At 34.2% G+C, this 105,308-nt stretch overlaps 2 protein-coding genes across 4 annotated transcripts; one reads left to right on the top strand and one right to left on the bottom strand.

The window, feature by feature from the left end:
• Positions 1-12,690: 12,690 nt before the first annotated feature.
• Positions 12,691-23,953, top strand: MS3_00002210 (uncharacterized protein). The gene is made up of 3 exons (XM_051209785.1): positions 12,691-13,159; positions 15,182-15,986; positions 22,110-23,953. Exons 1-3 carry the CDS (start codon positions 13,157-13,159, stop codon positions 23,249-23,251), a joined length of 1,950 nt encoding a protein of 649 aa, XP_051075249.1. The 5' UTR covers positions 12,691-13,156; the 3' UTR covers positions 23,252-23,953.
• An 11,186-nt stretch (positions 23,954-35,139) lies between these two features.
• Positions 35,140-99,699, bottom strand: MS3_00002209 (uncharacterized protein; the record flags this gene model as incomplete). Of its 3 annotated transcripts, XM_051209783.1 has the most annotated exons (11): positions 35,140-35,210; positions 37,168-37,383; positions 49,826-49,912; positions 55,808-55,837; positions 61,353-61,487; positions 66,374-66,562; positions 68,180-68,308; positions 73,030-73,200; positions 74,221-74,437; positions 76,854-77,095; positions 99,474-99,699. In XM_051209783.1, the coding sequence occupies 11 exons, from the start codon at positions 99,592-99,594 to the stop codon at positions 35,140-35,142; spliced, it is 1,608 nt and encodes a 535-aa protein (XP_051075248.1). The 3 variants fall into 3 exon arrangements, with proteins under 3 accessions (XP_051075248.1, XP_035588300.1, XP_051075247.1); XM_035731207.1 differs by lacking the exon at positions 99,474-99,699 and having other exon boundaries at positions 76,854-77,216; XM_051209784.1 differs by lacking the exons at positions 35,140-35,210; positions 37,168-37,383; positions 49,826-49,912; positions 55,808-55,837; positions 61,353-61,487 and adding an exon at positions 64,388-64,940.
• Between the last annotated feature and the right edge of the window lie 5,609 nt (positions 99,700-105,308).

Here is a 105,308-nt window from a genome sequence, read left to right as displayed (position 1 = left end):
GAGTACTTCGTGCTGCGTACCTTCTATGATAACTTGTAGAATTATCGTCTACTTCGTTGGTAGTAGTGCTCTAATAATAGACTTAATTCTAAGATTGTAGATTTGTCGTGATGTAACTACCTAATCTATAAGATCTTACGTGGAAGTCACATCATTGTCTACACCAAATAACTGCATCGTAACAATCACCAACAAATGATGGAGAACACATTTATGTTGGAGATAGAAAAACATATTCAATATGAATAAAAGCGGTGTCACATTAGAATAACCACACCTGTAAGGCTGAGCCATTCCATTCGATGAATTTAATTCCGAATGAATGTTACCTCGTCCATCACTATTGACCTTCTCTTGGTGTTACATGTTGAAAGTCTATTTTCCCGGTTATCTCATGTTCAGCTTTGGGGATTGTGGTTAACATCCAATGCCACCACAAACTAATCAGCTTGTACTTTACAGTATACAGTATGCTAATTTTTAGTTCACATATATGTCAGCATCCATCATCTTTGACTTGGGATTCGATCGCCTTTAGGTAATAAGAGGTTTCGAATGAAAGCGTTGGTAAACGCTGCGTACTCGGGAGCGTATCCATACATCTGACTATTTTTCTTCCCGCTTTACAGCAAACTGGTGTACCCCAGCCACTGTATAACAATAAATTCTTTGTAAAAATGCTATGGCTGCTAAGTTGGCAGGATTGAACCTGACGAAACGTTCAAGGTTTTTAATTCTGTCAGTAAAAATAATACTGCACACCTTCCCTCAAAAAAGAGAAGATAGTCCTAAAACTGTAACATTACCGACAGTATTTTGTATCTGACTTCCGATAATGCATAATGCGTTACATGTGCTAGAAAATTCAGTTTGCGATTTGCAATAAGTGTTGCCAGGTAGTTCGAGCCAACAAATAATATGATCAAGAAAGTTGAAGTCACTATTAACTGTTTTCCCCCGCTCGGCTGAGCAAAAATATACCCCAATCACTATTTAATAATGAACTCCCTGTACATAGATAATAGTCGCTTTACGAGCGAGATAAGTATAATCAGACATCGGAAGCTTGTTTATATTAACGAGAGATACATTTTGACAAGTGCTTTCCGAAAAATCAAATTTTATCGGTTGTATGAAAATCCAGAAATGAGTTCTCCACCAAGAAGATACGCTCATACTTCAGGAACGTATGGCTTGAAATCAGTATTTCGGTAGTAAAATCGGACCACCCTTAAACTGTGAAGAATAAAAAGTAGTCCATGTAAGATTTGACCCAAACCACAGTTATAAACCAAAGAACTTTCCATTAGGCCCGTCATTAATAGAAAAATAATAAAAAAATCCGGGCTGCTTTGGGGTCACAATCCTGTGCTGTAATAAAAGTGCTTTGAGAGCCAATATTTTACTGATAATTATGAAAAGTAACATCAATCAATTTAACGTCAGACTTTCCACGTGGTCTTTAATAGCTTTGTTCGACATCATTTACAGTATGAGACGTGCAGCTTCCTTATTCACTCTGGAAAGATAACAACACTGGTATACTCAGTAGCCGTCAAGGTAAACAGTTCATGGTCTTAAATGTAGATGCTACGAACAACCTACATAACAGCAACATTATATTATCAGATAAAAGTATGTTGCATGCATGCCAGTTTACGGGCAAGACTAATTTGTTACAAATGCTACATGCTTTGCTTTACTATATCACCCAATTACGTTGGTATGTTGTAGTGTACATTGGCAAGATAAACCGGTGATAAATTTTCATAAAGAGGTTCAAACTCTCCGACTGAGGCAAGTAACTTAAGCGTGTGTTAGTTTGCGATAAAATCCTTTGTGAAAATTTTCGCGCCGAATATAACACTGACCAACTAATTTAAGAGAAAATTACATGAAAGTTAGTGATATAATATACATATTGGGGATTGGAAGCAGATGACCCAAACATTCACGAACAATTAGAACATCTTCTCCAGTATAGGGACACCCCACTGTTCTAAAGGTTTAAGGGACTGTGATATTTAAAGTATTTGAATCATTATACGACCTAGGAATCCCCGGAATAACGTAGTTGAAGTCAAACCAAACTAAGTGAGCACAAACGAACGTATTGTATTTAGAATTCAAAACCAGACACACACAAAGTACAAAAGAATCATCAGTTCATACAAGCAACACAGAGACTTCTGCGTAGTCCTTTGAGAAACAAAGCTATCTTCTCAGAGACTCAGAATAGGGAATCACATTGATTTACTAAAGCTTTCTTACATACACGTAGATCTGAATTAAAATACAATAGAAGAAATTATCCAGGATGTAACAGTGGGCAACATTATTAATAATATGCTAAAATGAATTTAAACACTATAAATCGAAGTGACTACCTATGAATAAGGCAAAATAACAACTGGCTTTTAAAACAAAATGGTATATCAAACGATGAAAATGGTAACATTTGTTATGAACTGAGTGTTACTAGTAAGCTGCTTCTGGGATAATGACCACAAATAAGTTCACTTTTTATTGAAAGAGAGCACAAATGAGAACAATCGAACACAAGTTTACAAAACATGTTGGTGAAATGTGAGAACCGTACAGTAAATGATTCATTTGCAAAATGTTGATCAATCGTCTCAGAATTCATGGTTTCTTCGTTTCGACACCGATCATTCCCTGTTCTTGTCCTCTTTTCTCTGGGTTTATTAACCTTCTGCCACCAGGCATTTCACTTTCGATCGATGATACATACTACCTATATATGCTGACATCATAAGCACACACCACAACTTGATTAGTAAAGGTTCCCCTTCACCTAATGACATCGTCGGCGTGACATACTCGAGTTAGATGGAAGTGTCGTGACCAACAGCTAACGTTAAGGCCACTCCTCCCAGTCAGAACCTGACATGGATAATCCTTTCGGCGCATCCAGGTACATTGGAGACCGTATAACACAAAGAACTTTATTACAAAAATATGTTAGTTAGACTAGGTACAAGCGAAAGTGCGGCCGCTGGTCCATGGACCAGTCCATGGAGTGAGGTTACTTAATGGGCGTCGGTTGTCCTAGACCTTGATGGTGGTCGATGATGTGGCTAGGGTTTAGTGACATTCACTGGCTCTACAAGTTGTTTCTATATTTGGCCTTCATATTGTGACATAAACAATTGCTTACTTTAAGGTTGTAAAGTAATCATAGATTGGTCACAACTAGAAATGTAGCACGTTCATAAGCCACATATATTTTCACACGATTAACAAATCTACAAGTGCATTAGAACGGTTTCAAGATCAAATTAGTTCAAATGTCCCAGAAACGAAAGAACGATATGATTCTATTTTTCACGGATACACTGCGTATGAAAACGCAACCCGGAAAACCTCTTCTTATATGGAAATTCAAAAATCCACCAATTTGTAAGTTTGAAATCAACGGGTGAAGAGATGTGTTCAATTAGTGATCGACGTGCTCACGATTATGCAATCTAAGCTGCATAGTTCCTCTAAGAGATGCCAAGCAGTTCATAAACAAACGAGATTGGGTGCGGAATATGGACCAACAACATTCAATTCGGAGTGTGGAAAGTAAGAATAGCAAGGTCGGCATCGGTATTAAAGACTTAAAAATCATTTATTTTATTGAATTATCTGCCCTTACAAATGGGTTTAGATCATCATATACAGAGAGAACCACTGAAAGTTGTGAAAACAAATACACTGAGCTCAATAATGATAACAGATACTACGTTACCTACAAACCCGTCGTGGAGGAGCGTATGCCGCCCAACAGGATTCTCTATCGAACCCTGTTCCTGATAAGTCGTGTAGGTTGAACGCTATATACGATTCCTAAGCTATTTCGGTAACCCGCAGTCTAGAACTACACAGCGACTTGAACACCAGAGAGAAGACACAAGAATGAGAGAAAACACTTTATTCCAAGGTTCATTTTTGTACAGAAAATCAAGGGTATTTATAGATGTTGGCGTCTGTTAAATCAACATCATATTTCAGCCAATCCGTTAACGTTACATTATGCTACCGACCAATGATAGCACGCCACGCTGGAATTCTTGAACGTTCCATCACACTCTGATTGGCTAGAACTCTTCGGCTCCTTTTGGGCCTCTGGAGGCTCCGTTGAAGTTCTCCGGAAGCCGACCCAACACCTCCCCCGAATAAGATTTCTTCCTGGGATCTACTTGTAGTTTGATAACTGGGTTGCGACGGCGTTCCATTATTCGTGTCGTCTTCCTCGTCCAATGCTTCTTTTCAGTGTTCCTAGGCGTTTGTGGCATTGGTGCGTCTAAGATTAAGTCTAACGGGAAAATCGGCCGGTTGCTTCGAGTCTGCACCGTTCTTTTGTCCTTAAGGATTTGGTTTGTGTGACGTATACATGTCCCGAAAGCTCCTCGAACTCTGTACAGTACTCTCCCCAGTTTTTGCACAACTTCACCCGGCTCCCATCGGTTCTTCCCTATGTAGGATTTAATGTAAACTTTGTCACCAACACTGAAGTTTCGGATACTTGGACCGTGACTGCGCTCATCCACTAATTTGGATGGCAACATGACATCGAAGACGGTTCGAATACGCCTTCCAAACATGGCTTCCGCGGGAGATTTGCTGTCTTGAACATTTGGGTTTGGGGTGGATCTGTATGATGTTAAAAATTTTGTGATCACCTGCTCAGTCGTCCCTTCTCCTCCCTCTTTCAGTAATGCTCGTGTCCACGAAGCGCTCTGCTTGTCCGTTTGATTGTGGATGATAGGGTGGAGAACGAAGATGATTTATTCCGTTTGTTCTACAGAAATGTTTGAACGATTCTGCGGCAAACTGAGAGCCGTTATCCGTCACTAAGGTCTCTGGTACTCCGAAACTGCTAAATAGGGTAGACAACTTGCGGATCGTTTCTGACATTGTACAATTTGGCATGATGTATACTTCCGGCCATTTAGTGAATGCATCTACGATAATTAGAAACATTTTCCCTTGGATTGGACCGGCAAAATCTGCGTGAAGTCTTACCCAGGGTCCCGCGGGCATAGGCCAACACTGAGGTTCGCATTTCGAAGGATTTTTAGCGGCTTGAATACATGATGAACAGTTACGGCATTTATTCTCGATATCTTTGTCCATTGACGGCCAATAAGCATAGCTACGAGCCAAAGATTTCATTTTACTGATTCCAGGATGGCCACTGTGAAACTGCTTGAGAACCTTGTGACGTAATAACTTCGGAATAACAATTCGATCACCGAACATAATACAGGAGTCAACAACCATTAGAGAGTCCCGTCGACGAAAATATTGCAAAAGTTCTCCGTCGAGGCGATTGTTTGGCCATTTGGTCGAGAGATAGCATTTAACTGAGCTCAGTATCTTATCACTTTCAGTTATCTTCTTGATAGTTTCAAAGGTTACTGGGAGTCCATTAACTGCGTCATCCAACACGCGATGAACTTCTTCCTCGGCTTTTATATTTGCTACAAGAGTCTCCTCCGGGGTTTTCGATTGGGAGCCTATTAATCTCGACAATGCGTCAGCTTGCCCGAAAGCGGTAGTAGACTGATACTTAATCTTGAAGTCGTAACCCAGAAGTGTGGTTGCCCATCGTTGGAGTCGGTTAGCTGTATGAACAGGAATTCCTTTCTTCGACCCAAAAACTGCAAGTAGTGGCTTATGGTCTGTTATTAGGGTAAAATGTCGACCATATATCATCTTGTGGAACTTTTTCACTGCAAAGATAATCGATAGGGCTTCTTTCTCGATTTGACTATAGTTCCTTTCAGTCGTTGTCAAAGATCTGGCAGCGTGTGAGATAGCTTTTTCAGACCCATCAGAAAAAATGTGAGAGATGACTGCGCCCACACCATAGTTAGAAGCATCTGAAGCGACGACTATCGGTAGAGAAGGATCATAATGTGTCAATAAGAGATCGGAAGTTAGGAGTTGCTTGATTTTCTCAAAAGATGCTTGGCAGTCTGCAGACCAATTCCATCTTGTGTTCTTTTGCAGTAGGTTGTTTAGTGGAGCACGTAGACGATGGAGATCGGGGAGAAAGGTACCGTAATGGCTGACCAATCCCAAGAATGATCGTAGGGTAGTAACGTCCCTGGGTCTAGGCATTGTTTTCACTGCTTCAATGTTCTCTGGATCTGGTCGTCTTCCGTCTTTATCTATTATGAACCCAAGGTACCGTACTTGCTGCATATAGAAGTCACACTTTTCCGCTCGGAGGCGAAAACCATAATCAGCTATGCGTTCTAGTACCTGGTCCAGTTTCTTCTGCAGGTCCATTTTATCTACTGCCGTAATTATGATGTCGTCTAGGTAGGCTGCAGCTCCTGAAATACCTTGTAACATGGTATCCATAATTTGCTGGAAAATAGAGGGCGCTGTCTTTACCCCAAAAGGTAGTGGGTTATACCGGAACAGACCTTTGTGTGTGTTGATCGTTAAGAGATCTTTGCTTTCATCAGATACAGGGATTTGTAGGTATGCGTCTGATAAGTCCAATTTTGCAAAATATCTGCCACCGTTCAGCTTAGCGAAAAGATCTTCTGGTAAGGGTAACGGATACTGGTGAGACTGTAGCGCTTCATTTAATCCCGTGGAGTAGTCTGCACATAAACGAACACTTCCATTCGACTTCTTGACCACCACTATTGGTGCAGCCCAATTCGAGTTCACAGGCTCGATAACACCCATTTGCTGAAGTCGTTGTAATTCTTGTTCAACTATTGGAAGAGCAGCATAGGGTACAGGTCTTTTAGGTCGAAAAACGGGAGCAGCTTCAGGTTTTAGAGTTAACAGTGCTTTAGCTTTCGTACATTCTCCCAATCCTTCTCTAAACACGTTTTGATGTCTTTGTAGCATGGCGTTTTTCTGATTCCATTCTGGGGTGTTGTCTGTACTTACTCGTCTGCAGATACTATTGATAGAATGATCTGCTAGTTTAAGTGTTTCTATAAGGTCCAACCCCATTAGGTCTAGTGCTGGCTTCTTAGTAAGATACAATGTTGCATTTGTTGTTACCGTACCTTTAGAAACAGTGCATGGCACTTCTCCAACAATATTCAACTTCCCCCCAGATGCACTGTGTGCCAGCTGTGTTGTTGGGAAAACTGTGGGTCTCCCAATGTTCTTCCACGTTTCTGGGCTGATTAACGTAATATCAGAAGCTGTGTCCAGCTGAAGGCGGGCACGGTGTTTAATAATATTCAAGGTCACATACTTTCTTTGGTGGCAACTTCGTGCTCTGTTATGTGATACCAATATCTTGTTGGTTGGAGCACTATATCTGTATTTCTTTGAGTAAGATTTCACGGAACGTTTTCTATAGTCTCTTCTCCTGCAGAAGTTTTCTTTATGCCCCTTCCGATGACATTTGCTGCAACAATGTTCTTTATATGGGCAAAACCTCTTATAGTGCCAACCTCCACATGCCCAGCATGGTGATGATGGTTTGTCGCTGTTATTTTGGAAATTATGGGTACTGGAACCTTGAAAGACTTTTCTCTTGACTGCATTGACGTTATGGAAACAGTTACCGTTTTCTACCATTGAGGTATTATGCTTTAAGTTTACTAACCTTTGGCACTCAGTAGTCACTTCTTGCAGGGTCATGTTAGGGCAGTGATCGAGTTTGCTTAGGATTCTGGTTCGGATATCGGCATCTTCGGGTGAACGCAGGCTGCAGATAAATACTAAGCATTTAAACTGATCTTCAGACATGGACGACAATCTAAACCTCTCACATTCTCGGTTCACAGTTCCTGCATGCTTCACCCAATCATCTCCTGGTTCTTTTGTTAACTTTAAGCACTGGTAACGGATATTAAATAGAGATGATTGTTCTCCGAATATTTGGGATAGGGTTTTGACTGTATCATCAAAACTAAAATCTCGTGGGTTCTTCGGAAGAATGAAGTTGCTATAGCGTTCATGTTCCATAGTCCCAAGTTTTCTAAGAAGTATTCTGACTTTTGAAGCATCATCCAGTTTGCAAAGATCAATATAAAACAAATCTTCATACTTCTTAAACCACGACTCGAAAGTTACACCTGCTACACCATCAAAATTAAATTCATGGATGGCGTTAATGACTGAATCAGTATGTGATACTTGAGATTCACTAGAAGCAGGGTTTTTCTCGGACAGGCAGAATTTCTGCATTAGGGATTCCATGATTCTAATATGGGACTCTTCAAACCTCTTTTCTTGACGCACCATATAAGCTTCTAATTGCTCCAAGGAAATATTCATTGAAGTTTTCATCCCCGTCGCCACTGATAAGTCGTGTAGGTTGAACGCTATATACGATTCCTAAGCTATTTCGGTAACCCGCAGTCTAGAACTACACAGCGACTTGAACACCAGAGAGAAGACACAAGAATGAGAGAAAACACTTTATTCCAAGGTTCATTTTTGTACAGAAAATCAAGGGTATTTATAGATGTTGGCGTCTGTTAAATCAACATCATATTTCAGCCAATCCGTTAACGTTACATTATGCTACCGACCAATGATAGCACGCCACGCTGGAATTCTTGAACGTTCCATCACACTCTGATTGGCTAGAACTCTTCGGCTCCTTTTGGGCCTCTGGAGGCTCCGTTGAAGTTCTCCGGAAGCCGACCCAACAGTTCTAGCCAATCCTTTCCAGTTACTATTTACCATTTTCATATCTGCTTCCCATTGCCGATGCAGTGCGTTCTTTGCCCTCCCTCTTTTCCACTTCCCTTCAGGATACCAAGTTAACACCTCGTTAATACCTCGTGACTCAGTCTGGTGTTTTCCACAATGTATGTCCTATCCACTTCCAGCGGCTTTTCCTATCTTCCTCTTCAGCTCGAAGCCGGTTTGTTCTCTCTCACAGTAGACTGTTGCTGATGGCATCCGGTCCACGGACATTCGGTATCTTGTGTGGACAATTGTTTATAAATACCTGTACTTATTTGATGGTGGTTGTAGTAGTTCTCTAAGTTTCAGCTCCGTACAATAGAACTGTCTTGACGTTCATGTTGAAGGTTCGGACTTTGATGTTGACTGACAGACAGTTGTTTTGGGTTCCATACGTTTTTCAACTGTAGGAATGCTGTTGTTGCTTTGCCAATCATCACGTTTATGTCTGAATCGAATCCACCTTGTTCATTGATGATACTGACCAGACAGGTAAGTGAAAATTTCCATCTGTTCCATAGTTTCTCCACCAAGTGTGTTCGAGTTGGTGCTTTCCGTGCTGTATTTGAGGATCTTACTTTTTCCCCTGTGTATGTTGAGGTCTACTGATGTAAAAACTTCAGCTACACTGACTGTCTTCATTTGCATTTGTTCGTGTGTAAAGGATTGACAGGCCAGGTAGTCTGAGAAGTTCAAAACTTCTAGTTGATTCCGAGTTGTCTATTGTAATATGTGCTTCCCCTCAGGTGTCGAGGTCTTCAAAATCCAGTCAACCACCAGAAGAAAAAGGAAAAGGGAGAGTAAGAAAACTTTCCTGACTCCCATCCTCACTTGAAATGCATCTGTTAGCTGTCCTCTATGGATGACTTTGCAGTGTATTCCGTCGTATGAATTCCGTATGATGTTGACGATTTTATCAGCTACTAACACCACAGTGTCGAAGGTTCCATAAGGTTCCCCCATCCCCTCTGTCTAATGTTTTCACATAGTCAGGGAAGCTGATCTATAGTGACAATTTCTGTAACGACCGAAATATCAATGTTTGTTTTAACGCAGAACTAACGAATCAAAATTTATTCGTTTAGACCAGACTACATCCATTTGTATGGCGTACAAATCGTTTTTGATTTGCTCGTGTTAAATTATATCAAAACACAAACTCTGTGTTCAATTTAAACGGTTCTAATAAAAGAAAGAGAACAAATTATATCAGAAATACAGAATACTTCAAACGGTATAGCCTGTGCTATAAAGTCAGGGGTTTCTTTTACACAAGTTAACGTGCTAAACAACGAAAGAAATAGTTAATGTAAAGGAGTTTAATACGTGTGAATCAATAAAAATATTCTCAACAGGATGGGATCAGATATCCATCTTCGAGTATTCCAGCAAATTTTCCAAGCAGACAGTCAAAGGTTAGCTTAGTTAAACACGACCTCATTGTCAATAATCCGGAAACATGCAACAAAAAAATTAGGTGACAAAAGGTAAGTCTTCAATCAAAGTCACGTAATGAAACCTCAGACGAGGAAGACAGAATAACAAAAAGTGCGGTTAAAAGAGATCTGAATAAAGGCTAAAATACGCTGCAAGAAGAAGAAACAAATGTGTGACAGTACTGTCCAATGGAATGCTGTAAAGAGATCTTTAGCGTTTTCTTTCCGTCACAAGTTCGATTTAACTGATTATTCAACGATGACCCGTAGTGTCGCGATTCGGTCTGTTTACTACCGATCCTTACGGGATGCGATCTGTTGATCTCAAGGCTGCTTGTCTGCTGAGTCTTTATTCCGGTTTAGCAACACTCTGTCGACAACGTTTCCTGGTATCGATAGTAGTGTGATGCCTCTACAGTACTCACTCTTGTTCAGATCTCCTTCCTTTGGTATCTTGATGAGGTGTCCTTCTTTCTAGTCTGTCTGTGGCATTTATTCATTCTCCCAAATCTTCATCGGTAGAAAGTGAAGTATGCTTGCAGTTACTTCTATGGCTGAATTCATAGCCTCGTCTGACATACTGTCAGGTCTTGCTGCTCTCGTGCTCTAGATTTGTCTGACGTCCATACTGATTTCTTACGTCGTTGGTGGAGTGGCGTCTACAGAATGGTCTGTGTGCTACATCGATGTTCAATGGGACTGGTCAATTGAAGAGTTCATCAAAGTGTTCCACCCATCTGCTCATCTGTCCTCGAATCTCATTGATCAACCAGCCTTCTTTGTTCATGACTGGTTTCTCTGGCTCACCACATTTCATTGTCAGTTTCTTCGTTGTGTCATATATCTGTCTCATATTTCCTTCTCTTGCAGCTTTTCCCTCCATCGTTGCCAGCCGTTCCACGTACTTCCGGTTGTCGGCTCTAAGGCTCTTTTTCGTTTGTTTGTTTGCTCCAGTGTAAAAAGCTTGTGCCTTCACTTTCTGTTCTTGTTCAACTGTTGTTAATTGCTGTCTTCTTGTTCTCCCTTTCTTGAATCCAAGACAAATTTTCCATAAAGATCCATTCCTCGGGATGATGCTTCTTGCGACCCACAACCGTCTGACACGCTGGAGTTAATACTTGTTTGATCCCTTCCCAGTTGTCCTCCATTTTAGTTTGTTCTTCTTTCAGTATATCTTGTAAGGCTTGGAACCTGTTGTTGCGAGTTAACATGAGTTCGGTGAGTTTGTCAGTATCTGGAAGGAAGGCTGTATTGAAACTTTGTACTGCTGTTTCCCCATCTGTCCAGTGTTTCTTTAGCTTTAGTTTCATCTTGACCACAACTAGGTGGTGATCTGAATCCATGTCAGCCCCCTTCCTAGTTCTCACATCTTCGATTGTCCTTGTGAATTGTTTATTGATACAAATATGATCTATATGATTATTCGTGGTGTGATCCAGTGAGACCCATGTAGATTTGTGTATGCGTTTGTGTGGGAATGTTGTGCCACCTATAACCAATTTGTTGAATGTGTAGAATTATGGTCTATAATGATATTAGTACTGCTCTAATAATAGACCTAATCCTAAAATGGTAGATTTTTCATTATATAACTGCCTAATCTATAAAATCTTACATGGAGGTCACATCATCGTCTACACCAACTCACTGTATCGTAACAGGTACCAGTACATGGTAGAGAGCAAGCTTAGGCTAGAGAAAGGACAAATGAATAAAAGATATAAGGCAACATTCCGCAGGGACCACGCCTGCATGGCCGAGCCATACCATCCGATCAACTCCTATTTATTCAACCCATTGCTCCCTCCTTTTTCATCGTTAGGTGTTTTTGAATATATATTTTCCGCGTAGTCTCGTGTTCAGCTTTGAGGACTGTGTGGTTATGGTCCGATACCACTACAAATGCACACAGGTTTGCAAGTCTCTTCCGATTTTCATTTCTCTCTACCAATCCATGTCGTCACATGATACCTTCATACCCGGTGTTGTCCATTCCGACTTTGGCATTTAGGTCTTCGATCAGGATGTTGAGATCCTTTCTTGGACACTTCTCTGTAATTGATTGGAGCCCCTTATAGATCTGATCTTTAATGTCGTCGTTGCTATTATTGGTGGGTTCATAATACTGGACAACATTCAACGTGATTCCCTCCTTGCTTGTTTTGAAGGATGCTTTGGTGATACTGGATCAGTAGGATTCCCATCCTATAAGTGCAGTACGTGCTTGTTTGGACAGCATCAGAGCAAGTCATTGAGCGTGTGGAGCATTTTCCTCTTCGTGATCAGAGTATAGCAGCATCTCTCCCGTATCTAGCCCTTGCTTTCCAACTTGGGTCCAATGGGTTTCTCTGTTTCTCAGTACTACTAATTTGTATCTCCTCATTTCAGTTGCTATTTGACTGGTCTCACGGTATCCCACATTGTCCGGACGTTCCAAGCACATATAAAAATTGTTGCTCTGGTTGTTAGAAGGGGCATCAGCCTCGTGGCTTCCGAAGGAATTCGGCTTTCACCAAGAAGCGTTATAATTCTTTATTCCGCTCCTAGGGAAGAGTTTGAATGGCTGAATTTGTTTAATCTGGTTCACGTTTTTTCGGAAAGATTTTTTTCAAGCGATGGTGTTGTCGATCCCATACTCGACCCACCTTCTCTACCTAGGCTTGGGATCAGAGTAGCTATCGAAGAGATGGTGCTGATGAAACGTAGTCAGGAGCCTCGTAGATGTTGATGACATGAGCGTTGTTGTATTTGTCAAGGTGTTTTAGATAGCATCTTAAACCCAGGTAGTCGATAATTTTGTTTGAAAACTAAAAACATGCTTCGTTAGACCAACATAAGACTATCGTGGTGTAATTTGTTCATCAGATAGTTCTAAAATAGACCTTAAGAGCAAGCTTTTCATATTTTTGTCCAAAAAGTCCAAAAGTACTTGGGTTATTGAAAGCTTTGTTAGAATGCTTCCATTTTAGTTATTAACCTTGTAGAGTTGATTTCCCCAGTTTGATCGAACTATGTGAATTGCCCTGGCTAGTATGGTGAGTTTTTCTCTCACTAGTTTAACACACATGCATTTTGTAGCGTATTCATCCACATAATGATACGAGTGTACAACCTACTCTATGGGGAGATGTACATATTCAGACCTGATCCAAACTTATAAGATCGGAAGTGTATAACTTATTTTATAGATCATACAGAGATCCAAACACCTCACTTTCCGATAGGAGATTCCGAGAGTTAGTCACATGGTAGGAAATACTGTATTCCTCAGAATATGGGCTTTTAAGATTGCTTGCTTTGTCATCTAAGTCCTCTTGTCCTTCGGTCTTTGGTAGTAAGGATAGGTCAATCGACCCATGTTAGTCCTTACAGTTTGTAGTACTGTAAAGATCAAGTCTTGCTTCGGACGTATCAAAAAGGTGGTGATATTACGTGTTCTGACAGAGAATTTCAGTTATTTAGCGTTCGGAAGGAACAGTAGATACTCCCAGCTCAAATTCATTTAGTATCATGGACGCCACAGTCGAGTCGCCCCATAATTTGCAGAAAGATGATTCAGATATTTCCACTCCTGGAGCCAAGCATCTCCGAACTTGATCGGGTACTTGCCTTACTTGATGTTTACATGAGATTTGAATATTTTAAACATTTACAGTGCTCGATGTCTTAGTTTCAACCCTACTGAGGTTTTGTTAGGTGTAATGGGCACCCTTTTCGTCCATCTGTAAATGTTAATCTTAAGACATCCTGCTTCAAAGCTTCTAGCTGGATATTAGTCAGGATAAACAATTGTAATTTAGAACTAACAGCAATAACCCACAAACTTTGTGTGTGGTTTCACTTTTGTGTTCAGGCCACACGAAAACAGCTGGATTGGTAACTTTTGCTCATGTCTAGCAAAGCGCCGTTATTTACCGCGACATTTGCATGTTTCGATGGCATTGGCGTAATTTTGCACTGAGGATTTGATGACACTTGAAAGTTCGTTGATATGAAAATGAATAACGATGTATCTAGCACATATATACATATATTTGTAAAGAAAACCTGCTATCTATTCCCACATCGCGGTTTTTCTTTGGTCGAGATGCTTGTTTACTGGTTTTACTTGGTAAATCGTTAATAAGTGTTAGGAATATCACTAGTAATTGTTTCTAAACATCTGGACTAACGCAGAAAATCGGTTAATTTATGCTAGCACATCACAAAGACACTAAGTTTCGAGTGATTTTCATGCACAGAACTGGTGGGGCGTCTGTTCCGTTAAAAAACGTAATCCAAAGATTAGAAGAAACTTTCAGATAATAATAGCACAACCCTCTATTATTTTGATGCCTGGTCTACGCTTGAACCGCTCTACGTAGGTTACATTAATCTCAAAATGTAAATGCTCTACGAATGGTCGCTTCTTTAGAATGCAAAGAACTTTCTACGTTATCTAGGCCTTCTTATCTTACCACTCTAAGTAAGTATCAACACATGCTAAGTGTACAGACCAACTTATTTCAGTTCTATACAATTTTTAATAGTTTTAAGGGAAAGCTCAAAGATTATAGGTACCGGAAATCCTTGCCTGTAAGTTTTAAGGATAAAGCATTTAGGGAATAAACTAAATTAACCTCGATTTTTTAAAATCAAATTATAGAGGCAAGTAATTTGGACTCACACTGTACCCCCCTCCGATTATAATTATTTGGCTTCGTACTGAACGATTGATAGGTGAGATTTTAGTCGAGTTTTATAAACATAGGGATAAAATCTATCGCATCTCTGAATAGCCCAGGATTAGGTATCAATGTGAGTGTTCTTTACATCAACATTCCTATTGATAAGATTCAAAATCTTCATACACTGAGATGATTAATAGTAATAGTCGTAGTACCGCACTGGTCATTGTTTTGTAATTTTCTACATATCTATATAAATATGTCAACACTTTCCTCAACGAATCCGGTATTGAGAAGTTTGACAAAGTTTATTGCTTTCCCATGATTTCCTGGTGACATATCTCGTCACTATTCAATCGCAAACTTTTATAGTTCCACGAATTGTTTCAGGTTTTTTGGATAAACAAGTTGCTATTCATCTTGTTGATGACCTTCCACGGCGCTTCATTAATATATGGAGCTCATTCTTGGACGCCTACTCACCTATCATCTATCTCTAACTCATCCTTAATCGATGATCATGATGCAGATCCTTTTCGGTTAAGTTATATCAAAGTGGGGTTGGCAGCAGCTTTTTTTTTCACTGTGCTTGTTTCGTGTGGTCTGCCAGTTTTATTGATAAACTACCTGAAAGAACGAAATAGTCTACCATTATTCAATAACAATCGAAGATTTCATTTGGGTAAAGTGCAACATAGTGGGTCAGACCAAGTTAAAGTAGAAAATAGGGATGATGACATTAGATTTCAATACTGTGATCTAAATTTATCTCCACCTTCAGGAAGGAGTCCTGTAAATGTTTCTAGTGGTGAAGTGTATGCAGATAACAATGTTTCATGGAACCGAGCTCCGTTTCAACAACAAACTTCGGTGGAATCTGAAAGTTTATCCACTTGTCAAAGCCCTAATCCTGCATTAATTAACGGAGACCAGTCTGAAAACAGAGATTTACTTACTGGTCAGGTGGTCCATAATGAGCGGAACTGGGCCAGTTCATTTAGGATTCAAGATCGAATACGTGGTCGTAATTTAAGTGATCACTCTATTATACAGAATCGAAGAGATCATCAGAAACAAGAGAAACAAATGTCATCTCGAAAAGTTTGTCTTTCATCAGGAACAACGCGTAAAGAAGCATTACAAGCTTGGTTTAGTCGGTGTAATTGTTTTGCCGCTGGAGTATTCTTATCTTCAGGTAAGCCTACACAAAATATTTGCTTATTTCTATGAGTTGCTCTGTCGTGTTACCATGAATACGAATTCGGTTACTTTTTAGGTATACGGAAAATGCAGTTAAAATTCCAAATGTCATATGGTAGACCAAAGTGTGGAACCTAACTGGCGATTTATTAAGTTAATTTGTGTAAACCTTGATACTTGTGAAGCACTAAATAAATCCCAACTAATTACTAAGGTCTTTTTATAAATACAGAATAAAGGTTACATAGTAATACTTCATATTTTTGTACATACTAATAAAATCCTATCATACCAATAGTATTAAGTAAGATATTTTTTCATAACTAGTACTGCGGCAATATTCTGGTCATGTTACATGTTATCTACATATCACGAGTAAACTTTTATGTTATAGTTCACACAATATTTTCACTAAAACTCAGTTTGGTGTACTCGGGAGACCATAGAGTAATTATGCGTCTTAATTCTTCTAGAGTTTAGTAAGAAAAAGGGTTTACAAAAACACAGAAAGCAATAATTAATAGAATAGATTTCATAGGTTTACACTTACACTCCCAACCATTTAGAAAATAGCATACACGATTGTATTGTTATAGGTGGTTGCAAAACGTATCGTTCTGTCTCAAAACAATCATTAGTATTGTACTTCCAAAGTTTATTTTGCCATTTTGTACATTTTCAAATGAGTTAGACCAAATCTAAGGATTTCTTCCCATGTTATTATGCATACCGACAGTTTTTTTGCCTTGAAATTTCATTTTATTCCAGCTTGTTATGTAATTGATGTGGTGGACTATTGAACAAATAAGTGGTATGTGTTCAACCACCATTAGTTGGTACACGTCATTGCATCACTTAGTTGAAGTTCTCAACGACCTCCGAAATCGCTTAACTGCATTCATACTTAATACCCCGGCCAAAAAATTAAAAGCACGAAACACTGGTTGTTGTCCTTAGCAGTGACTAAATGGTTCAAAATGAGTTGTTACATGTAAAACAATAATCTGTTCATGTTATTGGCGAAATCACATGTAACTCTCACTAGTTTATATGATACCAGAGAAGTTCACACTGTTAATGCTTACACGTCGGAATACATCAAACATATGCAATTTCTCACATTTTCAAATTTATTAAGGTTTATTTTACATGGTTAGCTTTTCTGGACGATTTTCACTTCAGTTCAAAAGTTCTGGTTTGTGTAGATTGTTAATGATGTTTAGTTTAACAATGCTCTTTTATCTCAAGGTATTCAAAGTTTTGTTTAGAAAATCACGAGTCTAAATAAGTAACCTACCATTTTCATTTCTAATTACCCACCTTTATTCATGTTTGTTTTACAATTACTGAAGTGTTACGGTTTAAATCTATTTACTTTTTTATGTAATGTGGAGATTCAGTGTCACTAATAACTAACCCGGTTGTTTCGCTTAGAAGCAGTCTCAGTGTTGCCGGTCCACTCACTCTTTGTCTTCCATCCAATCCTAAGTCTCGAAATCTTATTCTTTTCTCCTTTATATACACAATGTTTTCCTACTATTATTGATGCTGTTACTACTTCTACCATTCTAGGATTTGTCTTCATAATTTCATTTCGCTGTGTTAATGTGGTGCGGCGACTTAAACTGATGTACATATTGATCAGCTTCTAGGTTGTATATTATTGACACAAATTCTAATTCTAAAGTCGCTTAATAGATATAAAGACGATCATTTTCATTTACCAATTACTTAACAATAAACTGCAGAATGTTTTTTTGTTTGTATACTCATTGCATTAAATATTTAATTTGTAGAACTCGTGAACTGCAAACACGAGAGAATCAAGCTGGCTTCAGATCTGGTCGTGACTGCATCGACCACATATTCACCATTCGTCAGGTCCTAGAACATAGGCATACTTACCGGCGTTCGACAATGGTGGTCTTTCTTGACTTGAAAGCAGCATTTGACTCGGTAGACCGCGAGGTTCTGTGGCAGTGTCTGTCATTGAAAGGCGTACCTCAGAAGTACATAAACCTTGTGAAGACTCTTTACTCGAACACTACCAATCGAGTCAGAGCTTATGGCGAACTGTCATCTGCTTTTGCAACCTCAAGTGGTGTCCGTCAAGGCTGTCCACTTTCTCCATTTTTGTTTAACTTCATCATAGACCTATTGATGGAAATAACATTCTCGTCGACGGAATTCTCGGGTATTGATTTCCTACCAGGAGGTCCACTTATCGACTTAGAATTCGCGGATGACATAGTCCTGTTTGGTGAAGACGCTGACAAAATGCAGAGTCTTTTGGTAGCACTAAGCAACAATGCCAGAATGTTTGGAATGCGCTTCTCTCCCTCTAAATGCAAGTTGTTGCTTCAGGACTGGCCTGCGTCTACACCTGAACTAAGGATAGGGAGTGAAGTAGTCGAACGCGTTGACAACTTCACTTATCTTGGAAGTCTGATCAGCCCTAATGGGTTGGTGTCTGACGAAATCTCAGCACGGATTCGAGAAGCTCGCTTGGCTTTTGCCAACTTGCGTCACCTATGGCGAAGGCGAGATATCCGTATATCAATAAAAGGACGAGTATATTGCGCGGCAGTCCGTTCTGTTTTACTTTACGGCAGCGAAACATGGCCATTAAGAGTAGAAGACACTTGTAAGCTGGCATCTGCTGGGATCACCAGGTAAGTAATAGTAGGGTTAGGCGCAGGGTATTGGGGAAGGATGGTAAATCAGTTGATGAGGTTGTGAATCTTCATCGACTGAGATGGTTGGGTCACGTGTTACGTATGCCCGAACACCGATTACCATGACGTGCAATACTAACCGGTGTTGGAGATGGTTGGAAGGAAGTTAGGGACGGCCAAACCAAAACGTGGCATCAGTGCTTGAAGTCACTAACTTCTGGTCTGAGCCATGTTAGTAGATGAAGACTACTTGGTTGGGGTCCGCGTGACTCGTAACCAATGGTTGGAGACTCTTAGTGACATGGTTCAGAATCGATGACAGTGGCGTAGGTGTATACGCTCCCTGTCTTTCCTTAAACTAAGAGATTAAAATTGCTTCATATCTTTCTACGAACTAATTCTTTCTTCCTGTACTATATCCTTACTGCAATCTTTCTTTTATATATTACCACCTCTGAATTAACTACTTTTATGAATCCGGTGTCCATCTTGTTGTGTTAATGAGGTATGGCAACTTGGACCTATGCATATATGTGCCTGGTCCTACGTTGTAGCTGACTGACTGAGAACGAAATAAATGACTTAAATATTTTGAAGAGACTTATATGATGGGCTGCACTTACACCTGTTACCCGTCGTGGAGGAGCGTATGCCGCCCAACATGATTCTCTATCGAACCCTGTTCTAGCCAATCCCTTCCAGTTACTATTTACCATTTTCATATCTGCTTCCCATTGCCGATGCAGTGCGTTCTTTGCCCTCCCTCTTTTCCACTTCCCTTCAGGATACCAAGTTAACACCTCGTTAATACCTCGTGACTCAGTCTGGTGTTTTCCACAATGTATGTCCTATCCACTTCCAGCGGCTTTTCCTATCTTCCTCTTCAGCTCGAAGCCGGTTTGTTCTCTCTCACAGTAGACTGTTGCTGATGGCATCCGGTCCACGGACATTCGGTATCTTGTGTGGACAATTGTTTATAAATACCTGTACTTATTTGATGGTGGTTGTAGTAGTTCTCTAAGTTTCAGCTCCGTACAATAGAACTGTCTTGACGTTCATGTTGAAGGTTCGGACTTTGATGTTGACTGACAGACAGTTGTTTTGGGTTCCATACGTTTTTCAACTGTAGGAATGCTGTTGTTGCTTTGCCAATCCTTTGACGCTTGACAGTGTGTATAGGAGAACCTTATGGAACCTTCGACACTGTGGTGTTAGTAGCTGATAAAATCGTCAACATCATACGGAATTCATACGACGGAATACACTGCAAAGTCATCCATAGAGGACAGCTAACAGATGCATTTCAAGTGAGGATGGGAGTCAGGAAAGTTTTCTTACTCTCCCTTTTCCTTTTTCTTCTGGTGGTTGACTGGATTTTGAAGACCTCGACACCTGAGGGGAAGCACATAATACAATTGACAACTTGGATGCAACTAGACGATTCGGACTTTGCAGATGACCTACCTCTTCTATCCCAGGGCTGTACTTACACTGATTTGAACAAAATTCCGATCAGATTACCCATAGGCTTTCCACCAGTGTAGTACAACAGAAAATTTCCGCTAATGATTTTTTTTTGTGAATACCATGTTTGTATTAGTTTCGATTTTGGAATAATTCATTGGATCTCTTAGTATCTATTAATATCTGGGTGAGGCTAGCTGTATGCTTTTGACTGCGTAATTCAGAAAAAATTATATCAAAACTTTGTAAATAATATTCACAACATATAATTCAATATTTTTAGAATTCTAAGGATTATAAATTGAAATACCTTATTAAAAAAATACTATACATGAAAGTTTACTAGAAAACATACTAAATAATTATTTCATTTGGTTTGCATATACAGCCTTATGTCATTACCTCTATAAATACATTTCTCTAGTCTTGCTCGTCTTTCTCCTTTGAGTCTATAGCCTGGTGGTCTAGTTCAGAAGGTAGTATAAGAATGTTAGGAGGTGCAATTTTACGACAAATGGTGACCAAAATTAGGTTGGTGCTCCACTGGTTCCATCGGGGTTTCAAAGCCAATTTATACCATTCGTCTGAAATCAGTATTCAGAGACTTCTAGGTAGACCCTCCGCATCGACTAAACCAGTTTTAGTGCCAGAATTTTATTTGAAACTTTACCAGGTATAGCTCTGAATAAAAACCAGTGGCATTCAGTGAAGTTTTTATTGTTCTTCATAAAGTACAGCTTAACACTATCTGATGTATCCTCCCATTCAGTAGTTGTAAAACGTTTTCCTCTACTATTTCTCCTCAGTATTATAATTCTGTCATGTGTGGCTCGTTTTTCAAGTGTTCTGTTGTATCGGAGTTTTTGTGTTTTAAATAAAATTTTATAGAAAGGATATTTCCCAGTTGCTAAGTCAATCACACGTTACAACAGCGGCGATGGGCAATCAGAAAACAATGTTAGTTGGTCCATACTGGGAGTTTCAACAACAGATGAAACCGATGAAAACTGTGACGGAATGTCTGTATGTCATGACACTAAGTTAGCCTGTTGTATCCTGCACTACATCACCAACTGAACAAGGCGTTAATACGATACCTAAATTTTTCTTTGATCCAGTTGTTAATATTACTTAATAATATAATCGTATATATATATTCTGAAAATAATAGTTACAGAATTCATGCAAGTTTACAGGAATGGTCAGCTTGATTCATGTTTTAAATGTTTTGAAGATTTATTCCGTGTTGAATTTGTTGACCGAAATTACACACGAAAAGTACGACTACTACTTTGCAGACTTCGTGTCAGAGAAAGTAACAAGTACTCAAACTTTATATTGCCATACTAGTCACAGGATCGATACAGTAATGACATTGTCCCAGAATTTTGAAAGGAAGTCTTCAATTTTTAATACGTAATATCATTGTGTAAAGCTGATCAAACAAAAAACTGGTGACTTTGCCTCTGATTCAGGTATTAATAACAGGATGTATGCGCTTTGAGCCACGGTTGCTTGCAAATGACCTATTCAAGCGTCTTATTTTTGCCTGTGAACTGTAATTGCTAAGAGATGCTGATATCCGTCCACATCTGTGTAAAGGTGAGCAAACCTTCTTGATAACGATACAGATAGCTACTGAGAGATTGTAGCTACTGCTACGCTCGAAACATGACACAAAAGTGTTGCATCAACCGAAACGACTCATTGCAGTACACGCGGTCTTAACTTCAAGATAATCACTCATCCACCCTCACTCCGCAAATTAACAACGGGAAAACACCTCCATTAACATGTTGGGACTGCGGCGGATGGCGTTTCGCCAATTTTTGTCACCTGTTTGTTTCACTGTAGCATTAATATTTTTCATTCGCTTAACCAAGTACAATTTGGAAAAAAATAAGTGTTAGAAAAATTGGGGACTCTCATTATAAACTTTTGTATTTACTTACATTTATGTGTTTTTATTTTTTAAAAAGGTTTTATGGAACTTTATCCCGACACTGAAGAAGCTATAGCAGAGGCAAAAATTCAGTTACATATTAAATCTGAATTCCCATTCGCTCCATTTTTAACTCTTGTTGGATTCTTTCTGGTTTTAAGCATTGAACAAATTATATGGACAACAAAATCAAATCAATGGACATGTTGTTCGAGAAGAAATCTTAACACTAGTCAAGCATTACATCGTGATTCATTACATTCGAATGAAAATGATTATAATTTTGAAAGTAATGGAAATTTTTACCTTGATGACAATAATAGCAATAACAATGTAAAACATAATGAGATTACTGCAAATCACAAATTATCCTTGGAGGACTCACAACAGAATAACATTGGATATTTATCATCTAAACTTATGAAAAGTAATGCCAAGAGGCCATCGAAATTATCCAATGCAACAAATACTTCAGAATTGACTGCAGTCGATTGTTCACCTACATCATCTACTCATTCTGGGAATGATTTTCTTCTAGAATCCAATATTACAAGAAACCACTTCGAACACACTGGCCACTGTCATGATGATAATAATAATGATGATCATAATGCTCATCATCATTCTCATACTCATGATATTAAATTTGATACTAGCTCCTTTGGATCAGTGTTACGTATTGTTCTTCTTTTATGCGCTATGTCTGTACATTCAATATTTGAAGGTTTAGCAGTTGGTCTTCAACCTACAACACAACGTACTCTTGCCTTATTCACTGCTATTTTATTACATAAAATTATCATAGCTATTGGAATTGGTGTAAATTTAGCTACAAATTTAAATCAACCATCAACATCTTCAGGTTCTTCATTTCCATCTCGATCTTCCTATTGTCGTCTTTTTATGTATCAATCTATTGGAACATTAATTTTAGCTTGTTCATCACCATTCGGTGTTCTTGTTGGTTGTGGTTTAATGCAACAAAAACAATCACCAATATTGACAATGTCAACTGCTGTACTTCAAGGTTTAGCTTGTGGAACATTTTTCTTTGTAGTATTCTGTGAATTATTACCAGTTGAATTTAAAGAAGGTGTCAAAGATAGGATGGGAAAGTTTTTTTTCTTATTACTTGGATTTGCAGTAGTTGCATTATATGCTTTTTTAATGCCTGAATAAACATTGTTTATTCATTGTATGAATTTATTCTTTGTTACTTTTTAAAAGAAAATTACTTCGCGCCCAATTTTATGAACCATTTATAATCAATTAAATTTATAGTCTTTATCAGCTGTGTATACGTTTCTTTTATTATTTTCTATTTTTTTTCATTACTTCTCTTTAGTTTATTTGTTCTTCTCTTAGTTGTATGTTAAAATCAAATTAAATGATAGTAAATTCTACTTTAAGTTGGATAATTATTTTTGAACTGTAACTTTCTTCACTTGGTATTGTTTTGCTTGTATCTTCCTATTGAGGTTTAAGACTGCAATTGGTCAGTCTGTTAGCCACTATCCATCTTTGCTTGTAACTTTCTTCGCTACGAACTTTTTCTCTTTAATTGTCTAAATTTCTTTTTATAAATGAATTCATTATCTCCATCTATTACTTCTAATTTATTTATGTATCTGTCTAACTAGGTACATTATTTCTTTTCCTTCACATAAAATTTTAATTGATCAGTTTCTGTGCATATTTATTTTCGATAGTTTGCTTTATATATACATGATCTCTGGTAATTTTTTTTCTGAAGTACAATTCAAAGTACTGCTTTCGGTGTCTGTTTTTTTTATCGGGATATGTTTCTCCTGTTGGAGTTTGATTATTTATTTGTGTGTTTGTGAATATCTGGAATAAATAGAACATCTGATTTGAAAGAAAGTTGTGCTTATCCTTTGATAATTATTTTTGAAATGACATTAGTCTATGTAGTAGTCACACTAATTAATATTTTTTTGGCCTTTGCCAACTTGCGGGATATTCGTCTACCAACCAGAGGACAAGCTTACTGTGCAACAGTATGCCTCATTCTTCTTTATGGATGTGAAACATTGCCATTAAGAATAGAGGATTTCAGTAGGTTAATAATAATCAATCGTAGGTGTCTTCGATGCATCCTTCATGCACTTTGGGAGCACTGAATGAACAACACCAAGGTTAGGCGTTCGATATTAGGTAAATATTGCAAACTGGTTGATGAAGTAGTAAATCTTTATCGACTGAGGTGACTGGGATACATCAAATATGCCCAACCACCGCCCACCTCGATAAGGGATGTCTGATACTTGAGTAGGTTGGAAGAAAGTTGTTGGAGGCCAATTAGTTAACAAAATCAATGACAATTGGGATGAGGCGTGTTAACAGGTGAAGACTACCCAGTTGGGGTCCACGTGATTATCGCAACAGGTGGTTAGAAACTTTGGGTGATATGACGCAGAATCATCCTAAATGGCGCAAATGCATCAATTCCTTGTCTCCCTCTAGAACTTGAGTCTTGAAATTCCACTTTTTCTCTATACCTAGTCTTTTCTACTACTACTGATACTGTCACTGCTACTTTTCTGGGATTTATCTTGAAATAATTTTATCTCGATTGGCTGATATGTTATGGCAACTTAAACCGATGCACATGTTTCAGGTTCTATGTTACGTATAACACTGATATTCTGTTAGCAGTTCATCAAAGTAATCTAGGTATTGGGTAGTATTTTACCTTAGTTAAGATTTAACTGATTAACTTTCAGCTTATATAGATTGATATATAAGACTTCAATCATTCAAACCAAACGGCTATGATCACTTAATTGAAAAGACTAGAAATAACTGCTAAGTGACTTGACTATCAGGTCATCTAACTTAGTAGTCGCGTTGTAGCATGTTCGATATTATTCTGCCAACACTTAGTACTAAGGAGTGTGATTTTGGATTCTAAGAAGTGATCATCTAGTGTAGGGTCATTCTCTGAAATGAAATAATCTTTATAATCAGTCAAAAATCAAAAGAGTAATATAGTCTGGATAAACTTGTAAGTTACAAACTATAAACACGAAATAACAGGACGATGTGGACAAATAATTGAAATCCAACTGAAAAACATTGCACACGAGTTTCATTCATAAATTAGACCTTAATGGAATCGGGGTAAGAGGAGATAAGGATAATAATAAGAGTAATTTACTTGAACGTAAACTCTTATATAGTTGATTTGGGAATATGTGACTCGACAGACATGATTTATCGAAGTTAGATAAACTTGTCAACCTTAACTGTAAAATTGTATCGGAACGCATGAAACTGAACTTCTATAAATCTTAATGGAATCATTTTTAAAGATAACTTCACAACTAATTTGCACCAATGCAAATTTTGTGTTTATGTTATTAAATTAAAAATGAAGAATTCACGCTTGAAACCATTTTTTCAATGTATACTACATATATCTCTATACACAAAAAATCATGATATTTGATTTGTATTGGTATAAATCCAGAACAAAAGTATAATCGGTAAACTATATTACTTCATTTATTATATGAAATACATACTTATAGTGTTTGGATGGAATTTCGGACAATAGTTCATTGCAGCACACAACTGTTTACAACTTAATTTTCACAAACGTTTCATAGGTGTTTATAATTCCCTTCCAATTATTGTAATATATTTTTTAACTAAGTTAAATAATTAATAAATAATCTATTTTTCATACTTACATCGTTATATTACAACATGTGTTTTCAACTTCCATTGGATATGTGTATGTCGTCTGTGTGCTTAAAGTATTCAACGTTCAATCGTTAGATTGCAGGTAGAAGAATCTTCCACATCTTCATCTGTTTCTGCAACCAGATAGTCTTCATTCAAAGCCGAATACGTAATTTTGAATTTGATGAATAAATTACAATAATTCCTAAATTCATTTGGTTTTTTTTCGTTGGTAATTTAGCACCTCTATGTGTGTTCCAGTAAATGTTAAGAAAAATCTCATCATTAATGTTGAAAATCTGGTTTATACTTGATATATTTCAAAATTATGGGACGTCTAGTAAACTGCCCTGTTTCATGTGCTATTTAGACAAAAAATAGTATTGTTTGTATTGCTTGTTACTTTCTATAAAGCAAATATTCATTTTCACTATTTTATGATTATTACTGCCCATTGTATCCAGTAATTAAATTATCTAGGTTATTTTTCAAAATAAACCAGGAAAATAGGTCTACTACTTTTTTGTATGATAATATTGTGGTGTGTGCTACTTATATTGACATAAGTAGTATATGATGTTAGTCGTGAACAGAAGGTCTGGCAGCAAAGAGACAAGAGGATCGAACAGTAAAGAATGGAAACAAAATGCAATTTGTATGAAAATTCAAGAACAATGAAGTCTGAGTCATTTTGAGACAACTGGTGGACATTTTGCAAATTAAGCATTTACTTTATGATTGTTAGATTTTATTAACAAGTCCTGTAATTTGGTGTTAAGTACATTCGATTGTCTCCGCCCGTATTCTGTTCACTACGGTATTACTGACTGCGAATGATGTGATGAAAGGCGCAAGATTAGCATTATCAACTAGGAAGCAGTGAATAGTTGTTTCGTCCTAGTTTGTATCTCATCAACTGTACACACAAACCTCCCACTTAGTAATAGTTGTTCCACCCCCAGTGACTTGCTTTGGAATACGTTTCTGATTTTCTAGTGAAGAGTTGTAGCTAGTGGTGTTTCAGAATGTCGAGTATCAGCCAGTTATCCACCGACGATATTTGTCGGTTGTTACATTGTAGTGGCTTAGCTTCGTTAATCATTCACCTTGGTAACCGTTGCTATATAAATGCCAACAGTGTTTGAAACCAAAAGGCAATAAGAAGCGGTGACTACAGTTCTTTAGCGGACAGCACGGGTAACAAAGCTACAAGCACATCGAGCAAGTTTGAAGCAGAAAGGCGAATGGGTGTATGCGAACCAATACAGATGCAAATTTATAGTCAAGTCGAATAAGAAGCAGCTAGGCAAGGCAAAGGCTAATAATAGGATTCGAGTACATATATACATTATAAAGTGAATAACTCATCGAGCGATATTTAAGATATTAACATTTAAGCTAGAGAGATATGTGCGTAGGCTATCATGTGATCAATCGTACACGTTTATACATCAAGATAGTGATCATAATAACACAAAGAAATATGCGAATTGTTATGTTCGAATAACATTGTCTGTTAAGTAATTTAATAAAATGGCTTAACAAAAATTAGCCATAATTGAAATTGATTATAGGGGAGTTGCTATAACACTATACTGCAAATAGATAGAGGACTTGGTAGTCCTACTATGATTCCGTTGCTACGCTATCTGAAGGGCCTGGATGAATCATATATAGACAATACAGTGGGGTCCTAGATTAGAACGAAATGATTTTCTACTACTTATATCTTAATCATTCTCTAGCTAATGTTAGTCTATTACGAAAACGATTTTTAAATAGGATTGATCTCCACAAGCCTATCACCTTAAAAATGAGTAGAATGACTTTATGCATAGTTTGACTTACTGATGATTTATAATTTCACTTGATACAAAATATATAAAAAAGCATGACTGTTTTATCCTTACTGTATCAGCTGACGATCAAACATTTTTCTAACAGTTAATATCTCCACAATACCTACTTACGATTGAACACAGGGTTGAGCGTATTCCCTGAAGGTCTCATGAATAACACTGTATCATTAGGTTATTGAGTAAATATATATGATGGTTTATATTTCCAAGTTTAGTCATTTGACGATGTAACATGATTAAAGTAGTCCAAAATGATGGTAAAATTTATTTCCCAGTTGAAGCGAATGCTGTAAAAGAATTATTGTGTAATTCCAAATTTTTACTATTGATTACTTCTTACTGCAATTCTTTTTAAAACTAAATATTTCATTTGGGTCTGTTGTGAGATAGCAACTCACTGAAGACAATGGTGGACGGTGGCTCAATTTTGTGGATTAGTCGGATGCTGTCTCAGTAGTCTAGAGGTCAAGCACCCGCGCGCGAGACCAAAGGTCCTGTGTTTGAGTCCCGCGAGTGAGGTCGTGGATGCTCACTGCTGAGGAGTTCCACACTGGGACGAAACGGTCGTACAGTGCTTCCGGGTTTTCTATGGTCTAGTTTTAATTACACTCATGAACTCAACTATAAGAACTTTTGTTGGTATTTCGCTAAAAGTTTAAGAGTAAAAGTATAAAACGACTACAGATGATCCAGTTTGTTGATATAATATATAATCTTGAGTTTCGAGTAGTCATCTGAATACATTTAAAACTATATTATCGCTTGTATCAAGCTTACTTCTTATCTGGTTCTATGTCAATATTAAACAAGGTATCAGTTAGTTGTTGAAAAATATACAGTCCTATGTAAGAAGAAAAATAAAGTTTTCTGGTCTTAAAAATGTACCAGATTCTGTTTTACTGATAAGTTCAGAATAAGTTGACTTTATGAGTGATTGTGTTTCTAATCGAATATATATACATAGATGGTTTGTCGTAAGGTAATTAGGATCGTTTTGTACTTCAATGCGTACCGATTTCTATAGATCATAAACCAAACTGTAACTCTTAAGTTAGCCGATGTGACAGTTTATTGTGGTTAGTCTTGTGGGCTTCGTTTGTGGAACGTAAACATTTTCAAATTAATTCAAAAGACAAAAAGAATGTAGTGTTATAGTATCTCCTCTGCACTTCAGTCTGTATACTTTTAATTTTGTTAAGCCTTTCAATTTACTTATTTAACAGGCAGTATCATTCAGTCAGTAACAATATGTTTATGTCTTTGTATTATTATGATCACGTCGGTATTAGCACGTATGCTTGGTCACGTTTTACAGCTTATCAATATATTTCCCTTACTAGCTTAAATGTTAATTGCTTAAATCGCTCGATGTTTCATTCACTTTCCTATACATATGTATGAGCTTCCTAAATCCTGTTCAATTATTCGTTCGCATTCATTTGAATTGTCATTTCTGTGTGTATTTGCCTCATATGTTTGTGGCTTTGAGATCTATGCTGTGTAATGATAAGCTATGGTCAATGCTTCATTTTTTCTTGAAAATTATATACCTTCGGGAGTTATTTAGTGACCGTTATCAGGACGAGTGATGTACGGAGCATAGGAATTATCTCGAAGAAATTCCACTACAGTATTATTAAAACTAAGAAAACACTGATGAAACTAAATGTATATCTCATGTTTAGTACGTGACTGATCCGTTTGTAGACGTATTGGATGTGTCCGGTCAACCTAGATTTTTCTGTTTCGCAGTAATGATACAAACACATCAATTTGTAACTATAATTGGAGGCAGTCGATAAGTTTTACAGTTTCTTTTTGTGTTTCTTGGCATTTATTGACATAATTTCCAATATTTAATTTCTATTAAACTTTGTTTCTGGTTACAGTTTCTGAAGCAAATTAACCTAACCCGAAATTGAAACTTGATCTACAAAGTAGTTTGTTCTAAACCGAATTGAACTGTCAAACCTTTTATTATCGTGTGGCTTTAGTTAATTTTCTACTTGTCATACTAGTTATCTATGGATAGTTAATCATTTTCATTATAAGTCAATTCAAATCCATAATAAATTGAAGTGTTTTTAGTGGTAAAGCCATTTTTAGACCTAAGTTTATCACAGTTTCACGATAATCTTCCTAAAGCGTGTTTTTATTCATGTGCAAAACATTAACTGACATTGCTCTCGTGAAGCATTCGTAATTTTTATGTTTATGAGGGTTCTACATTAGTCCCTTTAATGAACCGTTATCCACTTGAATATTATTTTCAATATCAGCCTCCTCAAGACTACAGGTACACCTTGCTGACGAGTGCCCATTAACAAGTAACCTAGGTCCAATGTTTCCTGTTAAATAATTTTGACCACCGTTTAACAATTGTCTGTAATACGCGATAACTTATCATACTCACGGTGACTAGCAGGTATTTAATTATTTATAAATTATTACAAGGTGTTTTGAGAAATTCAACCAGTTTAACTACACTTAAAATATATTTAGTAGTGAGACTGACTCGCATGAGAAATGATCTCACATGACTTCGTATCACTAGACGACCAGAGCAACTTCGTTCCAACCATTGGTGGTGGGGTGAAAGCAAAAGCCGAAGTACGACGTATTATAGAGGAATGCATTTAAAAGAAACCAAGTCAGTAGACCAAACTAAAACCAACTGCGTGGAGTTTTAGAAGTCAAGGAAGCTTGTTAAAAGCTCTCAACTAATTAGGGGATGTATATACAAAACAAAAAATATACACTATGCAATAGCTCAATCAAATGTCCTATGGTGCATGAAATATCTCTGGCAAATTAACCATTCTATAGAACAAAAAATGTAACAATAACGTCCGTGTTCGAGCATAGGACAAACAGAATTGAAAGCAGAGAACCAGAATCAGAAGAATGTGAACAGATTAGATGCAGTATTATGATACACAAGAACAGCTTGTGTAAAAGAATGTAAGGTAGAAATAGTTGTTATATATATAACATACAATATTCAAGATTTAGGTTGAACATCCTGGAGAACATGAAATAGGGATGGCAAATATGTTAAAGAGTGAACAATTACAGTTTGTTCATATTGATTTATCTTCCACATCACTAACAATAAATTCTCTACTTCTGTTATTGTAATTTTTTCTTCATTCAAATAAACCTTTCTTAAATCACCAGTCAGAACATCACAAAATAAGATAAATTGTCCTTATATGAATGACAGTTAATGAACCACTCACAGTTCACTTAACCATAAACTGTAATGATTAAACAATTTACTATATATCTAGTTAATAAACTGTTTGTTTTTAGATGAATGATATTTTTAAATAGCTTGAGCTGTTCTTAATTCTATCCAATTTATTTCTTCAAATTAAACCGTTATTATAATAACTAAAGCAGATTGATTGCAAAGCACGAATGTTTTATCTGGACGAAGAATAGGTGAATAGTAACCGCTAGGATATATATAGTATAACTATTAAGTAACTATATTACATGTACATTTATATTCCTTTTATTATAAGCTTTTATTTGACCTTTTGATCACTACTATGCGATTTACTATCCTTAAGTTATTCCCAATTTATTAGTAACGGTCTCTCACAATTACAGACACTTTTTTGGCTTGATCTTGTATAATTGTTATTTTCTACTTTATGGTATGATACAGTCTGATTTGTTTGTGTATAAATCCAGTGTGTCTGAAATATATGATTTGTATTTCGCAGGCTGATATTGACGTTCTGAACTAAACCGACTGGGTTAAGAAATAAGCTGCTATTTCGGAGGACCAATAAGAACTCTAGGCTGCTCGTACAAGTTTATGCGTCATTAGTCTGGTCTTATAAGTTGGCGTCTCTAATTGTCGGTCGTATCACATGATATGTCAACCTGGGCATATGGACATAACAATACAGGTCAACAGTGAAGTGAAATGTTTATTCGGATGATAGAATCAAAGATATTGAAATATCAAAAGTGGTACATTATAAAAATATAGAAGAATAGGTTAAAAGTTGCCTAAAACCTGTATCAATTTTTCGTTTATATAACTGCAGGTCTATTTGAATTTTTAAAATATCAACTTTCCCAAACAGATTGCTTGGTCTATCATATACTACAATATAGTCAATATCCATTTTGATATTATGGCCATTATAAAAATGTGTAGAAATTGAATTTCTGGTAGATTTCTTTGGAACTTTTCGTCCTCTTGCAAAAAGCGGTAATCTTCAAGATGTTGACTTATTAGTGTCATTATCCTTCCAATGAAATCTGTCTCATAATAGTGTTTGAACTCATTTATGTAAACAGTTATGATGAGGATAGATGAATGAGTCAGTGTAACTGAAAACCTACTTTGCTGATTCTAAGAAAGTTAGTAAGCAATCGTCTACCTTTCTTGTTTATGATGTTAGCTTAGGTGAAACGTTGAATCTCGCGAGTTTCTTCTGCTTATTGGATATTATGAATATTGCAAACAATTCATATTATTCAGAATAACCAAAATTCATATTCAAAGTATATGACACTATGGTAGGATTAGGCACCCACTAATTATCTAGTCAGTGTTCATTGGTTAGAAATTGTCAATAAACCGCAGAGTAATTGGAAACCGTTTTATTTCATTTTAGTTCTTCTTAATACTGTGTACCCATGATATTTTATGGTACTGAATGATTTTTGACAGATCTCCTCCTTGTAATGAAATCTATCTTTAAATTATACAAAAAATCCTTATAAATTAAATGGGACAGTATTTATTAGGTCAGACAAGAAGAAATACGTGGAAGAACTAGCAGAGACGGCGGAAAAAGATGCAAGAGAAGGAAATATGAAACAGCTTTACGATACAAAGAAGAAACTAGCAGGGAAATATAGTAAACCAGAGAGACCGGTCAAAGACAAAGAAGGCAGGCCAATCACTGAAATTCAACAACAGCGGAACAGATGGGTGGAACACTTGGAGGAACTCCTGAATAAGCCGGCTCCAATGAACCCACCGGACATTGAAGCAGCACACACAGATCTTCGCATAGATGTCAATCCACCAACGACGGAAGAAATCAGGATGGCCATCAGACAAATCAAGAACGGGAAATCAGCAGGACCCGACCTGAAGCACTGAAGTCAGACATCGAAGTAACTACAAACATGCTTCACCTTCTATTCAAAAAGATTTGGGAGGAGAAACAAGTGCCGATGGACTGGAAAGAAGGACACCTCGTCAAGATTCCAAAGAAAGGAGATCTGAGCAAATGTGAAAACTACAGAGGCATTAAACTACTGTTAATATCAGGGAAAGTCTTCAACAGAGTGTTGCTGAACCGGATGAAAGACGCAGTATACGCCCAACTTCGAGATCAACAAGCTGCATTCCGTAAGGATCGGTCGTGCACAGACCAAATTGCGACACTACGGATCATCGTCGAACAATCAGTTGAGTGGAACTCGTCGCTATACATCAACTTCATTGATTATGAAAAGGCATTCGACAGTGTAGATAGGAGGACATTATGGAAACTTCTTCGACACTACGGAGTTCCTGAGAAGATTGTCAACGTTATCCGGAACTCAAACGACGGACTACAGTGCAATGTCGTGCATGGAGGACAGCTGACAGATGAATTCCAAGTAAGGACCGTAATCAGACAAGGCTGTCTACTCTCTCCCTTCCTCGTTCTTCTGGTGGTCGAGTGGATTATGAAGACCTCAACATCTGGGGGAAAACACGGAATACAATGGACAGCTCAGAATCAATTAGACGATTTGGACTTCGCAGATGACCTAGCACTCCTATCGCATACACACGAACAGATGCAGATAAAGACAGGCAGTGTAGCAGCAGTCTCTGTATCAGTAGGCCTCAACACACACAAGGGGAAAACCAAGGTCCTCAAATTCAAAGCGGAGAACAGCAATCCAATCACTCTTGATGGCGAAACTCTGGAAGATGTAGAATCCTTCATATACATGGGAAGCATCACCGATGAACAAGGAGGTTCAGATGTAGACGTAAAGGCGAGGATTGGCAAAGCAAGGGTCGCATTTCTACAACTAAAGAACAAATGGAACTAAAAACAACTTTCAATCAATATCGAAGTCAGAATCTTCAATACGAACGTCAAGGCAGTTCTACTGTACCGAGCTGAAACTTGGAAAACTACTACAACCACCATCAAGAAGGTACAAGTATTTATAAATGGTTGTCTGCGCAAGATACTCAACATCCATTGACCGGATGCCATCAGTAACAGCCTTTTGTGGGAGAGAACAAACCAGCTTCCAGCTGAAGAGTAAATTAGGAAAAGACGATGGAAATGGATAGGACATACATTACTCAAATAATCAAACTGCATCACTAAGCAAGGGCTAACTTGGAATCCTGAAGGGAAGCGGAAAAGAGGAAGGCCCAAGAACACATTACGTCGGGAAATAGAAGCAGATATGAAAAGGATGAATAACAACTGGAGAGAGCTGGAAAGGATTGCTCAGGACAGGGTTGGATGGAGAATGCTGGTGAGTGGCCTGTGCTCCTTCACGAGGAGTAACAGGCGTAAGTAAGTAAGTTGTGGAAATTATTAAATTTTTGATTAATGATCTCAGTCAGAAATTTAACGATCTCCACAACCCCACACTCAGAATGTTTTTGTTCTCACTTTCTCTATACACATAGTCTAAAATGATATTATTTATGAGGGTAATACTTTCAAACTAAAAAAAATGATGAAATTACGTCATAAGACAGTGTTCTGAATTGATTCTCTTTAAACTATTCACATTTTAAATGAAAGTTTGGTAAACTTATTAATCAACAAACCGTTCAAATTACACTTTAGTTAGTTATTAAATTGAAAAGTGAAATGTATATTAAATCAGATTTTGATTATATCTAAGATACCCTTTTCAATATATTACTTTTAACATTTCGAAAGGATACTATGGAGGATTTTGCAAAAGGAAATTACAAAAACACCTGATGATTTCAAATTTCATCGTAAATAACGTTGAAATTATGTTTATCTGTGCGAAATCTTAAACTAGTTTAACAAAACTATAAGATATCACTGGTTGTAAGCAGATGACGAGAACCTACGAAATAAAATGAATTCATACTATTCTGCTATAGTCTTTGTTCTTGATCTTTTCAAAATGATAAAGGGGACTATGTGTATGAAAATACAAGATAAAACTTGACTTACAATAGTTTTCTAAACGATGACAGTCTATATTAAACATTCATACTTTCCGAAAAATCTTATGCCTGAATTTGTTAGCACCTTACGTAGACTTACCTATCTTAGATTAATTAGTTATGTTTGTAAATAATTATCCAAATTAATAAGATGTTATGACAGCTAAACATTTTCTCCGTTGTTACTAAATTGCATAATTACCACTTTTGTGTATGATCTTGTTTACTCATAACTAACAGAAAGCTTGCTTTTTCACATAATATTGTAACGTTCTGAAGATATAGCTTGTTTATTGTATAGAACACTAATCTATCTCATCAATTGCTACGTTTGAGGTCATATTATGACCTAAACATTTAGCCTTATTGGCAGCAACTAAAAATATAGTTACAATTTTAAATATTATATTTAGTACTGGAATGGTGCAGTATGACGAAATCCATAAACCACTAACCAGTAAAATATATTTTAACTTAAATTACGGACTAGTATCAACTGGAGAAGCAATTAAAAGCACACAGGAAAGTAACTAGGCCGTTGCTTTTTCTCGGTTTGGAGACTTTTTAAGGTTGCATACCTAAGACTCACGAAAAGTAATCGATTAAATTTCAACTTACTAGTCATTAGGTATACTGACTGCTTCGAGACATAAAGGTCTTGGGTTCGATTACATATAGTATTATGGATACAGGTGCTTTCTTGTTTTTTCGTTAATTTTTCAGCTAGTGTTTGTCCCTGATGAAAGTTAACTTCAATTCAAGTAGTCATGCAGTCGGTTCTCTTGAGAAACATATGTAAAACGAGAACAACCAACGTAGTGAAATCAAAGAAGTTCATTTCATTTCGTCCGTTCTACATCATTCACACAGTGGTTTACATAAATAAAGTTTTTGATAAAAGCAATTTTTTGTATGACATGCATAAAGCTATGTAGTTTATTGGTGGAAAATTAATTGTGATTACTTTCCATATTTACTGCAGTTTCTTATACCACATCCAAACATTATTATTATTATTATTTTCATAATTCCAATCACTAACTTATTCTAACTATACCAGCGTTGGAATGTTAGAAGCCTTGGACGGTCGTTTCATTCAAGTATAGGACTCCTCAGCATTGAGTCTTGGGATTGAACCCAGGATCTTTGGTCTTGCGCGCTAACACTTAGCCGCGAGACCAACAATCTATTGTCGATCGGTCTTATTCTTTAACCCCAAACAATTCACGATATTGCGTGACCGAATTTCATCACTTGTGGAGGATAACTGTCTCACACTTGGCATGGTTGAACTAGCACGAAACGGCTGTGAAGTGCTTCTAATTTATTAATGGTAGCCTAATTAAGATCAGTTCCTAAATTGAACCATGAAAGTTCTACAATTTCCACCTACCTACATATTGTTATTATAGTCACCATTACTTTAATCTAACTTAACTGTAACAGTGCACATATTTCTTGTGTTCGATTACGTTATAATCGTTCACTCTCTCTCCTTCATTCATGATTATTCCGCTCATCAAGAAATTAATCTTATATTGATCTAAAGAGTAATTATTATTGTTTTTTTCACTAATAAACTACGTAGTTTTATGCATGTCATACAAAAAATTACTTTTATCAAAAACTTTATTTATGTAAACCACTGTGTGAATGATGTAGAACGGACGAAATGAACCGAACTTCTATGATTTCACTACATTGGTTGTTCTTGTTTTACATATATTTCTCAAAGTAACTAACTGCATGACATTCATTAATGTGTGCAATCATTCCTTCAGCTGATCAATGATCTTGTTTCTAAAAAGCTTATCCATAAGAAATTCAAAAATATCATCTGGAAGAGATAATCAACAGTCCGTTTAGTCATTCCAGTCTGTCCAGTAATTTATCAATTAACTATTCGGTTATGATAATAATAAAAAGTTTATTACAAGATCAAATTATACTATTCAAGATGTTTGTTTTTTCTTGACTACAATAATATCTCGAATTGAACTACTCATTTTCCGACAAACATGTACAAAATTATGGGTAGATAAAAAGATTTTAAAGTAAAAAGATCAGAATGAAGCAAAACAACAAGAATCCGGCAATGAAATGAATAGAAGTTAACTAACCAAATTGTTGTATATCTGTCCATCAATAGATAAACAATATTGAAAGAATAATTGAATTGTTTTCATTCATGTAATGATACTGTTATGCATAGCTAAGACTTCAAACGAAATAATAATATAAGAATGAAGTAAAAATATTCAACCATATTAAATGGAATGTTGATAATGAAAATTTAAGTGTATTGGATAAATTTCTTAAATGATTATAATCACTGAAAGTATTCAATGTAATTATGTCTGGTGAAAGTGTAGTTAAATCTTTAACATTTTTATATTTTAAACATGTTGGACATATTGGTGGTTGTCGTTGATTTATTGTATAAGTAGATGATATTGAATTGAAATCATTTTGTCCAGTTACTGAAGATAAAGAGGAATAAGATGATGGTTTTAAACGATCTTGAGTAAGATAAGTCGCGCGTTTGTTTACTAAATAAGAGAATATCGAAATAAGATAATTATAATACTTATGTATACATTAGGCGTAATGTTATAACGTTATCTTACATAATGCAGTAATAATTATTATGTGGATTTAAGTATTTTGGTTGGTGGTACTGATGAACAAATTGAATTAATGGTTCGTATTTTTTATCTCTTCAGTTGAACCACAACTGAGCTTCAATAGAATAACGAATGACTGGTTAAATTTTCTCAGTAGTCTAAAGATCCTCATATTCAGAGACAAGGAATATTTAAGCTAACAATTACTTCCAAGATCTACATTATGACGAGCCATAATTATTGTATGACAGTGACCAAAATAAGCGTTAAAATGGTGGAATTTTGCATCTGTTCATTCAAAAATATAAACAGTAAGATAATCCAACTCATTTCAAATTTAATCCAATCTCATACCCGTTGGACAAGTAGGTGGCTAGCTGGACTCAGTATTTAAGCGTATAACGTGAGGGTGTTTGAGGCAAAAGATAATAGGTTCTAGTCCCAAAGTGAACATATTTAGTGGTCCATTATTTTGACGCCAATTAAATTGGAAGATATTGTTGATGGGCTCATCACTTTTGTGGCCGTATATCTGACTCTAATTAGATCGTATGCATGATTGTTATTGAATAATTGCTACCGAAATATATATCCTGGCCATTCTCGTAAGTATTGACTTAACTTGCGTTAGTGAATAGCGGAATTAAATAAGTCAAATACGAAAATGAATTCCGAATACGTATATTTCATACAATCGTTGATCCAGACAAACTAGTGGAAAAACGAAGCGAAGAGAAGAGAGCGAAGCGGAATGACGTGCAATGGAGGTGTGTGAGCTAACTCAATTTAATCAAGCGTTAACCGATATTTAGAGTCGAACAAAAATAAGCTAGAGACATGTGGTGAGTAAGATAAGAAATGAACACATATACGTTCATATAAAAACAGTCAAGGTTGATAAGCGAATAATTAACAGGGTCAAAATATAGCTTGAGGAGAATAGATAAGTTGGTTTATCCAGAAGCTAGAATAAGCTATGTGGGCTTGACATAGGACCAGCCACTACACATCAACTCTGTAACACAGGTACATCCAACTGACAAGTCCGAAATAGACGAAGAAATAACAACTGAATTTATGGCAAACTATCTGTCTAATGAAACACTGAAGTCGTTTCTACTGGAGTAAAATATATGCCAAGTGCAGTTGTTATGTTTATTAATGCTAATTGTATACACTGATGAACTTTTATAAAAAGCCTACTACTGATCTTAATATTAAATGGTGTAGTTTTTAATATTTCTTCTTTCTGTTCTATCGTTTAGTGAAATGGAATTCATATATTCAATAATAAAATGAATGATGAAAATCCGTTGTAGCGGTTAAACTAGTAATGTAACTTTTGAGATTAAATTACAGATACTGAATATTGAAGGCATATATAAAATTTATTTTTGAGTGATTACGATTGAAATATATGTTAAAGACAAGTTTGTTACAATATTAGCTAGTTACCATTAAGAATTTCTAACTGTAAGAAAATTTGTAGCGTTGAATAAAGAAAATATTGTCATTATTACTATAAAGAATATTTGAGTGCTGTGAGAACGGCTCACAGGTGAACTCGAAGAAGCTCTGCGAAGATCAGAAAGAACCGAAAATATTCCATCAAATCATCTTTAGGCAGGATAATCCAGAATCTCTACATGTAGATTCCCTATTGGACAAATGCTGAAACCGCCCATCTTCGAATTGGATGATTATAATGATGATTTCGTTTTTACTAAACGAAAAACCATAAATACCTGATAGTTTTGTACTATATTTGACACTGTTTAGAATAGCATTCCTTTTACTTGTCTTCTGTATTCTCATTTGCATCTTAAAGGGTTCTAGTGTTTGAGTGTCCAAGTTATAGACGGCATATTAAGAATCTAAGTTGTAGATAGAACAGGTGTCGCATGAAATTGTCTACATACTTTTTGGGACGATAATTATTTGTTCACACAATAACTGGAACTGAATATTTTTTACAAAAATGTATATAATCAGTCATTTATTTATCTTTTGGGATAATTGAATTTACTTATGACATGATATTTGTAAGCAATCAAAGCTAACGATGCTTTTTTTTCACCGTAGACTTTTATCGAAAAGAAAGGCAGTTTAAAAAAATACTAGGTATAGTACAGGATTACAGTTTTATTGTTGATAGCCTGAAATTTTCCATTTATGATAGATTCTTAAAATTGAACTCTGAAACTTAGTATTTCATGAAAAAAATGTTACAATAAATGGTTGTATAAGTTTGATGAGTAACTACTATAATGGATAGGTTACACTTTGAATTTATATACGATTATGTCTCTTATTAGGGTTGATTGATTTACAATATATTAGGGTTGCAAATTCTACTGTGTTAATCAATAAGATAGAAAATAAATTAAACCTTTCAACTACACATAGTAACATGAATTATTTAATACACATTTCAATAATCCTTGAATCTATTTCATTTAAATACTTTGCATGATTACGTTTCCTTTACACAGTTAACCTCCATATTTATACATGCTAATTCTTTTAGTTTCTACATCTATTTCTGAGTAATTTTAAATGTTCACAAAATTGATTGTTCAGATTATGTGAATACAAATTTTCACATTATTATAATCAAGTTTGCTTTATAAGCATAGATTGATGGTGGCTATCAGTGGAATCTAAGATGCGCGTTTCGTCCTAATTGGGACTCGTCAGCCGGATGTGCCTGCATCCATCTCTGCTTATAGTATTGACCTATATTACCTTGACTGGTTTAACATTTTCGTATAAATATTCATGTATATTAGAGTAAAGCCTGATGACGATCTAATTGAAAACAATTGTTCGCTTATATGTGTTGTTATAGTATTTGTGACTTAAGACAATATCGAGGCAATCCGCACAGTTTTAAACATCAATCGAACGATTCAAACAACCAATACAAAATGAATTACAAGAGTGCTTTACTTTTCAAAGCTATTGAAAATATAATAGATAAAATAGTTATGCAACTGAGGTTATACAAATGAGAAAATAAATTAAGCGAATATGCATCGTAACTAAATGTTTTGTTTTTCTTTACGCTGGGTTGTGTTCTGTTGATTATACTTAAACTTTGCTTCTATATAAAGAATAAACTGTTTTACTGCTTATAAAATTCTAGCCTTGAACAGGGAAAGCTATAAATAATGGATGAGTAAATATTTGACAGAGAACATTTATCAATGCTATACCCCGACGAGAATTATGAATGGTAACTCTTGAGAACTATTTATGAAGAAATACGATACATATATTTTTATTGTATAATTGTTAAGTAGCTAAACTATGCATATTCATGTTCCTCCTATTATAAGCCTTATTTTGACCCATAGGCTGTTATTATGCGATTTACCGTTCTTGAGTTATGCCCAGTCTATGAACTACAGTCTCCCACATTCGCAGCCACTTCTGGCTAGATCTTGTACAAATGTTGTTTTCTATTTTGTAATGCGATATGGTCTGCTTGGTTTGTATATGAACCCAGTATGCTTGAAATACATGATTCATACCTCAGAGGCTGAGATTGGTGTTCTGGATTCAACAGACAGGGTTAGGTAGGAAGAAGGACCGTTAAGGACGCTAGACTGCTCGTACAGGTTTACGCGTCATTGGTCCAGTCGATAATTCACTGTCCTCTAATTGGTGGTATAATTACGTTATACATTAATAGAGCACAAGATCACAAGTTATAACAATTAGTAGTTCCATTGCTATGATACGAGACTGCAGATATGTAATATGAAAATAACAGATCATTTATCAGTTTTAATTCAATTATTTATAGAAGGAATATATAACTCTATTGGTTTTTATTGGATTGAATTTTATGAAAAATTTTTATTATACCAGGAATTATTTTTATAGAAATATTGTATGATAAGATTATGTGAAATAGTTTGATTAATAAAATTACTAAATTTAATTAATTGTATTGTATTATAAATATGGATCTCAAATGCCCTGTTACGGCCGAGAGAGGGGAGAGTCCGCGCTTCCTCTCAAAATGCTCCCACATGGCCACGCGTAATCAGCCATTGCTAAGGAAGTCCTATTCACTGAATTCTCGCGGAGTTTTGTTTACGAAATTGAATGGACGAAAAGCAAATGTTCGGCGCTTTAAGCGGGTTGGTGGATATGGAGGATCCACCTAGGGGAGTTGAAAAACTCTCATTCCAAACCAATGGTGCACATGGGCTCCAGTATCCTGAAGGAACGAATGGCGTATGAACCAATCGTTGGTCACCGGCTACCATGGGACTACATCTTCTTATGATGCTCCACTGCCTTGTGGATCAGACCTTTAGGTCGAAGGATCTGGGTGTGGCCCCCTAGGAAAACCACATTCTTTGGTTTGGACACCCGGGCAGTATCCAAACCCTCACACAAATCAAATGAGATTTGTGTGGCGCATATGTATCTGGTGCCCCGTTGTAACAGTATTTATGTGTTCAAATAAATAAATAAATCATAAATATGAATATTTTAAGATTAATTAACCAATCAGATTAGACATTAATATCATATAGAAGGTTAAATTGATATTTAGTACTGTAATGTTAATAATGAAATTCTGTATATGAACTTTTATCATAACACTAACAAAATATTTTGAAAATGATCATGTTTATATGAACTAGATATTTTAAGTGAAAATAAATTTGTATTCCAAAAGAACGGATCGTTTTCCAATGTGTATAACTTTATTAGTGAAAAAATAGGTAGTGAGATAAGTTAGTCACTTATTCAATTTTTTTTCTCTATCAACTTTGAAGCGATTACGAGTTCACTTAATCTGCGAACGGAACAAAGACTCTGTGACCAAAGACCAATAAGTTAGCTATTCTGATGTGTCCCAGCTCCGATAACTAGAGAGAGAAGTGCAAGTTAGAAATGGGGAAATATATTCTACAAGCAGCCAGAAGCACGAGCAATCACGACAATTCTAATCGGAAATTTACTTACTTCCTTACGCCTGTTACTCCCAATGGAGCATAGGCCACTGACAAGCATTCTCAAAACCACTCTGTCCTCAGCCTTCATTTCCAGTTCTGCTCAATTTTTGTTCATTCTGCTCATGTCTGTATCCATTTCTCGGCGTAATGTGTTCTTTGGTATTCCTCTCCTCCTTTGGCTTTCAGGATTCCATATGGGAGCTTGTCTTGTGACGCAGTTGGATGCTTTCCTCAATGTGTGTCCTATCCACTTCCAGCACTTCTTCCTGATTTCTTTCTCCACTGAAATGTGGTTTGTTCTCTCCCACAGTAGGTTGTTGCTAATAGTGTCTGATCAACGGATCCGAAGTATTTTGCGTAGACGACTGTTAATAAACACTTGTATCATCTGGATGATGACTTTCGTAGTTCTCCAAGTTTCCTCTCCATATAGTAGAACTATCTTGACATTTGTATTGATTTGTGATTTTGAAATGATTTTGTTCTAATGAAGTACCTTGGTCGCAATATTGAATTTATAACAGAATACATCTCTAGTGACTTTTTTTACAGTTGTCTTTGAATGATCTTTGATGAAAACATGTCGACTATGTAGTGTGTTTTATTTTTTAACCAGTAATCTGAGTTGTATGGTATTGTGATACAGTGTACAATTAGATACTAAGTTGACAAGAAATCACAGATTGTATAGGTTGTGTTTCTTAAACATAAATACTTGGAAAACACATGTAAGAAGTTACAAATAATGAAGATTTCGTCAAATAATTGAACTTGAATGCTAGATGTTTGTTCAATGTGAAAATGTTGTATTCGGAAGGATTTGTATAAGTTCTGGTTATTTTATAATTATCTTGTTCATTCAAACTCCCATCGGAGTATAGTGTTTATAAAATAACTATGCGAATAAATTATAATGGACATGAATAACTGTCAATGAACGTACTTATGTGATATATTTTAAGATGATACAAATCTTTGAATAATAGTATAATTTCTTGTTGAAAGGCTATCAGTATCCTGATTCCATAAACTTTAGATGCTAGACCGTTGAAGTTCACTTCAAGGTGTCCTACCAATTACCTTCAATTACATAACATCTGAATATAGTACAGGTGAGATCAACTTACTTAGACCACTGACTACAGTGAAACTTGATCGACAGAATTCTGTCGGCAATAAGAAATAAACAAACAATATTTTCTACTACTAAATGTTAATTTGAGCTTGGAGCAATTTTTCGACCAAATCTTTTTGTGAGATTAGTTGTCTTTCTGTAATTTAAATTATTTAGTCTGGATAATCCCAGCGCAAATCTGACAGCCTTTGAAGTCACACAGTTTCCCTTTCTAGTATTCCAGAGATTATTTTAAATAAATAATATATATCTAACTCATGAAGCCATGAATTTTGCGTCTGTCAGTCATTTTCAAAGCAGAATCTGATACGTATGTCTGTCGGTCCAAGTTCTCTTACCTCATTAGCAAGGCAATATAAAGTGTTAGGACGAAACCCAGAGTAGTGGAGGTAACAACAGCATCGGTAGTAATAAAAAAGTTTAGACATCAAAGATACGGTTGAAGAAAAGATAAATTAGTGAAATAAAAAATCATGAAAAATTCAGAAGCTTAGAATCTTGGTGAAGGTAAAGAGTGTATGCACCTGCGCCCGTAAAATAGTTTTGAGCCATGTCATTGAAAGTCTTTAACCATTGATTATGACAATTAGGCGGAATCCAGTCAGGTATCTACACTTATTATTAATGATCATGTTTCACATCTAGAAAGTAGAACAGGGCGAGGTACTACCAGGCAATACACTAGATCGTTGTTTGGTAAACAGACATTCCGCCTACTTCACAAGCGACGCAAGTTGGTGTGCGCCAACCGAGCTTACCGAATCTCTTCCGAGATTTCATCAAACACCAATCCACCAGGGTTATTGAGACTTCCAAGATAAATGAAATGGTCGACATATTTTATTCACTAACATTAGTCTAGGCGTTGGTGCAGACCGTTTCTAGAGCAGCGTTTTGCATTTAGAAGAGAAATATCCCAAACATGGTTGCATTGATGCATGAGATGATCAGAAGACTGCATTATGTCAGTGTCTTCACCAAACAGTATTATATGATCTGCGTACTCTAAGTCGACAAGTGAATCTCCCGTTACAAAATTAACCCCTGAAAAAGTCAGACGATGGATGTACTATCGCTAAAATCATGTCTGTGACAAAATTAAATAAAAATTAGGAAAGAGGACAATCCTGACGAACATCATTTGAAGTAACCAATTCCGATGACAGTTTGCTAAGCTCTGACTCGACCAGAAATTTGCAGGTAGTAAGTCTGTACAAGGTTAGTGTACTTCTTTGGTACTCCTTTCAATGACAGACACTGCCACAGAACCTCACGATAAACAAAGTTGAATGTTGCCTTAGGATCAAGGAATACAACTGTAATCGGACGTCGGGGAGTGTGTCTACGTTCCATAATTTGCCGGAGGGTGAATATTCGGTCTACATGTCCAGGTCCATGTCCGAAACCAGTCTGGTTTTCTCGGGTTCGCTCTTCAAGAGCTCTGTTTAGATACCGAAGTATTGAGGCTAATATTTTAGATGCTATATTAGGTAAATTGATTGCTCTGTGATTGTCACAAGAGGATTTTTATCGTTTCTTATGAACTGAGACGATCAGTGATTGAGACCAGTCAGATGGACTACGTCCAGTTTTTAGATGTTAGCTAGTAGTTCACTTATTCTAGCTGCTCGAACTGAGCCACCATCCTTAAAATTCTGAGGGATTAGTTGATCAGGCCCCACTGTTCTCCTTCTCTTTGGATTGATTATAATCTTTTCAACTTCACTAAGAGTTGGAGGACTTACATCAATTTGCCATTCAGGTTGCTTAACGCTAGCCAAGACTTCTCAGGACACCAACCCAGTAAGGCTGATGAGACTCGCAAGATAAGTGAAGCAGTCAACGCTTTCTGTGAAGAATCTAGGTGATGTAATCGGTCCCGAAACAACATTTTTGATTTCTGGGAATTCGTGGGGTAATGTGACTCATGAAACTTGTAGGGTCTATCTTTTTTAACTCCTTCCTTCCGTTGCGAGAATCCGGCATCGATACAGATGGTGGTTTTCGGAGGAAAACACCTTACAGCTCTGTCACCTCTCTACAGTCAGCAATACGAATTTGCCCTTATACCCTAAGTTTTTGCTTTTTGCTTAACTGTTCTCCAATCTATATATCTGGACCTAAAAGAACAGATTTTCCAGCTAAGATAGCTCGGGTGAGCTATCCTCATAAACAGGCCTGGTCACTATACCAAAGTAGAAGCTCCGATCGGGGACTAGTGTTTAAATCTCGGAAGGTTTATGAAAAGCTTTCTCCGTTATGAAGAGACTATAACTGGGGCAAGTTTAAATTTGTTTCATTTCTCAACTGAATATTCTGCCAACAATTATTAATCAACTATCATTTTATATTAATCGCATCAAATGTAACGAAGATTATATTTCACTACTAACTGAGCAGCAAGCTCGGTGAGCTACATAAACTGGCATAACATTCGAATGAATTATGCCAATTCTAGTTATGTATATATTTTGTTAAGATGAGAGTTTATTCTTTAGTGGTTTATAACTTATATGAATGAGTTTCAACCTTTGTTCAGAACAAAGAAAACTGATCGCTTTATAGTTTCCGATTTATTACTGATTTTAAAAAGAACACTATGGATAACCATAAGAGACGAAATAGGATACTTAGTAAAACCGTTCAATTTGTAATACAAAGTAACAGCATTTTGCTGATTATGATATGTTAACCGGACAAATAAAGATTTTATACTAATTCAAATTTTTGTAATTAGAAAACTTCTCATTGTATGTTTTACTAAGGTTGTTTCTAAGCACAAAGTTTTCAACTTATAGTAGTTTATAACTTTTAAGATATCTGGACGTTATTTCATCAAGTGTTCTTGAAAAAGCATAAAAATAGTGTTATATTATCAGTTAAATTGAAATGAATAAATAAATACAATCCATTAAAATTTTTCATGATGTGAATTCATTTAATTTGTATCTTTCTGTGCTTACAATAAACAATAGTCTCAGAAAATATGAACAAAAAAAAGGGTGAACTTCCAAATTTAGGAATATTTCTCACAGATTTCATTGTCTTTGGTAAATCTACGTTTACATTACAGTTTTACTGCTTTATTAGATAGTTTTCTTTAAACATGGTCAGAATATATAATTCTTTATTGTCCAACTATTAATTACAATCATTTGAAGCCATGAGAAACTGAAGAAAGTTTGATTAAGGTTTGATGAAGAAGGTGAACAGCTCAATATTGGCCCATTTAATACAAACCGGTCATAGTGCCAGTATAAACCAATCTTTTTCAATTGTTTATAAGGTCAGTAATTTTTTACCAAAACTGGTCAGCCTGAAAGTCCTTCAAACGGCTGAAGCAGTAGCCATCCGAATGAAGAAACCGGAGCTATGCGTACAGAAGAAATATATTCAGCCACTCCTCCTCCCCTGGCCAACATCAAGGCCAATTAATCAATCGTAATCTTAACTATTGAATGACCCAATTTGACTATGACCTTTCGTAGTCAATTGTAATTGTCCCTGTTATCTTTATTCATAAATCTTTGTATTATTCGTATTATTATTATTATTATTATTATTATTATTATTATTATTATTATTATTATTATTATTATTATTATTATTCGTATTATTGGTTAATCATCATTAATCTCTCCCATACATGATTCATTCACTTTGCATTCATCCCTCCGTATTACGTCTTACTTATTTGATCGAATTGTAATTGCACTATTATTTCTCTCTCACCCTATTTGACCCATATTTATTCTGATCATGGATCTTAAAATTTCATTTAACATATACGCAGATTCAAGTTAACATTTTATATGAGTCATATTAACATTAACAATTTTATTGTATTTTGTTTATCACAATCCTAAATTCACATGCTCTAAACGGTGTGCTTTACCCTTAACTTGGCCATTTTTCGGATTAATAATTTCGATATATAATTGTAGAACCTGAAGAGAATTTATCGAAAAGAATATTCTTCGTTCAAATATTAGTCTTTTAAAGTTTGATTACTTTTATTTTTCATAAGGTTTGAACTTATTACTTTAAGGTGTGGGTTTCTTAGTTGCTTTTCTAAGTAACCAACTTAGTTGACTGCTATGAATTCGATTATTAAATGGTGTTTTCAGCATAATATAAGTTAACTATTTTCTCTCTCCTTCCCTCCAGCTACCCTGAAGTGCAATAAGTTAGATTTTCAGAACGATTTTATGATTAACATGGGTTGAATTTTGAATGTCTATCACAATGTACTTCTGTTAAGTTAATTATCATTAACAGTATTTTGATGTATTTCTGTGTGACCTTTGACATTTTCCAAACTGAAAACTAATAGTAAACAAGCATTATTTTTTTTATTAACTAGCAGACACCCTTAAATACATATATACAATAGCTAAAAACAAATAGATAAAAGTGATGAACTTCATACAAATAGATTAATGTGTAGAGCCGCTGGCTTGCCTAATGTTATGAGCATTATTTATATTACGTAGTTTAGTGACACTTAAACATTAGATTACTTCGTGAAAAATGACATTTTAATTAAGGCAGTTACCCACCGAAGATAATGGGATAATGGATTGGTTGAAGTTAGACATTAAAACCGCTGGATACCGACCAAGTGGTCTAGAGGTTAAGCTTTCGCGTGAGAAATTGAAGATTCTGGGTTCTAGTCTCACGTGAGGGGTCATGGATGCATACTGCTGAGTCGTTCCGTAATACTTTGAAGCGGACATCCAGTGCTTCTATGTTTTTAGTAGCGATCTAACATTGATGGGATCATGGTCTCAATTAAAACTCAACAATTCATACAACTCTTTATTGAACATTCAATAATCACCGGTCGCTTACGCAATAAATAATCTGTTTCTTGCTAAAATAAACTCTGCTTTTGATTAATCGCCCAATGCAGGTTTACTTAATATTTAACTGTAACTCACGGGTAATCTTTAAAAAGATACTAGCATACAGTCAGTAAAAGGTTAGGGCCTATATACTGCTGGCATAAACACCAACAATTTCAGTCATATAGGGGAGCAGTTCATCAAGTCTTAATATCTAGCAAAAACAAGAATAAAAATCAATTGCAGTAGTTCCTACAGTAACACAACATTAAAAGATCCCTTAGTCAGTAAATCAAGACACTTAACTTGGATATGAATACTCGATAATCGGAAGATACTAGTTAGTATACACACAATTTAGAGTCGGTTATTATTACAAGTTTAATTGGTCTAATAAGAAGTTACCCCGAAAATTCTGAAAACGTAAACAGTCACAAACAATCTGCAGATATTTACTGTTAAATGTTCAGCAAAAAATCTTCAGTTTCTAATATTTTAGCTATGATTTACTACTTTTATCGACCCTATCAGTTAATTATTCTTGGAAGTACAATGGAGAAAACACCTGAATGGGAATAGGTTTCATACACTTTGACACTCATTAATAATATGTACTTATGCTATTGACGGAAAAGATGTTGCCCAAGAGATTCTCAGTCAAATTCGGTTGGGTTATTTATGAGATGTGGCTGATAATATTTATACGAACTGATTAATAGGTGATAATTAGTATCATGATGTTTAGGCTTTAATGGTGATAGAATTTAATCTATCAAATTGAGTATAATCACTAGTTTAGGTGACTCAATATCGTGATTTACTATGTTTCGATGTTAGATTGTTGGAGGACATAGAAATGAAGCTTTAAACATAGGTTACCTACTGGTATGTACTCATCAGGAGAATCGATAACTCTCCATGAATTAAAACTCACCTTATCTAATGCCAAAATCGTACCTCTTGCCATTGAAGTAAACAGCTTTATTTATTTGTACAGCGTTAGCTTTAGTTGAAAGAACGTGGCATCAACAATAATATTTGATACAAAACCTTAGGATAACTCATAATAACTTCAGTATAACTGAGCTTTCGGGGTTCGAATAATAATCATTAAGCTTTTTTATGTAATATTGATCGATTATGAAGTATTATATTTTATTTATTGGTTATCTATTTTAAATGAACCCAGAGATTTGATTAGTATCAAATATCAGTGAATTATTATGTTCGAGTTATTAACATGGTTTCCATTGTAAACATTAAAATAATGTAATCCAAGTTTGTAAATTATACAAACAATTAGAACTGAGCTACTATTTTTTTGTTAGTAAAACCTACTATATGATAACCATTAGATAAATGAAGTGACCGTCGAAAAATATAAAAAAATGAAGTAAATGAACAGAACTTACACTTTTCTGACATTTTTTCATATGAACCTTGATAGTTTGTTAATAAACCTGAAAAATGATGTTCGTAGTTCCCACCATATGAGTTATCTGGAGTGAAATACAGATTATACAATTTTATTTGGCGATTATGATAATATGATGTTTATTACTACTATTTACATAAATAGTTTTAAAAACAACACAGTAAGTGTTAGTAATATTTTATTGATATTCCTTGATTATTGACTGAAATAGCGATTGATTGACGAAATTTTAATACAAGTTCGTAATAACTGGAGTTAAATAGTACTGGGAGTAGAGTAGGTATTACTGATCGAACTAGGTTTAAGTCTTGCATTGTCACAAACTCGCAGAAGTTAAAAATGTGAACCATTGTATTTCGACCTAGTGATTTGAAGGTCTCCAGCTTGCAACACTACTAGAAAATTCTGCAATCGGTCTTTTGTAGATCCGTTAATTAATATCAATTGTTTCATAATTAAACGAAGAAATCTATACAGTTTGTAGAGTAGTAGCTATGTGGAGGCTATCCTCATGAGATATGCTATACTAACGAAGACTGATCAATATTTAGTCAGGAATACCAGCAATGGGAAAGCTGAAACACTTAACGGTAATGATATTAACGTCATACCCCTTTGTGTAGATTAGTGAGTAACTGGACTCAGCAACTTAGTGGACAATGCGTTGAGAGTTAGAGGCTAGAATTCGGGATTTGAGTCCCGGTGTGGACATCAATCCTGTGATGTAAATAAATTCAGCCAACTAGTTACGAAAAACACTAACCACGACTTCTAAATCCAGCTTACAAATGCTTTTTTGGAGAATCGAGCCCAATATTGCTCAGTTAGTTTTAATCATAATTCAAATGTATAAAGTAAAATCACATTGCGTAGTCGAAAATTGCCGTTAAAAAAACTAGGCAAAATAACTCAGGGGTATTAGGAATGTAGCACTGAAAACAGCAAAACACAGTGAAACAACATACACTATAGCAGAAGTGAACGTACTGTTAGAATACATTTTAATATTTGGAGTCATAAAATACTCGCCTAGTGAAGGGACGGCTTGATACCTTCCATGAAATATGAGGTTTCAGAATGTGATCTTAAATGGATAATTCTTATGAATTTTGAATTTGAATAGACCAGTTTACGTGAGCCTCTTAATTTAATGGTAGCGAAACTCAAACTCCTTTATTACATCAACTGTTTATTTTCGAAAATTTTAATCCTAATAACCTTATTGAATATTAATGGTCCAGTCTAAAGTCAAAGACATTCTTATTATTTTTATTCATTTAATATGCAAATATTTCTAACATCAGTTAAACAACAAATATTTAAGTAGTATAGACTGTATCAGAAGGGGTTTTGTGGAGATTTTAGAAATTTCAATAGTTGAAATCATAACTCAATTGAAGTTAGACCACCATGGAAAACCTGGGAGCACTGGACGGCCGCTTAGTCCTAGTATGGGACCCCTCAGCAATGCGCATCCCCGATCCCGCCACCGCGGCCTCTCACTAGGAGCCGTTATCAGTGGACTTCAACCAGGTCTGTTGTGAGATAGTAACTCACTGATGACAATGGTGAATGTGTCGCTCAATTTCGTGGATTGGTTGAAGTTAGACATTAACACCGTTGGATGCCGGTCGGCTCACTGGTCTAGTTGGTTAAACACCTGGCGCGAGGCTGATGGGTCATGAGTTCGGAGCTCGCAGGGGCCACATGCCCAACTTTCTTCCTTTATCCGGGCTTGGGACCGGTAGTAACCTCAGAGGGGCTCTAACACCAAGGTCAGAATTTTCAATATAAATATCCAGGCAGTCCTACTGTATGGGGCAGAAACCTGGAGAACTACAAAAGCCATCATCCAGATGATACAAGTGTTTATTAACAGTCGTCTACGCAAAATACTTCGGATCCGTTGATCAGACACTATTAGCAACAACCTACTGTGGGAGAGAACAAACCACATTTCAGTGGAGAAAGAAATCAGGAAGAAGTGCTGGAAGTGGATAGGACACACATTGAGGAAAGCATCCAACTGCGTCACAAGACAAGCTCCCATATGGAATCCTGAAAGCCAAAGGAGGAGAGGAATACCAAAGAACACATTACGCCGAGAAATGGATACAGACATGAGCAGAATGAACAAAAATTGAGCAGAACTGGAAATGAAGGCTGAGGACAGAGTGGTTTTGAGAATGCTTGTCAGTGGCCTATGCTCCATTGGGAGTAACAAGCGTAAGTAAGTAAGTGATTAGTTAATCTTCTTAATAAAATGGTTTGATGAAGGCTTAATTCACTCTAAAGATGATTCACATCATGAACTAACAGGAAATACTAAACAATTAGAACAACACATATAAGCGAACAATTGTTTTCAATTAGATCGTCATCAGGCTTTACTCTAATATACATGAATATTTATACGAAAATGTTAAACCAATCAAGGCAATATGGGTCAATAATCACAATGAAATAGAATAAGTCACAACACACAATAGGTAAAAGTACAAGTTGATAGTAGGAAGACAGGTGAACTGATAATAGTAAGAATAATAAAATACAATAACAAAACTCTTATCAATAGTTAATCGTTGGAAATAGAAGGTCAAACAAACATGGGTAAATAGACTAGGAATAGTAACCACAAAACATTAAAATCATTACTTAATAAGATGTGTGTAAATAATTAGATAGTGAAGAATACAAAGAGGCGGAAAATTACAAACAAATAATGGATGTGGAAATAAGGTTAACGATGACACAAATAGAACAAAATAAATAATGATAATAATAAAATACGTGACTCCCCTATCCCTTCCATGGCCAGTTTTAACTTAACTAACAATTTTTTTACAAAGGCCAAAGATAAGGCATGTATTAATGAATTTGACAATGTTATGTGTTAAAAATGGTGAACGTTTGCATCTGTTACGATATATATATATACTTCAAAAAATTGTAATATTTGCAAATTAGAAAGGTCATTCAATAAAGGTCAGTAAATTGTTCAGTTACAATAAGATAATAGTACTATTGCAAAGTTGAAAATGCAACAAAAAAAATTATTTTTGTCAACTGAGATAATAATATTGTTGTGTGAATATAATATGTAATAAGGGGGGGTGTTATCAAGGTAATTACGGTCAACAAATTGGGAATGATGGATATGAAGATTAAGATAAACAGTATACCCATTTCCAAAGCTTCACACCTCTGCAGTATAAAATAAATTTGGTTAAGTGTCTCAACCACAGAATCAAGTCATTATGTTCTGAAGACAGTGAGCATCATATCAAAATAGATGAAGCTTTCTCTGTTTTATATCAAGTTCAAAAATATCTACCTCAAGGAGCCAGATTACGACTGCTTTACATAGCCGAAGCCATCTGGATCAACTCCAGAAGACCTAATTTATGCATCCAGAAAAAATATATCCAGCCTCTATGTTTACCCTGGCCTACCACTGGATCACCGAATACCTAGACTGAATATTATAAACCTCTTACCCCTTCCTTTATTTTTATTTACTTTCCTTATTATCATTATTTGTCATTATCTATATCTTAATCTTCATATCCATCATTCCCAATTTGTTGACCGTAATTACCTTGATAACACCCCCCCTTATTACATATTATATTCACACAACAATATTATTATCTCAGTTGACAAAAATAATTTTTTTTGTTGCATTTTCAACTTTGCAATAGTACTATTATCTTATTGTAACTGAACAATTTACTGACCTTTATTGAATGACCTTTCTAATTTGCAAATATTACAATTTTTTGAAGTATATATATATATCGTAACAGATGCAAACGTTCACCATTTTTAACACATAACATTGTCAAATTCATTAATACATGCCTTATTTTTGGCCTTTGTAAAATATTATAATTATGGACTTATAACTGTAGAGCCTGATGATGAAGTTATTGAAAACAATTGTTCGCTCAAATATTCTTCGTTTTTGAATATTCTATGGGGATTTTTAAACTGCTAACAATTTTTTTTTAAAATTTGCAGTTGATGGTTAAGGTTAAAAATTAGATTTACGATATTCATCACAAATTGACATAAGCTAAAATACCAAAATGCTATTAGACAAATGGATTATTGAATTTCGCGCCAAAATTCAAGACCTATTATCTTATATCTGATTGGTTCGTCCATAAATCGTAGTCTCGCTGACGTTAGTTTGCAAAAATCAAGTCTCATAACTTAGAGATTACAGATGAAGTAGAATAGTAGTAAGATGTTTATAAAGTAATTGTTATGGAGTATAAATTGAATGATAATTTATTTGTGCACGTGAATCAGAATGATTCTAAAGAACACTTTACTTGAAAAGAATTATGAAGTTTTTTTACCAAATATTTCACTACATTTACCTTCAAAGTAACCAAAACGTGGTATAAATTATGACTGTTTTGAATGATTTTATAGATCTGTAATGGCATTAGATCCTAATCACAATCCTCAGAGCTGTACATGAGATAACTGGGAAAATAGACTTTCAACATTTAACACTAAGGGAAGGTCAATAATGGTGGACGAGTTAACATTCATTCGGAATTAAAATCATCGGGTGGCATAGATCAGCCTCGCAGGCGTGGTCATCCCCTATGACTTGATTTTATTCATATTAACTATATTGTTTTATCTCCAACCTAAATGTGCTCTCCATCATATGTTGGTGATTATTACAATACGACGAGTCGGTATATAAAATGATGTGACTTCCACGTAAGATCTTACAGATTAGGCAGTCCCATCAATAACAAACCTACAATTTTAGGAGTAGATCTAATAACGAAGTAGACTATAAATCTGCAGATCCTCCAAAAATTTATTATTGTTCACTGACCTATGGATAAAGCTTATATGATATATGATAAATACTTTGTAAAAATAATGAATATTTACATTTTTTCAGAGAGATCAGGAAGTTATGAAGTCCTTCAGTTTAAATTTATAGATTCAATTTTTTGTTTTTCATTGTTATACAATGCTACCTGATAGTTTGAAATGAAGCAAATGCAAATAAATTTATGAAGTTATAAGTGATGGTAGTTTGACTGTAAAACTAAAGCAACATTATATTTAATACATAGGATAAGTGATTTAGTCAGTGACTTAATATGTGATGGGTATATCTCAAATTATATTCAGTATTACGTGGATGGAGGTAGTTAGATTAGAAGTTCTGAATACATTTTTCACACTAGTTGGCTTTCATTGGCTAGTAATCTGGGTTAAACAAGTGCTATCCATGGAATTCAAGCTTGTCTCAAATAACGTCATAACAAAAGACATTATCACTGTTTTATTTATATTGCACCTGATTGCCTTTTGGAATTGTCTATAATTATTGCGTATATTATCCATAAAATAATCTATTTTTAGTAACTAACTTCAATATTTGTCAGAAAAAAGACAGAAACTAGTATAATTAAATAACCGATTGCGTTTAGATACGACCTAAAACCTATAGTTTTACAACCGAATAATATATATCTGTAATATATTGTCAATATCTGCTTATAATTATGAAAGTTACTAACAGTAATAGCACGTTTATGATACAAAACGTTTCCTGAAGCTGATTTAATTATGAGATATTTTAAATGTGGGTTTACATCCGGAATGGATTATGTTTTCAATAAAAAAAAGTGAAAATTACTAGTTATACTCTCCAGTTATAAAAATGTTACAAATAACGGAAACCGCAAACAACATCTCTTAAATAAACATGTAATGTGGCTTAGTAATAAAGCATCTGTATCACAACTATTAAGTCAAAGGACTGAATTCTCTTCCATTTTACTTCAAACTAACAATTCTTAACATTCGTCTCAATAACAAGCATGTTATTAACATGAGAATATGTATTCTGAGATTAACTAATGAGGTGTACTTAATTAAAGTAGAAAATGTAAGTCATATAAAGTTCAGATTTACTTACCCCATGTTGTTGATGGAGATGAGTAAGTTCCTGGAATAAAATAGTTCAAATAAATCATCATTTTAATTCATTTAAATTGGTTTGAATATTTTTTGTACTTTATTGGAAACTTTTCATTGTATATTCAGTAAATCACATTAATAAAACACATTCTCATTGTTTAATGATCCTCATCATATTAAAAGACTAATATCTGAACGAATAATATTCTTATCGATAAGTTCGCTTCAGGTTCTACAATTATATATTCAAATTAGTAATCCGACAAATGGCCAGATTAAAGGCTAAGTATATCGTTTAAAGCATGCTTTATTCTTTGTTCAAAATACATTCTCCTATCAATTGGTATTAAGAACCGATGTTATGTTTTTATAGTAATATTTTCTTGAGATTTCTTGAATTTCATACATTATGGTCTCACAAAATCTTTCCTTAACTGCTTTATTTTGTAAACTTGGTTTTGTTTTTTGTTTTAATTATTTCGACGGTAAATCGTCACTAAAGCTTGAAAATTTTTGTTGAGTAATAGTTGTTGTAGAATATCAGTTAAGCATAATTAACTTAGTTGAAATATGCTATGGAGTTACAGTTCAATCAGTAATATCATCTCAATGCTATATTTGACAAGTTAACACCAAATAGCTTCTTTAATTACTCTTTGTTCTTAATTACGAGTCATTCTAACATTTTCTGCAACGTTTTAGGTGCAAAAAATGTTTTCATATATTTTTAACTATAAAGATGAGGTACGTTTCAAGTTAGATAAGTAATTCTCTTGAAAAGGCTGCTTACTCTTCCTCTTTCTCTTTCTTCTGGTGGTTGGCTGGATTATGAAGACCTGAAAATCTGAGATGAAGCACGGAATACAATGAACAGCTTGAATACAACTAGATGATTCGGACTTCGTAGATCACCTAGCTCTTTTATACCATACACACAAACAAACTTACACGAAGACAACCAGTCCAACAGTAGCAGCCTCTACATCAATACGCCTCAACATACACAAGAGAAAAGCCAACATCCTCAAATACAACACGGAGAAAACCAACTCAATCACACTTGATAGAGAAACTATGGAACAGATGGAAACTTTCATGTACCTGTTTGGACAGTATCATCAATGAACAAGGAGGATTCGATTCAGACATAAACGTAATGATTGGCAAAGCAACAACAGCATTCCTACAGTTGAAAAACGTATGGAACCCAAAACAACTGTCTGTCAGTCAACATCAAAGTCCGAATCTTCAACATGAACGTCAAGACAGTTCTATTGTACGGAGCTGAAACTTAGAGAACTACTACAACCATCATCAAATAAGTACAGGTATTTATAAACAATTGTCCACACAAGATACCGAATGTCCGTTGACCGGATGCCATCAGCAACAACCTACTGTGGGAGAGAACAAACCAGGCTCGAGCTGAAGAGGAAGATAGGAAAAGCCGCTGGAAGTGGATAGGACATACATTGTGGAAAACACCAGACTGAGTCACGAGGTATTAACGAGGTGTTAATTTGGTATCCTGAAGGGAAGTGGAAAAGAGGGAGGGCAAAGAACGCACTGCATCGGCAATGGGAAGCAGATATGAAAATGGTAAATAGTAACTGGAAAGGATTGGCTAGAACAGAGTTCGATAGAGAATCCTGTTGGGTGGCCTACGCTCCTCCACGACGGGTAACAGATGTAAGTTAGTAATTCTAGATAAAAGTTCCTACAGTATTAGTTCGTAGGAACAGTAGCAGCACAATTTCAACGGTGGATCCATTTTCGCTTTGAAGATTATGAGGTTGTGGTTTTCTGCTATCCCAAACTCTTTCATAAATTCATGTTTTCTCTGTAGACAAACTAATGAAAATTTAAAATTCACTTATAATGTCTTTTTCTTCAACATTTCTTAGATTATGAATATAAATGGTAAAAATTTCTGCATACCATTGAATTTGTTTATAATCCCTCCCCCCCATCTAGTTCTTCACATTTACACCGGTATTCACATAAATGTCAAACCGGAAGCATTAGTTTACATATAGACTATTCACATTTATACAATAACTATGATAATTCATGAAAATGGTTGTCACAATACAAACTTCATGATTAAATAACAATAATAGACGTTGTTATCAAAATTAATTATCTCATAGCCTTTGTTTTCTATGCATTTTTAATTGAAATTAAATCTCTAGACAAACAAATAACGGCGGTCAATAGACAGTAAACACAAACTGTACTTTAATGTATTCTACTTGATAACTGAGGAAGTAGGTCGACATACAATGTAATACGATGAAACAATCTAACATCAGTATAAGCTAGATATAATTGGGAGTTTTCTAAAGCGTTTATGCAATAGTTGAAATAGGTATTTTTTTACATTAAGATAGATACAACTGATATTCAAATTAATGAAAGATTACACTCTTCACAGTAGACATTTTACTCAAATCCTTAATAGTTGAGACATTTTCTATGTTGGTTTAACACAATCAATCAATTTATTAAGGAAACTGCTAGAATTCGTATATTTTAGTATGGAAAGATAACGATTTTAAATTAAATATAATAATCCAGTCAGAAAAATAGAACGTACTGATTCTAGTATAAGATCTTAGGATTAATTTAATATCGCCGTATTCATCGCTATTATAAAAATAAACTATATATTGTAATAATAAAAAGTAAATGATGTCAAACTTCTATGGACTAGCAAATTATAACAGTTCATCACCCGTGTTTGTTCATTAAATTGAAGTTTGTATTATAAACAGACATAAAGGATTGAAAGTATTAGACTTTACCGTCTACTAATTATGATAAAATGTATATATTTATTTACAATAATGAAATAATACTCATCGGGTGGATATGTTACGTAATAATTACATAATGACATTTCAATTATAAATTAAAATTGAGTAATTGGAAGAAAGAGGATTAATAATAATCCAAGAAATTATTCGAAATTCAAGAAGTTGCTACGTTGCATAACATATGAAAAAGAGAAGGAACAGAATATTTTTTGATGAGTGGTCAGTAGAATTGTAGTTATGTAAGAATCAAGAGATGAATGTTGAGAATAAGTAAAACACAAAGTTAGAAAAAAACAAAAATGGAAGTACGAAAATAGTTTATCAATGTTCTGCTACAAACGACCCTATACCGATGGCCGAGGTAGCGTAAGTGGTTTTACAAACTTATTTTGGATGCAAAGTTTAGGTTTGTGAACATGGATTACAATGGCTTCAACCATCGGTATAGGGGCGTTAGTAGAAGAACATTGGTAAACTATTTTCGTACTTCTTCCATTTTTATTTTTTGTTTTTTGAACTTAGTGTTTTACTTGTTGATTGAAAGTTGTTTTGAGTTCGATATGTTCTTCAACTGTAGGAATGCGGCCCTTGCTTTACCAATCCTTGCCTTTACGTCTGCATCTGAACCTCCTTGTTCATCGATGATGCTTCCTAGGTACGTGAAAGACTCCACATCTTCCAGAGTTTCGCCATCAAGAGTGATTGGATTGGTGTTCTCCGTGTTGTATTTGAGGACCTTGGTTTTCCCCTTGTGTATGTTGAGGCCTACTGATGCAGAGACTGTTGCTACACTGGCTGTCTTTATCTGCATTTGTTCATGTGTATTCGATGGAAGGGCTAGGTCATCTGCGAATTCCAAATCGTCTCGAAAGCCGAGTTCTTGATTCTTGCATAACTACAATTCTACTGACCACTCATCAAAAAATATTCTGTTCCTTCTCCTTTTCATATGTTGTGCAACGTAGCAACTTCTTGAATTTCGAATAATTACTTGTATAATTATTAATCCTCTTTCTTCCAATTACTCAATGTTAACATATTTATTTGCAGATTGAGTAGTATGCTAGATAAACTGGATTGACAACTTTAACTAATAATAGGTCAAACAGTAAACATGACATCTATCTAAAATACAACAAGCATGTGGGGGTTATATTAATTAAGGTAGTTCTATAGAGAATTTTGTTAATTTTGAAGTTCATTTTGATCACGAGGTAACATCATATGAAACTGCTAAGACAACCATATTGCCCTAGATAACATTTCCATTCTGTTAACATTATGAGTTCTTGGACAGTGTTGAGTTTTATAGTCTACATTAGAGTCTGACCTTAGCCAAACAGCATTTGAAAACCATGAAAAGCTGGACAGTTGATTCACCCTAGTATGGGACTTCTCAGAAGTGCAGGGATTAATTAAAGTTATCAGTGCAAACCATTAGATACCAACTCTAAAAGTAAAGCACTCACAGAGAGACCTGAGAGTCTTGAGGTAGACCCTTTGTATGGTCGTGAGTTAGCGCTGCTGAGTCCCATATTAGGAGGAAATAGTCGTTCAGTTTGTTTTGGTTTCTACTGGTTGCTTAGTTCAGGTTAATAGGTTATAGCTTGTTGTAACCTGTGAATTTACCTACACAGAATTATCTGAAAACTATTTACATGGTTGTAAGTGGCTTAATTTGTAGAAGTAGGTAAAATTAAGGAACTCAATAGATGAAAGCCTAATCAATTTGTGCTTACGAATTCTAGACCCGATCCAGACCAAGATACACTAATTTGTTTACTCAAAATGGTATTGGTGTAACTGTTCATTGAAGCTACCTTCCGGTAAATCTCATTGTTTTTATTCCATGTAGGAATTAGATATAGATTTGACTTCATTCTTAACTGGCACTCTATCTATTGTGAAGATATGACTTCAACAAATTTTGAAATTTCACAAATGATCACAGATAAAAGTGATCAATCTATTAATCTCAAAACTTTGAGTGATGTTATTCAATCACCTTGTCAGACACTTAAACTCGTTATTGTCATTCTCGAAGTAAGCCGCTTAAAACTTCTATGTTAAAATCAGATTTATTGTATATACTCACTTAGGGGTATTAATTAACCTTTACATAGTCTCGGTAGAACAACTTACAAACTTAACTATTCGATAATTTTTCTACTAGTTTTGTCACTCGTGATTGATTTATTATCCTAAGTGACACAATCATATCTTATGTTGACCTACCGTCTATAATAAGTTTTTAACCCTCTTCTGGGATATTGGCAGACTCATTTTCATAATCGAGAAATGAAATAATTTAAGAATGGGGATTTGTGGAGATTGTAGTAATTTTAACAGCTGAATCCATAAGCCTATGTTAGACCACCATCATGAATCGAATGAAGTTAAACATTAACACCGTTGGATGTCGGCTCAGTGGCCTAGAGGTTAGGCGTTTGCACGCAAGACCGAAGTCAATGGGTTTAAGTCCCACGTGAGGGGTCTCGGGTGAGCACCAGCGAAAAGTCTGATACTAGGACGAAAGAGCCGTCCAGCACTTCCAGGTTTTCAATGGTAATTTAGCTTAGATCGACCTACGAATTCAACTACTGAAAATATTTAACTTAGGTTATATCCCTCAGAAATGCTTAGAAGCTAAGAAATTTCTAATTTGCACATTTAAAATAATATGACTGACAAAAGGTTAAAAAATAAACTGAATAATTGAAAACTTACTAAATATTTCTGTACTATTGCGAAATGTACCAAACGGTGTTTCAACTACACATGTATAATAACCATAATTAGCCATAGTTAAATTAGCTATAAACAAAGTTGTTCTGATTATTCCATGTTTAGAATTTGCTTTGTCTTAAAACAAACAAGAAAGAAATGAGTGAAAGCAAAATCATAAAATAAATATGGACTTATTATTATTATTCTGACTACAAGTAACATTGTTACATGGTTTGTCTTTGTTGCATCGGGGTGAAGAAAAAATTAGCAGACTATAAATTTAGATATAAGCATAAACACAAGAATCCAGGCAAACGGAACTGACGACTTCTAAATGTGAGAACGGCTCCCGGGTGAATTCAAGGAAGCTCTAAGACGCTCATAAAGAGCCGAAGACATTTCATTCAATCATCTTTTGGAAGAACATTCCAGAATCTTGACGTGTAGCCTCTCGATTGAACAAATGCTAAAAACCACTGCACGCTGATTAGATGACTGTAATGATGATTTTCTTTTTACTAAAATCTATAAATACCTGAGAATTTCGCACCATATTTGACACTTTGGAATAACATTTCTTCTCACTCGCAACTTCGGAGGGTTCTGGCGTTGGAGTGCTCAAGTAGTACGCGGCATAGCAAGAAACTAAGCTCTAGGTAGAACACTTAACACCAGAGAGTCTCCCCGAAAATAAATCTTATAGTTTAAGATGCCTATTGTAATCTGAATGATATCAGAATGCATATAGAAATAATCCATAGTCACTTGCATGAAATGATTGATAAGTCGGTTAAAAATAGTACTAAAGGAGAAAAGCAGTTACAACCAGGTATATCTGTTTTTTATGTTTTATAATTGAGTAAAAAGTATTGGGTTAGAGAGTGCCAACGGGTTATTTAACCTTCAACATTGTTGCTATGATAGGCTTCACTACATCAGTATTTCTATATGATATTTACTGACTAATTTCCATATATTTTTTTAAAAACACACTGTCAACAAAAAGAGTAAGCTTCTAACAGTAGTCTATCAGCAGAAAACTGTGATCTAAGTGATTTTTCTAAATATTGACACTAAATATCTTAAAAGATCCAGATCTGATCTCAAAGGTGTATAAAATACTGAAAATTGAAGCTTGTTTGTTAATTGTTAACATAATTACACTTCAGATTCAAAGTGATCATATATTTTTACTCATATTTTGTTATAAAATGTATTCCATAAGGTGAAATATCTTATTTATTACATTTTGTTATTCCTTATAGAATTTCATTTACTCAAACTTGTTAATACTAATTTAATTACTTTTAAATAAGTGAATGAATAAATGAATAATTTCAGTAGTTGAAATCATGAGTCAGTTGAAGCTAGACCACCATGGAAAACCTGGAAGCACAAGACGGCCGTTTCGTCCTAGTATGGGACTCCTTGGCAGCGCGTATCCACGACACCGCCCCCCCACGAGATTCGAACTCAGAACCTATCAGTCTCGCGAGCGCTTAACCACTAGACCATTGAGCCGGCCGGCCGGCCGGCATCCAACGGTGTCAATGTCTAACTTCAAATAATCCACAGAGTTGCGCCACCGTAAACCATTGTCTTCAGTGAGCTGATATCTCACAACAGACCTGGTTGAAGTCTACTGATAACGGCTTCTAGTAGGAAGCCGCGGAAGCGGGATTGGAGGATGTGCACTGCTGAGGAGTTCCATACTAGGACTAAGCGGCCGTCCAGTGCTTCCAGGTTTCCCATAGTGGTCTAGCTTCAATTGACTCATGATTTCAACTATTGAAATTTCTAAAATCTCCACAAAACTCCTTCTAAAAATGAATAATTATTCATTTTTTCGAGGTTTAATTCATATGGTTTTATTTATTTAAGTCATTTGTAAACATGTATACAATCGATACTTGAATACATTTTTACAAATATAAACAATAGATGTATACAATTTCATCAAAATTAGGTTAATTTAATAAATAGTTTGTGGAGCATTCCATTAGTTTGTTTATCAATTAACTTGTCTTACTACTATTACTACTACTACTACTATTACTATTACTATTACTAACACTACTACTACTACTATCTATCTATCTATCTATCTATTCATCTATCTGTTCATTGAAATCATTTCAATTAATTTCAAATATTGTAATCTTAATTATATTTTTTTGAAAATATGAGAATACATTGAAATAATTAGTTAACAATGAATTTATGAAAAATGTCACTTTATTTTACAATTTTCATTAAGGCTAATGATTATGATCATTATCAATTACTTAATTATAACTTATCGGTTAGTTTTATGTATGTAAAATGTGTAAACTATAGAAATGTATTAGTGAATGTCGATAAGTATATCTACATATCATTGGAATATTTCGATTGTGAGTTGAAACGTATATTGGTATGATAAAGGAATTATATCAAATTAAAATAATGATCCGTTTGGTTTTTTCGAAGATTTTATTTGTAAATACCGAGTTTAAATTGTCCAAATATTACTGATTTCAATTTTAATAGTATAAATCAATCAAATTTCACTGATTTATTTGTTAAATATTATTGAACAGTTATTGATTTATAGCATTTTCTCGCCTTCTCTTGCTCTCGCTCTCTTTCAGTTCGATTTTAAGCTAACGTTAACAAGTCATATTGAATCCATAAGAAATTGAAATATATTATTCATGATATCATTAGGAAAAAATATTGAATATTTCAAACTTGGAATAATTTTTCTATTGATAGTATTCAATGAATAACTTTCCTGGTGTAGTATTGTAGTGTGTGCTACTGATATCGATAGATATAAGTAGTATGTATCATCAATCGGAAGTGAAATACCTGGTGGTAGAAGGTTAAGAAGATCAAAGGAAAGAGAACGAGAATGGAGAATGATTGGTGTGAAAACGAATGGGCAATGAAGTCTGAGACGATTGAATGACGTTTTCAAATGAAGTATTTACTGTATGGTTCTCCGATTTTACTAAGAGAAATTGTAATTTTGTATTCGAATACATTCGATTTTCCCCAGTTGTATTGTCGTTCACTACAGTATTAATACCGGAATATTAACACTTAATAATCTACTAAAAATTCGTTCTGACCTCCATAAATAAAACTTTTAGTTAATCAAGATTCTTACTTACAAAATTTAAACTTGATTCTTGACCGCTTTTGTGTTGTCTTTGAATATAATTCTCTGTGAAAGTGCATTTACGAACTAATTGGACATAAAATAGTAGCTGTTTTATGTCTAGAGTTATAATAAAACACTATCACTACTAATGCTGACGGTTGAAGTGTAGCGATCAAGAACACAACTGGGGAAAATCGAATTTATTCGAATACAAAATTACAGAATATTTTAGTAAAATATGAGAACCATACGGTAAATACTTCATTTGAAAACGTCATTCAATCGTCTCAGACTTCATTGCCCATTCGTTTTCACACCAATCATTCTCCATTCTCGTTCTCTTTCCTTCGATCTTCTTAACCTTCTACCACCAGGTATTTCACTTCCGATTGATGATACATACTACTTATATCTATCGATATCAGTAGCACACGCCACAGAAGCTTATAAAAACAACACACAAATAGTCTTATAAATAGTAAACATATATGCATTCTCTATTTAATTAACAGTTAACTTCAACTATTTATCTAATTGTGCAAAATAAAAGCAAAGTAAGTATGTATTTTCGGCTTCAGATCATGACCACGCTTACTCATGAACAACGTTTATTGAACGACTGAATGACTATTATTCAATCCTCATCAAGTTGAATATTGAATATAACATTGAATTGTCAGTATACATTACAAATGAGAACGTTATTTAAACAAAAACTTATCACCTATTTTCTTATTCACATAAGTAAATTATCTAAAATTTGAGCTGATTCTGGAAATAATCTGATGACACCAATACTAATGGTCCATGGTTATTTAGTTTTTTAAAAACAAACCAGTATATTGCTATATGTATTCACTAGTTAAAAAAACTGAAATAGTATGTTCTTCATCACCTGTATTGGTTGTTCGAATCATCTCTTTGATTTTTAATACAGTAATTAACCAGCCTCTTATTAGCACATGGCCATCCCGTATGAATTGCTTCGATCAAGTCACAGAGATGAATAGTGGATAGCAGTGGAATCCATGACGTGTATTTCGTTGTATTTGGAACTCGTCATCTGGATTTACCTAGATCGCACTGCTGATGTTCATCCCAGGAATTGAAATCATATCCTTTTGCTTTAAACATTGACGTGGTATCCATGAAGCTAATAATTCCAGATATCCTTTGGCTTTGCAATGAGGTGTCAAAAGTGACTGATCAATCGCTGTCCAAACCATCGGTACTAAGATCTGAGCAATCAATACAAATGAATTAAACTTCACCCAACTTTAAAATTTAGCGTCTATGTGAACTCTGTAGCTGAGTGGATAAAACATAGGTGTTTGTAGCGAAAGCCATTGAGCTTGAGTCACGGAGAGAACGACAACTCTGGGACATAAATCTGTCTATCTGGCAAGCCCCTAAACAGTGCGTGAAGCGCCTCATTCATTTCACCGCTAGCCACTATCCATCTCTATTCGGAATGCTTTTCTTTTCTAAGCTCTGTAAACCAAGTTTTAGTACTATTTGAGGTGCAATGTTGAATACAGCTACATCTAGATGACAGTTTTAAAGTAGTCTCAGTACATGCTTAGTACTCTTTACTTGAGAGCTATAAATATTACTTTTTGTATATTTTAACCAAATAAAGTGAATATATTCTGAGTAGTGAAATTTAAATATCGTACTAAATTTAGCATTTTGGGATGGTGTTGTTTTAATGGTAAGGGTGAAATTTCAGTCATATTTATCCTTCAACACACCGTATCCTAAATTGCCATAACACATTTCGGATAATAGAATTTAATTCCAGTTACACACTACAATGATGAATGGATTACTAATACGAATTAATGAAAACACACTTTTGAATTAATTCCCTACTTACCGACAAGGATACAATATTTTTCATTCGGCATCGGTACGAGACAATTACTATTGGGTCCATGTATTGGCCTTCCTTCAAATTCCCAGTAAAATAAATTAATTGGATTGCCAGAAATCACAGCTCGTACCATTGTCGTGCCTTTAAGTAGTTGGCCAAGCTTGAGATTGGCCATTTCAATAGTTGGAGGATCTAGAATGATAAAAATTCTTGCATAATTTCAAATGTATTTTCCAGATTAAACAAAGTCAAAACACTGCGTCATTCTACGCCAACTCTAGATACATGCATAAACATTTATGTTTCATGCCAGTCAATATTTTAACTATGATAACACTATAAGTCAGAAAGATACAAAAACATTTATCTAACAGAACTATTGATATATCAAGATCCCTAACTCAACTAAAATTTATGATATATTAAACTTCCATCTGATATTATTGACGAAAGAGAAGATGGCTATAGTTTTACGATGACACACGGAACAAACAATACTAATTGTATAATAATACTGATTCCCAATTGTTCTGTAAGTAATTTGTAGTTGTTTGTTATTTTTTATCTTCTTTCAGATACATATTGACCTTTTTGAAAATTCCCTGTACTTCCCAAATTACATGTACACTATTTTAATAATGTTCTTTTGGGATAAATCCCTTTCAGTATAATCATTTGACGGAAGGATACTGCCACACTAAGTCATGCATTATTTGTGTTGTTCATCTAACACTTAATATAATGATTATGTCCAACAGAAACCATTGATTTAGTACCTATTGTGATTGATGTTTCGTCTATCAAAGTTCAGAAATATGATCGTTTTAAGTTGTAATACCACTGTTAGTTTTTTATATTTCATTTGAGCATAGAATCAAAAGTGGTAATAGTTAATCTTATAACTCTCTGCTGTAATTATCACTAAATATTTCACCAGCTTTTATACTACTCATTTCGATATTTAGTAAATAGAGTGAATAGAAGGAAGAAATTTCTTTTCAATCAGTTTACTATCATGTCTCATATATATATATATAATGAAAGTAATTATTCCTCCAATTGCTCAACATTACTTTATAAACACTGTGATGCTACATAGTTGTTGCATAACGGAACTACTCAATGAGACTGATCAACTGCAGTCCTAAATAACAATGGGAAGATACAAGTAAAACAACACCAAGTGAATTTAAACTTCACCCCATTGCACAAGTAGGTGGCTATCAGCACTCAGTAACTAAGAGAATAACGTGATGGTGTTTGAAGCAGACGGTCCTGGGTTCGAGTCCCGGAGCGAACATCAACTTTGCGATGCACGTACAACCAGCCGACGAGTCCCAAGTAGGACGAAACGCACGTCCTGGATTCCACCGCTAGCCAATATCCGTCTTTGATTAAAAAGCCTGTGACTTGAGGCTATATGGAGGCAATCCGCACAGGATGCACATATGTGAGAATTATATATATATGATGGAAAACTAATTGAAAAAAATTCCTTTACTCATTCTTTTCATGATACTACAGGAATTATGGAAATAATACTTCATGCTACTTATCGCAAATTAGTAGCATAATCAGGTTTACATAAGTCTTGATCACAAATAACTTTCTTTGCTATTAAAACAGATTCGATAATTACGCCTAAGTATAAAATTTTAGTTCTATAATTCCTGTTATTAATACTATGCTTACCATATTTGATTAGTGAAATATCTCTACAGTTCCAAAAATTTTTTAATAGTAAAGTTGACAGAATACTTGAAATTCGATTTTTTAACAAACATGTATAAACATACATTTATTACTTACATCTTACATCGAGCTCTATTACACGCCATGCGTTTTGTTCTAACCCATTTTGTGCTAAACATTTATAAGTTCCTTGCAAATCACGAGTTATATTTGAAATAATTAACTCATCCGGTTTAATCATGAATCCTTTAGGTAAAATATGACAAATTAAAGTAGAAAACATTTAGTTAATTTTCAAATACTCATCAATAATATAAACAGTCCTACTACAGTACATAGTTTTGTAGATTGCTAAGTTTCACTGAGATCATGAACCGAACAATGTTAGACCATCATTAAAAACCTGGAAGATGGTCGCGCAATATCGTTGATTGATTGAGGTCAGATATTACAGCTAGTACAGTTGTCTGGAGTTTAAGATTCCGTAAGTGAGCCCGTAGGTCCTCGGTTTGAATCCCGCTTGAGGGATCTTGGATGCGCACTGCGAAGGAGCTCCTTACTGGGACAAAAAGACCATCCAGTCCTTCCAGGGTTTTGATGGCAGTCTAAAATGGATCGGTTCATGATCTTAATGAAATTGTACTACAAATGGTAGACCGAAGATCAGCGGCTTCAGTTTTAAGCGAACAAAGAATTCTTTGTAAATGTTCCAAATTATTTGTTGAAATTAATCGAATATGTATTGGAAATTTAATTATTTGTTGATCAAAATTATTGAAAACGATACGGACTACTTATTTATGTCTTAAGAGGTACACCAATTAATCACCCATATATTTTAATCCAAAGCTAACTAAAAAGCAACTCAGCATGGAGTCCCTCTGGGGGCTACTGCCGGTCCCAAGCCCAGATAAAGGAAGAGGGTTGGGCACGGGGTTAGCGACCACATCCCGTAGAAGACTAACTCGCTAAAAAACGCCAACCAGGAAAAATTATTCAAACCTTTTAAACTCTGTCTTGAAAGTCAGAAGGTCTTCATTTGGAAGAGTTATGACACAACATGATGAAAACCGAGTTCTTTCGGAAGTCCTGAGGCTGATGCCACTCCTGAGAACCAGAGCAACCATTTATTTAGGTAAATGGAATGCTCGTACAATGTGGGACACCGGGAGAGCCTTCCAAATTGCTGCAGAAATGAGAAGATACAACCTAGAGGTACTTGGGATCAGTGAAACACATTGGACACAAGTTGGACAACAACGACTAACTACAGGAGAGCTCCTGTTATACTCCGGCCATGAAGATGAAAATGCACCACATACACAAGGAGTTGCATTGATGCTGTCCAAACAAGCGCAAAATGCGCTTATAGGATGGGAATCGCATGGACCAAGGATCATCAAAGCCTCGTTCAAAACAAAGAAAGAGGGTATTTCAATGAACATCATCCAATGCTATGCGCCTACCAACGACTACAATGAAGACGCTAAAGATCAATTCTACAATAGGCTGCAGTCAATCGTCGAGAAGTGCCCAAAAAAGGACCTGACTATTCTAATGGGAGATTTCAACGCCAAGGTTGGAATGGACAACACTGGATATGAAGACATCATGGGACGACACGGACTGGGAGAAAGAAACGAAAATGGTGAGAGATTTGCAAATCTATGTGCCTTCAATAAGCTGGTCATAGGCGGCACCATATTCCCACATAAACGCATTCATAAAACCACGTGGAATTCACCGGATCACACTACGCAAAACCAAATCGACCATATTTGCATCAACAAAAAGTTCAGGAGGACTATGGAGGACGTGAGAACCAAGAGAGGAGCTGATATAGCATCAGATCATCACTCGCTGGTCGCCAAGATTAAATTGAAACTCAAGATGCACTGGAAAACGAGGCGGACAATATTAAAAAAGTTCAATACAGCTTTTCTTCGGGATACTGAAAAACTCAACAAATTCAAGATAGCCCTCAGCAATAAGCTCCAGGCTTTTCATGATCTACTCAATGGAGAAGGAACTAATATGGAGAGCAACTGGAAGGGGATCAAAGAAGCAATCACTTAAACCTCCCAACCGATGTTGGCCCACCAACAACTAAAGAAATCAGCATGACCGTCGGACAAATCAAGAGTGGCAAAGCAGCAGGACCAGACAATCTTCCATCAGAGGCAATAAAAGCAGACGTAGCGGCAACTGCAAGGATACTCCACATTCTCTTCGATAAGACTTGGGATGAGGAACAAGTACCAACAGACTGGAAAGAAGGACTTCTGATCAAAATACCGAAGAAAGGCGACCTCAGCAAGTGTGATAACTACAGGGGCATCACTCTTCTCTCAATACCGGGAAAAGTCTTCAACAGGGTATTGTTAGACAGGATGAAGGACTGCGTAGACGCCCAACTTCGTGACCAACAGGCAGGATTCCGTAAGGATAGATCGTGTACAGACCAAATCGCGACTCTACGGATCATTGTGGAACAATCAATTGAATGGAATTCATCACTCTACATCAACTTCATTGACTACGAAAAGGCATTTGATAGCGTGGACAGAACAACACTATGGAAACTTCTTCGACACTACGGCGTGCCTCAGAAGATAGTCAATATCATACAGAACCCATATGATGGATTACATTGCAAAATCGTGCATGGAGGATAGTTGACAAAGTCGTTCGAAGTGAAGACCGGTGTTAGGCAAGGTTGCTTACTCTCACCCTTTCTGTTTCTCCTGGTGATCGACTGGATCATGAAGACGTCAACGTCTGAAGGGAAGCGCGGGATACAATGGACATCTAAGATGCAGTTGGATGATCTAGACTTCGCAGACGATCTGGCTCTTCTATCCCAAACGCAACAACAGATGCAGGAGAAGACGAACAGTGTGGCAGCAGGCTCAGCAACAATAGGTCTCAATATACACAAAGAGAAAAGCAAGATTCTCCGATACAACACAGAATGCACCAATCCAATCACAATTGACGGAGACGATTTGGAAGATGTAAAAAACTTTACATATTTGGGCAGCATCATTGATGAACAGGGTGGATCTGATGCAGATGTGAAGGCGCGGATCGGTAAAGCAAGAGCAGTATATTTACAACTGAAGAACATCTGGAACTCAAAGCAACTGTCAACCAACACCAAGGTCAGGATTTTCAATACAAGTGTCAAGACAGTTCTACTGTATGGGGCAGAAACCTGGAGAACTACAAAAGCCATCATTCAGAAGATACTGATGTTTATTAACAGTTGTCTACTCAAAGTACTTCGGATCCGTTAGCCAGATACTATTAGCGCCAACCTACTATGGGAGAGAGCAAACCGGATCCCAGCGGAGGAAGAAATCAGGAAGAAGCGCTAGAAGTGGATAGGACACACATTGAGGAAAGCACCCAACTGCGTCACAAGACAAGCACTCACATGGAATCCTCAAGGTCAAAGGAAAAGAGGAAGACCAAAGAACACACCACGCCGAGAAATGGAAACAGACTCAAGAAAAATGAACAAGAATTGGACAGAACTAGAAAAGAAGGTCCAGGACAGAGTGGGTTGGAGAATGTTGGTCGGTGGCCTATGCTCCATTAGGAGTAACAGGCGTAAGTAAGTAAGTAAGTAAGTAAGTAATATCTGACTCTTAAAAAGTGTAGACATACAATGTATAAAAACTAAAGTGAAGTTGTTTCAATTGTAAACGATATTCGGAATTTAATCTACTGAGCATATCTATCGTGAATTCGAACCATTATAAGTGTGGGATTGTATAAGAAAAGTTCCAAAAGTCTATTTTAGTGTTGCTAATTTCTATTTCGAAACTACAAATTACACTGAAATTCAAATGGTTTTTTTAAAGATTCTATGGCTATTCTCCTACGTTGAATTGATTAAATACAAACACATATTATCTCATCAAATACAGTTTATCTAACATAAACCCCGAGATACGAAGTAGATATTTTGAAAAACAGGGATACTTTATACTTCATTAGTTAGTTAGTTAGTTAGTTAGTTAGTTTCAATTTTTTCAAATATAATGATAATCTGGACTGTATTAAACAATCAGGTCTGTCGTGAGATAGTAATTCACTGAAAACAATGGTGAGCGGTGGCTCACTTTCGTGGATTGGTTGAAGTTAAACATTAACACCGGTCGGCTCGGCGGTCTAGAGGTTAAGCGCTTGCGCATGAGACCGATAGGTCTTTTATTCGAATCCCTCGGGACGGAATTGTAGATGCACACTACCGAGGATTCGCACAGTAGAACAAAATGACCGTCCAGTGCTCCCAGGTTTTTCATGGTGGTCTAGCTTCAAATGACTCATGAACTCAACTATTTAATTACTATAATATCCACAAAAAACCTCTTCTCATAATGACATATTCTGATATTTCATATTTAAATAGACAGTGGATGTGTATATGTTAATACACCACTAATTCCTTCTAATATTGATTCAGGAATAAATTGTAAATAATAAGTAGATTATCAAATAAAGTAAACCATAATGTTCATAACTTTTCAAATCTCTTATTACTAAACCATTCACAAGTACATTTAGAATTAATTTATCAAATATTTAATTACTATACTATACTTCATTCATTTTAATAGACTAATGATAATTTAGTCTATATATACTGGATGAATGTCATGTTTACTAGCCTTGATGTCTGTTATTACTATGCTGCATTTCGTATCTGTTTACCAAATTATTGCTGTTAATATCATTATGCAATAGATCAGTAGAAATATTTAATTTACTATGGTAACAGAAACAGAAAAGTATGTTTCTCATATATCCATTACCTTTCAATATAAATTTATTTCAAACTGTTATCAATGGAAACTATAATTATTAATTTAAAGTGATTTGATTTAATCTTGTATAAAATTTATATAGAAAGAAAATAAATAGAAATTATTATATATGGTATATTAAAATGTTAATTTTACTTTTGTCAGTTGCTTCATATATTCTATATTGACGTCCTTCTTTCGGTGTTAAATACCATGTAATAATAGGATCTGGTACTCCCCAAGCTTTACAGTGTAAGATAATTGCTTCACCTTCATGTGCTGTTACTCTTGTGGAGCTGGAACTATTTTCAGAAATAACCGGAGGTACTATGAAAATAAAGAGTAAATGATGTATTTTATTTGGTACTTATAGTTCATATGAAATATTAAAACTATATGGGAATGTGTGTAATGAAAGTACCATGTAAATATGATATTTGAAAACGTTGCTCAAACAAATCAGATTTATAAATTTATATACATTTCTGGATTTTAAGTAGACCTATAATAATTTTTATAAAGTAAGAAACCTACCTCGGAACTGATAATAATTAATAGTAAGATAACCGAGTACTATTATATGTGATTGTATTTTGACCTTCCTGACTCAGGCAAGTTGCATTTTTACATAAATTTTACCAATATGCAACATTGTGAGTCCAGTTAATAAACATACGCTTATTCTAGGTATCTACAAATTCAGAGTATTACGTTTAAGATAGTTGTTATGTAGTATAAATGTTTGTAATGTTTGATATTCAGTGATTTTAGAAATATATGAATAAAATCCAGTCAAGAAAGTATAGTATTAACTACACTATTTAGTAGATAAAAGTAATCACAGATCACTGGATAACCTAGGTTATATGTGAAAGATGAAATATGTACGGGTCTTACTAAGTTTTAAAAGTGGTAGCGTACAGCATAGTAATGAGATATTAGAAAAACTTGAAATTTGTGTTTGTACTATGAGAGCTGGATACTTATTTTCTGAAGAGGTAAAACATGGCTACTGAAATTGGTTAGCCAACACTCACTGCGACAGGAAGTTACGTAGTTTCGAACAGAGGTATCTGAATCTCGCATAGATTTAGTTGCCTTCGAAGAGAATTGTGGTGAAACTATGTTATATGAAGAGAAAGAAATTATACGATGAGTATATTTTAAGTGGTTCATCTCTTCCCTAAGGGAGTTCATCGTGTATCTCCATTTAATATGATCTCACCCATACAGGAAAGCAAATGTCAACGTTGAGAATTATCTAGTTCGTTGTAACAAATTATTGGTTTTTTCTCATATTATCAAATGCGATTTAGTTATTAAATAATTTAGTATACTGAAGCTTACCAAGTACATTGAGGTAAACACGTTGTTTATAAACCGTATGACCATTTGAATATAAGCATACATATTCACCTTCGTCTGTTCTTTGAACACGGTCAATACGAAGATCAAGTATTGTCTGATCAAATGATGACATATCCAGTATGTATCGAGTATCTGAATGAAGTCGTCTGTTATTATAAATAAGATATTCATTGGTTTTAGTTCTTTTCCATAAAAGCTGTACAAAATAGTTATGCAAATATTTGAATTACTTTATGAATTTAATCATAATTTCTAAGTAATACCTCGTTTAAGTCATCAACTGTGTTAATTGAAAGCATATTAAATAATTATTTGAAAAACTGTCTAAAAATAACTAGTATATACCCAATGGGTATTAGACAGAGAAATTGAATAGAAAACTCAAAAACTTTTATATCGTTTTTTTACGGGAACCCAATAATTTAGGTACCATGTATCTCATTGAAAAACCAAGATATTGTCGGACTTTCAAGAAACGATTTCTATCAGCAATATAGAACAAGATGTCAAGTTTCAATGGATAATTTAAAATTTTATGAATTTTACGGTACTATTTTATGGTAAGCTAAAATCAAAACAGCCTGAAAACTTCGAATCTCATTATATGAATATTGCTTGCTGTCTAATTGTCAAAAATCACACTATGAACTGTATGGTTCCCATTTTACAAATAAATTGTAATCCTAATCCATTCAATATTTTTATATATAAATACTATTCATTCACTAGAGTATTCCATCTATTCGTGTTAACAGCTTATTTGCTTAATTCCAGAAGTAAATTCATATTTGCATAACTATTGTTTGTATGTAAGAAACTTTAATTTCGATTTCATTTACCTATTCGTCACATTTACCATTTTATTTGAAGTGTTATTACAAATGTGGAAAAGCATTTATACGATTATTCTTTTTATTTGTTAGGTGTTGGATAAGTGTTCTTGAATTATATATATATATATATATATATATATATATATATATATATATATATATATATATATATATATATATATATATATATGAAGATTATTCTCTGGTTAAGTGAGAAAAAACTACTCAATTATATTAGTAGTATAAATACTGAACACATTATAATGATATTTATTTTGTAATTCATTTTTGATTAACTAAATTGAATTCCCTTGTTTATATATACGTATATTCATTTAATATTGTTGAGTTGAAAGCGATCTATCAATAGTGTTTAGATTAGGAATATGTTGTGTTTTTTTATTACCATATGTTGAACATTCATTTGAATACATGGTATTATTAAGGAAGTAAATTCGTATCTTCAAAAAAGCGATCAACATATTACAGAATTATCTTAATATTTTTGTTTAGCTGACCTAACGATTTCCATAAAATTCCAGTTAAACTAAGGGAGGCCGTTCAATGCTTCCAGGTTATCAATGGTGGTCTAAAACTCATCGATTCATGATATCATTCTAAACTCAATTATCTCCCAAATTCCTTACTGATAATTATCATGTGCTCACTAGTGACTGTATTTTAAAGGTATTTCCTGGAGTTCTAGTGAGAAGCCGTGACTAGTGGAGCTAATCTGTGTCAGGTAGAGACAGGTATCTACCTCAGATAATGGAAGATGGTCGTGCAATTTTATGAATTAATTGAACTTAGACATTAGCACCTTGGATGCCGGCCGGCTCAGCCGTCTAGACGTTAAGCGTCCGTGAGCGATACTGAAGGTCTTGGATTAGTACCTCGTTTACGGGATCCTGGATGCCCATTGCGGAGGAGTCCCATACTAGAAGAGAACGGCCGTTCAGTACTTTTAAGTTACCAATGGTGATCTAACATCGACCCATTCATGATATCAATCTAAGCTAAACTACTTTTCTAAAAAATTTTAAGAGCATATTCTTCTTTCATATGAATTACTGGTTGACAATCCATCAAATGTTTCATAAATGAATATGTTATTGGGACCAATCGTTTTACCTTGACAACTTAAAGCTACCTAGAATGAATCGAATTTCATAAATGACCCATAAATTTCATTTTGTCTACAGTGTAAAGTGTTCATCCACGAAAGATATTTCGTTGAAGTTTAGAATAGTATACGAACATCTTATTTGGTTGATAGCGACAAGGTGGCTAGAGAGATTAATGGTCAATATATTAAATGAATAATCCTTTCGTCTGTAATTGATATATTCTATCTTTATTGAAAATTAGATTACAATCAAAGCAATGATTCTATGAAGCAAATTAGTAAGGAAATTAAAACGGTTTTCAAGACATCCTGAATAAAAGCCTATCTTTCTATTTCAGACAGTGTACATAATCACCCAATCTAAACCATATTGGATTCATTCTCACACAAATACATTTACGTTGTATTAGGATGTAAACGCAGGTAAATTTTTAGATTAGAGAAGCATATACCTACTACAATGTCGGGGTATATTTCAAGATACCTAACTTCTATGATCCCTAAGATACTTCGCATTTGCAAATATTCACTGTAGGGATTTCAATGATAACATCAAAGTTATGTCATATTACTGATTAACAATCATTTCGACCGATACTTATATATTACAGGTAGAAATAAAAACATATTCATGTTAAACTGAGCGGACTTACAGTGCCTTTAGTATTCTCGTCTACACCATTTTCTGTTAATAATCTTTTATCTGGACGACATGGTAGCAAAGCTGTATTATTTAATACAGCTTTCATTTTTATGATATCATTTTGATCGGATTCAATTAAATCGCCACGTCTATGTAATGATTGTGATTTGAAGGAATTGTAAAGTTTTGATTTATTCAGCCGTTTAACTTTTGTTGATTCAGTTATATCATCAGACGGATTCACTTGCAGTACTATTATGAAGATGAAACAATAACAAGAAAAGAAACATTGAAAATAACTAATCAAAGGTAATTGTTGAGTGATACAAGTTCTTTCATAATTAATTAACCACTGAGTGGTGACCAACGTCATATTTGTAAATTCCTTAGTGGTAACCGAGTCGTACCACAAAAGTTGTGATATGGACATTAATCTAAATGACTTAATGTTACAGGTGTCGTGTCAAGATGTAAGGCGGATAGATAATATCAGCAAGAAACACTGAACCTAAGTTTTGTAGTGAATGGTTCATGTTAATAGGAAGTCCTGTCTGGTCCTCGAATAGCTTGATAGCAACGTCTCAGACCATATGTTTGGGTTACGCGTGTTTGGATCTTATTGAGAGCATCGGCTTCCTAAATAGCTTAGACCTGTCTTACGGACAACCGTTCACAATCACGAAAGTTATGTCCAGAGTTTCTTGCCGACCAATCACTTGACACATTTTTTCAATTTAAATAACAAACTGATCTTAGATATACAACTACTGATAGCCAGAAAGTACTAAACAGCTATCCTGTCCTAGTATGAGGCTTCAGATTTGGGAATCTCATCACGGACTGGAGAGAAGACTTTCGGTAAAGCGAACGAGCCAGTGTCTAATGGTTTCTAGTTGTGATCTAGCTAATGTCACTTCGTGATTTAACTTACGAAGACTCAAATATTTCCACAAACTCCGCAGTACTAATATTATTTTCAATTAAGTTTAAGCCAATATCATGAAATTTAAAATAAAAGTAACTAAGTGGCTTAGAATAAATCGATTTTAAAACAAAAAAGAAAATGATCCTGGGAAAGGAGTGATCATATCTGAATATTATGAATTCATTTATTTTCTAGATCCTCGTTAGATACCTACAACCTAAACACGATAGCATTAGTTATTAAAACAAACGGACCTACTCAACGTTTATTACATATTCAAAATAGTCTCATGAATAAAGCCAGTGATGACAAAGAAGTAGATTGACAAGAAGTAATGTAATTTTGTTCCCGAATTATAAAACATTTATAAAGCAAGATCCACAGATACAACACAGAGAACACCAACCCAATCACATTTGATGGGGTAGCTCTCGAAGATGTGGTAATTAACTTGTTAAATAAATTGTCCATATCAAATTATTTGATAAAACCGTATCTTATTGAAGAGTAATGGTCATATAATACTGAGAATTTTTATTAGTAATATCTTTGAAAACATCCATCAAAATGAATTATAATTATTTAAAATTTATAAGGAAGATTGGTCAATTCTTGGAAGTAATTTTGATAAGTAACCTATTATTGGCTCTACTTTTAATTAGTTCATAGACTGCTAAACATACATTCAGTGTAAGAATTTAATTTTCTACATTTCTAAACTGAACTCTTCTTAAGACAGGGAATAACCTTTATCCAATTTTATCAGTTAATAACTGAAATTTTCGCTTCATTAGGATTTTAATGGTTTCACCTCATAGAGAATCATTATTGATTATACGAATAGTTCCGCTTAAGTTAAATCTTTGTAGATACCTGCAGATATATATATATATATATATATATATATATATATATATATATATATATATAATCCATCAGTTACCTCGTCTTCTTTTTAAAGGATAAAACTGTGCAGTTTGAAAGTGAAACACTATTCATCAGATTACTTGGTCTAGGAAAATTCAAATGATCAGATTAAAATTTGATGCTTTTAGTTTATAAACAATATTCGATAATTTTAATGTTTGATTATATTTCCTTGAAAAAGTTTGAACTAGATCGCCAGGTGAAACGTCGGATTTACTTCAAATTTATTCGCTGAGATTTTACAAGTAAAATCTTCTTTCTTAATATCTCACATCAACTCGGTGCCCAAATACTATGAAACTATTCAATTAAATTTAGACGAAATTTCTTATACGATATTCTATTTCTTTCAAGACACTCATTTATGTCAATTGTTTCACACTATCTCCATGTAAAAATTCTATCACAATTTTGGTTTGTAAGCAGCTGACGAGAAACCTCGAAATAATATGAATTCATACTATTCTGCATCAATATTTGTTCTTGCTCTATTTAAATTCATAAAGGGAACCAATTGCATGAAATCTTTCAAGACACTTAGATTAAATAATAGAACTCATTTTTTTATTTAAACCATTGACATTTAATTCCAAACAAGTATAGTCTCGTCCTTTCTATATACTAGCGATAAATATCAAACTGTATTAGGCATACATATATGTTATATGTAGTTTAAATCAATTTAGGGTATTGTCTTGATGACAGGAAATGAGCATATTACAAGAAAAACCTTAACTACAAACTAATCTTGTAATTCCAATCTAAATGATTATGGTTGAACAAGTTTCTTTCCACGATTACCATATTCTAAATAGTCTGTTACATAATAATTGGCGACTGTTTAGAAAAGGTATACAAAATTCATTTAATTAAATAACTTCTCTTAAACTGGAACTTTTTATTTTAGCTAGACAATCAAGGTAATGATTGGATAACAATGTTTGTAAAATAAACAAGTCAAAAAAACTAAAACATACAATCAAGTAGTTTATTTTAGAGAAGATGAAACTATACCTATTTACTATGAATAATAAGATGACGAAGATTATCAGAACTGTGTGATATATTAGCGCATTACATTTCGAACAATCGGATCACATATATACCTGTTAAAAACACTTACATATATGTCCAGGAAAATAAACAGGATAGCATTTACATATTCGACTTTAGATTGATATCATGAATAGAATAGTGTTAGATCACCATTGATAACCTGGAGGCGCTGGACGGCCCTTTCATCCTAGTATGGGACTCCTCAGCAATGCGTATCCACGATCTCGCACGTGAGACTCGAACCTAGGACCTTCAGTCTCACACGCGAACGCTCAACCTCTAGACCACTGAGTGGGATCATGGATGCGTACTGCTGACGAGTCCCATACTACAACGAAACAACCGTCCAGTGCCTCCAGGTTATCAATGGTGGTCTAACATTCATCAAACCACGGTCTTAATTAAGTATAATTTATTGCACAAGAAGAAATATGTCAAACTAGTTTGGGCAGGAGTGGTTCCGGTGAGGTAAATGCAAGGCAACAACGATTGGTAAAGTTATACACCACTAATATAAACTATGTGAATAGCTGAAGGATATTTTTGTGCTGTCTCAAAAATCCAATTATCCATTGTTTTTAAATTTCAGCTTGCGTTTTGTACGGAAGTGCGTTTGACTTTATACCCATTCTTTTTTGCTATATGAAACTTATAATGTTCACTCATGATATCCTTCGACGTAACAGCACTGTTCACCTCAATTGAACCGCAGCTAGCAAAAGAAACTATATCCCTGCTACTCAACAACGACACAAATCTCACCAAATACACGACACTTCAAATTAAAAGTCTACTGGAACTCATCGATTTATGCCTAACAACATATTTTCAATTCAACAACAAAATCTACGAACAAACAAAAGGGACACCAATGAGATCACCAATATCAGGACTGATCGCAGAAGCAGTGATGCAAAGACTAGAAGCCACGATATTACCAGTGATCAAGCCAAAAGTTTGGATTCACTACGTAGACGACACCTTTGTCATCGTCAAAAAGGATGAACTGGAAAACACATACAAACTGATCAACAACGTTTTCAACGACATCAAGTTTACAATGGAACAGGAGTCAAACAACCAACTAGCATTCTTGGATATATTGATCACTAGAACCGATACAGGAAAACTGGAAACTCAAGTATATAGGAAACCGACCCATACAGATCAAATCCTCAATTACAACAGCAACAACCCAAGAGCTCACAAAATCAACTGCGTACACACATTGTTCAAGAGGGCGAGGACACACTGCAGCACACTGGCAGCACGGAAAAATGAAGAGAAATACCTGAAGGACATATTTCAAAAGAACGGCTACCCAATCAACTTCATCAAAAAGCACCAACGGCACACAGCATCAGAACCCAAATCAAGCACAAAAATCAACAAAAGGATCACCCTACCGTACATACAAGGAATATCAGAAACCGCAACGAGACTGCTGAAAACCTTCGGGATAGGTGTGGCACACAAACCAACAAAATCATTACAATCAATCCTATGCAAACCAAAAGATGAAATAACAAAGGAAAACAAATCAAACATCATCTACAAAATAAATTGTACCAACTGCGACAAACACTACATCGGACAAAGCGGACGCCCCCTCCACCTACGCCTACATGAACATCAATTAGCAGTCAAACGCCATGATATCTCTTCACTTATATCAATACACGTGGATAACTACGGACATTCATTCGATTGGGAAAATGTAGAAATCTTAGACAGAGGAAACTCTAAAAACACCAGAGAATTTTTAGAAGCTTGGCACTCAGGTCAATCAGCAATCAACAAGCATATTGAAATCAATCCAATTTATCAACCAATCAGGAAAATCATGCACAAACATAAGAACAAAAATCAAACCAATGGGAGACATAACCAAAACAAAGAAGTAAACAATGATAAATTTAAGGTCAACAAGAACCAATCAACATCGAGGTGCACAGAACAAGCTGTGAAACACATATGGAGAAATTCGAACACTTCACTTCTATCTGAAGTTTGTGCTGATGATGTCGTTCAGAAGAACGATGAAAGCTCCACGACCAAACCATCCAGCTCAGAGAACAAAACTCCACCAAAATGTTCACTATTTCTACCTGGCTTAATATATTTATTCGCTGAGATTGTAGTGAAAAGCTATGATATCCGAGTTGAGGTGGATGATGCTTCATTAAAAAGTAACTGAATTTAAAATTCTTATCGGTAGTTCAGTAGTCTCGGAAACGTACTGTTCTAAGCTCAGCTCAATTTAGAGCTGTTACAGTCAACTTCTAAAAAGCATCAAACTAACACAAAATAGTAATTTAACAATTTTTGGTTTTCAGTGGTTATCATATTCCTAGTTCGTAATCAAAACTATACATAACAATTGTCTGATCACTCATCAGCGACCAAAGTCATTTTCATCCAGTTCTTCTTTGTGCCGATTGCATTCTGTTGATCAAGTTTCAAGGTAGCAACTACTCTTGAGAACTGAATAGCATGTACGATATGTAAAAATGTTAGTTTATTGAAAGTAGTCTTTTGGAAACCCTAATGAAAACACTGAAACTTGATCGATAGAATTCAATCATCACAAATATGACATTAATCACTACTCTACAATCGATTAATTAGTTGTAATTACCCTAATTCTATAAAAAGTTAGTTGTCAGCCGAATAACTTAGTGACAATATTTTAGATGGATTTGTATCCTACAAAGACAATCATTTTACTCGAAATCATCTAACACATTAAACATAAAATGAATTTTGTATACTTTAATCTATGTCAAAAAATTTTTATATAACATCTTGGTTGATTCTTAAATTCTTATTTAACTTTATACAAATGCAAATAATTCTGATATAAAACTGATAAATGTTGATTGTTCAACTCGATATATATAGAAGAAAAAAACTAACTAAACACAACTTGGATAAAAGGGAGTCAGTTGTGTGTTGTTGTTGTTGTTTTTATATTATAGATTAGTTGATGTTATTGTAATCAGAGAAATGATGTTCATCTCGTCAAATCATCTTATATAAGCTCATATTTCACACACAGTGACATAGAAACAAACACAAATTAAATTACATATAACTTTCTTTCTCCCTTCCTCTCCCTCTCTCTCTCTTTTCATCTATTATGGATTGTCATATTTTAAATTAAGATTTTTAAATCAGATTATCAACAAACAAACCAAAAAACAAATAGGGTTAACAGTATATAGAATATGTCAAGTAAGCCAAGCAAATTTCACCGATAAAATAAAAAATTAGTAAATAGGTAAGATTTTATCATTACACATAGTTTTCTAATTTGTACCATAAGAATAAGTCCTTACTTAGCTATAAACAAAGGTAGCTTATATCTATGTGTATTAGTGATGAATGATAAATTGATCATATAAATGACTCATATATACTTATATAGTTAACTTATTGATTGCTTCTAGAAAACAGAACAAAATCATTGATAATACATGAATAGAATTTTAAGTAATTGAAGATGGTGATCTAAAATATGCTATTCGTGATATTTATAATTCATATCAGAAGGGTTTTGTGGATATTATATGCTCACTAGTGACAGGATTCAAGAGGTATTTCCTGGATTTCTAGTGAGAGGCAGTGATCAGTGGAGTTCAGCCGGGTCTGTTGTGAGATATCAGCTCACTGAAGACACTGGTGGATGTGTCGCTCAATTTCGTGGATTAGTTGAAGTTAGATATTAACACCGTTGGATGCCAACCGGCTCAGTGGTCTAGTGGTTAGGCGCTCGCGCACGAGACTGATAGGTCCTGGGTACGATTCTCGCTAGGCGGGATCGTGGATGCGCAATGCTGAGTAGTCCCATAATAGGACAAAACGGTCGTCCAGTGCTTATAGGTTTTCCACGATGGTCTAGCTTCAGTTGACACATTTATAATTATTCAGTTTATATCTCTTATATTTGGTGTGTTGTGTTGAAATATTTCTGGGAATATTAACAAAATATTCATAGAAATGTTTAATATAGTTAGAAGTGATCAGTTTGACTGTACGAGAAATACATTTGATTGAATGATAGTAGCAGCTGTAGAAAAATTGATTAACACAATTTATAAAATATAATATTGGATGCTTTGCTCTGTAATAAAAGTGGTTAATAGACCCAAGTCTTGCGAGGACATATCAGTATAATTGTTTACTAATAAGATGGATTATCTACTTTCAACACAAATATATTAATATCAGAAAGGGTTTTTGTGGATATTATAGTAATTTCAATAGTTGAGATTATGAGTCAGTTGAAGTTAGATCACCATGGAAAACCTGGAAGCACTGGAGTCGTACAGTAGGCCGTTCACTGATTCCAGGTTTTCAATGGTGGTCTAGCTTTAATTGACTCATGATCTCAACAAATATATTAGTTCACATTAAGAAACATAAATATTAGACTATACGTTAATAGTGCCAAAGTTTAAAGTGAGTCTAGATAATTCACTCCAATTTTAAAAGTTCATCCGATACTAACCTTACTTGTATTTAACTTTATTTAATCTAGATGATGTCTTACAAGATAAAATTTAAGCTGAACATGTGAAATCCATTGATGATGGGGTTGGTTAGTTGTTTTTTTTTCATTCTGAAAATGAATTAAAAAATCAGTTTACAACAAACCATTTGACTAAAATTATTGTCTTACCATAGTTCAATGTGGAAAAGTGATGTCCTTATAATGATAATTCTGATCAAAATGGTATAAAACGGTGATTTAAAATAACCATTATCATTAACGTTATGCTCATTTTGAAAGTTAATCTGCTCATTGAGAAATGCAGATATTTTCCACTCATAAAAGAAAGGAAAGAATTATGATAAGTATAAAACAGGTAATACGTAAATCAATTCATATTATTAATAATCAGTACAGAAGTCTGTGGAAAGCACTTGACCATTCTGAATGGAAACCTTGTGGTGATCGGTATTCAATATAATCCTTAAACTTCGTATACAGTTCGTCACTAGATAACGCTCCAACGGTATATTAATCAGAAGGTGAATACAAAGTGTTGATTACGTTTATTATGGGACCACATACATATATCCAAAATTACAGGTGCGTTAAACCAGGATGAAAGGGTTGTGCCGATAGGCAAGCAGGCAAGCGAGCGAGCGAATGAGTCAGCGAATACAAGTACGAGTAAACGAGTACAGATAAGCGAGAGAGAGCAATGAACATGAATAACATGGACATATATATACATAGTGAAATGAATGAATCATCGAATCAATTAAGCGGTTAGTAGTAAGGCTAGCAGCGTGAATAAATGCATAGGCAGTAAACAATGCTCAAGCGTACATGTTCATACATTCGCAACAATAGTAAAGATATAATGACATAGATAAGTTGTTGTTGTACGGATGACTCAGTTCGTTAATAAGTTAACAAAATGACTTAATCGAATTAAATGTGAACAAACTCAATTGCACGTGAGTTGCTATAACCGAAACTCCAAAGTCGGAATGGACAACAACGGTTATGAAGATGGTATTGGACGACACGGGCTGATTGAGAAAAAGGAACGAGAATGGTGACATATTTACAAATTTGTGTGCATTAAAAAAAACGGTTATAGGTGGTACAACATTCACACACAAACACATATAGGAAATTACATGGGTATCACTGGACCACACTGCAGCGAATTAGATCGACTATATTTGCATCACTAACAAATTCAGAAAATCAACAGATGTGTGAACCGGGAGAGGAGTTGATATAGCTTCAGATCACCGTCTACCTGGTGGTTGCCAAGATGAGACTGAAGTTAAAGAAGCACTGAACAGCTGAATAAGCAGCATCACGAAGGTTCAATACAGCCTTCCTTCCAGATACTGTCAAAGTCAATCAATTCAATATAACTCTCAGCAACAGATTACAAGCTTTACAAGATTTACTCAAAGAAGAAGAGGAAACTACCATGGAGGACAACTGGAAAGATATCAAAAAGCACTAACCCCAACGTATCAGGAGGTTGTGAGCCGCAACAAGCATATTGAAGAGGAATGGGTGTCTATGAAAACTCTGTTTTGGATTCAAGAAGAGAAGAACACTAAGTCAGCAATTAACAATAGTCAAACAAGAACAGAGAAGGTCAAAGCACAAGCTGATTACACTGGAGCAAACGAGCAAATTAAATAGAACATTAGAGTTTACAAGCATAAATACGTGAAGGACACACCAACGACAGAGGGAAAACCTACAACTGGATAGGGAAACTGATAGGGCAACATAGTAAGTCAGAGAGACAAACGAGGTAAGATAATCACCGAGATCAAAAGCAGAGGAACAGATGGTTAGAACACTTTGATGAACTCTTCAATTGACCAGTCCCATTGAACATCGATGTAGCACACACAGACCATTCTGTAGATGCCTCAACATACACAAGAGAAAAGCCAACATCCTCAAATACAACACGGAGAAAACCAACTCAATCACACTTGATAGAGAAACTATGGAATAGATGGAAACTTTCATGTACCTGTTTGGACAGTATCATCAATGAACAAGGAGGATTCGATTCAGACATAAACGTAATGATTGGCAAAGCAACAACAGCATTCCTACAGTTGAAAAACGTATGGAACCCAAAACAACTGTCTGTCAGTCAACATCAAAGTCCGAATCTTCAACATGAAAGTCAAGACAGTTCTATTGTACGGAGTTGAAACTTAGAGAACTACTACAACCATCATCAAATAAGTACAGGTATTTATAAACAATTGTCTACACAAGATACCGAATGTCCGTTGACCGGATGCCATCAGCAACAACCTACTGTGGGAGAGAACAAACCGGCTTCGAGCTGAAGAGGAAGACAGGAAAAGACGCTGGAAGTGGATAGGACAAACATTGTGGAAAACATCAGTGTTTGACAAATACTGTTCTATTTATTACATCATGTTACGACATAAAAAAAATATTTAAATCGAGTTTCACAGATATGTTGCTTTGTTCATAAAATCACTAAATCCAGATAGTTTAAAAAGTGTTGGTCACTAAAAACAATAATATGAATTGAAGATTTTTTTCATATTTCCTTCTTTAACACTTTTCAGTAACTTTATTACATCATAATGATAATATCATCTGGAAATATTTGAGTTTTACCAAATAAAGTACAATTTTCATATGAATACCGTTCAACTTTAAATAATCATTCAAAGATAACCTTTAAAATTAAAATTAAGACTTTCCTTCTTTCCCTTATTTTTTTCATTCTTTATCCTTACTTTTTACATTCCGCTCTTCTATTTTTTTATAATTCAGTTAAACAAAAAGAATAAAGAACATTGAACAACTTAACAACAACAATTTTTATTAGCTTTAATGTCTTATCTTTTTAGTTGACATAATCGAAACAACTGGTATACAGGTATAAATCAAAACAAGAAATTTCGCATAAGATTTAACTGAATATTAAATTCCTAATTATACAAGAATACTGATATTTTATGTAAGTAGTATGTTGATGGTATTTTCTATCCTAAGAAACTATTAAATTATGAATATATTTAATAAATTCCTTTTTATGTAACAAGTCATATATAGAACAAGATAATAAGATATTAAATAAATTCTATAGAGTCATTTGAATGATCTTGTTATTTTGCTTAGTTTTTAGATGGGATTTATACAAACCAAAACACATATGTGTAAATTAGACAAGTGATTAGAGGTTCCAGTTAAATTGTCTAAGGTTTATTGTATAGATTTATTTCTACTAATAAAAATTTATAAAATGCAACACGCCTTGTGAATAAAACAATAACAACAATTATTATCATTTATTACTTTGATTATTGAACATTTAACAAAATGTGGGGATACAAAAACAATTGAGATGATCATTTTTTTCTATGGAGCTGCACAATATAAATTGGTGAATAAAACTTTTTCAGGTTTTCTTACTAAATGGTGAATGAACCTGTGACCATTGAATGAGAATAGTGACTCTCGTTAAATTGATTGTAATATTTGAATTATGCCACAAATATTAAAGCATCAAGTTAATAAACTTTATAGATTGGGTAGCAAGAACCAACATTCCTTCGTACAAGCAATTCTTCTCAAGGGGTATCTAACAACATTTTTGAACGAACACAAGCTATATCCTTCATATGTCACAGAAACAATTATATTCTATTTAACTGATTTATGCATCTGGGTTGATAATCATATTGACTAGGAAAGCAACAACATGAATTGTATGTTCGTATTGTTTGTTTGATTCTTCCCATCGTTGTTTAGGACTGCAATTGACCAGTCTGTTATTAACATGTACATTCTGTGCAGACTGCCTCGATATTGTCTTAAGTCACGAGTATTATAAATAAAGATGGATGGTGGCTAGCAGTGGAATCCAGGACTCTGAGATGCAGATACACTCAGCTGACGAGTCCCAAGCAGGATGAAACGCATGTCCCGGATTCCGCCGCTAGTCACCATTCATCTTTGCTTATTATGAATTGTATATTTTGAAAATTGGTTTGAATGTATCGGTTTATAAGTGATTTAGTTTGTTTGGTTATTTTCAAATATATTGCTTAAAAATTAAATTGTATTCACACCAAGAAATGTTTTGAAAACTTTTTGATTTCCTTACTTAATGACTATTAAAATTAGATGAGTGAACTTAATAACATAACAACAATTATCTTTATTGATAATTAGGTCTAGTTTTCTTTAATTAAAGTGAGCCTTCATAACGAACTATATTCAGAATTAGTGATTTATAGCATTTAACACTTAAAACTTTATAAAATCTAAAACCTGGAGCTTTAAAACTGCACATTGAACTCGCTACTATTAAATTATTAAATGCGAATCATGTTGTGTACATCTCCAGTTTTTATCAGCTTAAGGTGAACTTTGCAACCATCGTCTTTATTTGTATTAATTAGTACATTTTATAAAACACATTTATACCCAGTAAATCAGTTGCATCAATTAAAATGTATCTTTATTTCAGTGATCAATGATCTATTCTTTGTCAACTATGAAAATATCAATGGTTGAGATGATGAATCAGTTGAAGCTAGACCAGATTTTCCATGATCACAACCATTGAAATTACTATAATACCCAAAAAAACCCTTCTGATATTAACTATGAAAATAGTTAATTTTATTTATTATTCAAAGAGAAAAAAAAAAGAGAATTCCATTTACCAAACATGTAATCTTTCAATCGATGTCAAATTGTGATACCTTTGTCAGAAACACACATACACACACATATAAAATAGGCAACTAAGTCAACAATAAAATTACTTTTATTCGAATGATCCACTTAATCAATTGCTATTATGTTATACATTGTTTTTATAAGAACTAGTAATAATAATGATATATACATATAGAGAATATAAATTAATCATTTAGTCATTAATTGTCATTTAAGTAATAAATAATAAATTGAATTTATTATAAGAAAATGACATTAGTAGAGTTTTGTGAATGCACACATACATAGATAACAATTAGATAGAACTCATTTTCTTTAAGATTACAATCTTCAAGATTTTGTAATATCAAGCTAGAACGATAGAGTAGTGAAAATTAGATTGTTTCAACGTTTCATTCACTCCTGAACATAATCATTTTTCTCTACGATGTTTTTTTTGTTGTTGATTGAATGGTGCAACTAATTGATTGACTTCCATTTTCGTTGTGTAATCTTATTCATTCAGTTTGACATATTCAATCGAATGTGTATACTTCTTAGTAGTTAGTTTACAAAAATGTATGTTCATTTAGGGTGATGAGCTCATATTACTTAAGATTTTAAATCAGTCATATGACTTCATTTGGTATTGTTTTTGCTTGAATCTTCCCATTTGGGTTTAAGACTGCAATTGATTAGTCTATTATTGGCATATGTGCATACTGTGCATATTGCCTCGATATTGTCTATAGAGCTTGTGAATTAAGGCAATATTGAGGTAATACACACAGTATGCACATATGCCAGTAACAGACTGATCAATTTCAATCTTAAACCGCAATCGGAAGATTCAAGCAAAAACAATAACAAGTGAATTTAAATTCACCCCATTGCATAAGCAAGTGGCTATCAGGACTCAGTAGCTGAGTGCATAACACGATGGCGTTTGAAGCGAATGGTACTGGGTTTGAGTCCCAGAGTGAACATCAACTCTGCGATGTATGTACATCCAGCTGACGAGTTCCAAATAGAACGAAACGCACGTCTCGGATTCCGCCGCTAGCCACTATTCATATATGCAGTCATATGACTACCTAAATATTGTGAAAAGATTCATGTTAGTTATAGTCTCTGTAAAACTCTAAAACGGCAATGTCAGGTAACAAGTTTTCCTTCAAAATATTATATGGCTTGTGACTTCTTATTCGAATCAGTTACCCGAATTATTTTTGAACTATGGGGAGAAAATAATGGAAAATCTTTTAGTAAGCTGAAGCCAAATGATGGAAAAACACTGGTTACTAAAATAACGGATCTATCTATTAAGGTATCAGACTTTATACAAAGTATATTGATAGAAAAACAATTAAATATGAAATACACTATTTTTGTTTATAAGATGTGAACTTTGTAGACCGATTGATCACATTTGAAATCACGATCTAACTGACAGAAAAACTTATCATCAGAAGGGGTTTTGTGGAGATTTTAGAAATTTCACTGATTGAAATCATGAGTCAATTGAAGCTAGAGCACCATGGAAAACCTGGAAGCACTTGTCGTCACTTATAATTTTAGTTCTTAGAAAACTAAATATTTTGATATAATTTAATCTTAGCTAATTTCGAGTTGTTTTAAATAGCTTCAGCTTTGCTAGTACATGAGCTTCATGTATCTGTAAATATTCATGTTGTAGCGTGTCGACTGCAGGTTATGATACGCAGCGTATTTATCGATCGATTCGGTGACGCGTAAAACACGTAATGAACGGCCTAGAGTCTCGATTGGTCCCACTTTCCTGTCTAGCCCAGCCAGTTGAGTCCAGAACGCAAGTCACAGCCTCTGAGATATGAATCATTGTATTTCAGACATACTCTATTTATATACTAACCAAACAAACCACATCGTACCATAAAATAGAAAACAACATTTGCACAATATTTAACAAGTGAAACAAACATCGACCAATGGGAAATGTCCATTTAACGTTCAAGGAGACTATTCGACTTAACACGATAATTATTGGCATATTCCTCTGCATACCTAACAATTCATAGTCATTATTACATTCAGAAGTATATTTATTTGACACAGATACTTAGTTTAAAAGAAATAAGCTGGTATATTTAGTTTTTGTAACTGACAGTTCACTGTATCCCTGAATCCCTAAATCACATAAAAACATATTAATTCTGTCTGAACAAAATCAAAATCTCTATATGTGTATTATCATTAGCCATTCTTACTACAACGATAGTACTGAGCTGGTTAATATCATGACGACTGAATCGATGGATATAATTACTGAAACGGATCAATCGTTAAAAATGATAATATCCTCACATAATTGATTTTTTTAATCTTAAATGAATACACCTTAGATAATAAAAACCTACAAACGATTAACTGATTAACTCATTATATTAATCTATAAGAGGAAACTGTTATCATTAGTTAAACACGAAAATACAATTAAATAGGACTATTACTAAGGAACTTATAGACTAGTAACCACATGTGTTGAATTAATATGATTTACGTTCCTGTTATGATATAAATAAATTGAAATTCTATATCTGTCAGTGACAATTAAACTTTGAGATGGTGGAGGATTTCGATGGAGTTTTGTTCTCTGAGCTTGTGAACAAAACTCTTGTTGTGATTCCGTTGTAGGTGTTATATTTAATTCTTGGCTCGAATGATCTGAAGAAATTTTCTGTTTTTCTTTTTGTATCCTCATGATTAAGGAAAGACTAGAATTCTCTCTCGAAACCTCAAAGCAACTAAATATGGAAAGTATTCATATCTTATTTTGGTGAATAAACCCATGATTTTTCTTTTGATGCTACTGTACAAAAACAAACCAAAAACTTTTTCAACTCAGTTTTCTTTTTTTCTAATATGAGATACGATTGTCCTAAAACTGTAAAAAAGAGGATGATGTTTCTCCATATGCCGCGTTCGTTAATTACGTTTGTTCTTGGATGAAGTTAAGTGTCTTATCTTTGTATGTGGAATTCAGTCACTATCGGACCCATATATGCGTACTAGAATCGTAAACAGGATAGACCGGGATTTCATTCCTTTCATCACTTTTGTGTCTACGGAACACATAACTGACTTGTACTTTGTTCTGAAACCTTGAACCCCAAACGCATAGTGAAAATACAAAGACTGATGATGTGGACTTATTTGATCACAAAAATAAATCAAAACGACCTATACACTACTTTTTATATGATTTATTTAGTCAGATTTATACAAATTCAGCCGAACAGTATTTAATATCAATTAATCAGTACTTTACTGCGCGAATACATATCTACTACATTATACATTTAAGTACATATAACTAATAGATATAACTAATGGGCTAAGTTACATAATTACTCTTTCTCAGGATATGATTGAAAAAAAAGTTTCTTAAGTCATTCTCACTACACTCAATCAAACATTTGCTCTCTGTGTCACATTCCATGGCTTAAGTAACTAATTATAGCATAACAAAGTTGGATCTACTCACGTTATTCTACCAGTACATTCCACTCAGCAGTGGTTATGATTAAGTCAATAAGTTTGTTTGATTTGAAATAGCTAACATATCATTCGTGTCCTGGTGAATAAGAAGCTAAATGATTAAATTTGAAGCTACGTTAATTTACATTTTCTTTTGTCAATTGCTAATTACCAAAAAGAAAACCATAATGTATATCAAATCAATTAATAATATTATTACTCAGGTTCATAACACTTATGGTCTTATATATCAAGTAGTACATTTTTATCTGAACCAAATCTCTTCTGTAGATGAGCATCGAAGAAAAATCTCAAACCAAACCAGAACACTTTTTCCGTATTCCGTTGTCGATAATGTAACTCATTTTCATATGTCATCAGAACTGATCAGTCCATTTAATTGAATTTCACTCTTCATACTATTTTCATCAAATCGAATCTACTGACCCCTAAAGTTATTCTATTTGTTTTTCAATAACATTATTCATGGTGAATAAATATGAACAATATTTTTAGCATACGGATATTTTATACATGATCGAATGACCAGGAAAAACGAACTCAGTCAAATAAACAAGCTCTTTGTTAATTACGCTAGTTTAATAGACGTTAAGTAACTTGTTGTCATTCAACTGTTAATAATTCATAGCTTGTTGCTGGTAAACAAGTTTAGAAACCGTAAACATATGAAGTTACTTGATTTAGTTCGAGTGAGCAAGCCCCAGAAATCATTACTTTTGTTCTTTCATTTATAAAACAACTAGATAGTCAAGATAGTTTTGACCATAACTTTGTGTTAAATCATTACAGATAATCATAGAGAAATATGCTAAGATATATTTCATATACATCAAGGCTTTTCAGTTATGACTGTTTAAAAACTACATGAGCTTCATGGCTACTGACAGATTAAAACTTTCATTGCCATATATTTTTATATAAGATTTCACTGATAAATAATGACATATTGAGAACAGTCATGGTACGTTGTACCTTTATTGCATTTCAATGTTTATTCATTTTGATTGTTTAATTGACAATATACTTAAAAGCACTAGCTCACAGTGGTAATAAGGGTATAAATATCCAATATACAATGAATAATGCTGATAGTTATATTTTATCTCTAAAAGTGTATACATATTTCTTGAATGACCAGTTTTATTAAGAACGTAGTATCATTTCAGTAAGCCTTAATTGTTTGTATAGGAGAACGTGTTCAGTTTTAAAATCATCCTTATTCCAAAATGATTAGATGAACAGAAATAAAAATAAATGAAGTGACATTAAAAAGAAACATATTCTATTCTGAACAAGATAAAAAGACAAGGTATTTCAAATAAAGCCATTGTGCTGTACAAATGAAGATGATAGAATATGTGTTGATATAGTATGTTTGTTAATTAACATCATTACCCTAGATAAGCTATGGAGATAGACAACCATGCTCTTCTAATGCAAGTCGTATAACTTGGACATATCATAGAGTCAACCTTAAGAAAACATTACAGACTCTGCATAAAAACTGTCAGGAGAGCAATATAAACCTTATGGAAGTCCTAGCTGTTGGAAAACTCGAACCTTTATGTATTCAGGGCGGTTTATATTGTATTTGAGTTTGTTTAGTTAATCCTTAATCCACTTTTTAATTCCACATGTAATCTGACAAGTAGTAATTCATCTGTTACTTTACCATCTACCTATCTTAAACTTTCAATTATTAGTTCTTTTTTTGTTTGACCTTTCCTACTTCTCAACTAAATGGTCATGAGAAATAAACATATGATTAGAATGGTTACACTTTAATACTCCCATTTTTAAAATGTCCTTATCCCTTCACTAAACTGAGATTCATTGAAGGGCCCGATTGTTTTAAAAGTAATTGATGGGAAATGTACATTTCACTACTCAATTATCTAAGTTGGTAACCTTCTTCCTGACTTATCACGATAATCTGACGAAGTTGGTGTTTTATTACTTAAATTTTTTTATAGGGAAACGCCTGACAGTAAAAAATAATACAGCTACTTCCTAAAAGAATACACTGATAAGCTAACATTACCATCGATAAAATTAAGAACAATAAGCATTATAAAGGTATTTTTTCATTTCTCAGAATTGTTAAATTGATGAAGAACATTTTTAAAAATAGACTTCTTCGTTGGTAAAAATTCAACAAAATTATTCCACTTTATGATGTGATCACTGTATGAGCTCATGGTTCGCAAATGAGTAAATTAAATATTGAGCTCAGATAGAAACCGACCGTTTTTAGATAGGACTTTTCCTTCAGATTTTATTGTAAACAATGATGTCAATGTTAAAGCAGAAAGTTTTAGTTTTAAGGATTTACTGATCTTATTACGAAATTCCATATTCAGGATAGTAAGCATAAGAACAGAGTTAAGGATAAATAAGAACTTTCGTCTAAATTTGATCGAATAGTTTCACAGTATTTTGGCGCGGAGTTAATGTGAGACATAAAAGAAGACGAATGTATTTGTAAAACCCCAGCGAGAAAATATACCTATTTATATTCGATAATTTTGATGTTTTGATTATATTTCCTTGAAAAACCTTGAACCAGATTACCAGGCGAAACGTTGTATTTACTTCAAATTCTTTCACTGAGATTTTACAAATACATTCTTCCTCTTTAGAGTTAAGGATAGTGGTGAGTCGCTTGTTAGTAAATAAAGTCATATTATGTAATATCTCACTACTGACTGACTTATACCGACCACGTTTGAATTCTGTCAGTTTGATTGACTGAATGTTAATGTCTTGTTGGGTTACTTTCGCTTACTGTTGTTAACTGGATTAGTCGATATTCTAGATAGAAAATATTGTCTTATCATAAAAAATCTTTCTAAAGGTAATTAGTAACTTGCTATTGTTTGTTCCCTCAGTTATTTTTTTTTCTGAAACGCTTCTGAAAGGTATTCTCACTAAATTTTATCTAACTGCAAAAAGTATTTCTTTCACTAAGATATATAAACATTTTCTAGTAGAATTCATTAATCATATGGTAGAGATGATTTAACTTTCTTATTCAAGGGTTATATAAACGTAGATACTAAGCTAGAAGGGTAGCAAATACAACTTTTAAAAATATTCTTAATTCAAATAATGACATGAAGCTTTAATTGGACTAACATTTATTTACACGAGGATCAATGTTGACAATGTCACATCCTTATTTTGATGAATTCAACTGTATACATTTTTCTTCAAAAATACTACAGTTAAAAAGCACTTAACTTATCGTAATAAGTAATACGAATCTCAGGATTATGCTTGTGAACTGAGATCTGAAATTAGACTTGGTAAAGTTTATGAGTGAAAAAGCTTTCTCATAAAAATAAGTTGACAAAAAAATGTAGAGATTTCGTGTGAAAAATATTTCGGTTTTAAAAACTTGTCGTCTCTCAGCAACATCTGGAATTCAGTCTATGTGTTGCACATGCTGTAGAATTCATTCAGTTTGTTTTCAGTTAACATTTTTATTAGTTCTATCTAATGATCATGATATGTTGATTCTGTGTTAAAAGAAAACAGGATAGCTGTTAAATAAAACAATCAGTTAAATGATTTGATATCTTCGAAATCCGTGATAATCGATTCTAGAACTCTAGATTTGATGATAGTGTTTTTCGACAGTTTACGGGGAGATCATTTGGTTGTCTAAAAAAAATTGATTTTCTCAAGTTTACAAGACAGCAGATTGAGTCTGATTACAATCCCTAATTATTCCATTATATAATATAGTGTCTTGGAAAACGTCTAAATTGTTTTATTTGTGTCCGTTTCACTACAGATTTCTAAGCCATTTTGCATATCGTGTGGAGTACAATATCTAGTGATATTTCTCTTAACTCTGTTCTATAATACACCGATTGTTAGAGAACAGGCGTTCATTATCAGCGTGCCATTAACACAATAACCAAAAACAAATTTGATTGTTAAAGTGAAAGCATAAATTATTTTTGATGATCGATAAATCCTTAGTTCCCTGGTTGATGAACACAGAATTCTCAATATCAACAATACTATTCTAAACTGAGTTTTATGAATGATCTATAGGTATAAAGACTATATATTGAATAAATCTAGTCTCGATTATAATAAGATTTTCCATATTACCAAAGATCAATGTCAAATCACTTTTACAGTAAGCTGAGCATGGATGGAGAATCCTAATGAGTAGCCTATGCTCCAGGGGGGTTAATAGGCTTAAGTAATTAAGTAAGTAAGCAAGTTACTGATCTTCAGTGAACCGACCTTATCTATTTGTTTATAAAATATATACTTTAATAATCTTTAGGTCAAATTATTATGTAAAATATTACATGAACTTGAACGTAATTCGTAGGTGTCATTACCAAGGTTTGATTTGATGATTTCGAATAAATTGAGCATTGGGTTGATTGTTATAAATAAAAATAATATATTTGTAATATCCCAATGAGTAGAAAATTGGATTTTCTGACGTTTCGTGACTTAGTGTAAGTCACTTCTTCAGAGAATAAATAACCAAATTAAAATTAATCCAAGTTTAAATAGTACAATGGAACAATGCAAGAATAATATTGGATCAATCAAAAACAGGTCTGAACAAGTTGATGTCATGTCATTTCTGTCAAGGTGATTCATAAGTGATCTGTATGTAAATTTGTGTGTATGTATATGTGCATTGTTTAAGAATGAAAACTTCTGTGACCTTTATGGCAAGAAAGGATAGAGTTTAAATTTGTAATATGATAGTGTGAAATTGTAAATACGATCAGACTGAATGGCTAGGATAGATGGTCCAAGTAGGATTAAGCATTATATGGAACGCCTCAGCTACCCTCCTTTCTTTGTAGTTGGAAAAGCCTTTTTGCAATATTTTGATATTTTTAAAATCGATTTGGTGGTTGTTGAAAATAGCATGAACTGCTATTGCCGATTTAATTTGAAGTTGGTTCAATTCTACAGGATTGTTAGGAGGTTTCTTCGTGTACCTAATATGTTCTTTGGCTCTAGCCACGATTTCGCGGGATGACTCTTCAATATAATAGACATCACAATCAATACAACCTAATTTGTAGACGCAGTTCTGTGTGGACATGAAAGGGATTTTGTCTTTCAGGCGAACTAAAGTATTACGTAGTGTGTCCGTTGTTTTGTAATACACTTTGATTCTGTGATGTTTTGTATGCAAAATGAAATGTCGCATTGTTTCAAAACCTTCAACTGATTTTATAAACCCACTCTGGTGTAGATATATCATATGATGTTCGGACTTTCTTTAAACAGTTCATGATTTTATATATATATATATTAGACTTCAAACCATAATCTGACAACGACATTTATCACTATGATTTTAAAGTTTAAAATCCCCTAACTATCACATATACATGCTATGATATTTAGAACTACATAAATACAAAGATAAGTACACATCTGTTTGATATACACGCTTAGACTATGTATGTGTTTGTTGTAGTAAAATTGTTACATCACTTTTAACACCTTGTTAACTTACTTTTTTTCAAAATATTGTCTTGACTACTGTTAAGATCATGTATTTTTCAGTGATATTTTGATGGGCAAGAAAACATTATTCATCCATTGTTAGATGTGAACAAAAATAACAATGGTTTTCGAGTCAACTAAATGATTAACTTTTAACTAGACAAATAATAATGTTCATATTCTTTTTTATCGTCCTCTTAATGGTAGATAATGTTATGAATATAATTTTAAAGTCAGATTATATTCATTAATTTTAGTTAAAAGGAATTTGTTCTCATTGAATTCTATCAACAGAATAACAACTCAGTAAGCTTTTAAGTAGGATCAGAAATTGAAATAAATATAATCTATATATATTTGAACTGAATATGATAAGAATGAGCTTTAAGAATGATTTTCGTCATAGAAATATATCACTGGAAAAAAGATAATCAAGAAGTACTTGGCAATTGATCTGTCGTTCATTGTGACTCATTAACAATGGATAAACACTACCGATGTTATCTCTTCATTTGTTTTCTAATTTTATGATCTACCTTAAACTTATATCGGTACAAATGGTTATCATTTGGATTTTCTTAAGTTTTCACACGCTAAACAGTCACATAAGCTGTCAGTACTAGTTAGATTTTTTTAAAAATCAAGACCAGCTATTAAAAGAAGACTATCAATATTATGAAATTTGTTTGGGATAGAAAATGGAGTTTATTTTATCCATTTATGGTATCAATCTAAACTCAACAATCTCCTGAATCTTATACGGATCATGATGATTAGTTCAAAATGTCAAAAAGGTTTAAGTGATAAACATTACTAAATCAGAAAGTTTTCTAAATATATCCTGTATTAAGCAAACTAATCGTAAATTGTGAATTGATGAAAAAAGCCAAATTATCACAACAGCATCACATTAAATTTATTAAAACATAATTGATAACTTGATTAACAAAATATACATAGGATTTTTTTCATTGGTTAATTGATACCAAAGTATATTCAAGTCACTCATTCACTACTTATTTATTTTAAGTAGTCAATGATGTTAGAATTTAAAAACTGAGTTTAACTGAATTTAAATAAAACAAGAACAAATATTGATGCAGAATAGTATGAATTCATTTTATTTCAAGGTTTCTCGTCAGCTGCTTACAACCAAATATGTAATAGAATTTTACATTGGGATGAGAAATCGTATGAAACAATTGACATAATTGAATGTAAATAGTTGAAATGACAATGATTATCAATAATAACAGGTCAAAGGTTATTCGGTGTTAGAATGAAGAAAACAATTAAGGATGAGTGATGTAATAGTTGAATAGAGTTCAGAGACATATTTGTTTGTAGGTAGCTGACGAGAAACCTCGAAATAAAATGAATTCATACTATTCTGCATCAATATTTGTTCTTGCTTTATTTAAATTCATTAAGGGAACTAATTACATGAAATTTTTGAAAAACCGCCTCCTTGCTCTTACCTGAATTATTTCGATTGTTTAAATAAATATCCTTTTGTATATCCAAGCAATAATTGTCTATAAGACATAAAAGATATAGTAAGAATGATAATCTTATATTTTGGTTTAGTAACGAAGACATTAGAAGTTAATTAATATTGTTTAGATAAATATTAATGTTATTACAACAAATGTTCATGTTACATCATAAATAATAAAGAATATATTCACTTATATGAAGTACTATTCAGTAAAGTTATATATATATATATATATATATATATATATATATATATATATATGAATGCAATTGGAAAAAGCAAATATAAAAAAGATGATATTGTATTTCTACTAATCAGCTATTTGATTGGTTTTATAAATGAACCAATTAGAAAAAAGTGGCAAATTTATTTTAAATAAAATTTCGCCCATTTCAAATTACATAAGGATAAGTTATATAATTATTTAAAATACCTTCAGTCGTCATTGATTGGTTACTTGTTAGAATAAAATATTTTCTACTTTAAATGAAATATATTCATGTCATTTATGTTTATCTTTTACGTAAAAACAAATACAGGAGAAGAAGACCGGTGTAGCAACAGCCTCAGCAGCAGTAGGCCTCGATATACACAAAGAGAAAAGCAGGATTCTCCGATACAACATAGCATGCACCAATCCAATCACAATTGACGGAGAAGATTTGGAAGATGTAAAAACCTTGACATATTTAGGCAGTATCATTGATGAACAGGGTGGATCTGATGCAGATGTGAAGGCGCGGATCGGTAAAGCAAGAGCAGCATATTTACAACTGAAGAACATCTGGAACTCAAAGCAACTGTCAACCAACATCAAGGTCAGGATTTTCAATACAAATGTCAAGACAGTTCTACTGTATGGGGCAGAAACCTGGAGAACTACGAAAGCCATCATCCAGAAGATACAGGTGTTTATTAACAGTTGTCTACGCAAAATACTTCGGATACATTGGTCAGACACTATTAGCAACAACCTACTGTGGGAGAGAACAAACCACAGTTCAGTGGAGGAAGAGATCAGGAAGAAGTGCTGGAAGTGGATAGGACACACATTGAGGAAAGCATCGAACTGCGTCACAAGACAAGCTCTCATATGGAATCCTGAAAGCCAAAGGAGGAGAGGAATACTAAAGAACACATTACTCCGGGAAATGGATACAGACATGAGCAGAATGAACAAAAATTGGGCAGAACTGGAAATGAATGCTGAGGACTGAGTGGGTTGGAGAATGCTTGTCGGTGGCCTATTCTCCATTAGGAATAACAGGCGTAAGTATGTTTATCTTTTAAATATAAAACTATCAAAATTTTAAATAAATATAAATTGTTATACATACTTTCAGGAAACGTTTCATTATACATTGAAATTAGTCACACACAAAAAAATGTACACTGAAAATTAGAATGTGTTCTGTGTCACTTTTTATCTTACTATGGGACTTCCTAGGTACTATAAACTTGTTGCGTTTAAATCTTGCATTAAGTCAAAATATAGTGGTCGACAATTTTAACTTTATTGTAATTTATGATAAAGGGTAATTTTCATTGTTTCATTGATGATTTATTGTTTAGCCTCTAACTTGATTGATTCCATAGGGTATAATGCGTCATTATAACAACTGAAAATATATATTAAAGCTATTCACTGATCAGAATATGATTATTCTCAGTGCTTCTGAGTAGGTTTTTCATGAACAGACTTTCTTTTTCAGCTATTCTCTATTTTTTTTGCAGTTATGTTCGATGACTTTCACTAATTCTCGATTAAGTCAGAGAGGTAGGTGAATGAGTATTTTTAATCCACAATATTTAATCTCATTCTTTTTTTAAATTATTGAACTGTTTGTTGCAGATATTATATATATACGTCACTTAGTATTACTCTAGAGTGATCGGATTAAATAACTGATGACCATGATGAGTGATCTGTTCGAAAAATAACAGATTTGGAAATGTCAATATTACGACTGTATTTTATGAGGCCTGTCTTTTTTTATATACGTTACTAGGGAGTAGAATTACGTTTTAAGTCTAGAGATTTAATACCTATCCGGAATATACAAATACAGACCCGAAACGCACTTTCTATATTCCATAAAACCTAAACAACACTTTTTCCTGACGTAATTTATCTTCCTATTGTAGTGAAGGAGAACACAGGTGAGGACAAACAAATTGTAATAAGCACAAAATTACGGAGTTACTTGGTAAAATAGAAAAACCATATAGTAAATCGTTAATTTACAAAATATTATTCCATCATATCAAACCGGACTGTTGCTGTTGCAAACATCAATCCATTGTCTCACATTTCATTGTTCATGCGATTTCTTACAAATTCCATTGTGTTCTCGCTCTTCTTTTTTTTGATCTTCCCCCATCTTCTGCTGCCAGACATTACATTCTTTTAACTCACGTTATCTACTAATTATATCAATATAAGTAGCACGCACCACACTATCACTGTTTATGTTGAAGACTTCTATATGACATGGTATAATTAGTGACATATTACTTTTCACAACAACAAATTTTGCTAAAGCTCATTCATAAAAATTATTGAACGAATAAATTAATTAAAAGGGCTTAAAGTACACTTATAATTTACAAATAAACACACACACACATACAAATGGTCATTTCTAATGAAAAAAGATTTCGTTTTACTACTTACACTGTTTCCTTTAAGTACTATACCCAAACTTATTTAATTTGTTCTTAAAGTTTCGGTTAATATTGTTTAATTTTATATTCATATCACATTCCTGTGCGGATTGTCCTAATATTGCCATAAGTCATAAGCATGATAATCAAAGATGGATAGTGGTTAGCAGTGAAGTCCAGGATGCGCAATTTGATGCTCACTTCAGGACTCCAACCCAATACCGTTCGCTTCAAACACTATTGCGTTATCCACGCTCTGGATCCCACTGCTAACCACCATCCATCTTCGCTTATCAAGCTGTAATATGTTCAAAAAACTATCTTTTGCACAAATCTTAGGTACAGTGTACTTAAAAAGGTTTTTGGTAGAGATATATTTTGATAGAACAAGAAGAAGTTGTTGATGAGATTATGATTAGATCAAAATTTGTATACAAGACTATTTACTTCAAAGAGATGAACATATTAGACATAATTATGATTAATGGAAATATATGTGGTTTATGTTCAAATTATGTCTTACTGCCTTTGGAAACATTCATGGAAGGAATACAATGTATAATGTAGAATAAAAAATTTTGTCTCATATTTTTATTCTTATCTTGTGATATGCAATAGTTTTATGCATCATTTATATGTCAGTAAAGAAAGATCATATTGTGTAATCGATTGATCCGTCAGATGTAATTGACATATGGTCTGCTGCAAATATAAGTCAGAGTAAGTTGTAATGAAATTAAGAGGATGAATAGAATACGAATAGAAATAGTGCAGTAACAACAATAATGACAAAGACTAAACATTGAAAATGTGGTGCAAAATGACTAAATGAAAATGTAGTTAGGAACAGATATTCAGACTAAAGATCATTGTCCCTACTGATTATTAATATTATTGTTGACTTGATAACAAATACGATACTCTAATTCGTTGGAAGTAGTTATTATGATTTAAACTTAATCTATATTAATCAGCTTGCATGATACTAAATGCAGTGTACACATAATGCCATAGTCTCAAAGAAACAACATCACCAAAATTGTTTTTTTGGTTAGTGTTTTCTTATAAAGGTTGTTTCGTAGATGGCATTGAGTAGGATGCTGAATTTTTTTATTTTGGTGTCTACTTATGACAAATATGTGGATAAGTGTATTGTGCTAGCAAAACCACCCTAAACTTGCTCATATGGTTGTGTAAGTTAAATTGATTTGACGAAAACCAGTTTTGTCCTTCTAACACTGTTCAGTTTCTGAGCCCCTGTAGAATTTCATGACTGATATATTGGTGAAGGTTACCTTGAACAATTGTCCTTAAAAAGAATTGAAAGTTTTGCTTGAAGATTTATCTGGGTGCCCGAAAAATAGAATGGTCAAACGATCATATTGTTAAAATCTAGATCTTGGCTAACACGTAGAACCGAAATGTGGAAATCTTTGGTAAATAATTTTCGTTCTTTATATGTATCTTGACTGCACCTTATGACCTCCGATTTATTCCTGCACTTATATAGAGAGTTATTATTGATAACCTTTGTCATTCTAATACTTTTCACTCATCTACGTCAATTGTTTCACACTGTATCTGACCTCAATGTGAAGTTTCGATACATAAACTGTTGTAAGCAGCGGACGAGAAACCATGAAATGTGATGAGTTCATATTATTCTGCATCCATGTTTGTTCTGACTTTATTCAAATTCGTAAAGGCAAGCTATTGCATAACGGCTAAGAATCGATATTATCGAGGACCTAGCTTAAGCATGGAAAGTTTATTGATTACCTGTATAAATCATTTTAACCGTCCTAATATAATCATTAGCTGAAGTTGAGTAATCGCAGATGAAGCTATGTTAAAAACTGTGTATATTAGTTTTGATGGAGTTTTGTTCTCTGAGCTGGATGGTTTGGTCTTGGAGCTTTCACGGTTTTTCTGGACTACATCATCAGTACAAACTTCAGGTAGAAAGCTTCACGAGCAAACCATTCAGCTTGGAGGAAAAAACTCCGTCAAAATCATCCACCTGAACTACAAATCTTCTCCACCATCTCAAAATCATATGAGCCTAGTACTGTTTATATAGTCCTTAGTATTTTAATATAGTTCAATCAACATAGAGTAGGATCAGTCAATTGAAGATGGTCACTATGACACCGAATATCCCCTAGATTCTCTATCGACAACAATCACTCATCTAGTAAATTAAAACTGTTAAATTTTTCGAGTGAGACCATGAACCGATTGATGTTATATCACCATTGAAAATCCGGAAACACTGGACGTTCGTTTCGTCCTATTATGGTACTCCTCAACAGTGCCCATCCACGATCTCGCTCGCAGGATTCGAACCCATAGCCTTCAGTCTCGCGTTCGAACGCTTAACATCTAAACCACTGAGCCAGCCGGCATCCAACAGTGTTAACGTCTAACGAAACGGCGACGAAACAGCTGTTCTATGTTTTCAATAGTGATCTAACATCAATCGGTTCATGATCTTAATGAATAACTTAATAATCACCACAACCCTGTACTGATAAAACTGTTAATTATTCAATTTGTAAACAAATATACAATGAAAATTAATTGGAATTATAATTTAATTCCATACATACAACATTTTAGTATTTACATTAAAACCACAAGACATAAGATTATCTTGTTAATTAACTACAATTTTATGTAAAATAACTAAGATAGCGACAACAACAACAAAAACAAGAAAAAAAAACGAATGTTACTAATTCTTTATTCTTTATTTTTATTCACTATCGTTATGATTAAACTTTTTTATTTTCTCTTTTGAACTTCACTAAAACAAAACAAAAAAAAAACTAGTCAAAGAACTTAAAGTTGAATGAAAATAAAGTTGAATTCGTTCAATATAAATATGAAGAAAATTTCCAGTTATATTTTTTGTATTGAACTTTTTATCAAACTTTTATATTCCTATTAGAATTTACTTTACAGATTATAATCTAATTTATTTTGCTTTACTTCAATATTTTTCTTTTTTTCTTTTTTCATTTTTCTTTCATTTTTCTTTCCTTTTTCTTTCTTTTTTCTTTCGTTTAATAATATTTTTCTGTGATTTTATCATAATTGTATTTTCAAACTTTATACTTATTATCTTATTACTTCTATTTTATATTAGAAA

This window comes from Schistosoma haematobium, chromosome 1 (assembly GCF_000699445.3).
Source record: "Schistosoma haematobium chromosome 1, whole genome shotgun sequence".
Lineage (NCBI taxonomy): Eukaryota > Metazoa > Platyhelminthes > Trematoda > Strigeidida > Schistosomatidae > Schistosoma > Schistosoma haematobium.
The sequence above is the reverse complement of the archived record's forward strand: the minus strand, read 5'-3'. Positions and strand labels throughout refer to the sequence as shown.

Excerpts from the sequence above, each read along its gene's own strand:
- MS3_00002210 (XM_051209785.1), top strand. Across the intron at positions 15,987-22,109 it reads TGGAGTATTCTTATCTTCAG|GTTTTATGGAACTTTATCCC; the intron begins GTAAGCCTACAC and ends TTTTTTAAAAAG.